Source organism: Meriones unguiculatus, chromosome 3 (assembly GCF_030254825.1).
Source record: "Meriones unguiculatus strain TT.TT164.6M chromosome 3, Bangor_MerUng_6.1, whole genome shotgun sequence".
Lineage (NCBI taxonomy): Eukaryota > Metazoa > Chordata > Mammalia > Rodentia > Muridae > Meriones > Meriones unguiculatus.
In genome coordinates, this window is record NC_083351.1 from 5,938,569 (window position 1) to 6,079,267 (window position 140,699).

Below are 140,699 nucleotides of genomic sequence, written 5' to 3' on the forward strand. Positions count from 1 at the left end.
CACTACCTTAACTGTACAGAAGAACACAAAGTCCTGAGACCAGGTAAGTTAGGGGGTGTCAGATCTGGAACTGACTGGTGAAGGTGGGGCGAGAGTGTGCATCCCCCCCCCCAGCATTTAACTCATTCCTTTGGGTACTGGAATACCCAGTGGACCAGTTATTCAGTACAGATGGGGAAACGTGAGGTCTGGGGAAGGCGGGGGAAGTGGACGGGGGTGGGGGGTGAGGGTGGAACCTGTTTCAGGTTCCTGACTACAAACCATAGACATTGCTCATCCTTTGAATCGCCTCAACTACACAACCACTATCTCTACCCCTAGCATCTTACGGGCACATGCGCGTCTCCGTGCAGCAGGGAAGCCCTGCCACCGACAGCGTGACCCAGAGGGACAGGGATGCAAGTGAGGCAAGAGCCCAAGAGTAGCAGCTGTTAGTTAAGAAAGCACTCGGAGGCCCCGCCTCCTCTGTCGCGCCGGCGAGCTAGGGGGCGTGCCCAGGTCCCAGGCTCCGCCCTCCCTGCGCGCGCTTCGCTCCAGGCCCCACAGTGCGCGCTCCTGGCGCCGGGGTGAGCGCGGCGCGGGGCCGCGGTGGCCTGAGGCCTGCCCGCTGGGCTCTGACGCTGCGCGCCCTGACCTTCTTCGGCATCCCGGGCTGAACTTGGCCTTGCGCCCTCGGCTCTCGCCGCGCGCCCGGAGAGCGCCGAGGCGCGGCCCCGTGTGAAGCGCGCACCTGCGGAAGACGAGGCGCGGGCAGGGGGTCGCAGGTCCCCGCCCCCCGCGCCAGCCACGCGTCGCGCTAAGCCAGCCCCGGCCACTTCCCGGAGGAGCGAGGTGAAGTAAGCTGCACAACCCCCACCCCTCGCTTGCTCAGGGCTGCGCACTTCTTGCATCCGACGACACGCCAGCCAGCGGCCACGGGGGTGGCTCGGGGCCCACGGTGCTCGCCGGAGTCACCGATCCTCCTGATCCTCCTTCCGCATGCTCCTCCTTCCGCGGAATAAAGGCGTCGTCACCCTACTCCACCCCTGCAGGGCCTGGGGATGCGGTGCAGTTAGGTGGCGGGCCAGTAGGAGGCGGCTAGGCCCCTTTCCGGGCAGCCCTGGGGTCCCAGCGCGCCCTTGTCCCTGGGCTTCCTGGAATGTGCTAGCCGGTGCTTTCCCAGTGCTTAAGCTTTGGCAGTTGCTATCGCACGAGCATTTCCTGCATACCGACCCAGCATATTCTTTCCCAGAGGCACGGGGCCTCTGAAAGTCGGCCCTCCCAGCCTTGACCTCTTAGCCAGAAGAACTGAAATTCCATCCGGCTAATACAGTAGCCAGCCCACTCCCTCCACCGTGTCCCTTGAAAGGTAACCGGTTGGAAAACTAGGACCCCTGTGGTCTCTGAAGTAATGATGCACAGTTTGCTCGAATCTTTGAGTCGCTGAAGCTAATCTTTATTTGGGGAACACATCACAGAAAAGTGCCTGGTTAAGAGGGGCATAGTGGTGCACACTTTAATCCCAGTACTTGGAGGGAGGAGGGCAGAGGCAGGAAGATCTCTGTGAGGTTGAAGCCAGCATGTTCTACATTGAGAGTTCAATGCTAGTCACACAGTGAGACTCTACCTTAAAAACTGCTGTTTACCTTAAGCACAGCTCGTCTTCGGAAGTTTTGGATTTAACCATTTTTTTTTTTCTTTTGAAATACAAGACTGTTTAGCAGAAAGCAGCAAATTACTGTTGGCTGGTTTGGCTAGCTCAGGGACCGTTTAAGGGGAAAGACAAGATGGGCTGGTAGGGCCCACCCATTATTTCAGCATTTCTGAAACAGAGGCAGCGAGCCACATCAGCCTGGGCTACCTAGCCACACTCTTGTCTCAAAACCAAACCAAACCATAAAGGAAAATTACAAAAATTGCTATAGTCACCTGTGGCCCAGTCCTCCCAATGTGCCTGAGAGCAGCTGTCCTGGGTTGTAAGTCAGGAGAGCTCTTACACAATGTCCTCACAAAGTATTTTTTGTTCCCTGATCTGGTTTCTTCTGGCCAGCCATTAAAATGAGGTTGTTTACCCCCATTTTACAGCCAGGGAAAACAACCTAGAATTGAGCCATGGGTTTAGGGTTATACATTTACAGCTTTACTCTTTCTACTCTTGTTACTTTTTTTCACCTAGGACAACATACATGTTCCGTAAGCACCAGACCTTTAAGCTACAGCCACAGCTTGTATTTCTTTAAAACTAATTTATAATTTTTAAAAGATTTGACTTTTTTGTGGGTATGAGTATTTTGCATGTGTGTAAGTATAGCACGTGTGTTCACCAAGGCTAGAAGAAGGTATGGGATCTCCTAGAACCAGAGTTGCTGCCATGAAGAAGTGGGGAATCAAACCTGGGTCCTCTGTAAGAGCAGCATGTGCTCTTAACCATTGAGCCATCTCTCCAGCCCCACTTACTTTGTGTGTGTGTGTGTGTGCACTTGCCTGTTGAGAACTGAAGAGGGAGCTGGGTCCCACAGAGCTGGAGTTACAGTCAGCTGCATTGTTAGTGCAGGGAACTGAACCTAGGTTTTCAGGGACAGCAAGCATGGTTGACTGCTGAGCAAACGCTCTGGTCCTCCCCCTCCCTTTGTGTTGATTTCATTTATTCATTGTGTGTGTGTGGTTGGGTGTTTATCTCCGCATGTCTCTTTGTACCCCACATGTGTGCCTAGAACCCGAGGAGGCCAGGCAAGGACTGGAGTTACAGATGGCTGTGAGCTGCCACGTACGTGCTCGGAAGGGAACTCAGGTCCTCTGCAGGAGCAGCAGGCACCCTTAATCACGGAGTCATCTCTCCAGCCCTGCTTTGAGCTTTGAGACAAAGTCTTGGTTTAGTTCCCGGCCTGGTCTCAGGCTCTCAGTTCTACCTCGGCGTCCTGAGTTCTGGGGTTATAGATGTACAACCCCTGGCTGTCACACTCTAGTCTTCTGGTCAGATGGTAGAATTCTCAGGGCCCAAGAAGGGGCCATCCCAGCACTGTGCCTCTTCCATTAGTGCGGTCAGTTGGACCAGCTGAGCTCTCATGATCCATGACATGTAGTTCTTCTGTAGCGAGATGGTTCATCGGTTTCGAGGCATTGTGGGAAGTGCCTTCGTAGTGCCAGCGCTCAGTGGTAGAAGCATTTCCTGAGTGCCCACGGCCTGCCAAGCATTGTGCAAAGTGCCTTACATGGATTTTCCTTGTATGTGCCTGTAAGTGGACTTGCTCTTCTGTTCTGTGGCTGAGGAACAAAGACATTGCCGTCTCAGGTCACCCAGCTGTTGAGAGGCATCAAGTTGAATCCCACATCGTATACTTAAAGCCTTGGCTCACAGGGCCTTTCCGGTTATACTAGGGCATTGACTCCATGCCCTCCGAATATCAGAAGGAGGGCGTGTGAATCACTGTTACACACATGGACATGGGGCTTGGTAGCAGAGACCATGGAGAGACCGTTAGTGTTCGGGTGACTTGGCAGGCCAGAGCAGTGCCCAGAGCTGGCTTACGTGAGCAGCCGCTGTCAGGAAGACCAGCAATGTGTAAGCCAGGCTGGTGTCTACCGTTTTGTCATTTGGGGGATATAACCACACATTTTCTTTCTTGGCCTTTTTTTAAAATTAAGATTTATTTATTTTTATTTCTATTTATTTGCATGTATGTATGAGCACCATACATACATGTGGACAGTGCCTGCAGAGGCCAGAAGAGGGCACTGGATCCCCCAGGACAGGGGTTAGAGAGAGTTGTAAGTCACCATGTGGGTGCTGGGAACTGAACCTGCATCCTCCGCAAGAACAGCCAGGCTCTTAACCACTGAGCCATCTCCCCAGCTCTTAGCCACGTAGTTTAAGAGGCATTGGAGGTTAGCCCTAAGTCCTGCCACCTGCGTTGTCTGCCCTTCAGCAAGGTAGTTGACCTTCCTGTGTCTCAACTCACTGCTACATAAATGGCTGATGACAGTTCATACCTCACAGAGTTGTGGCAGGCAAAAGAGGGTCTGCTGCTTGTCATCCTCTAAGCCTAGCATTTGGCAAATGGCATACACACCAAAAATAGCCCACAGTGCTAATAGTGTAGTTAGAAGCAAGAAGCAGTTCCTGGCGGGTTGCAGTGTTGCGGTGCTCGGCGTGACCCTTGCAGCCGATGGTTTCCGTCAGTCCTGGGCATCTTGTCCACCAGGCTGCGATGATCCTGTGTGAATGGGATTTATTTGGCTGTTAGCTGATACATACTTAGCTTGCTGAGTGCCTGGCCCTGCTGTGGATGCAGGAGACCTGCAGTGGAGTGGACCAACCTCTCCCTGTCCAGGTTGGACTTGACTTCTGGGAGACCAGTGGCGGGCAGTGAGCAAGCTAAGCGTAGTTCTCGCGCACTGTTGGGGAAGTGTCAGACAGAGGGCTGGCGGTAGCTCCGCTGGTGGAGTGCTTGCCTGGCGTGCACAGAACACCCAGCGCTGCTTAGGCCTAAACATGGTGGCACATACCTGTCATCCTAGGCCTCAGGGGACGGGGGGGGGGGGTAAGAGCAGAATTCATGGGTCTGCAGAGATGGCTCAGCAGTTACGAGTACTGGCTGCTCTTGCGGAGGACCTGGGTTCGATTCCCAGCACTCACATGGCAACACTCAACTGTATAATGCCCGTTCCAGGGTACCTGAAGCCCTCTCCTGGGCCCTGCAGGCACCAGGTATGCATGTGGCACAAAATCATACAAAACATCCACACATAAAATAAGTTCAGTGAAATTCAAGGTCACCCTCAGCTACATAGCAAGCTTGAGGGCAGCCTAGGATACAACCTGGATGGAAGAAAGGAAGACTTGAAGGAAGGAGGAAAGAAGGACTACAGAGAGGAATAGAGTGGGAAGGGGGGAGGAGGCGTGAGGTGGAGGTGGCAGTTTGAGTATTTTATGGCATTGTCTGAGAAGGCCTGACTGAGCAAGTGGTCCTGCTGAAGTGAGGTAATGCACCATGTGGGCACCTGAAGGGGAAACTAGGTCAGACAGAGAGAAGAGTCCAGTACAAGGCCCTGAGCCAGGAGGTCAGAGAAATGATGGTGAGAAGTTCGAGTGTGTCAACCCTTCAGACAGACCTGTGAGCAGAGAGATAGCATGACCCTACCACGACTGAAAGGGTCACTCTGCTCCCCCACCTCCACCCCCTAGACTCAGCTCTGCAGGAGCCGGAGGAAGACAGAGGAGAGAGAAAGGGCCTCTGTCTGTAGATGATGACAAAGGTGACAACAGAATAGACAGAGCTGGTGGGAAGTACTGAACTCCAAGTCTCTCTTTTATAGTGTTTGTGTGTGCTCGTGTGTGCTCTCAAGTGGAGGTCAAAGGGCAGGAACGGGAGTTGGATCTCTCCTTCCACCCTGTGGTTTCTGTGGCCTGAACTTGGGACATCAGGCTTGGTGGCAGGCGCCTGCAGCGGTCCCCATATATAATTTGAAGTGGGCACTGGTATTTGCCAACAGACCGGATACCTCTGAGGTTTATGGTCGGAACTTGGTCATGTTTCCTGGGACTTGTGGAAACTGCGTTTGAAGCGAGGTGAGAGGTGTGGTGGGACATGCCTGCAATCACACTGCTAGGTGGTGCTGGAAGGTAGCAGGATGAGGCTAGCCTGTGCTACACAGAGATGCCCTCTTCCAAAAACAAAGAAACAAACCTGAAGAGGGGAGAGGAGGAGAACGGAAGGAAGGGGTGGGGAGGGGAGGGGAGGGAAGACGTTAGATTCAGGGTAAATTCAATTGGATTTGGTTGTTTGGCCTAGTCTGCATTCAACTAAGGAACCAGAGGATCAGAGTTTGGGTCCATTGACTAACTCTGAAATCAAGGTGGGAAAGTCCAAACTGAAAATCCAGGCTTGGCTACATGGGTAGCAACTGGCTGGTCAGTGTTGAACAGCTGCTGTGTAGGAGGCGGGGGCGGGGGCTGGGGCGGGGGCTGGGGAAGTTGATTTATGATCTTTGCCAATATCTGTGTTATAGATGCCCCTCTGAGATTCAGCAATATCAGGAGCATATACGGCAGAAAAAAAAAAAAAGTGGGGGCTAGAGAAATGGCTCAGTGGTTAAGAGCACTGGCTGTTCTTCCAAAGATCCTGAGGTTGGTTTGTTAGTAAGCTTGCTTCCTTCCTTCCTTCCTTCCTTCCTTCCTTCCTTTCTTCCTTCCTTCCTTCCTTCCTTTTTCTGAGACAGACTCTCAAACTGCTTGTATTGCAGGCTGGCTTGAATTCTGGCCTCCCTGACTTCGCCCCCCAGGAACTGGCTCACAGGGTACATCACCAGACCTGGATTATTTAAGTAGTCTACTTAGTTAACATTTGTCCCGCATTCATTCTTTTAGATTTTTTATTAATTTTATTTAGTGTGTTACATGCGTGCACACCCATTCACTTGTCAAGACATGCATACGGAGGTCAAAGAGCACATTCAGGGAGGAAGTTCTCTCCTTCTACCGTGTCAGTTCTATTATGCTTCTTGGTAACAAGTGCATTTACCCACTGAACTGTGTCATCCACCTTGGGGGGGCAAATGAGAGAAAGGGGGGGAGGGGGAAGAGAGGAGGGAGAGAGAGAGAGGAGGAAAGGAGGCAGAGACAGATTGTATTTTCTTGTTTGTTTTTTGATTTGGGAGTCTTACTATGTATCCTAGGATGGGCTTGAACTTTCAGCAATTCCCCCATCTTAGCCTTCTGACTGCGGGGATCACAGGCATGTGCTGTCATGCCTGGTTGTGTTGATTTTTGTCTTGTTTACTTTGGTTTGGGTCACATATGTCATCTCTGTTAATCTTAGCAACCCTTCCCTCCTCAGCCCTTGTCTCACTCTTAGACCAGGGTCTCTCTACATTGTCCAGCCTGACCTCCATTTGTATTCCAAGCTTGCCTTGAGTTTTTTGACCCTTCCACCTCAACCTCCCAAGTGCTGGGATCACAGGTGTGAAACCATGCCTGGCTTCAACCATGTTTTGTAGATGAAGTCAGGACTCAGATGGATTAAGTAGTTTCCAGGGTCCTGTAGCTAGAGGGAGTGTTGAGCCCAGTGCTTGGGACCTGAAGTTAGTGTGGTAAGTTGGACTTTATGACTTCATAATTCATTCATCCTTCCAGTCTCCTCAGCTGTCCTAGGAAAATCATGTCAGTGCAGTGAGGATGGCTGCATCACCCAGTTCATGCTGGCTCCAGGGAAGCCGTTTATGATAAGGAGATGTTGAGCTAAAGCATCTAAAACTTGCTCAAGCAGGATTGCGCTGACCTGGGTAATGGGACTAGGAGAGCAGGTGTTGGTTGTTGTTTTCTTTTGCATGTAGGGGTGTTTAGCGTGCACCATGTGTGTTCCTGGTGTCTGTGGAGGCCCCTGAGATTGGGGTTACAAACAGTTGTGAACTGCCCTGTGGGTGCTGGGGCTCTAGCTGTGGGAAGGCCAGCCCTTGCAGCCACTGAGCCGTCTCTCCAGCCCCAGGTGTGTATGCACTGAAGCCCTCTGTGCTCAGTGTTCTGGAGCCTTGCTTCTCAAAGTATGCTCCTTGGACCCCGCCATCAGCTCCTTAGGCCTCTCCCTTCATCTTCTCCAGCAGAATCTGCACTTTAAACAGTTCCACAGGAAACTCCGACACACGGTACAGTTTGAGCTGCGCTGTTAACAAACAGGATCATAGAACAAGTAACACATGTACCTCCCATGCCGATTCCAGGAAGAGTAGCTGCTCAGGTGCTTAGCAGTCACACTGTAAACAGCTCAGTGAATTACCCAATAGTGCCTGCTTTCGGAATTCTGGGAATGTAAGAGAGGACTGGTCCACTTGGGCACTAGGTCCAGAACACACATGCCATCAGAGGGAAACAGTGTTAGGTTGAGGGCCAGAAGGCAGTGTGGGCCAGGTGCCATTCATCCTCCTCGTCCTCAGAGAGGTGGCCTTGGGCTCCCCCACCTGACAGGCCCTGTGAGGCTCCCTAGCTCCCCTCTGTCCCGGCACATTCCGAGCCCTGGCTCTCAGGACCGGATCAGGAGTTTGGGATGCCGCTTGCCAGCTGGCGCCGCCTCCTTCTCCAGGCTGTTCTCTGGGCTTCTGGTTTTTCCTGCACTGACCTTGCAGCTTCTCCTTCCCCTGGGGCAGAGGCTGCTGCCAGCTGAGAAAGAAAGGCTCAGGTGCCAAGGACAGGAATCGGGAGGCAGAGGAAAATGGAAGTCCCGGTAGTCCATCTGTGTGTTTGAGAATGAGCAGAGATGCTGGGAGGACCGGGAAGGAAGGCTGGGGGCCTCTCAGTCCTTTGAATGGACCTGACGTGTCTTGTAGATGCGGCACAAACTATTGGACGTCTGTCTTACTAGAGCCATCTTGGGGTGGGTCCCCGGAGAGATGAGGAAGGAGGACTAGGACCAGGTAAAAGCAGGTACATGGCTCACGCCTGCAACCCAGCACTTCAGAGGCTGAGGCTGGAGGATTGCTATGAGTGTGAGGCCAGCCTGGGCTACAGAGAAAGAGCCTGTTTCATACAATAACAACAACAGCAACAGTCAGAGGCAAGTTTAATCCCAACTGAATGGTACCGGTAGGCTGGCCAGCTCTGGGGTCTTTTGCATGTTTGGTGATATCTCTGAACCCCAGTTTCCCATCTGTATGGACATATTTTCCTGTTTATGCTGTCTGACTTATGAAAGGTGCTTATCCAGGTTTTGTAGTTGCCCCCTCTCCTTTCTACCTCTGTTTTCACTGTTTAGTTCCCATAGCTATGGCTCCTCCCTCTCTGCTTCCTTCTGCCTTTTCCCAAAGCCCAGCTTCCATGGAGACCTGGAGGGCTATGGTGATGTAAACGCAGCACCTGGCCCTATGACTTTGACCAGAACAGGAGACTGACACAAAATACTCAGGTGCTCTTGTGACTCTATCCAGGCCTCTTACCTCTCGGATATGCCAACTGCCTTAAGTCAGGCCAAAAAAAAAAAAAAAAAAAAAAAAAGGCCCAGCTGGGAAGGCATGTTTGTCCAGGGAAGGCCAGTAAGGCATTTGCAAGGACTCAGCTTGTCACTCTGTCACTATGGAAGCTTCATTCCACAGCACCTCAACCTGTGCAAAAGGTTGAACCATCCTGTGTGGGTCTTGAGGGCTCTGGTCCGGATCCAGTAAGATCAGACTGAGAGCGTTTGGTTTTATGACTGGTAGATGGGACTATTATATTCGCTCGATACCATCAGCTATTCCGTAAGCAGTGGCTAAAAGGCATCAGGTACTGCCCTAAGCATCATGTAAAATGAAGTCACTTTATTTTTGTAACAAGACTGGACTGAGGCATCACTGCAGGACAAATTTTAGAGGAAAGTGGGTGTAGGCAGGTTAAATAATTGTTAGGTTTTTAAGGAGTTGAGCTGGGATTCACACTCAGGCACTGGCTGCACAGTCTTTTGTTTGTTGTTGTTTCAGAGGAGAGGGTTTCAGATAGGGATTCTCTCTGGCTTGCTCTGGCTTTCTCTGGCTCTCACTGTGTAGAACAGGCAAGCCTCAAACTCGGAGATCCACCTGCCTCTGCCTCCTGACTTTGGGTATCAAAGGCATGTACCACCACCCCAGACTTGTTTGTTGTTGTTTTAAAAGGATTAACTTACTTTTATTTTATGAGTATTTTTTGTATGTCTGTATTTTGCCGTAGGCATGCCTCGTGCTCTTGGAGGCCAGAAGAGGGCATCAGATCCTCCGGAACTGAAGTTAGAGGTGTTTATGAGCTACCATGTGGATGCTGGGAACAGAACCCTGGTCCTCTGTGAGAGCAGCCAGTGCTCTTGACCCTGTTGTTTTCTGAGACATGGGCTTGCTATGTAGTCCTTATGTTCCCAGGCTGGCCTTGAACTTGCGGCAATCCTCCCGCTTTAGCCTCTCAGGTACTAGGATTACTGTTGTGTGCCACCACATGACTTTTTTTTTCCTTCCTGTGTTGGGGATGGGACCCAGCATACTGAACAGTGTACCGCTGAGCACATCCCAGCTCCAGAGTCTATTCCTTTTCTGTTACATTCACCTGTGTGTGTGTGTGCGCATGTGCACGTGCACAAACATGGTGGAGGTCAGAGGACAGCTTGCAGGAGTTGATTCTCTCCTTCTACCATGTGGGTCCCAGGGACTATCCTCAGATCACTGGGTTGGGACAGGGGTGTTTATACACTGAACCATCTTGCCTGCCCCCCACAGTCTAGTCTTAGGTGTGTGCAGCCACTATCAGTTGTGATTTTTGCATGAAGTCCAGGAGACATGGGAAGAAGCGGAATGATGGCTGAGAGAAGGTAGGCACGCCCCTTCCATACCAGCCATTGGCTGGAAGAGTACCTGCTGCTGGTCCTGGCTAGCGTTCTCCCGCTGCCCATTAGCCTGTGCTCATGACTGTGACCAGCTCTGGTTGTGAAGTGGGCTGCTCTGCTCTCAGCGCCGTGGACCTCCCTGCTGATTCATGCCATTTCTCTAGCCGCAGAATGGTCTGCTTTCACCAACTGGCCGAGGACTTTTCCCCGGGCAATGATCCTGTTTACAGAGCAAGCTCCCTGCACACTGAGTTCTGGCCCAGAAGCCAGATTGTTCGGGAGGGAGGGGAATGCCGTGGGACTACCACATTTCCCCAAGGAATGTGTGGCCGATTCTTGCCAGGCAGGAAATGTTTGATGACCTAGCTATGTTACTTCCACATCATAACCTCCAGACCCGTGTCTGATCCTTCCTTGTTCCATCTGTCTTTCCCAGGCACAGGCATTTGGAAGATGCTCATAGCGGCAATGTGCTTGGCCCTTCTGGGCTGCCTACAGGCGCAGGAATTCAAGGGACATGTGTCCATAGTCCTGCTGGGAGCAACTGGGGACCTAGCTAAGAAGTACCTGTGGCAGGGACTGTTTCAGCTCTACCTGGATGAGGCTGGGAAGGGCCACAGTTTCAGCTTCCATGGGGCTGCCCTCACGGCCCCGCAGCAAGGCCAGAAGCTCATGGACAAAGCCTTGGAATCCCTCTCCTGCCCCAAGGACTTGGTACCCAGCCAATGTGATGAACTCAAGGGCCAGTTTCTACAGCTGAGCCACTACCGCCAGCTGAAGACAGCCGAGGACTATCAGACTCTGAACAAGGACATCGAGACCCAGGTCCTGCAGGATGGGCTCTGGGAGGCTGGCAGGATCTTCTATTTCTCCGTGCCCCCCTTCGCCTATGCAGACATTGCCCGCAACATTAACAGCAGCTGCCGACCACACCCGGGTGCCTGGCTGCGGGTTGTTCTTGAAAAACCCTTTGGCCATGACCACCTCTCAGCCCAGCAGCTGGCTTCAGAACTTGGAAGCTTTTTCCAGGAAGAAGAGATGTACCGGGTAGACCATTACCTGGGCAAGCAGGTGAGCTGCCGCGTGGAGCATGGCTGGGCTATGTTGGCCACCACAGAGCAGTCATCAAGAATTTACTGCTGAATGCGGAAGGGAGCTAGAGAGTGTTAGGACGCCTCAGCCTCCATGGTCCTCTCAAGGGAAGACAGGGGAGGCTAGAAGCAGGGTTACGTGAATGGCAGACCTACCCGTTTCTATTTCCTTGTCGTGGCTTCCCAGTGAGGGTATACATTCTGAGTCCCCCATGTAGACCTGCCTTTTCCACAGAAGTGGTCCAGGGACTCTAATGTCTGGATCAGGCTTCCATTTGGGAATGTTGTGGGAATTAGAATTAGCTCTTTAAATCCCCCGCCCATCTGCCTTTAAAAAAAAAAAATCCTTTACATCTTGAATTCTGTCTTGAGGCAAAAGGCTGATAACAACTTAGAACTGAATAAGGGGAGTGGGATCCCAAGTCCAAGTGTTTCAGCAAAGCCTAAGAAACAGGAGCTTGAAACAATCTGCAAGATCCGGGTCAATGGCCAGTCGGTGTGCACAGGCCTCAGAACTCCGGCTCAAGCCCTCGCACTGCCAACGGAGAGTGCGCTGTACCTGTTCTCCTTAGTACCCAGACTGCTGAGCTGAGCCACATACTGGCTAGGGAGGTGACCACCTGGGCAACTCCAACTTTTTGCATTTGTCATGTTTTAGTCTCAAGCTGTCCCCGGACCAGGACCAGTCTTCCTAAGGGTTTGTTGGCCTGGAAATGAAAAGGAATAATATTAAATGCATACAGTTTGAAGTTTCTCATGTTGCAATTTTGTCAATAAATTATCTTATTAAAAGTTGATAGTCTTAAAAGATAGGATTCATTTTTTTTTCTTTCTTTTCTTTCCTTTTTTTCTTCTGTACTGCAGATTGGACCTGGGGTCTTAAGCATGTGAGGCAGACACTCTGCATTGAGCTACAGCCATGTTCTTTCTTGGCTGGAAACCGTGTAGGGCACTTAGTCTTGAGTGCCTCCAGTGAGCTGTGAGACGTGAGGTCTAGGAGCTGTTGTCCACAGAGGGATTTCCCCTTTAAGTGGAGAGGTCTGGAGCTTGAGAGATAGGGCCCTTCCTTTACCCAAGAAGAACCTGAGGTGACCTGTTTTGCTCCGTGACAGGCCGTGGCTCAGATCCTGCCCTTCCGAGATCAGAACCGCAAGGCCTTGGATGGCCTCTGGAACCGGCACCACGTGGAACGGGTGGAAATCATCTTGAAGGAGACCGTGGATGCAGAAGGTGCGTGAGGGCTCTGGCACCCCGTGGCTCCTCAGCCTTGCCTGCCTGCTATTTGGGGGCACTCCAGGCCCTGCAGCCTGGAGTGGCAAGCCAGGCTTTTGCACAGTGGCCAGCTCAGCTTGGAGGGGGGAATCTCTATTGGTATGGAGCCTCCCTCCAGGTCTCCTGCTGTGTGCTGCTCCCTGTACTGGCCAACCTGCAGGGTGCCTGGTGGCAAAGCCCAAGTTGTCATCGATACCGTAGGGGCATTTGGACCAGTGACGTGCACCTGGTACAGGCACCTGGAACAGCTGATGAGCAGTACTGGAGGTCACCCAGTACTGGGTGACATGTTTTTACGTGTGTGTTTGAGATATCATATAGCCTAGGCTGGTTCAAAATCACTGCATAGCCAGGGATGACCTTGAACTTCTGATCCTCCTGCCTCTATTTTCCTAGTATTGGAATTCTAGGTGTGTGCTCCCACCCCCAGCTAATGTGGGTTTTATGGTAGTGCAGTCGGGACTCTTGCGGCTGTGAGGCTTTGTGCTTGCATGGGTGCTGCCAGTGTCCGGGAGGTAGCAGCTCTCCCGTGCTCTCCTCCCTTCCGAGTGGTCTCTAGTACCCTTGTTGTTTCTGGGAGGCCTCTGCTGGCAGATCTCTCCTGAAGCCACAGACTTTGTTGCTCTCTGTGGGGCTGCTCCGATCCTGTGCCGGCCTTGCTATCTTGCTCATGTGATTATAGATGGCAGGAGGGCAGCCATTTTACAAAGTACTGTATGCATGACCCTGTCAGTCTAGGGTTGGGAGACAGAGTTAGGTTTGTCTCTGCCTCCAGCTTAGTAGCTTCAGGGTATCCCTTTTGCGTCTCTGGCAAGAGTTGGTTTTATGGGTGATGCTGAATAAGGTTACTTTGAGCTCTGGCATTCTGCAACGTTAGTAGACAGTTTTTAGACGTACGTGTGCACACGTGTGTCCTGTGATCTTGTGGAGGTTAGAAGACAATCTCTAGAGTCAGTTCTCTCCCGCCACGTGGCTACAGAACTCAGGTCATCGGGCTTGGTGACAGCACACTTACACACCAAGTCATCTTTCTGGTCCTGGTGCTACACTTGAAACTAGTTTTTAGATTTATTTCATTGTTGTATGTGTTTTCCTGTTGCCTGAATGTGTATGTGCACCGCATGCACACCTAGTACTTAGGAAGGTCTACAGAGGGCACCGGATCCCCAGGGACTGGAGTTCCTGACAGCTGTGTGTCCCCGTGTGGGTGCTGGGAATTGGATATAGGTCTCCTACAGAGCAGTAAGTGCTTTTCCCTGCTGAGCCATCCCTCCAGACCCCAGTTATTACAGATTTAGATCACTACGTTTGCAACATTGGTTCTGTCATCATCATCATCATCACCATATCATAATAATTTAAAAAGCTAGCTGCTACTATGTCCCCAGTAGCCTTCTCTAAAGAAAGTGGTATGGTCCAGTGTCCAAGGTCCTTGGCTGGGGTAGAGGAGACTGCTCCTAGGCCAGCCCTGTGGCTCCGTGCTCACGCTTGGCACCGCTGCACAGTGCCACCACCTCACACAGCTGCATGCCTACCTTCTGCAGCTGCGGGAATCCCCAGAGGCCACCGCTTCCTACCCCGAAGTGTGACCTGGCTAAAGAAGAGAGCTCCAGGCTCCTGGACCAAAGGGTGGGGAGAAGCCTGCCCTTCCTCTCTCCTCCATCTGTACTTTGTGCTTTGTCTTTCTTTCCCCCTGGTTAACTCTGGCTTCTCTTTCTCTTGGCAAATTCGGTTAGTGCCAGAAGTGCTGGGCCGGGTGATAGGGTCTCAGAGGGGTATGAGGCCTGGGCTAGGTCGGGGTGAGAAGCTCCAGTATGGAGGCCACAGGCAGACGGTGGGAGGCAGGCAAGGAGTGAGGGGCATGAGGCCAGCCAGGTCTCAGAGGGGTGAGAAGCTCCAGTATGGAGGCCACAGGCAGACGGTGGGAGGCAGGCAAGGAGTGAGGGGCATGAGGCCAGCCAGGACTGGACAGGCATCTCTGTCAGGAGGTGTGTGGTCTCTGCCCCCCACGATCCACAGCAGAGAACAGGGTCAGCCCCTTCCCATGACTTTGCATGGGTATCAGGAAGTCTCTGGAATCCTTTCAGGTGTCTGTTGTCCAAGGGGAGTGTGTGCTAGACCTTGTCCTTGCTTCATCTGCAGAGCTGAGCTGCAGATCTGGCAGTGAGAGCGTGGATCTGGTGGGCACCCAGAGCATCTACACCCCTTTCTGCTGTCTGGGCTTGGTCCGTTCCTGCTGTCTGGACTTGGTCCGTTCCTGCCAAACCGGGAGACAGGCTCTCACTCCTTCTCCCTGGGGTTCGTCCCTTTGCTCACTGCGGGCCGGGGAAGATCCCCACATGTGTGGTGTCAGCTGTGATCCTCTGTCCTCCACAGTCTGCCTCTCCCCTGCCCGTCTCCTTCATGTATTGCATACCCTCTGTGGCTTCTTTGCAAGGTCTCCGTGGAGACAGGGGCCCAGGCAGACTACAGTGAAGGTGCCCTTGAAGGTTACAGAATGGAAGCCAGAGGAACAGGCAGAAAGCTGGGTGGATGCCTGGGCAGCTGGACCTGCCGAGGCCAGCCTGCAGCAGTGAGAGCACGGGCCTGAGCAGCAGCTCTCCGGATGGGCAGGGGTAGCTCCAAGGCTGCTGTGGCAGGTAGATCTGACTGCTTCTGCACCTCCAGCAATGCACTCTCCCACTCAGGGGGAGGACAGGCAGCAGGCTCCCTTCCTGTCTCCAGGCCCTACGCCTTGTAGGAGATAGGGGCTGTTTTCTAGGACTGACCACAGTCTGAGCTTGCTTTCTTTTAAAAACTGTTTTGTTTCATTTTGTTTTGTTTGAGACAGTGTCGCACAGTGTAGCCTAGGCTGGCCTGCATCTTACAACATAGTTCAGGCTGGCCTTGAACTCATAGAAATCCTCCTGCCTCAGGCTCCCAAGTACTGGGATTATAGACGTGAGCTACCACTTCCTTCTTCTAGTGTCTGTCTTGTTGCAGCTGGCCAGCAGGACTGTGCTCTTCTGGGATTTGGGTCTTTCTCGTCTAGGCCCAGAGCAGCCAAGAATGGGAAATTGTGCTACTGAAGCCCGCAGGACCCTCAAGCCCTGTAGGAGGCCGCTGTCATGGCCACGTTGGCCTTGGAATGAGCACCCCTGAGTGCTGGGAGGGCAAGTCTTGGCCTAGGGAGAGGCCTACAGAAGCTCCAGGCACAGTCCTCCTCTCCCACCTGCTTGACAGGAGCCAAGCTCTGCCCAGGTGCTAACATCTGGGTGCTGGTGGTGGGCTTAGATGAGTGCCACTCCTGTTGGCCTCAGTGTGGGCTGAATGTTTTCAAGGCTGAACTCTGAGCCCCCCAGTCTGAATTTTAAGCAAAAAGACTAAGATCCCAAATAGTTTCCTGTTTATTGCTCCCCTACCCCACCAGTGCTCTCCTCCTACCTAGAGGGGGAAACTGAACTATACCCTGCATTCTGGGAGGGGAGGAGCAGTTATCTAGGCCTGCTTTGCGGCAGCTGTGGGGAAGGGCCTTTTGAACTGCAAGGTCACTGGCCCTTTCTCTCCCACCCCCATCCAGCTTCCTCCACAGCTTCTGCTGCAGCCCTTGGCTTTGGCTCGTGGCGCCTGCTGCAGAGGCTGCTGCAGAGGCTGGGGGCACACTGGGGGAGGGAGGAAGAAGCCATCCTTCAGGCAAGCAGCGACCCTGCAGTGTCTGACCCGAGTTCTCCCCACCCTGGGTCGTCAGTGGGGTCTCCTGGCACAGCAGCATGGGCTATGAAAGTGACCTTGGCCGGGTCTTCTGCTGCAGTGAAGCAGTAACTCCAAATGGCTGTGCAGACAGGGCAATCGGGTCCTTAATGACAGAGGTTCAGTAGTCTGTTCTGGGGTTTGAGTCCAGCCTCTGGGTGATCAGAACCTAAACTTGTAGCCATTGTATTCCCCATCCTCTCAGTGCCCAGGCCCCCAGGAAGGCTTCCTTCACTGCCTCGTACTCACAGAACTCTCTACCAACCCAGTTTCCCTCTGCACAGAAACCTTTGTTTGGAGGGTGAGGGAGAGGGGGACACGCCACTCTCTGGGGACTCTGCGGAAAGGAGCATAGTGCATGCTCACCCCTGAGAGCTAGAGTGACTGCCCAGTGCCTCTCACCAAGGGACCAAACGGTTTCAGGTGGCACCAGCTGTCCTGCCTTCCGTCCGCCTATGTGACATAAGGTGCTGGGCACTTGCTCAGCAGAGCAGTGTCCCTTCCAAACCATCTGCTGTGCTGTCTGCAGGCTGAGCTGGAGCGGCTACAGAGAGGGAGGGGGAAGGAGAGGAGAGAGACCCAGCCAGCAGTCATTGTCTCTCCTCAGCTCTCACCTTGCTTACTTGGTGATCCTGGGAGGCAGTAGGAAGGGCAGCTGGCTTTTAGTTTTTTCCTCTTTGTTTTGTTAAACTATTCTGAGAACCCAGCTCTCCCACAGCACAGAAGCATGGGGAACACACAGAAGCATGGGGAACCCAGCTCTCCCACAGCACAGAAGCATGGGGAACGGTCGCCGGCTCAGGTGACCCTCGATTCAGCAGTTCAGCGTCTGCAATGTGAGCAGCCACAGTAGTGTTCTCTGGGTGATTTTCTGCGTTAAATTAGATAACATCCATGGTGTGCTTGATGAATAGAGATGTTCTCTGAGTTCAGAAGGAGAGGGATGATCTTAAAATGTCTGTTCCAACCGATGTTGGCTTAGCATGCGGCAACCTCTAATCGGTCTATGATACTCTTCATCCTTCCCTAGTCAACCTCCATCTCCATCTCCACACATTGACAATCTGCATGATATATTTTTAACAGCTCTGTACTTTTGTTCAGTTCTATTTATATCACAGAATGTGCAGTATAAATTCTATAACAAGGCATTTTGGCTGGGTTTTTTTGTTATTTTAAGTAGTGCTTTCTGATTTTTTTTTTTTAGATCAAATTCACATTCTGTAAATTTATCATTTAAAGTTCATGACTCAGCATGGTTTAGTATTTTTGAAATATTGTGTAGCTACTCTCTGCGTCCAGAACACTTATGATCATGAACGTTTTTCCCTTGTAGTGTATTTCTACAGTGGAGTCACTGGGCCACAGATGCTGAGCAGTTTCCAGCCGCCTTCCATCCTTAGACAGGCAGGATGGTGGGGCAAGGCCATGGGCCACCCTGAACCCCACAGTTAGGAACCAAGTTCAAGGGGTCTTTCTTCTAGTTGGCCAAACTGCTTGCACTTCCTCTTTCCAATACTGTGGATTTTAGTTTGCAACCTTTGACCTAAAGGAGAAAAAAGTCAGTTGGCGACAGCTGGCAGTTCCTGGACGAAGTCCCCATACTGCCCACCCTACCGCCCAGCTGCTGAGCCCTGTGCAGAGCCTCTTTCTCTTATGCATGTGGCTCAGGCCACAGCCCTGGTCCTTTATAGCTGACCAGGTTGGGAGCAGAACCCATAAATCCATGGGCTGTGCTAAACACAGGCACACCCCTGGAGCTTGGAAAGAAGGAATAAAGGAAGCTCTCCTCTACTCAGCAGGTAGCAACCCCCAGGTGCACAATCTCTCCAAAATCAAGAAGCAGGTGGATAAAAATAGGGAAAGGGCCACTCGGGATTTAGGAAGTTAATGAATAGTAAGCAGAGAGCGGCTTTTAAGGACTATGCTGCTCTCTCTCCACCAAAATTTCATCTGCGCTTTCAGCTGTGACTGCCTTCTCTTTGCTTAAATTTGCTCTAATTCATTGATTTTCTATCAGGTATGGGTTTTCATGTTTGAGCATCTCTGAAGCTGGATTTGCCGTCAGGTGCCGGGTTGAGCCAACAGCCAGCTTCTTCCTGAGGCTATAGTTAGTTGGGTTTGAATCTCGGCTCGGTGTAATGGAGTCATTGTCCTTCGTTGTGCCTCCAGTGACCTTTTAGGGACTCCCGGTGTCATGTCAGCGTTCTCAAGAGTCAGCAGATTTTAAATGGACACCGTCATGGGGTCCCTGGACTTTTCTCATGAAATGCCTACTACTTTTTCAAAGTTTGTTTTTGTTTTGTGTGTATGAGTGTCTTGTTTGAACGTATGTCTGTGCACCGCAGGAGTGCCTGGTGTCCGTGGGAGTAAGAAGAGAGTGTCTGGTCCCCTGGAACTGGAGTGAGCCACCATGTGGGTGCTGGGAACTGAACCCTGGTCTTCTGCAAGAGCAACAAATCCTGAGCCGTCTCTTGCTCAGATTCAGTAAGACAGAACCTTACTATGTAGCCTCGGCTGTCCTGAAACTCACTCTGTAGACCAGGCTGGCCTCAAACCTATAGGGATCTGCCAGCTTTTGCCTTCCAGATTCTGGGATTAAAGACATGCACCACTATACCTGGCTCTGTTTTTATTTTTAGTTGTGTGTGTGTGTGTGTGTTTGTACATGTGAGTACAATGTCTGTGGAGTCCAGGGGGCTTCAGATCCTCTGGAGCTTGGTGTTACAGGGAGTTGAGTGTGCTCGGAACTGAACTTGGCTCTTCTAGAAGAATGGCAAGATCTCCATCTCTCTAGCTCCCCCACCTGCCTTTTAAAATTTCATTCTGTCCAAGTAGTCTCTGTGCCTGTCCAGCAGGGCCGGTTCCAAAGACTCAGGGTGTCTGCTCAGAGCAGATGCGCTCAGCCTCACAAACCTCAGCTGGAACCGCCTCCCATTTATCTGTTTAGATTCAACATTAACTAGATTCCAGGTAAAACAGTGCTTAGAAAATACATGCGAGGTGAATATAACTATGTAATAAGAAACACAAACAGTTTTTAATTTAAATTCGCATTTTTTTCCTTCCTGGGAATGAGCCCAGAGCCTCAAGCATGACAAATAAACATTCTACCACTGCAGCACCAAACTCTTTCCCGTTCTTTGGAAAACCCTTAGTGCACTCATTTATTTGTTATTTGTGTGCATGGCGTGCGCATGTAGGTACATGCGTGTTCTCATGGGGAGTCAGGTGTCTTCCTCAATCATTCTCCACGTTATTTGTCCTGAGTTAGGGTCTCCATGTAGCCAGCCAGATATTACTAGGGCTCCTTCTGCGTCCTAGGTGCTGCAGGCACAGGTGGGCATACACACCCCCAGCTTCTTACACGGGTGTTGGCAGTCTGAACTCAGACCCTCTTGTGTGCATGACAAGTGCATTGCTGACTGAGCCATCCCTCCGTCTTAGCTAGCGCTCGGTTCTCTTTACTGTTGTCATGTGTATGTGTCTATAGGTTTCAGTGAGGAGCCACACACTATACATAACTTTCTGTTTGCCTGTCCATTTTTTGTGGTGCTGAGGTTGGAGCCCAGGATCGCATGCGTGCTAGGCAAGGGTGTGCCGCCCAGCTCCACCCAGCCCCACCCAGCCAGCCTCCTTCTCACCTCTTCAGTCTGCCTCCCTTTGCCAGAAGAGGGTGTCAGATCCCCTGGAGCTAGAGTTACAGGCAGTTGTGAGCTGACTGATGTAGGTGTCAGGACCCGAACTCTGATTCTCTGTGAGAGCAGCAAGTGCTGTTAACTACTGATGCATCTCATTGGCCCCATATAAGTTCCTGCTTGATCAGAGCAACACTGTCTCCTTGTGCCAGGATGTGTGTGCATTCATTCCTTCTGCTGTCTACTGAATGGCAGTGACAGTGCCCTAGACAACAGTTCTGTGCCCACCACAGGCCTCAGGTGCAGACATGAAAAGGTCAGCATCAAGCGGGCAGGAGAACGCAGGCCTGCAGTGCAGAAGGCCAGAGCTCCTGGGTGCTCAGAGTAGACAGGGATTAGCTGCACGGCAGCACCCATGGCAGAGCATTTGGTAAGTGATGGCTCTTTGTGCCATGCTGTCAGGTTTGCTGTGTGACTGAGGAGGTGACTGGACAGGGTGTTTGTAGCCTGTGACGAGGGCAGGACACATCTGAGTCCTGTGCTGTGATGCTTGTGTCTGTGTTGAAGTCAGGGGTCCTGAGGGCTCACACGCCTCAGTCCTGGCCCCGGTCACATGCCTCGGTGTAGAACAGGGGTAAGCAGGTGCTGGCTATGGGGGCCTTCGTGGTACAAGAATGACATATGTCAGGTGCTAGTGTTAATGCAGGTCACAGGCGGCAAGCTTTGGGCTTGGTGTCCCAGGCACGACCCCTTACCTTCACACGCCCACTTACCAGCCAGCCAGCTCCACCTGGATGTTTTCAACACATGTGCCAAATGCATGGTTTCCTTTTGGCCATTTGTTCCCTGCCTGTCCCCTCACCTCTGAGTGTTTCCACTGGCTGTCCTGTTGCATAGGCCCGCTTTGAGGATCTGCCCTTGCTCCCTCCTTTTGCTCACACTGTCCTCTTCTGCTGCCAAATCTAGTCAACTCCAGGCTGAAAAGACTAGCTCCTCGGTCGCTGCTCTGGCCATCTCTTCCTGCCCCCACAGCCTCACCACATAGCCATCCAGCGCCCTGCTCTTAGTGTGGCGTGGGCCTGCCCCTCTGTGGCCTCCGTGGCCTTTCTTCAAGCCCAGAGCACTGTGCCTCTAGCTTGTCCCACAGGACCTCGGCTCCCCGTCAGCCTCGTCTCCATCACTCCTTGGTTCTCTCTGCCCAGTCCCAGCAGGCTCAGTCTCTCCTCCCTCAGGGCTGTGCAATTGAGGGCCCTTCATCTGAAATGCCTCTGGTCTGAGAGGAGCCTTCCACGGCTTCTGACACAACTCCCAGTTTTATTTCATTTTTCTCCTTCCACCTTCCTCTCCTTCCTGTGTTTCATTGGACCTTGGCTGAGTGTACTCTTGCACTGGGTCATGGGTGGTGTTTTTAGCTCTGTTTAGCGGCAGGATATACAAACCAGTCAGCTAAGTAGCATTAGGAAGTGGCTGTCAGGGCCAGCGCCTGATCCTCTCCAGACTGGCCTGCCCTTCCCTCGCCCTGACCAGGTTGCTGCTCCTGCTGGCCAGTGCTCAGGGAGGGAGGGCAGGGCTAGGAGGCTGACCCAAAACCACAGATGTTTCTGCCTAGCCCTGAGACGAGAACCTTCCCGAGCAGGTCCTGAACACACCCTGTGGGATAATCTCTTCCCTTAGAGTAGTTCTTGATGAAGGGAGGTTGCCCCGTCTGTCCCTTTCCTGTCTCATGCTGAGTGCTGTGGCACACGTTGTCATGGGTTTTCTGGATGGAGGAATGAAGATGCCTGGACAGGGACCCTCTGACAGCCGCCCTGTCGCTCAGGTCGTGCCAGTTTCTATGAGGAGTACGGCGTCATCCGGGACACCCTGCAGAACCACCTGACGGAGATCCTCACGCTGGTGGCCATGGAGCTGCCCCACAACGCCAGCAGCTCGGCCGCTGTGCTGCAGCAGAAGCTGCAGGTCTTCCGGGCTCTGCGGGGGCTGCAGAAGAGCAGCTCTGTCCTGGGCCAGTACCAGGCCTACAGCGGGCAGGTGCGCCAGGAGCTGCAGAAGCCAGACAGCTTCCAGAGCCTGACGCCGACCTTCGCAGGTAGGCCCAGAGCGGCACTGGCGGCTCTTGGATCCAGGGCCCTTTAAAGTGCAGTAGCTAAGACTCCAGGGAGTCTTCAGGGAGCACCCAGTGCATGCTGATCACCACCCCTTAGGCCTCCTGCCAGTTGAAAGCTGCAGGTCACCGGGGCCGGAGAGATGGCTCAGCAGTTAGGAGCATTGGCTGCTCTTCCGGAGGACACGAGTTCAATTCCCAGCACTCGAATGGCAGCTTACAACTGTCTGACTCCAGTTCCAGGGGCTCTGACACCCTCAATCAGACATACATGCAGTCAAAACACCAGTGTACATCAAATAAAAATTAAATCAAATTAAAAAGCAACAGGTCACCTGCTTCACCCTCAGTTCAGTCCCAGAAAAGCTCCTGAGGGCTTGCCTGTGGGGCTCAGATAGGCGCTGCCTTCCATAACCGGGTACAGACCTCTGTCCAGCCACAGCCAAGGAAAGTTACTGTGGACAGACGCCACATGGGCCAGCATTTAGCTGCTAGTGCTACCTGGAAAGTTCCAGAACCCTCTGGGGAGAGAGGTTGGCTCTTGGCAGTTAGAGACCATGGCCATGAGACAGCCCCTGCATCTGGAGCCCATTGGATGTGCCAGGCAGTATGTGTACCTCATCTCAGCCCTCACATACCCGCGGGCAACGGCAGTTACTGTCTTCGCAGGCGAGGACACAGAGGCAAGGTGAAAAGGCAGGCTTGAATCCGTGTGCAGAATGTCAGTGCCCGGCTTCTATGACTGCGGCATGCACACATATGCACACATTACCCTCTCTCCACGGACTCTTTCACCTGCTCCCCACCCACCTAGCCTGCACTCAGGCGTGACCTTGTTTAGGTACCCTGGGGGCTTCACACAAAGAGCTGCCCGTCCTCAGGACACTGCCCTTACCCACCAAGACCCAACATGCCTCCCACCCCCTTTGCCTCACCAGAGAGCCTTCCATGGCAGGCACAAGCCTAGTTAGATCGGGTCTGTCAGAAGGACCTCAGGGTGTTCGTGTTTGGCTATAGAATTAGCCCCTCAGGCTGTCTCCACCCCTGCCTGAGAAGAAGAGGCAGCTGAAGGCGCCTGACAGGGGCCTGGCAGGGGCCCTGGCGCAGGGTAGACTGCGCGGCCGGCTCTCAGGCTGTGGTGTCACCGCCTGTTCTTGCCCCACCTCAGGTGTCCTTGTCCACATTGGCAGCCCGCGCTGGGAGGGTGTGCCATTCATCTTGGTGTCCGGCAAGGCCTTGGACGAGAGAGTGGGCTACGTTCGGGTCTTGTTTAAGAATCAGGCCTACTGCACCCAGAGCGAGGGACGCTGGGTGTCTGCGCAGAGCCGGTGCCTGCCCCAGCAGATTGTCTTCTACATTGGACATGGCGAGCTGGGCCACCCCGCCATCCTGGTCAGCAGGAACCTGTTCAAGCCTTCCCTGCCCTCTCAGAGCTGGAAGGAGGTGCAGGACCAGCCCGGGCTCCGCCTCTTTGGTCGTCCTCTGTCTGATTACTATGCCTATAGACCCGTGCGGGAGCAAGACGCCTACTCCACCCTCCTGTCTCACATCTTCCACTGCCGGAAGGAGTCCTTCATCACCACAGAGAACCTGCTGGCCTCCTGGGTCTTCTGGACCCCCCTACTGGACAGCCTGGCCCTCGAAGTTCCACGCGTCTACCCAGGCGGGGCAGAGAACGGCTGCCTGCTGGACTTCGAGTTCAGTGGTGGTCAGTTGTCCTTCTCCCAGCAGCAGCTGGAGGTGCTGATACCGGGGCTAGCGTCAGCCCCAAAGCCCAGCGACTTCCAGGTCCTCAGGGCCCAGTACAGACAGAGCCCGCTGATCACTGCCTGGCCGGAGGAGCTGATCTCTCAGCTGGCCAGTGACATCGAGGCCACTGCGGTGCAGGCGGTACGACGCTTTGGCAAGTTCCACCTGGCCCTGTCAGGCGGCTCGAGCCCCATAGCCCTCTTCCAGCAGCTGGCCACGGGGCATTACAGCTTCCCCTGGGCCCACACACACCTCTGGCTGGTTGATGAGCGCTGTGTCCCCCTCTCCGATCCAGAGTCCAACTTCCAGGGCCTCCAGGCTCACCTGCTGCAGCACGTCAGGGTGCCTTACTACAACATTCACCCCATGCCCGTGCACCTGCGCCAGCGCCTTTGCGCTGAGGAGGACCAGGGCGCCCAGGCCTACGCCAGCGAAATCTCCGCCCTGGTGGCCAGCAGCAGCTTTGACCTGGTTCTGCTGGGCATGGGCACCGATGGGCACACGGCTTCCCTGTTCCCGCAGTCACCCACTGGCCTGGATGGCGACGAGCTGGTGGTGCTGACGGAGAGCCCCTTGAGGCCACACCAGCGCATGAGCCTCAGCCTGCCCCTCATCAACCGAGCCAAGAAAGTAGCTGTCCTGGTCATGGGGAGGACAAAACGGGAGATCACCATGTTGGTCAGCCGTGTGGGCCATGAGCCCAAGAAGTGGCCCATCTCAGGGGTGCTGCCTCTCTCTGGGCAGCTGGTTTGGTACATGGATTATGAGGCCTTTCTGGGATGACAGGAGCATCCTGAGCTTAGTCACCCTCAGGCTTTCTGTCACCTACCCAGTTGTGCCCCAGCTGTCTGGAGCCTTGTGCCAGAGTCCAGAGAAGGGAGGACAAAACTCTGTCTCAGCTTCATGGTTCTGTGTAATTACAGTGCCTAAGCATGGAAACAGAACTCAGACCTCTGCTCTGAAAATGCCTCAAAGCCCAGACAGGAGAGGAACTAAGGCCCCTCACAGTCACACACCAGTGTCTACAACACAAAATAAGACAGGAGGAACGCTCCATGCTAAAGAACCAAAGTGGTGTGCAAGACTGCTCGGTGATCTTTGAACTGGCTTCTGTGGGAAGAGGGTGAAGAGTTAGTTGGTTAAAGAGAAGGCTGCAGAGACTGCTGGGGATTGTAGTGCCCTCGGTGCCAGGCAGGAAGAGCAGAAACGGTGCTGAGACTGCACTGGGCGGCCTGCCTGCTCTGGCATCCCTTCATCCCTCTGTACCTGCTCTGGGTTGGACATCTGCTGTCCTCTGCATTCCCCGTTACCCCTTAGCCTCTCCCTCTATACAGACACAGACACTGCCATGTCAAAAAGATTCCCCCAAATCTAAAGACCAGGGCTCCCTTTTTTCCCACTGAGAACTGTTCTGGTGTCGCTGGGCCACTGGCTCTGCTCCTGGGTGACTGCAGCTCACAGCCTCTTTCTAGGCCTCTGTGGCCAGTTCCCAGCACCAGGGCGGACTGCAGCTCGCTCTCCTCACACTACCTCTTGGAGCTTCAAGCCTCGTGGCTGATTTCCTCTGCCAGTGTCTCCAACCTCATGCCACCAACCGAGTACCACTGGGAACACTATAGGCAGCTCCTAACTTCAGCCTCCTCCAGGGCCTCAGAATTTAAATTTTTATTTTAAAAGAAAGCCAACAGCAGAAAGCAAGCTTTTCAGGGCATACGGTTTTCGTTTTGGCTTCCTGTTAAGTCATATGAACAAGGAAGGGTGCAGAAGGGTTAGGATGGCCCCTGCCTCGTGGTCACATTCTTTGTCAGTAACACAGTCTCGATGGCTTTCAGAATTTTCCCAGAGAGGGCCTTTTATCTGGTGAGGAGCATCAGAAAATCTTTCTCTGCTTTCCATTGATTGTACTTTCTCCCAGGCAGTTCATGAGAAAGAATTCTTGCTTTCAGTAGAGATGTGTGCACAGAGGGTAGCCTGAGCTGGAGTTCTGCATGAAAAGCACTCTTGTTGAAATTCTGCTTACTCTGGCCTCCAGCGACCCCGACTGACAGAACACCTCTATTCCAAGAGAGCTACACTGGGCATGATGAAAGCCCTGGGGTCCTTCCCTGGCCAGCTTTGCTCAAGGTCGGTGGCAGGTAGTTGCCGGTGAAGTTCCAGCTTTGGCCATGTGGGGGAGCCCACATGCCACCACTCACATTCCACACTGGAGGCAGGCTTAGTGCCAAACTTTGTGTCTCATGCTGTCTGCCTCTCTGGCTTCTTAGCCCCAGTGCCTTCTCATCTGTTCTTGAAGGACTCAGCCCTCAGCAGTTGCAACATCGGAGATGAAGGGGCCTTGCATGCCTTAGGGGAGAGGGTGAACAGGCTTTGTGTCAGGGTTGTGAATAAGAGTGCCCAGTGTGAGCTTAGAATGTTCTGTTCTTACCCAGAAGAGTGACTCGCCTCTATCTGTGGGGCGTGTGCACAGGGGAGGCCAGTGTGGGGAAATACTGAAGATTTCCTTTCCGGAAGCAGGCACTAATAAAAGACAAAGGAAAGGTTGGCGGGAGACATTGTCTTTCTGCATGCACACGTGTGCCCTTTTTCCTTCTGCCCCCGGGGTTGCTCATGTTCAGGACCACCAAGGCTGCTGCTGCTCAGACCTCCTGGACCATCATCCACGGCCAGCAGTGTGCTCTACCACACCAGCCAGTCACATACGTGTATAAATGTGTCTTGAGTCTCAGGGAAGGAGTTCTCAGCCTTAAGACCTGGGATACCCTGTTTTTTATTTTTCATTTTAAAAAAAAATGTTGCTTGCAAACCACATACGTTGAGTTGATAACAGTGTGAAGAACCCAGCCTTTGCCAGCTTCCTGCCTGTCAGGAAGTGGAGGTCTGAGGTTGGGAGGAGAAGGGCTCATGGCCAGGTCCCTGGGGAGAGGGGGACGTATGGCTACTTTGTATCTGGGACACAGCCTTTCCTCTCTGAAGTCCACTTCCACTTCAGGCTGCCCAGGGAAGTGAGGCCCCTGCAGCCGTGCTCAGCTCTGGGCTCGCAGGCTTTCATCCTGGGCTGGCCCACGCCCCGGCTGGGATCCCGCTAACCGCATCCTCTTCACTCTCCCTTGGAGAGAGGGACAAGAGTGATGAAACTGGAAGCAGAAGCCTGCACTGGCTTTGGTGGCTCTTGCGTGTCCCTGTGTCCTGACAGGCACGTGCTAAACACCATGCATAGGATCACCTTGTCCTGTTTGACAGCCCAGCATGCTGCATGCTGGGACCTCAGTAACTGATGATATGAAGCTGGAAAGATGTCCAGGGGCAGCCAGGAACTGCCTGTTACATTCTAGAGCCTATTCCCAGCAGCCTGTGGGGCCTGTTCTTTTTCAGGGGACCCAGGAGGGCCTCACATGGCAGATGCAGGTTCCCTGGCTGGCCCACAGTTCCACCATGGGAAGGACGTAGAGGTGTGTGAAAGGCAGGAGTCCTCCTCGGGGTGGCATGCTGCTCAGCATCTCCAGGCTTGTGAGGGCTTCTGGAGGCCGCAGGCTAGGTTTTGATCTCCAGTCCTTGGCAAATGTTCCTGCTAATTGCACCTTAAATGTTCCCATCTTGTTACCTTCTTGCGTTTATGATTTTTTAATTTATGTGCACGTTTTGCCTGCACGTGTGTCTGTTGAGGGTATCAGATCTTCTGGAACTGAGTCACAGTTGTGAGCCACCTTGTGGGTGCTGGGAATTGAACCCAGGTTCTCTGGAAGAGCAGCCAGTGCTCTTAACTGCTGAGGCATCTCCCTAGCCCCAAATTACTGCTTATTATTGTTCTATAGTCACTACTCTTTTCTCACTTTTGGTCCCAAAATTATCAGTGGACTCGGAGCTTCCTGCCGCTTGGACTGGTTTCTGAGACCTTTTCCCTCAGGGAGAGGCTTGCTCTTCCCAGGTCTCTTGTTGCTTAGTTTCCCTCTTTCCTCAATTCTGACCGAGAGCCAGGGCTGTGCGGTGGAAAAGGGAATGAAGAAACTTCAGAAAATCTTAGTGGGACTGCTTCTTGGAATTTAGTTTTCAGAAACTTTTTTTTTTTGTCTTTTGCTCTCCTACAAAGTGTGTGGCCCTACAGAGGGGCTCTGCTGGGGAGCCCAGCTGTATTTTTATCTTCAGCAGCTGTGGCTCCTACAGGCCTTTTTCCACTGGTAGAAACAGCACCAGGCAGCATTCCAGCATGAGGGAACCAGTCACAGGTGGTAGGAAAGGAGGGCCGAGTTGGTTGGCCGAAGTGGTTACCACCTGCCTGCTCTGAGAATGACTCTCCAGAGGAACCCGGATGGGGCTGCTGCTTTCCACTCTCTTCTTCCTGAACCCAGCTCTCCGGCAGCAGCTCTGCACCAGTGTCTCGGGCCTCAAGGTTGTGCTGTGGCCCAGGAACCTTGGCACTTAAAGATGTGCTCGTGGCTTGGTTTGGTAGCCCTTATCCATGGGGGGAAAGATTGCGCTTGGAAGTTAGTCAGAACCCAGCCTGAAATAGTTAATCGGGGTGCCTCGTGTTGTGTCTGGGCCCATTTTAATTGCAGTCATTGGGGATGCCCAGCAGAAGATGAGATCGGTTCGCTGCTGACTGGGCTCTGCCTAGGCTTAACCCTGAGCCCATCCGAAGCTGGCCCGAGCTTGGCAGCACAGTCTGCCGGTGCAGAAGATTCAATTGGTTGCATGCTTGTCCTTTGCTTCTCATGCTGCATCCCCTGGGGGTGGGAGAGGCTTTTCTGCCTCCTGCCCTTTCTACGCTGGAGCAGAACTGGCCTCTGGGTAGTGATTCCTTGCAAGGATGTGGCCCCTGAGAAGGAGAGCAGGAACCAAACCGTAATGTATTCCTGGAAGATGCACGAGGCAGATGTCTTCCAGGAACACCAAACCCTGCCGTCGGCGAGCTCCTCACACCCACTGCAGGCTCCTCACAGCTAGAGGTGGGTGAGAGGCGCCCGATGATCTTTCAGCTCCTAGCTGAGCAAGGTGTCAGTCCACCACTGCCACCAGCACGCGGTTTTCTGGCAAGGGCTCTGAGGATGCCTTGCTGGGTCTAGAAGCCACGGGGATGGGGATGGCTTGGAAGGTTTCTTCCCAGTCAGTCAACACTGGGAGCTTATTTGCAGGTCTCAGGGGATGTGCATGTCTGTGTGTGAGCATAAAAAGGATCTCAGGTTAATGACACTGTGTTTGTTCTTTGACCTCCAGGTCTGAGCTTTGTTAAAGCCCTGTGTTGCTTCAACGGCAGGTGTTTTAAAGGAAGTCTGTGTATGTTTCTTGTCTTTTTTTTGTTGAGTGGCAAATTCCTACATTTGCCAGACACTGTTGAGCCCATATGAACAGCTGGGAGTTTGCACTGAGAGTGTGGGTGTGCATAGACACTGAGTAGATCAGAGTGTGGGTGTACGTAGACAACCACATGTTAGAGTGTGTGCATGTCAGAGTGTGGGTGTGCATAGACATTGTGTGTGACAGAGTGATCTTTGCTTGGGCCCCAGAGAGGCCCAGATAGTCTGGTTATGATGCTTTATGGGAATGTAACTCAGAGCGTGTGCCTAACATGCACAAAGCCCTGGGCTCCATTCCAGGGCCACATAGACTGGGTACGGTGGAGCACACCTGTAATCCCAGCGCTTGGAAATGGAGGCAGGGGGCATCAGAAAATTAAGGCTATCCTTGGCTGCACAGCAGTGTCGAGCCAGCCTAGGACGGTTGAGACCCTGGTTGGTTTTGTTTTTAAGCATTGTGAATGTGAAAGGTAAAACTGTGAAATACCCATGTTTTTTTCCCTCTTGTCTCTGGGAGTCCCAATAGTTGGCTCTTCCTGGGTCTGTCCACTCGGGAGAGCTAGGGTAAGTGGACTCCAGGAGTAGCCAGGGCTACTTCTGGCCACCGATGCCCGAGTAAGGAGCCTGATTCTCCAGAGACTTCTTCGTCTCTGTGATAAACACCAGAGAAAACAAAGGAGGAAGGATTTACTTCTGTTCATGGCTCATTTTAGCCCAAGGTTGCTTGACTGTGTTGTTTGTGGGCCAGAACGGAGGCAGAATGCATTGGCAGGAGCACGGTGACCCAGAAGTGGGATAAAACAGGCCAAGAAGGGGCAAGGGACAAAGTGTGCCCTTCGAAAGCACACTGGCTGAGACCTCCTTCCGTCTCCTGCAACAGTGTTCGCATATTCTGAAACCAGCAAGGAACTAATGCATCGGTGACATCACTTCTTCAGGATGAAGACATCTGCAGTGCCCACCAGCTGGCAGCCCAGCTCCCCCTTGCAGGAGTCTGCCTCACAGCTGGGATTTGGGGATCAGGTAGGAATGGCAGCAGGCAGTGGCATAGTTGGGATTGCCCAGGACCAAGGATGTGTTTTGTTTTGTTGTTTGAGACAGGGTTTCTCTGTGTAGCCCTGGCCTCCTGGATCTCACTCTGTAGACCAGGTTGGTCTTGAACTCCACCTGCCTCTGCCTCCTGAATGCTGAGATTAAAGGTGTGTGCCACCACTGCCCAGCAAGAATGTGGGTCTCTTCCCTTCTGGGAAACTCCCCTGATCTTCTGGAGACTCATACTGCCTAAGAGAATGAAATATGTTCAGAACAAGTGCCTTTAAAAACTTTCTTACCTGTTTTTTTTTTTTTTTTTTTTTTTTTTATGTCAAATGTAACATCGATTTTTTTTAAACAATAAACTTGTCTATTTGGCAAAATCCAGGTTTCTTCCTTTGGGAGATGGAGTGAGGTGGTTTGTGAGTCTGGCTAGTGTGGCTAGGGAGAGGACATGGAGCAAAAAGACCCTGCTGTTTGTACTTGTCAACTTGTCACACAATAGAGGCCCCTGTTAGGAGAGCGATCGTCTTCTGGCCGTCCAGAGCACCTCCACACACACACACACATTCATGTACACAGGTTTTTTTTTTTTTAATTGTATTCTTCTGGAATTCAAAAATGCTACTCAGAACACAGCTGAATTTGCATATCCACTATGAAAAACAATGATGACAGAGTCAAAACAAAAACAAACAAAAAAATCCTCTCTCATGATTCATGTGTCCTTCAGCCTGTATTTCACTCTTCCTCATTACCTAATAGTATTCTCTCCTTTTAAAATTTAGACTCTATCTGTACCGACTCCTGCCACATGTATACATGCATCCATCATGGGCTATGATGGGAGTATGGCGGAGAACATGTGTTCGGGTTTTTCTTTCTGAGTTTGGGTCACCTTGTATAATAATGTACTTTCCAGAGCCATTTGTTTTCCTGAAAACAAAACAAAACAAAACAAAAAAACAAACAAAAAAACCCCCCACAATTTCATTTTTTTTTAAACTGCTGAATAGTATTCCAGCATGTTAATAAACCACATTTGCTTTATCCGTTCATCTATTGATGAACACCTACGCTGGTCCCATTTCCATTTCCTTGCTCTAGAGAACAGAGCAACAAAAAACATGAAAGTGCAAACATTTTTGTGGTGGAGTATGGAGATCTTTGATACACGCCCAGGTCTGAAATGGCTGGGTCATAAGCTGGTTCTACATTTAACTTTTTGAGGAGCCTCCAAACCGACTTCCATAATAGCTGCATTTTTTTGCACTCTAGCAGTGAATAAAGGTTCCCTTTCCCCACAACTTCCCCAACCTTTGATGTCAGATTCCTTTCTTAAATATAATTTTTAAATATGATCTTTTTATTGATTCTTTATGAATTCTACACAATGTGTTTTGGTGGAATTCACCTCTCTCTCCTACCACTAATTTCTCCTGGACCCATTCTGCTTCTCTGCTCCTCCCAACTTTTTCCCTCTTTCATGTGTACGGGTGTTTTGCCTGCATGTATTTCTGTGCGCCACATATGTGTGCCTGGTGCTTGAGGAGGCCGGAAGAGAGCATTTGATCTTCTGGAACTGGAGTTAAAGATGGTTGTGAGCCACCACCTGGGTGCTTAGGATTGAGCCTGGGTTCCCGGAAGAGAGTCAGTGTCGTTAACTAATGAGCTGTCTCTCCAGCCCTCTTTTTTTGTATCCTTTTTTTGTTTTTTTTTTTAAACCCACTGAGTCCAACTTGTACTGCTCAAAACTCATGGGGGGAGGGGCTCATTCACTGGGCCATGGTCAACCTACTAGGGGCCACACCCTTAGAGAAAACTGACTCTCCTTTCCCCAGAAGCCAGCAGCTGTCAACAGTGGGTGTGCATACTGGCTAGTTTTATGTCAGCTTGACACAGGCTAGAGTGATTTGACACAGGCTAGAGTGATCTGAGAGGAGGGAGCCTTAGATGAGAAAATGCCTCCATAAGATTGGGCTGTAGGCAAGCCTGTAGGGCATTTTCTTAATTAGCTATTGATGGGGGAGGGTCCAGCTCATTGTGGGCGGTGCCACCCCTGGGCTGGTGGTTGTGGGTTCCATAAGAAAGCAGGCTGAGCAAGCCATAAGGGGCAAGCCAGTAAGCAGCACCCCTCCATGGCCTCTGCATCGGCTCCTGCCTTCAGGTTCCTGCCCTGCTGAGTTCCTGTCATGATGAGCAGCAATATGGAAGCATAGGCCAAATAGCCCCTTTCCTCCCCAGTTTTGCTTTTGGTCATGGTGTTTCATGACAGCAATAGAAACCCTAACTAAGACAGTGTTGTCAGGTTTCTTGGTGATAACCATTTTGAGCGGGATGAGGTGGTATCTCAAAGTTATTTTAATTTGCATTTCTCCAAATGATTAGGGATGCTGAACACTTTAAACATAGCTCCTGTCTACGTGTTTCTTTGTTTGACAACTGCCTGTTCAGTTCATTAACCCCATTTGTTGATATGCAGCTGTATTTTCTTGATGTCTTATTTCTTCAGTCCTTTGTAAATTCCAGATATTAGCCCTTGTCTTTGGAAGTTCTTGCCCACCCCAGTGCCTATGTTTTCTTACAGCACTTCCAGCATTTCAGGTTGATTTTTGCACAGGGTAAAAAGCATAAATCTAGCTTCATTCTTCTGTACGTGGAAACCCAGCTCTCCCAGCATCACCTTTTGACTAGGACATCTTTTTCTCTACTGCATGCTTTTGCCCCCTCTGTGACTTGATTTTTGCATCTTCTATTCTGTTCAGTGTTACAATGCAACCAGCTATGTTCTTAGCCCTAAGAATTGCTTTGGTTAGTCATGTTTATTGTGGTTCCACGTGAATTCTCAGTCTCCTGGGGTTTTTTGGTTTTTTTGTTTGTTTTTGTTTGTTTTGTTTTTTGCTGTTGTTGTTGTGTTTTTTTAAGATTTATTTATTTATTTTTATGTATACAGTGTTCTGCCAGCTTGCCAGAAGAGGGCACCAGATCTCATGATAGATGGTTGTGAGCCACCATGTGGTTGCTGGGAGTTGAACTCAGGACCTTTGGAAGAGCAGCCTGTGCTCTTAACCTCTGAGCCATCTCTCAGCCCTTGTTTTGTTTTTGTCAACATTTTAGTGAAGAATGTTGCCAGAGCCAGACATAGTTTCATACACCTTTGATCCCAGCACCTGGGACACAGAGGCAGGTGGATTTCTGTGAGTTCAAGGCCAGCCTGGTCTATATAGTAAGTTCCAGGACAGCCAGGGCTATGTAAAGATTCCCTGTCTCAGACAGACAAGCAAGCACACAAAGAATGTTGTCAGAATGTTGACTATCTGCAGGGGTCTCTGCAGCCCCCATGGCCAGCTGAGTAACAGTCTTTGGGAGGCAAAGGGCAACAGTCTGGTTCAGCACGACTCGGTAGACAGTTGTTGGTTCAAACTTCAAGACTCTGATCCCAAGTGGTTTATTTTAGGCCTGTTTAAGCACAGCACAATTTGGTGAAAACTTTTCTGGTGATAATTAACTCCAGAATGTGTTTACAACAAAGGATACATTAATCTCATTGAGGAACAAAGAAAGCTAAATAAAGACCAGACACTACTACATTAAAACTCTTTGTAAAGGACACCTTCCATAAAGATGGGTTCTGTAGATTGACTGAGGGAAAAAAAAAAAGACACTCATGATAAGGGTCTGGGGGAAGATTCCTTGTGGTCTTGGCCGCACAGATAGTGCAAAGGTCACCAGGCTATTCACCACATCTGCTCCCAGCCATCTGGGTGGATAACAGGTCTTGCACCCCTTCCTTTGAAGGAACAACCCTATGTGTTTAACATTCCTGGTTCCCTAGTGCTGATCTGTGAGCACAGGATCTCTTTTCCCCCTGCAACTGTCTACATTAATTTTAATAGTAGAGTCATCTTCATTATATTAGTTCTGCCAATCCAGAAACATGGGTAGTTTTTCATTTTCTGGTGTCTTCTTTTTTGGTTTTCTTTTCCTTCTTAGTTTTTTGTTTTGCAATAGGGTCTCTTTATGAAGTCTTATCTGTCCTGAAACTCACGATGTAGACCAGGCTGATCTTGAGTTCATGGAGATCTGTCTCCTTCTGCCTCCCGAGTGTCAGGATTAAAAGCCCGTGCCACCATCACCATGCCCAGCTTTGTTTTCCTTTCCCAGTGCATTGAAGGTTTCAGCGTGTGTGTGTGTGTGTGTGTGTGTGTGTGTGTGTGTGTGTGTAGGCACACAAGTGAGAAGAGAACATGGGAAGCTGGTTCTGTCCTTTTGTTATGTGAGTTCCAAGGATTGAACTCGAGTCATTAGACAAGTCCCACCACGTCATCTCCCACGTTGACACTTTCTTTTGTTCTCTGAGGCCAAATGATTAAACACCTTCTGGAGCCTCAAAAATTCCCAGGCTGCCACAGCCTCTCTGCTCTTAGCCACCTTTGATTTTCTTGTAAATATCGTGACTTTGTGTGCTGTGGGAGAGGGGCTTCGAAAGCCCTGAAATGCAGCACAGATCCTCGGCAGAGGGACACTCTGTTACGTCGTCTTCTGTCTCTCACGACGCCTGTGTCTCTGGTGTAAGTGACATGCCAGCTGTGAGACACAGGTGACCTCCCGTGACAGAGGCAGGTGGAGCCTCTGCACACTGGCCTATCCACAGCTACTGCTCAGTCCCACTGGGGGGGAGTGTGTCAAAAAGAATGCCCCACGGACAATCAAACAGGCTTCCCTCTGCTCATGTCTCGACCTTCCCCACAGCTTCCTTCTCTCTTTCCCACCCTCTGCACCCTCCAAGTGTCTCATCCTTCTCACCCTCTCACCCCAAATGTCACTCAGCAGTCTCCTTCAAGGATGTGTCCCCAAGGTACAACCCAGCCCTGTGCAGCAGGGGTCCCCTCTGGGCTGGGTCTCAGACCTGGGCCTCAGTGTAAAGGAACAGAGGAACACACCCTCTAGCTATCCCCAGTCTGAGTCCATGCCCTACACAGTCAGTTCTGGATCATACCTAAGTGTCCTGAGTTCCCGGCTTTGAGATAGCCTCATTCATCCCTTTCGGGTCTTTATCTGCCTTGAGTGAAAATGGAGGATGGGCTAGAGCTAAAGATAAAAAGAGAAGCCTTGTGACAGACAGTAGAGTGGCCACGACTTTGGCTTCCCATTCTCTCCCTGGGTTCTAACTCTGAGCCCTTCTCAATAGGGAGGGTGATGTCCTAGGCCGGTTATATCTGGGTCTCATCCCCTGGCCATAGATACGCTGGGAGAGGGGTAGCAGCAGGCAGCTTTGGTCTTCTGTAGGTGTCTTGTCCTGCCAGGTAGCTTTCCCTCCATCCTGTCCCAGCCTGAACTGAGAGAAGCTGATCATACAGAGTCAAAGTAGGATCAAAGGCCCTTGGCCCTGACCAAGGTTTGAGCCACCAGTGGGCATCCAACCTGTGCAGGTCGGCTCCCTGCCAAGTTCTTCCCTTTGGGTCTAGAAAGGAGCACAGGAGGATCATGGTACTCCCACCCACCACGGCTTTCCTAAGGGGCATGTGCCAAAGGCTGGGGCTAGCATTGACCCACAGTCCCTCAACATTTTCTACCTGGAATCGAGGGCAAAAGAGCATTCCTCTTCTTGACTAAGAGCCTGTTTCAAGCCTGCAGAGCAGGCAGCTAGTCTCTCTCCTCCCCAGTTGCTGGTCCCTGAGAAGGAAGCCCAGCAAACAGGGGCCTGAGGTTCCAGCCAGGCTGTGGTGCCCAAGGCTCCGCCCACGCCTTCCCCTGCCTGTAAACCAATCCATCCGGCTTCTTTCATAGCTTAAACTACTTTGAACTGGATTTTTTCATTATCCAACCTCTAGATAATGGAGCAGACAGACACAGGACAGATATTGTAGGCGAGGACTCTCCCACTGAGCCCCAGAGATTATTAGGGACTTAGGGCTCTTCCTATTGTTTTTCATTATGTATTTATTTATTTTATTTTTGCAGGGTTGGGTATTAAACCCAGGGCTGTGTGCATGCCAGGTACAGAAAAGACAGGTTTGTTGTTATTGTTTGTTGATTGGGCTTCTTTTTGTTTGTTTGTTTGTTTGTTTTCTGGGGGAGGTCTTACACATTTTGGGGGGTGGGGTGGAGATTCATTCACGCACTCACTTTATTCATTCCACCGTAACTCTTCAGTTCTGTTCATGCCCAGCGGCAGACACTGGGCCCCCGTGTAACTCACTGACCGGGTCCTCCCTTCCTATGCCACACTGGAACGTGTCTCCCCAGTTAGCGGCAAGGGCCTGCCATGAACACTCAGAGAGTGAGTCAGGCCTATGGGCCAGACCATCGTGCTGCCCTGCCTTGAACTCACCACCTTCAGACTGCTGAGGTCATAGGCACAGGCGACCACATCCAGCCTATGCAGCATTGAGGCTTGAGCCCTCAAGCATTCCACCAAATGAGCTATGTTCCTACAGACAGAGAAAAAGAAAGTCTAAGTCTGTCTTAGAAGTCCAATAATGGAAGAGGAGGAGGTGATGGGTTGTGTCCTGAAGACCCCTGTGGGACAAAGGGCTAGGGGGAAAGATGGGCTTTTCAGGCAGGCAGCAGAAGCTGCAATGCATGCCTCAGATGGGAGAGGCATAAGGTCCTGAACTGCTGGACAGGATTCCTGGTCCCTGGTGGGAAGCTTGGCTCCAGATGCTGAGAGAGGACAGACCACGGCCTTGAAGGCTGTCGTGTCCTGTCAGACTGGGCCACCCCATAGACTTGGAGACATCAAAGTGCAGGCGATGGATCGCCATCTCCCAGAACAAAAGCCATATCCAAGAGTGGACAGAAATTGCTTTTGCCCTAAGCAAAGCTAAGCAGCAAGTGGGATTGTGAGCGTATCAGGCCTGGCAAGAAGCTCAGTGCCCACCCATGCAAGCCTGACTGCTTTGCATCCCATCTCTGGAACTCATGGAAAGGTGGGAGGAGAGAACCGACCCCCGAAAGCTGTACTCTGACTTCCACACACACAAGTAATAAAAAATAAAATAAAATTGAAAGCCGTATCAGAAAACCAGGCCTGAGCATCACACCTGTGGAGGGATGGTGACCTGCATCACTGGACTCCGTGGAGAGGGGGCACTGAACACTGAGGTGGATGGTCCCACTGACCTGTTATCTGATGGGAGTGTCAAGGGACTGACTGACAGGCAGGGAACTCCCTACCATCCCCAGAGCTCCAGCTCAGCTCAGTCCCCACTGCTTGAGCCTCTCCTTAAGCTGCTGGGTTGCCATATTGCTGCCAGCTGTCCTGTCTTGTTTCTCTGTTTTGTGCCCGCAGCCCGATCCAGCTCAACTCGACTCTGAGGTGGACCATCTAGCAGCTCTGTGTGCTCCCCAGCACCCCTCTAGCTGGCTTCATTGATATCTTCTCTTTGGGGCTGAAAGATGGATTAGCAGTCAAGAGAACTGATTCAGTTTATTCTGACATTGTGCAAAGATACAGATGTGTATCTTGTCAATGTTTTTGGCATGGTTTGCTTGCACCAGGTATCCAGCCAACATGACTGCCACACGAAGGCCGGGGAACACAGGGGTGGGCGATTCATTCACTCACTCGTTTCATTCATTCCACCGTAACTCTTCAGTTCATGCCCAGTGGCAGACACTGGGCCCCTGTGTAACTCACTGACTCGGTCCTCCCTTCCTATACCACACTGGGACATGTCTCCCCAGTTAGCGGCAAGGGCCTGCTGTTTCTTGTTATATACCCTGCCTGGCATGCCGTGAACACTCAGAGAGTGAGTCAGGCCTATGGGCCAGACCATCGTGCTGCCCTGCCCTCGAACATTTCCTTCCCATGGACTCGCTTGGTAGTGGACAGGCTCACGCTGGTCTGTTGGCACTCTGTCTACACAACCCTTCTCTGGCTCCTGCCAACAGCGATTTCCTTTCAGACCTCCTCCCAGATCCACAAGGGAGGATCAGCTTTGCCTGTGACACACTTTCCACCCTCTCTGGAGGAAGCAGGGAGCAGGGACGTGGGGACCCTGTTGTTCTCAGCCTGTTGAGCATATAGTGCCTTGGCCTTGTAAGATTCCAGACATGAGAGATCTGAGTTCAAATCCTGGCTCCACGACTTAGGAACGAACACCATGGCATCATATCACCGTTCTGAACTTTGGTCGCCTCCTCCGTGAACTGGGTAGTTAACTCTGCTTTTCCAGAAGGGAGGCATAGGACTCAGTACAAGCTAAGCAGAGGGTCTGCCCCAGGGGCTTCAGGAGAGGGAAGGAGTATCTTCAGGCCTTGCACAGGCAGATCATTCGTCCTGGCCTCACCCCTCTCCTCCCCAGTAGGCTACAGCAGCTGAAGCTTTCTTTCCGGCCTCGGCAATTGTCATGACACAACTCCCAGGCATTCTCAGATTCAACAGGAGCTACCTGGAAGGACTGAGGCCCCCACCCACTCTTAATAGTTTATCTATTCTCTCTCTGACTCCTTCTCTCACCCTACCCACCCTTTGTGTGTGTATGCCAACAAGCACATCCCAGCATGCATGTGGAGGTCAGGGGACAGCTTCCAGAAGTTGGATCTGGCCCGCACTGTGGTTTCTGGGCATTGAACTCAGATCCTTAGGCTTCTGTGGCAGTGTTTTTACCCATTGGGCCATCTGGCTGGCTCTTTTCTGTCTTTGGTTTTTGGGACAGGGTCTCATATAGTTCAGGCTGACATTGAACTCCTGATTTTCCTGCCTCCTCTTTCCAAGTGCTGATATTAAGGGTGTGTGCCACTGTACCCAGCTAAGGACTGAAGCCCTTGGAGAGGGTTCAGTGCCTTGGGAGAGTGCTTCTCCAGTAAAGAGCTGGCTGCGGAACTAGGTTTATGATGGAGGCAACTGGCCTCAAGCAGGTGACCCAGCCTGGCCATAATGGCACATACCACCTCCCCTACCAGATCTCTGGATGGAGGCACAGCTCTCCAGCTTTAGCTGCAGAATGGCTGTTCCTCTTTGGACCGCTGGTCCCTTGGGGAGTAGGAGCCCTGTGAAGCCCAGACCTGGTGAGCACGCCCCAGGCACCAGCTGCGGAGAGGCTTCCAGAAGCAGCTACTGGAAAAGGTTCAGCCCACTTGTGGTTCATTCCAGATCCTGGGTGGTCTAGTGTCAGGGACGCAGAGGCCAGAGGATCTGGGTTCAGACTGCCACCAATTTCCTGTGAGTTTTTTCTAGGGCTCCAGGCAAACCCACCATTTGAACAGGAAAAAATAACAGACCCCACACTTAAAACCAGATGTCAGAATCTCTCCTGAGCCATTCAGAGAGACAGAAGGAGCAGCTCATCTGTCCCTCTTCCCCCTCTGCTCCAGGTCCTGGCTGCAGATGGGGTCAGCACCACTAAACCACACAACAGACAACTGAGCTGCCACCTAGAAACGTTGCCTTGTGTTTTTCCCTTAAATAGAAGGTCCCTCAGCTCCATCCATGCCTGGCCCCTGCCTTCTGTGTTCTGGGTGGGCGCCTGGGACCTCATCCAGACTCAGCGGCCCCCACACCGAACTGCCATGGCTTAGAGATGGAGCAAGGTCAGGTGGGGTGAGTGGCTGGGGGAGTTTGTCCACTAGCTGGGATGATACAGGGTAGCCTGGTGTTTGCTGACATCTCAGAGCTTTATGGATCCAGACTGGCCCTATTTCAAAGCCCAGGGCACAGATGAGAGGCGAGGGTTCAGGATTGGGGGGGACCTGGGACAATGGAAGCAGGACAGGGCATATTGATGTGTTTACAGGACACTTGTCCGGAGCTCTCTGGCCTCCTGAGGTGCCAGTGAGAGCCAGGGAGCATATCCCATGGGTTCTGAGCTCTACCTGGTAGGAGAGACCTTGGGTTCAAGGGCCTTTTCTTGGAGGAAGGACCAACCAGTGGCCTCTGGCAGCTGGGAACACTTCTCAGTTCTGAGAGTCAACAGTGCCTTACCAACTCCATGGTAGATGGTTAGGGGGAAGAGCAGAAGGAGGCCCAGGCATGGCTGTGGCACCTATGGCAGAGCACGCAGTGGGCCTGCTATTCTCTGGAGAAGGCCACCTCTGGGGAAGGGGAAAGCTAGATTTGGCTTTTCTTGATTTGCACTGTAACCAGGACAATGCAGGCTATAGCACCTGAACGTTTGTGTCCTCAGAGTGTCCTCACTCATGGGTGCCCTTGTGAGTGGGATTTGTGTCTCTATAAAAGTGGCCACTCTTCACCATGTGAGGACACAGAGAGGACAGGTTACATAGAGGAGGTTGCAACTGCCTAGCAAACAGGCTACACTAGTTAAGTTTTTGTCAACCTCATATAAACTAGGTCATCTAGGAGGAGGGAGCCCCAATAGAAAGTGCCTTGGAAGATTAGCCTGTTGGTGAGGCTGTGGGGCATTTTCTTGATTAATGATAGATGTGGGAGGGCCAGCTTACTGTGGACAGAGCCACTTTAGACAGGTGGTTCTGGGCTGTTTAAGAAAGCCACTAAGCAAGCCATGGAGAGCAAGCCAGTAAGAGACATCCCTTCACTGGCTCTGCTTCAGTTCCTGCCCTGGCTTCCTTCAGCGACAGAGTGTAACCCAGGCAAAGCCTCCCCTCTAAAACGAAAACACTACTTTTGTTCCAGGTGTTCATCACAGCAATGGAAAGTGAACTGAGACACAGGCCTTCCCTAGACATGAACTTTTGGATTTTATCCCAGTCTCTCCAGCCTCCAAAACTCTGAGAAAGAAGCCTGTGTGGTAGTTTGTTACAGAAATGAACTATTTGAAATGCATGCAAGTTATTTGTTTATTTTATTCTGCAGCCCCAGTGATCAGACACAGGGCCCTATGCATGCTAGGAATGTGATCTTCCACCGGGCTATCTTTCCAGTCACAAATACCATACACACACACACACACACACACACACACACACACACAGACACACTTATATATATATACACACATATATAAGATACAAGTAAAACAACACTCTTTTTTCCCAGTGATTTCTTGCCCCACCCCTCTCCACCTTGGTTGTTACACCCAGGGAGTGACTGCTAGAAATCTTTTTTTTTTTTTTCATTTTTCTTCTGTTATTTACTCTTGCATTTTTCAATAGTCTTCCTCCATTACTCATTCATAAGCTTTTTAATTTTTTAATTTTATGTGTGCATGCATACATGCGTGTATATTTGTGCATGTGTGCAAGCATGAGTAAAGTGTCAGAGTAGGCCAGAAGAGGGCATCAGATGTTCTGGAGTTGTAATTCAGGTGGTTGTAAGCTGCCTGATGTGTGTGGGTGCTGGGACCGGGGACTCACGTTTAGTTCCTCTGCAGCTTCCTCTGCAAGAACTCCATGTCATGCTCTTAACTGCTGAGCTGTCTCTCCAGCCGTGTATGTTCGTTTTTGATGTTATGTAAGCCTGTGACCTCATTTAGAGATGCTCTCAACAGTCAGGATATGAGATCCCCTCCATGGGAAGTCGTGGAGTCTTTGGGACTGTGGTCTGCCTGGCACAAGTGGGTTGTTGGTTGGGAGTCTTGAAGGTGGCATCTGCTTCTGCTTTTCGCCTGAGTTCTCTGCTTCTTGTCCCACCAAGATGGCCTTGGTCACATGCTCTTGCCAACCAGGAACTGACCTGTTCCTACCCTCATGCCTTCCCCACCCTGAGAGCCACTGAAGCCGTGAGCCCAAACGTGCCCCCCACCCCACACACACCTTTTTTCTTCGAGGTGCTCAGTGGAGTGTGACATACCGGCTGTGCGTTCAGGCTCCTCATTTTCATTCTTCACAGTGCTATCCCTGTTTATGACTCAGCTTATTTGATTCGAATGGGTGTCTCCATTTATTCATCAGCGAGGACTGAGATTACTAAGGAAATATTTACGGCTCTCTCATTCCTCCTCCTGGAGCATCTTCCCCCTCCACCCTGTGACTCCCTTCTGTTCCGGGAGGCGGCAGATGAGACTAAAAGGCACTCAAGCTCTGGGTTTCCTTCCAGGTCTTCTGCCATAAGGACCTGCATGGGTTTTCTCTGTCTTTTCAGCTCTGGTCCCGGGTTGCAGAGGCTGCGTCGTTCATCTCAGACAGCCATGGAGCCCAAGGAGAGCCACAGATGTCAGTGGGGATAAATAACTGTTCTTTAAAGCCACTGGGTTTTGGGGTGGTTTGTTTCATGGCCTTGACTGAGAGATAGAAAGTGTGTGTCAAGGACCCAGATGAGCCTTGGGCACTTGTGTGAATGCAATATATTCCCTTATATAATACAAGTGTCTGGAGAGATTAGGATAAATCAAAGATTCAGACAAACAGTGGAGAGATTGTCTCTCTCTAAGGGTTTGTGAGGGAGGGCCAGGTGGAAGAGAGTGTAATCGAGGGTGATCAAATCAAGAAGGGCAAGATGGGAGCTGGGGGCCAGAGCAGAGCAGGGGAGAAGGAGCTCCTGGAGAGAGGCCTATGGTGCAGTCATGGTAGGAGGAAGCTGGGGGTTGAGGAGGTAAAGGGGGGAGGAAGAGTGGTAAGAAGAGGATGCCAAGTACAGAGAGGCAGAAGGTAGGCCATTGAGGGCCTTTGTAGACATGGTCAGATTGGGGGACTGTTTGAAAAATATTGAGAGAGAGAGAGAGAGAGAGAGAGAGAGAGAGTGTGTGTGTGTGTGTGTGTGAGAACCTGAGGGAATCTGTTCTCTCCTGCCACCACGTGGGTCCTGGAGATCAAACCCAAGTCTGGAGCTTGGCAGTAAGCACCTTTACCTGCTGCGCCAGCCATCCTGACTGCCCTTCAGGCTCTGTCTTAATAAGAGAGTGGGACAGTGGGGGTTTGCATTGCAGAGGCCATTTCTGTTGCTTAATGGGATGGTGGTTGAAAGGGCTGAGTTCCCAAAGGGAAGAGGGCGAGAAGCCAGGCACCAGACAGCTGAGTGGTGAGCAGGGTGTGCAGGCCACAGTCAAGGTGAAGCTGTCTCAGGCTCTAGGAAACACCACATCCAGTCCCCATGACCGTTGGCAGTTTTGATTTCTTTCGCTTTAATCTGCCCCTTTCCCTCCCATCTAATCTGGTTGTTTATTTATTTAACAGGCTCTCTGAATAGCGCAGGCTGGCCTCACATGCCTTCCTCAGCCTCCTGAGTGCTGGTATTACAATAGAGTGCCACCACACCTGGCTCTGTCTCTCTTCTTTTCAGGATTTTCTGCTCTGTGGGCCTGTATCCAGACAGCCCTTCTCTTCTGCAGTCCCTCATCGTTGGATTAAATCCCACCTGGATCCTTGATGATTTTTTTTTTTTATATCTGCGAAGATCCCCCAACCCCACTTCCTGGTCTCCCAGGTTGGTCTCCAACTTGCTGTGTAGCTGTGGATGACCTTGAACTTCTGATGCTCCTGCCTCTGCCTCCCAAGTGCTTGGATTATAGGCATATATCACCAAACCCAATTTTATTGCCATGCCGGGCAAGCACTCTGCCAGCCAAACTACATTCCCAGCTCAAGATCTAATTGCTTACTATGACCATATTCACAAGGACATGCAGCTGCACTCTTCACTCCAGTGCAGTATGGCAGAGGGAGGAGAGAGCAAAGGAGACCGGTGGATAATGTTGGGGGTGACGGGTGTAAGGCTGTCGCAGACTCCCCCAGTTCCTCTGCCCTTCTGTACTTAACCTTTTTATGATACCTGGTGCTCTTTTCCTGGGTTCATGCTCATCCTGGCCTCAGCTTTGCAGTAGCTCTGAGTTCAAGTCCGACCCTGCCTGTTATGGGATGGATGTCTCTGTATTCAACCATTTGTGTTTCAGCATCTCCACGGCAGAGCAGAGAGGATCGTAGCACCCACTTCCTGGGAGGGCCCCGTAGGAGGATACACACGCAACACACACAATTCCTGGCAGGTGGTAAGCATTTAGCTGATGGTGGCTGGAAAGAGATCTGTGTTTGTCTGATGAGTCTGGACATTTTAATTCTCTCTTCTTCCATCCTGATCCCTGGAAAGGTCTTCAGAACATCTTCAAGGAACATTCCAGAATGTTCTAGGCTGTGTTCAGAGGGTGACAGGACCAGTGCTCCAAGCTCTTGGTGTGAGGCAGAACAAGAACTAACTCAGTCTCATCCTCATCCTTGTCCTCTTACTCCTTCCTGTGGGAACGGCAACATGCTCCCAGCATACAGCAGGGTATATTACTCATGCCCAATAAATGCTAATGCTGAAAGAATGGGGAAACTGAGCCCTTACACCCATAATCAAGATATCTACCAAACACAGCAAGCTCTGTGGTAGGGACTGAGTTCCTAGCTGCCGGAGGTGTCTTATCATTTGGGGACAACAGGGTGACCTTTCTAAATTAGTTATATGTATGGATTCTTAAAGTTCTGAGCCAGAGTCCTGAATACAGGTGTTCTCTCCCCAAGCTTCCGAGTAAAAGAAAAATAGATGATTGAACAAATGCACCTGAAATGAGTCTTTTTTTTTAATGGCTTAATAGTAATTTAAAAAAGGCTTATTTTACTCTCTTCCTCTCCCTGACCCTGTGTGTATGTGTTCAATTGTGTGTAGGGGTCAGAAGTCAACACTGGGTGTCATTTTAAACCATTCTCTCTAACTTATTTTTTGAGACAGTGTCTCTCGCTAGCACGGAGCTCACTGATTCGCTGTCAGCGTGCCTCAGAATCCTGTGTCTACCTCCCCAGCACGGAGTTACAGGGGTGCTATTACGGCCACATTCTTATGAGGTCTTCACTTGATCAAATGATCCATCTCCCCAGCTCCAAATGATCTCATTCCAGCCTTTCCCACTTACAGGGAAATTCTCTAAAGCTGGGAGCTTGGTCTGTTTTGTTCACCACGTGCTGTGTGCAGAATAGCACAGGAAGGTTCTACGCAGGCAGGCACCGAGGGGGAAAAACCAATACTCTTAGCAGTGCGCTGGGTCCTGAATGCCACAGTGTTGAGCTGCCGGGTGAGGTGTGCCTGTTGGTGCGATGGTGGCTCCGAGGTTATAGGGGCAATCAGCTGCTTTCTGTTCGGACCTAAGGCCTTTTCCCTCAAGATGGAAGGCATTTCTGGTACTTACAAACCCGGTTAAAAGCCCATGGCTTGGGAGGTCGTGGGTCCTGGGGTAGGGAGAGAGAATGCTACTGTTGTTTTCGTAAATGGTCATGCTGTCAGGCTGCCCTCTAAATATTCATGCTCATAGCCGTAGATGGTGCTGTTCTCAGCCCTGGCCGGAGAGCTTTCTGCTACAGGCAGCAGTGAATGCAGAGACCGTGGAGTGCTCAGCCCTAAGTGGGGCATCCATGGTACCCCTCCCCCATACACACTGCCCCAGGCTTAAGGGACATCCAAAAAGAGGGAACAACGGCAGAAGAGCCGGAGAATGGGAGGAGTGTGCTGTGAAATGCTGCCTTCTGGACATGCATGGCTGTTGTACTTGTGAACTCACTGCAGCTGTGGATCCCCGCACAAGCCCTGTGTAAGAGCAAGTCAGCGAGATCAGCCCCGTTCCAGCAGACAGCACCAACTGAACTCAGTGGGTTAAGAAAACTAGAAAGAAAAGAAAGAAAGAAAAAAAAAAAAAAGAAGAAGAGCACAATGTATGTCCATTAAGATCCTCAAATTTTAATTAAAAAAAAAACAAAACAAAAAAACAAAACAAAACAAAAAAAACCCGAGGGGAGCTAGAGAGATGGTGCAGTGGTTAAGAGCACTGGCTGCTCTTCCAGAGGTCCTAAGTTCAATTCTCAACAACCACATGTTGGCTCACAACTATCTGTAATGGGATCTGATCCTCTTTTCTGTCATGCAGGCATACATGCAAATAGAGTGTTCATATGTACAAATAAATAAATCGTAAAAAAAAAGTATACCGAGAGGCCAAAGGAAGAAATACTTCAAGGAAGCATTCATTTATACCGTTTTAATAAAGTCTTATGTTTTAGTAAAAATGTCCCATGGAAAAAATATCCTGAAGGGTTGGTAAAATTACTAGTGACAAGCTGGCAGAGGCACCAACAAGCCAGGAGGCTTGCTATTATTTTGCTGGAAGTCTTAGAAAACACTGCAGTAGGGGCTGGGGAGGTGGCTCAGTGGTTAAAAGCACTGGCTGCTCTCTCAGAGGACTTGGGTTCAACTCTCAGCACCCACATGACAGCTCACAACCATCCAAAATGCCCAGTTCTAGGGGACCTGGCACCCTCTTCTGGCCACCACCAGTACCAGGCACTCACACACTTACTGATATAAAATAAAAATGAATAACAATTTAAAAACAAACAACAACAAAACCTTGCAATGACCGTTGCCCCTCTCCTCCTGTCCCCATCTCTTGAGATCTCGTGTAACCTAAGATGGTCTTGAACTCACTATGTAAGGGATCATGACTTTTCTTCCCGCCTCCACCTCCCAGTGCTGGGTTTACAGGTATATGCCAGCAAGGCCAGGTTAATATGATGATAAGTGCTCTACCCACTGAGCTGCATGCCCCAGAATGACCGTCTCCTGTTAGTGTCTTCTCAGACTCTTGGGAACTCTCCTCAAGCCTGGGCACCTACCACCCAAATCCTGGCCTAAATTACTGAAACCTCTCTGAATGTTTGCTAGAGCTATACTGCAATCTCACATCTTGCCAGAAGGTGCCACTGTTCAATAGCATGTGATCCTGCACCAGCACTCCCGCAAAGGCCGACTACAGCAAAGGATGGCGACTCATGAATGCTGCGAGATCAAAATCTGTGAAAGAACCAGGCTCGTTTTTCTCTGTGAGAGAAATCTGTCTTAGGCTATGGGGCACAATGGCCTCCATGCATGAATATGTCCGGTGTTCGTTCTGTTTTGATGGCTCTTACCACACTTTTGTGTCACCGTGGATTGATCTCACAAGTCCCCGGGAATCTTCAAAGTCCTCAAACCCTTTTATTTCATCCCAACACCATACCCTGCATCCATGTTTGCTAAAGGAGCACACATACATATTTGAATGTGCCTCTCCAACTCATGGAGCAGCTCTGTGGATAACAAAACAGAATCTCTCGGGTGGTAAAGTACGCTCCCAGCACCCAGCTAAAGTTAAGTCATGGTGATCATCTATAATCTCATTTCGACACTTGTTCTTCCAGATGGGGGTGTGTGGGGGGCCATGGCGGAGACTGGAGAATCCCCAGAAGCTCCTATAAACAGCCTGGCAAAAATGAAAATATTCTAAAGGGACAGTTGTGTCTCGATCTGGCTGTCAGACTACTGAAACAATGGACACCAAAGAAATGGGAATTTCCCTGGGAGTCTCACACCGGTAGAAGGAAAGGACACCGACAGGAGGGGATCTTCTCTCCAGAAAGATTTCACATGGTTCTGAGAACCCATCAGACCTCCCTGCGATGAGACTGAAGCCCAGGAAATGATGGGACAGTAGTGGGCGGAGCCACATCTTGACAGGAACTCAAATGTGCTCAAACGTGCTTATCCCTGGCTTCTATCTCACTTCGGAGCCCCACAGACTTACAGGAGCCTGGAGCCTTTTAATCATGGCAGGATTCCCCCTGGTGGCCCCCAACTGTCCAAGACATCTCTAGCTGGGACTGAAAACCATCATCAGGAAAAAGCAGCTCTGTGCACACTTGTTCCCTGATAACACATCCTTATCACGTCCTCAAGATTAAAGAAGTGAGCAAGTCATATCAGTAGCATCTGTGATGCAGAAGGTGTGGGCACGGGGCGTGGGAGGGCTTGGACACAAGGGGGAGTCTGGAACCTCCGCCTCCCCTGTGGCTCTCAGACCTGACTCCGGCTTCAGTCATCTGACCTTCCAACGTGTTTATCAGCTGGTGTCAGAGTATTGCAAGATTATGACTTTTTAGCAAACAATAGTATCACACCCCTTTCACTCACAACCCGGCCTTCAGAACTCTGAGGCTCAGAGGTCACTGCTCTGTGACTAACCATCTGATACCTCGCCTGCCCTCCCAGTATCCCAGGGGTGAGGAAGATGGCCGCCCTGAGCTTAGACCTTCAGACCATCAGTGTATGGATACCCAACAGGATCAGAACCCAGGAGTTCAGGATTGGTGCTGGTGGACAGGTGTTCAAAAGCTAAGGTCCCCAAATGAACAGCTGCCATTCTGATCATTTAAAACAGTGCCCCAGTCTGTCCTGGAAGCTTTCCCCCAGGCAAAAGACAAGGCCTGGAAGGGTACAAAAGACAGGTGGAAGAACCTGACCGTATGTAGCCCCTGGTGGATGGCTGCAGTGCCGGCCCTGTGAGGAGGTGACCACACCTGATAAGGGACACACACTTCCTGCTCTTCAAAGCTGGATGGGTCAGCGCCCGCTGTGATCACTGGGAATGTGGCAAGTCTCCAAACTTCGAAGGGCCCAACAGGAGACAGTCCTGAAGGTCTACCTTTAAGTGGGAGGCACCAGCAAGGCTGCCTGCCCATAGGACCAGGGGACTTGAACCTACAGGGCCTCAGAGAGGCCACTTTCCCCACACAGGCCCACTTTGTCCATGGCAAATGGGGAGCATTCGTGTTTTCAAACAAAATGAAACGTTGGTGAAACACAGTGAGGTGGTTGGGACCTACATTGTAGCCTCGGGCCTTTGAGTCTTTACAGTGAGTGATAAAATAACTTCAGCAGCCTCGGTTTTTACAGCAAGTTCTCTAACATTCACACCGCCCGCCGCACATGGGTGAGGAGTGGGGGAATCTTAGGGGGGTTTCCTTAAGATGGGAATGTAAAATCCCCCCCAGGCACCTGTGACTAGCAGCTTGTGCACAGTGAGGGGAAAGGAAAATTCTTCCCACAGCCTAGAGCATCTGAAAGGACACTTTTTATGTGAGGTCCTTAGCGGCAGAGGTTTCCTGTCGCTCAACTCTGTGTCTAGGTACTGTGGATGCCTAAGTGACCTCAGGGCCTGGAGTCTTGAGGAGCTTAGCAGGCCCCGGGAGTGCGGAAACAAGTGAGTATGCAGTCGGGTTTCCCATCAACTCATACACCGCCCCTTTCCACGCCAGTATTGCAGACCCTCACAACTCGAAGTTTCAGACGAGTTAAGCTAGGTCTGGCTCCTGCGGTTGTTGCTATAATCTCACCCTGCCAAAACGTTTTTTTTTTTTCTTCTTCTTCCTAATGAATGAACCTCATCTCCTCAATGCAGGGCCCGGCACCGCATCCCTCCGCAAGCTATCCGTTATTATGATCCCGGCCTCAGGGTCAACCTTTCCCAAAAAACCCTCCAGAGGGATCAAAGCTGTTGCTGCAGATGCCAGGGCAGAGAGATGCGTGCTGGCAGCCTACACCGCGCCAGGGAGCGAGAGCGCAGACGGAGCTCGCAAACCCGCAATCCGGCCCCGCCTCTGCGCCCCGCAGCGCTCGGCGTTCTCGGGCGCCCCGCAGCGCTCAGCTCTGGGAAACCCAAGACTTGGCCGGAAAGTCGAGGGGCGAGACGGGTGGAGGGGGCGGGGCGGAGGGCGGAGCTAGGTGGGAAAGCGGGGTGGGGCGGGGCCGGCAGGAGTGAGGGCGGGGACAAAGGGCGTGACCTGAGGCAGGGCCTAGGGCGTGGCGGGCAGATGAAGGCGGGGCGGGGCGTGCGAGCCCCGCCCACGGCCCGGCCCTCTTTTCCTCCCCCTCCAGTTTAGAGCGGTCGGTTGCTTTTTCTTCTCAGCGGCGCACGAGTCGCGCTGGAGCGGCCCGCGCGCTTGCCGCAGGAACCAGCTCCAGGCGCTGGCGCCGGGGCCGCGGGGAGGAAGCGGCTTCGCTCTCTGCAGCGGGCGCGGCCCTGGGCACCGCCAGCCTCCTGAGCTCTGGGAGCTGCGGCCTCTCGGTGCGCGGTAGGCGGCGCGGGACCCCGACGACCCGGTGGGTTGGGCGCGCGTTCGGGCTCTGGGGCTCTGGGACCCGGGGAGTGGCGGAGACTCGGGGACCGCCACGCTGCGGGAACTGAGAGGGTGGGCGCGGGGCAGAGCGTGGACAGAGGGAGGGCACCGGCGTGGAGCGCTGGCCCAGGAGCCGGCTCGCTGCTGGGTCCCTGGAGAGGGGCCGGGCGCCGCCCAGCGCGCCGCCGCCGCGGAGGGGCGGCCCCTGGGAGGCTCTGGGGTCCCACCTGCGGGGGCGGCACTGGGCGGGGGCCTCCGTGGAGTGGGGACTTGGCGCCCTGGGATGAACCGCGGCGGCTGCAGGAGGAGGAGGAGGAGGCCTGGGGCGCGCCGTCGTCCCGGGGCGCCGGAGGGTTCTGGTTGTAGAGGCTGACTCCCGTCGCCAGGGTCGAGGGGACCCCCCCTTCTGCACCGAGCATCGCGATCCTAATGAATTAAGTTAGTTTCGCTTTTCCGGCCGGTCCGGGGCTCTGATTTGCAGCGGTCACAACCGTCCTGGTCCCCCTCCCGATCCGGCCCCGTAGCGCCTCTCTCTGGGAGACCGCCTGGTGACTCTGCGCGCGGCGCCAGCCACCCCGGAGCCGCCGATGCTTCTCCCGGCAACCGAGGTTATGTCAGGAAATCGATGGAAACAGAGAAACAAGAGCAGCCTGAGGCGGCTGCTGGAGCAGCGGGATGGCTTGCCCCGCGCCTGCCGGGTGTGCAAGGACTTGTTAATTTCCAAGTTTAAGGATATGCAAAGCCTCTGAATGTTCGCAGATGGTGCCTGTGAAGATGCTGGCCGGCCAGGAAGTTGTGTGTGCTTTTGAGTATGGGAGTGTGGCCTGATGTGTTTGTGCAAGTGTCTGTGTCCGTGTATCTTCCTGAATGTGTGTGTTTCTTAAGTGTTCTTGCATGTCTGTGAACATCTTTCGGTGGCATGAGCATCCATCTATGTACGTGTGTGTGTGGGCGTGGGCGCGTGCCATCTGGGGTCACCCAGCAGCGGGGCTCTGTGGAGTGTGACTCCCCTTGCCTGCGTGGTTCTGGTAAGTGGGGTGTTGCTGGAGCGTTGGTCGGCACCCTTCCAGGGAAGCCCCTGCCGGTGCCAGCTGAGCTCCTCTCTCTTCCTCTCTCTTTCTCTCTGAAAGCAAACTGTACAGTGTGGTGGTGAGCTGGCAGAGGCTGCTTCCTGCGTGAGTAATATTTAATTAAACACTCCAGTTAGTAACATCAGAAACTGCTCATGAGCTGAGTTTTAACAGGTGTTTATGGTAAGAATGCTGTCCACCATGACGAAGGCTGGGTGTCCTTGAAGCGTGTGTGTATGTGCCCGCTTGTGCATGCATGTGTGCTGAGGTAGGATGGTTTGGAGGGAGTTGGCTTTCTTCCTGATGGCGAGACGTGAAGAGAGAGTGGGACTGCCTTTTCCTTTTGTGCCCCACGCCTTCCTAACCTCCATCTGTGGGAGGCAGAAAGCACTACACTGACATTAGTGGTACAGACGGAAGGACTCATGGTGTCGGGCAAGCGCTACCTCACTGAGAGACTATCCAGCTAGACCGGCCCTATCCTAGTGGAGGCCTGGAGAGGCTAGGTGATTTATTTACCCAGAGTGTACAGCTGGCACAGTGGGCCGAGATGGAAGTCCTGGCTCTTGTTGGTCACTGTCTCCTGGCACCGAGGTCATAGGCCAGGCAACTGCAAAGTGACAGACTGGATTAGAGCTCAGACTTTTCTCTCCTCTCACAGTAGGGAGCACTTTTCCCGGTAGATCTTGGAGGTTGTCTGGATGGGAGGTATGGAGGTGCTGACAACGCCGCAGGAAACTTTACAAGTCTCTTTCTCGCTTAGCCTAGAGCCCCTCTGAACCCGTGGGGCGGGGTGGGGTGGTGGGGAGCCATAGCTTTGGGAGCCTTAGGAAGGAGTGGTGTTGCCTGGGGCTCTGGGTGAGGTCACTTAGGGGTAAATGAGGCTGCCTGAATGTGAGGCTGTGCCAGTAAGGGTGGATACCTCCTTCAGTGGGCTCCTCACCGCTGCTGCTTGGAGTCAGCATGAATTTCTACTTGCTCCCTATGGCGCTGCTGCTGCTGCTGCTGCTGCTGCTGCTGCTGCTGCTGCTGCTGCTGCTGCTCACTCTTTGAACCTGCTGCCTTCTCCTGGGTGGATGGAGCTTTCCGGATGTATCTTCATTTTAGCAAAGTCTTTGTTTCATGTTCCCCGTTTAGTCTAGGAATTTCACACCAGTCCCTTTCAGAAATAGTGTGTGGCTGCTATTCGTGAATTGATTCATCTTTTTGTTACGGGTGCCCAGGCGTGTGGCAGGTGTGCTTCAGTCTGTCCGGGCGTCAGTGCACGGGGTCTGCATTCACTGCAAGCCAGATCAGGGAGGGCCGAGCAAAAGGCTGTCTGTCATTCGGGGCGTTCATGCGGTGCTCAGCCTTCTCCCTATGGCTCACCCTCTCCTACGGAAGAGACCCTGTGACGCCTGTGCTGCCAGGGCTGTGGGTGAGCCTTCGGCACACGCCTGGTGGGCGATGGCTGAGACTGCTGCCTGGCTCTGCTCCAAGTCCTTGACACATTGAGTCATCTCCTCCTGCAGAGAGCCGGGACTCTCAGCTCTCCCCTCCATCCCTCCTTGCCCCAGCCAGTGGGCTCCTTAGCCAAGGTCTGTTTGCCATTGAAGGTGGAGTCAAAACTCCCATCCGGACTTCAGTCACCGTCACCATCAGAGCGTACCACTCTTGTGTCTTCCCTGCTCCTTCAGCCGAGTTTGTATTAATTTTTAAAAATTTTATCATTGTGTGTGTGTTTGTGTGTGTGTGTGTGATGTGTATGTGAAGGGGTGCACATATGCCATAGTGTGTGTGTGTGTGTGTGTGTGTCTGTCTGTCTGTCTGTGTATATGTGTAAAGTCAGAGGACAACTTTCGGGAATCCGTTCTGTCTTCAACATTATGCAGGCTCTACAGATCAAACTCAGGCTGCCAGGCCTGTGTCTGCTGAACCATCTTGACGGCCCCTGTTAACTTTTTAAATGATTTTTTGTTGTTGCAAACAAACAAACAAACCCAACCATATACCAGTGGAAGGAAAATGTAACGAATAAGTCTTCAGCTCCCTTCATCAGTTTTGAGGGCCGACGCGTGCACATCCAGATATCCGTGTTGGAATATCTGGAAGGAGAAATATGTCCTAAGGTCACCTCTGGTTGCCTTATAAGATGTGTTTAAGGGGAGAATTGGGTTCAGAAGAGACCCCATGACTCCATATGAGGGTAAAGTTTGTGTGCTGTCTGTGTGTCTTCGGTGTGCCCTCTGCACTTTGAAGCCCTTCAAGGGCTCACTTGGTGCCACTCTTCAGAGCTGCTGGGCCGTGCCTTGCTTATTTAGCATTGTAAAAGTTCTGTTCATTGCCTAATATTAAAAAGAATGAGTCTGAGGATCATGAGGCAAACCACATCAGCTTGGGTCTTCTCGGCTTCCCTGAAGAGTTGGGCAAGAGAAGCCGCCAAGACACAACCCAGCTCTGCCTGCTGTGGAGGCCCTAGGCCTTGTGCAATGCTGGTGTGGGGGGTCACAGCAGGTCTGGGCGTTAGGGAATAAGAGATGATTTGTCAACAAATTCTGGACTAGATCTCAACCCAAGCTTAGCTCTTGAGCTTGCTGTGCTGGCCATGGCTGGAGGGGTCTGGGAGCCTTGGCTTCCCCAGGGAATTCCTGGAAAGGAAGGGGAAGCTCCAGGTGTCCCGGGCTGAAGGTTGAGGCGATTGGGATGTGACCTCCACACTCAGGAAAGGGCAGCTGAGTGGGACTCGGCGGCTCGGGGTTGCAGGGCCCTGCCCGTGACAGGATCTCCACTCTGCCCTTCACTGTGTACCCTGCCTGCTAGGTTAGCCATGTGGGACTACCTGAAGCTGCTGGCTGTGTTTTGGGGCCACCTTGATTGTTAAGTTTACAGCTGCATAAGCTGCTTTTCTTGTTACTATGACAATCGCTGACAAAAACAACTTACAGAGAGGGTTGTTTCATCATCTCTGGGAAGATGTGTGCACAGACTCCTGAGGTACCTGCTTGCACAGTGTCCACAGTAAGGAAACGGTGAGAGGACTGTTGGCACTTGCTCACTCTATCCTGTTTGTTCAGCCCAGGATACCACTCTGGACCACACCACTCACACTCAGGGTGGGTCTTCCCGCCTCTTGAAACAGCCTCACAAACATACCCGAGGAGCGTCTCCTAGGTGATTCTGAATCTAGTCAGGTTGACAGGGAAGATTAGCTGTAGCCCCCTGCATTGTGAGCACCTGCGTCTCCCACTTGTCTTCCATTGCTAAGAATCGAAGGCTGTTTTCCTTTGGCTCACCTGTGCAAAGTGAGCTGGCTCCAAAGGAACCTACGTGCCTCCCAGTTCATTGGGAGGAACTCACAAGCCTGTGGGAGTGGACTTTGTGGGCATGGGGTCATCGTGGCAGGGATGGGCACAAAGCTGGGTCTGCTGAATTTGTTGAGGCTGAGGTTCCCATTTCATGTTGAGGTTCCAGGAGTTACGAAGGACTCTGACAGGTTGGTTGGTTGGCTGGTTGGCTGGCTGAAACATGAAAAGCTGGCATACTATGTCAGAACTGGAGATGCCATGTCTCCCTGGGTTCGGCTGAGGAAAGAGGCAGCAGCAGCTCAGGGGGCAGATCGCCCACTTCAGACCTCCCTGCCCATACTGGGAGGGTCTGAAGGATGAGCTCCCTTCTCACCAGTACTCTGGGAAATAGATTTGGGAGATCCACTCTAAAGTGCTGATTGCTCTTCTCTGACCTTAACGTGAGACTCTGAAGTCAGTGGGAGTAATTGGATGGGGGAGAAGGAGGCTGAGAGGTGGCTCTCGACCTCCAAGGGAAAGGTGGGTGTAATTAGTAATTACCGTAACGGGCGGCAGAGCAAAGCAGCAATCACAGCCGTCTGGCTCGTGCAGACCTGCGGGGCTGTCGAGTTAATCACCATGTTCCTAGAAGTGAAATAGATGGGGAGGCTGCTGCATTCTTGACTGTACAAGCAGCAGGCCTCCAGGGTGAGTCTGAACTCAAAAGTCTAACTCAAGTCAGAAGAACAGAAGCATGGCTCCTCAGCTAGTCTAACCTGAGCCAGTTTGCAGGCCCTGAACTCAACGACCAGGAACGCCCTGCCCAACACCTAGTTCACTCACAAAAATTTATACTGTTAGTCTTTCGGCCAGCCCTCCCCAAAGGGCATTAAGGTCTTTGACCAGGATGGCTGTGCACCGGGGAAAAGGAAGTCATCAGAGTACCCTGGAAAGTGGATGTCTCTGAGCTGACTCAATTCCAGGAGGCTGCAATTGCCATTGTGGCCCTCCCTTCCCAGAGGGGTTGATGGAAGTCATGGGATCAGTGGATTTTTAGCTTACATCCAACTCAGAGGGTGCAGCGGGTCCTTGAACAGATCCTGTGGTTTTTTTTTTTTTTTTCTAATCCCAGAGCATAACTGGAACAGAAAGTATAGCAGCCAGCCTGATCATCGCATCAATTCTCTGACCTGTGGAGCAGGTCTGCTACGGAGACCAAGGTCAAACGGAAATGGTTGGAAATGAGTCCACCCAGGGAGATCATAATTTGGAAGCAATGTTGTATCTCTCAGAGGGATTTCAGAGATGAGCAAGGGGTTTGAGAGGTGCCAAGGCTGGTGGTCTCCCCACCAATCCTCATTCAGCTCCACAAAGGACATGGAGCCTAAGCAAAATGGGTATGGCTCTCAGAGAATGGTAGCGCTCAGCATTAACTGAACCAAGTGGTGACTCCAGCTGTAGCTGCTCTGCCAGATGGGGCTTTCTTGTTTGAGTAAATGCGCACATCTGCGATAGAGCTGTTGGTCTGGAAAATGCCTTTTTCTCCAGACCTGTCCACAAGACCTGCCAGAAGCAGTTCACTTTCACCTGGCAAGGTCAGTAATACAGGTGCGCGGTCCTACGTAGGAAGGCCTAATTTCATTCCCAGGGTTGCTTACCTTTCCCTTCTACGGTACGTCACACGTGCCAATAATGTTAGAAATATTATGCTGATTGGATTGAGTGAGCAAGAGGCAGAAACCTCTCTGGACTTGTTAGTAAGACAACTTCAGGGTAGAGGTTGGAAATAAGACCTACTGAAATATAGGACCCTCGGCATCACTGGTTTGTATGAACACCTCCTCTCAGGCAAAGGATAAGTTGTTGTGCCAGGCCCTGCCTACAGCCAAGAAAGAAGTGTAATGCCAGCAGACCTATTTGGACTCTGGAGATAGTACATTCCAAACGTGGGTGTGTTACCCCAGCCCTGTATCGAGGGACTGGAAACGCTGCTGGTTTTCGGTGGGACCTGGACCAGGAGAAGGTTCCTCAACAGATCTAGGCTCCCGAGTAGACTGCTTTTATGTTTGGGCTGCACGATCCAGAGGTTCCCGGGACCATCGAGGTGTTGTGGTAGATTAGGATGCTATTTGGAGCCTTTGGCAGTCCCGTAAGTGAATCACAGCACGAGTGTTTGGGATTTTGGAGTGATGCCTAGCTGCTGTCCCCACATAACTACTCTCCTTTTGAGAGACAGCCCTTGGCATGCTGCTGGGCCTTAGTGGAAAGTGAACATTTGGCCATCAACCACATTATCATTTGATCTGAGCCACCCAGATGTACTGGGTGTTACTGGACTAAGCCGTAAAGATAGATGTATACATAGGAACAATCCATGATTTAAAATAAGGTTTCCACTGAGCAGTGCCTGAAGGCTGAGGTATGTGTCTGAGCAGGCAAAGGACATATAGCTATATTCAAATGGATAGAGTGGCTTGTTTTGAAGACACTGGCTAGCCTCTGTCCCCAGCCATCCTTCCTATTGTCCAGTGATGTCCTAAAGTAGCCATGGTGCCAGAGAAAGACACTGCAGGTGAGAAGGAGAGAGGCCGATGTTTATGTATGTATGTATGCATACATGCACTGGTTATTTTTGTCTGCACAGAAAATTGTCATGCTGGCCTAACCTGGTGAAAGGGGCTGACAGCTCCTGAGGAATGACATATAAGGTTGACCTATGGCCTCTACATGCACAAACATGCATGTGTGCACATGGACATGAACATGTATACATACTAGGGTGAACACACACAAGCACACAAACATAGGTCTGGTGAGGTAGCTGGAGCTGGAAGGTCAGGGGAGGCAGCTGTCTGACACTGGCGGGCCATAGGCGTTGAGTGTTAAAGGAGGGTGAAGAAGTTCAGGTCTTTCTAAGAAACCCAGCTAGTTAGGAGGTCATAGTGGATCAAGAGGACCGTGGAGAGAGGTCTGGGGACCAGGTACACAGACGTGCTTTGAACCTGTCTTGGTAAGCACAGCGGCTCGAGTGGACCTGTCCAGATGACAGTCAGGAAGGCGGGGTCGGAGAGAGGTCTGGAGCAACAGCCAGGAACTGGAGCCTTCTTTGTAAGGACGTTTCTCTGCCAGGCGAAGATGGCGTGGCGTGAGGTGACACCACACAGTTTGCCGCCATGTTAGGTGTCTTCTTCCAGAATGGGGAAGAAGACTTCGGTGGCTTTGCAGGCATGGTGCTTCCATCTGGTGCACCCAGTCTGGGGATAGGCCACCTCTGAACACCAGCAGACGCTTGCTACCTGCTGTATCAGAGTGTCTGAGAACCATCTGGAAAGCCTCTCAGTTTGTGGCTTTATACTTCTGATTCCCTTTTTAAATTTTCAAGAGAAAAATACCAAATCCAACATCTTTTTTTGCTTTGTTTTGTTTTCAGAGACACAGTTTATCCTTGGCTGTCCTGTCGACCAGGCTGGCCTCAAACTGGCAGAGATATGCCTGCTTCTGCCTCCATAAGAGCTGGGATTTAAGGTGTGAACCACCACGCCCAGCTGAAATCTACCATCTTAATGTTTCTTTTCTTCAGTGCTGGCGATTCAACCCAGAGCCTTGTGCATGCTGAAGAAATGTGCTACCACTGAGCCACATTTTCAACCCTTGGATTTTTGAGACAGTCTTGCTGTTCTAGCTTAGATTGGCCTTGAACTCGTTTATCCTCCTGCCTTAGCTGCTTCCGCCTCCTGGGTGCTAGAATTACAGGTATGCACCACCACGCTCAGTTTCTGCGAAGAAGGAAATAGAACCCAGGTCCTAATGCATGCTAGACCAGTACTCCACCAGCAGGGCAGTATCTCCAGCCTCCCATGGGAGATGGCTTCAAGGTGTGATTAGAAGGCAATTGTAGAGATCTGAGCTCCGTGTGTTTCCCCCGAGGCCTGCTTCAGCTGGAGGGCAGGTGGAGTGAAGTTGCTTGTGTTGCTGGTGGGGGAAAGGTCTGGGGGCTGGAGAGGTACCCTGTCACTCCGGCTTCTTGACCGTTAAGTGCCCCACCCTCACCCCTGTCCTGGGACAAGAGGAATAATATTAGTCAGGGCCCAGCCTCTATTCCCAGGTCTCTGGCCTCTAGACTGTGATCAACATATCTGTTCTGTTTCCTTCTCACTTCCCTCACCCTCCTAACAAAGGCTGATTAGCCCTCTCCCCCTTCCCCCAGTCTGATCCTAGCAGTCCTTGATTCTAGAACTGCTCAGCAGAGCTCACCAATGACCTGTCCCATCACCCCCACACTCATGGGTGCCCTTGTCCTTCCTCCTGCTAAGTACCTCCCGGGCTCCTTAGGTCTATCCTGCTGCTCCTGGACCCTGTTTGCTTCACCTCCACCGCTGCCTGTCACCTCTCCCCCTGCACCTCTCCCCGACTCTTCCCATTCATTAACTGGCTTTTTATTGCTATGACAAATACGTGGGAGAAACGACCCAGAAGAGGACAGGTGGGTCTTTGGCAGTGGTTTCAGATTTTGTCATCCGCTGTCACCCAGCTCTGCTGCTTCTGGGCCTCCGTGACACTGCATATGTCATGTGCGGATGGGGAATGCTGTGGCGCAAAGCAGCATGCCTCGTGGCAGTTGTAAAGCGGAGAGATTGACGCCTGGAGAGCTGTCGTGGTTTTCTCTCCATCCCTCCCTGACAGCTTCTTGCGTTCTTTCCACACGCAGGCCACCATTCAGTGGAAGGTGTCTAAGATTACCATCTTTTCTGAGGATGGTCCTGCTGATAGTCAGAACCCTTATCAAATGCCTTTGTCTGCCAGGCTCTGTGCTTCCACCCCCAAATGGCCCCGTGAGATGGATGCCCCTGCCCTGTTTATGGGGGAGAAGATGTTTCCTGAGCTGTAGATAGCTTTCACGTTCCCATGGACCCCAGACACATGTAGCCATCAGGAGGGCTCCTACAGGGCTGGGGAGTTTTCATGATCAAGGCTGCGAATCTGGCCCCGATAGGAAAGCCTGGGGCATGGCTACATTGCTCTATAGCAGGGGGTGATATCCCAAAAGTGTCAGGTTCAGGGGGTTGTTTGTGGGTTCAGTGTGTCCTTGAACCCCTCTTCCATTACTTCACTTCCAGGGCTCTTCCTGAGATATTGATCAGATGGAATTTTTTTTCTCATTTCCCCGTATTACCTTGCATTTAAAACAGAGTAATGGGGAATCCTGAACAGTGTATCTCAGAAGACCTGGTCCTTCCCGCTGGCTGTGCCCCTTCCCCTGTCCCCATCAGGTTGTTGACAGTCCCCTTGGCAATGTTGCTGTCACTGAGCAAGGCACAGGTGTCTAGCTGTGTGGCGCTGCTCCATCACCTCAGTCTTCCCTCTTGTGGGGGTCTGTGATGCTAAGATAGCTCCGAGCCTGCTGTGGGTGGCCACAGAGGAAGTGAACCACCAGATGCTTGTTAGGGTACCAAGGGAGCTGCAGACCCCAAATTAATCACAGGAGTCAGACAAGAGTAGACATTGCGAGGATGAGGCACGCCTGTCATTTGGTCCACGAACCATTTCAGAGGGTTTCTGGGTGAGACCTATATAGAAGGCCCATGGAAACAGAGCCCTGTAGCTTGATTCCTCTGAAGATGAGGAGTGGGAGAGATCTTTGCATGTTCCCCGGATCCCAGGGTCTTCTCAGTTTGGTGATTTTAGGGCTCATGAGAAAGGCGGCTGTGTGTGTCTGTGAAGCATCAAAGTGGGGAAGCAGGGGGAGTGGGAGAGGGGGACTTCCTAAAGATGTACAGCACTGTTCAACTTATGGCAGTTACCTATAAAGTGTATGTATGTGTCTGGGTCCCTTTGAAAAGACTGTCTTTGGAGTGATGGATGGCAAGGCTCAGAGATTCCGCTGTCCTGCATGTACAGTCATGTTGAGTCTGAGTTGACTCCTGTGACCTCCCTCGACCCCATGTGTCCTCCAAGGTCCCTCAGGGCCAGCCTTCCTACCATCCAGCTGCTTTCAGGGCTGTCTGAAAAGCTCAAGATAAAAGGCTTTCTGCTCCCCTCTTTAAAAAAACTAAAATAAAATAAAAAACCCCTCATCATTCAGCCACTGTGCCACTGTCCCCTGAATGCCTACTCTGTCCGGGCTGTCCGGGTGCCCACACTGAGGCAGATGCCCAGACAGGGCTAAGCCGGAGGTCTGAGTCTGAGCTGCACAAGCATGACTGGTCTCTTTCTTCCTGGTAACGGATCTTGCCACAGTGGAGGTTCGCGCTGCTGTCAGATTTTTACAGTGGAAACCTGCAGACGGGGAGGCCTCCAGTCCCTGCCCTGCCACCGGGGTCAAGGCTTACTCCCTTGTCTCCTCAGCGGGCACAGTCATCATCCCTAGAAAGCCCATCAGGCTCAGGAATAGCATCAACGTTCTAGGAAAGGTCAGCAGGGCTCTCGTGCATTGGGGGTTTACACCAACCATCTCTGAACCTGTGTCTTTGGACACAGTCCCCAGTTTCTGAAGCTGCAGGGCTGTTTGAAACACAGGGTTCTCCTTACATTTGGTTTTAGGGAGTGAAAGTATAGGGTTCTCTACAAAGTGTGACTTTTTCCTTTTCTTCTTTTTTTCTTTTCTTTCTTTCTTTCTTTTTTTTTTTGGAGATGGGTGCTTTGCACTGCTCAGCAGAGACTTGGAGACTCCCCTAGTAGCTGACCCTAAGAAGCCACCTCCCTCCTCTCGGTGTTGTAAAATGCTTCCAGGAGCCTTGCAGGAATCAATAGAAGCAAGCAGCAGGTGTTCCAGGGCAGGCAAAGTGCAGGCTGTTTCTTCGTGTTGCTGGTGTCAGGTGTGACAGGTGTGACGTATGGTTTCACGCAGCTTGTGTGAGGGAGTGTGGGGTGTTACGTCTGTTTTCTTCCTGAAGGTGGGTTTAGAGCAACCTGAGGGAAGTGAACTTTCTCTGTGGTACTGAGCTGTCTGTCCTTCCGCCCCAGCCAGGTGAAGCAGCTGTGCGTAGACCCTATAGAAACCAGGGCTGGATTTCTCTCTTTCTTAAGCCTGTCACTCACTGAGTTGAGGCTCAGAACTCTTCAGGAGGGCCAGATTTTCTGTTGGTGCAGCTGGTTCCCTGCCCGTCTCTTTCTGAATATTTTATAACACAGGCAGGGTACTTTGGTGTGCAGCACATGGCTCTGTCTCTTAGGGCCCAGACTGTATACAATAGGAGCTAGTGCAAGGCTTGCTTGTCGTGGTGTTAACTATGGTGGAATAAATGTGGTACACAGTTTGCCTGCTGTAAGCGCCTATGTTGATTTTAAGACAGTGCACAGATGGGCAGCCATCGATGTCTGTGCGCGCGTGTGTCTGTGTGCGCGCCTGTGTCTGTGTGCGCCTGTGTCTGTGTGTGCGCCTGTGTCTGTGTGCGCGTGTGCGCGTGTGCGTGCGCTATGCATGTGGAGGCCCAAGGTTGGGAGCCATTCTCGATCACTCTTTCACATTATTCCTAAGTCAGTCTCCCGGTCAATCCCAGACGGCACCAGTATGGCTAGTCTTGCTAGCTTGTTGCAGAGCCTCCCTGTCATCCTCCCCCAGGGCTGGAATTGCAAGTGGGCTGCCGTACCCGTCAGCATCTTTGTGGTCTCTGGGGGTCCAAATTCTGGTCTTCCCACGTTGGCTGCTGAGCCATCTTCTACAGCCCCTTTGTATCCTGACCCCCTGCTGGAAGACTCAGGTGGGGGTGGTGAGCAGCAGTACCACACAGAGTGAGCCCCGGGTGGGATGTGCTGGGCTGTGTAGGGACAGTTTCTGATGGAGGCAGGTAAAGGAAGGGCATGTGACTGGGCCTGGGAGGAGAACGGCCCTTCAATGCTGCAGTCTGGGAGTGGCCGAGTGTCCAACTCACTCCCAGTCCCCAGTGTCTGGCCCTCAGCAGATGCTGGTGCTGATCATGCGAATGACAGCAGCATCTACAGAGAGGTAAGAGAAGGCCCAAGGCTTGCACTTTTCCCAGACAGCCCAGACATATCTGGTGGTTCTGCTGGGCTGACGGCAGATCCAGCCACATCCAGCGAATCTTCCATGTTCTTCCAAGTACCCAGAACAGCTGCTGGGCCGGAAAATCTGGAGGGCTCCCCATCTTCCAGGGCTTTCCTGATGGTAGGTGAGCCCGGAGCCGGGAGCTGCCACTCACTGCGTGTTTTGCCTCTCCTGCCCATCTCCTAATGCCTGGAGGGGCAGCAGCCAGAGGGGATGCACACTTGGCTTCATAACCAGGAGAGGGGGGAGAGGAGGAGCCCTGACACTCCTCTCGCTCTTCATCTAAGAATTCACATTAAGTCAAACCAAGAAAATGACGGCCTCACTGTGGCCCTTCTCTTGTCATGCCATGTTTTTCTCTGAGGAAAGCCAGCCTTGGGCGTCAGACATTAATTACCTTCCCTAGGGAAGCTTCCTGTGGATATTTCTAGTGATGAGTGGCTGAGGCTGAGCTCCTGAATAAAATTAGGGTTTTAACTGGGTCATAAGCTCACAGGCCCCCTGAGGCTGGGAAGGGATGCAGAAGGGTATCGGGCAGCCTGTGGTAGCCTGTAGCATGTCCTGGCTCTCCAGTAGCCCCTGGGACAGTGGAGTCCACTGGCATGGCAATGTTTTGTTTTGTTATGTATTTCTGGTAAGAGAAGCCAAGAGTTTAGATCATTTATTCATATATATTAATGTATGTAAACCTTGATATATAAAAATATATGTACACACATACATAAACTTTTTGGTGAGTTTTGTTTGAGACATCCCAACACTTCACTGGTTGAAAATCGAGTCTCTGACAGGAAGAGAGGCCTGGGAAGCCCACCCAGTTTGGGCCCAGGGCAGCTAACATCAGAACCGTTCCTGCACCCAGGCCAGCCCCCACCCACTTGCCCAGGTTGTGTTGCAGTTAAAATGGAGAACCAGCTTGGCAGGCGCCCCTGCAGCGGGAGACACATGCTGGCCCTGAGGGACAACATGGGACGGCCTGTACTCAGCAAGAAATGGTGTTTGGACGACTACCTGCACAGAGCATCACAGTTTGTGGGATCTAATCCATCATACTTATGTGCAGATAAGCAAATTGTGACCTTCTGGGTCTCCGTCTACTGTGGTGGCTAGGATTTGAATACAAGTCTGATTCCTCTATGTGCGTGTTAAATAAGTATTCTGTACTGTCTGGTGCCAGTGACCTTGCCCTTGGGGCATGGGCTGCATTCTAATTATAGCCACTGCCAGGCACTATCACCTACCATTTGAGGAATACTGGGTGTGGAGGTCAAGGACCCCAGCTCCTGGCCTGTTGCCGAAACTAGGGTGCACAGGCTGCCCCAACTGTGAGCACTCCCAAGGCTGCTGACTAATTCTCTTTGCAGAGAGCTCAGTTTCACGTGTTTGTGCTTCCAGTAACCTTGTGGGTGGATTTGTTTCACCAAAGGGGAAAATGAAACAAAACAAAACATGGAGGGGTTTTCTTTCCCAAGAAGAAGACTCAGTAATTAAGGGTTCAGTGCATGTGGCTTGGGGCATCCTGGTGCATCCTGCAACCAGCAGGGCCTCCTGGCAGCCTGCTCCAGGGAGAAATCACTTAGTCATTTACAAGAGGATCCAGGTGTGGGAGGTCAGGGAGGTGGAGGGGCTGCCGGGGCACCATGACAGTTGGGTGGGTACTCCTTCCAGCTCAGCTCTGCCCAGACTTGGCAGGAGGGGAGCTGGGTGAAGAGGAAGGTGGCAGGTGAGACAGCAGACCAAACCCTGGGGGTTCATGGCACTCCCAAGGGACATAGCCTGGCAAGAAGATGCTTCTAGCTGGACCAGGCTGACTGCCGACTGCTGTTGGGTTAGTGGTGTGGGAATGCCAAGGCTGCATAGATTCTGCTGGAGAATGTTAGTTCCAGGAGAAAGGTGTGTGTGTGTGTCCATCCCTGCATTGTATATTTCCACATAACCTCATCCAGGTCATCACTACACTTGGTTGGGTCCAGACCCTATCAAAGCGGGCCTGCTTTGGTGTTGGTATTGGCAGGATCTTGGGAGCCTCTGCTATGTCCTAAACTTATGGCAGAGCCCCTTTTGGTTGCTTTATGGTGAGAGAGCACTGTTGGTCATGGTAAAGACCAATTACCTGGGCAGCTAGCACGGAAGTTTTGGTACCCTGCCGCCCGTGTGTGCAGCCTGTGTTCTCTCACTCAGAACACGGACATAGGCAGCCTGTGCAGTGACTGCTCTGAATGCAGTGGACAAATGAGGCTGCAGGGGAAGCCGGGTTTAGTCTGTGTGTGGAGAGGGTTGAAGCTGTTCTGAGCCCGGCTGGGAGTCCGGGACACGACTGCAGTCTGGCGTTGGCACTTCCTGCCTCTGTCCCTGGCTGTGCTGCTTACTTCTTTGGGTCTCCAGTTTTCCCCTTGTGAGTGGGAGTGTCAGAATGCCAGTGAATGGAATGATGCAATGCAGGTGAGTTGCCTGGGGTTGTCCTTCCAATAGTCAGGGTAGGTAACAAGATAACTACACCCAAATACAACAGTAGTGGAGATGGTAAAGGCAAAGGGATCAGCAGGGATCCGCCTGGATTTTAATGGCAATCAGGATTTATTTGGGTGACTATGGGAATGCTACCTGGAGGTGGAGTCTCTGACAGTGAGTCTTAGGACTCTCAGGGCTGAGAGAAAGGGGGAGAGAAGACTGGAAGAGATGCATTCACTGGTGAAGGTAGTGTGTATGCAGAATCGTCAGGAGCTTAGCCAGCTAATAAGCGCCTGAGAAGTGACATCAGCAGAGGCAGTATGATGCCTGGATTTTCAGCTTTAATATTTGGGGAGGTGAGTATGTGTGAGTGTGTGTATGTGTGTGTGTGTGTGTGTATGTCTTGTCCATAGGTCTCTTTGTGTCTTTCCCTTCCCTTTGCAAGTCAATTGGTTTCTTGGGTCTGAGCCTTTTATTCTTCTCCGATCTTCTATTTATCACACATGCATATTAAGGGTCTCTGTATCCCAGGCTTGGCACAAGTACCAGCCCCTCCCCAACCATAGGAAGCAGAGTGGACAGTTGTGGTCTGTGACAAGCCAGGTGGAGACAGGAAGCAGCTGTGCTCTTGTCCCTTTTCCGGCCAGGTTAGGGAAGCATGGTGATTGTTCTGGGAAGCTCAGCTTGGACAGCGCCTGTGTTTCCTGTGGCCAGCAAGGGCTGGAGGTGGGCGTGGGCCCTGGAGACTTACGATGCCGTGCCAGATCCTCAGCGAGGGAGGTGGCTGCTGGTGATACACTCTCCCCACACCCATGCCTTTTGTTGTGCTCTCTCTGTGGCTGTGGCCTCTTTGCTTTCTCCCTTGGCAGCTTAAGTCCTGAACTTCTGCAGACTGCCTGGGTGGCAGGCAGGCAAGAATGGGGAAAGTACCCTTGAGTGGCTCTTTGCTCCTCTGTGCTCCATAACCACCTCCCGACATCCCCTCCCAGCCTTCTGTGTCCCGAGAACACCATGCACTGTGATTCTGGCTTCTGACCTGGATCTTGGACAAGTTTCCTTTTTGAGCCTCAGCTTCCGAAGCTGTAGAAATGGGTGTGAGGTCCTTGTGCATGGCTGGGCTGAGCATAGACACACACAGATGAGTGGCTGGTGCCTGCAGGCCACTGGTGCCATCCTTCAGACAACTGTAACCTTTGTGAGTTCAGCAGCTCTGCCAAACTCTGGATGCACACTGGTCAAGGCAGGGTTTGTGGCCCTTCCGTGGTGGGGACAGTCATATGAGCAGGTGATTTAGGACACAGTGTAACTGGCAGGAGCCCAGCCTGTGAGTGTGCCTTAGAGCAGGTCCTAACGAGGAGTCAGGAGCTGCAGTGGCAGAAGGCTGAGGGGCAGTGCAAGTGTGTGGGCCTGTGTGAGTCTCCCAGGCCACTGCTCATCAAACTTCATAGCCTTCAAGCTAGCCCCACCCCTGTGGGATCCTGTTTTCTTAACTACCCTCTTAGCTACACACCTGTAATAAATACTCAGGATGCTAAGGCAGGAGGGTTGCTGCATGTTTGAGACCAGCCTAGGCTATGCAGTGTCTGCCCCCCCCCCCCCAAATATAGGCAAGGAACTCTACTTTCAAGCCCAGTGATCATAAAGCTCTGGCTCTCTTGGGACAAGGTGTGGTCCCCTGCCAGAAACTAGGTGCCCATGTTGTTTCTGCAACAGTTTCTTTGCCTCCTTCCTGATTTTACACGGCAAGAACTCTCTCCTACAGATAAATTCAGAGACCCACTAGTGCTGTACATCATTCTGGGGTTAGGGGTTGCATTCAGTGGGAGAAAGACTACAGGGCTATAATTGGCCATCACTGTCTCTTGGGGCAGGTCTGCTAGCCAAGCCAGAGGCTGAAGCCTACAGAAGGCTTTATCTCCTCTCGGCTCCGTTTCACCTCGGCCTTGCCTCAGGTGTATACAGATGTGGGGTGGCCACAAGTGCCCCTTCTGTCCCCAGGCACCATCAGTTTGTTTGGTATGTCTCATTTAGACCTTGTAACCTAGAGAAAGTAAGTAGCCCCCTCCTTCCATCTTGTGGGTATTATAGGCAGTGGCACGATAGAGTTAGAGCCGTGGGGGAGCTGTGGAGACCCATCTAGGGCTGATCCTGTCCCTCGGCATTTGGCCCGAGGGCGTCTATAGAACCCAGAGGGCCTGAAGAGAGTGCCAGAGTACACTTCAGGCACAGACCTAGCTTGATGGCTGTCAGGGCTGCAGGTGACCGTCTTGTACAGTAGCTGGGACGCGGTGGCTGCACGTGGTGGGTGCTTGGTAGGGACTGCAGTGAGTGGATAGAGTGAGCGAGCTAGTGTGTCTCTTCACTGATGGTGGCAAAGCTAGCATCTTTGATCTAGCCAGATCATACTTCGTGGTTGCCCATTGGTTCTGAAGCCTCCGTGTCAGGACAGCGTGTGGCCTACAGTGGGACTGAGGCCCTTGACCTACCAAGGTGGCCTAGGCTCCTTGGTTCTCTAGCCCAGGGGCCCTCCCTGATGGATCAGGTCTGGCTCCTTCCTCCCCAAAGCTGGCCGCCCAAACCCAGACTTCACCTTTCTTCTGAAAGTGGACCTGGGGTGGGCTTAGTGCTTGGCTCTCCCCACACAGGCTGACCACCTTCCTCCCAGAACTCCTGAAGGCAGGCTCTGTATTTCTTTTTCTCCATGAGAGGCTTTTTGTGTATGTCGCTGGTGTTTTTGAGAGCATAACATCCTGAGGTGAAGTGAGCGGGATGGAGTTACAGTGGATGCCCACAGAAGCTTTACCAGGCTCCAGGGGACCCCCACCCCTCCTCTAGCAGCAAGCCTCTCCTCTGCCCCCAGCCTCTCTTCTGTCCCCAGCCTCTCTCCTCCACCCCCACGTACTGTTCAGATGTCTGAATCCCTGAGATCCCCACGCCCACCCTCTAGGCTGCAGCACGGGGAGTAACTTTGGCCATGATTCTGGGGAAGGAGGCAGCAGAGTAATTACAGTTACTGGAAATAATCTTGTTTCCTTTCACCCTTCTCTATCCCACTAAAAGAAAAAAAGAAATCAAAACAAAACAAAAACTTCCCCCAAACACCACGCAGACAAGAATTCTTGAACCTCCCTAGTTTAGTCTGTGCGGTTGGTCTAGCCGAGGGCCTTAAACATTTGCATTCCTAGAGCTTAGCTGGCTCTTTGAGTGTAGAGTTTCTGGGTTAGTGGTCCACCAAGGTGGAGTCAGACTCCTTACAAAGAAAGCGTATGTGCAGTGGAATGCCAGCCACCCTGTGCGGCGAGGGCGGCCTCCTTGAGCAACAGGACATGGAAAAGTTACTGGTCACCTTATGTGCTGGGGAGAGAAATGTCTCCAGCTTGAGTCTTCAGACCCTGACAGCGTGTTCCTTGTGTGTTGGGGGCACAGCTGGGAAGAGGTAAGAAGTTTGGAGATGCAGTGAGCAGTGGGGTTGTTCCTGTTTCATTACATCAAAGGCCATTAGGGTTGAAGTCACCTGGTTGTCACTGTAAAGTGCCATTGTCTTCAGGACCAGTCTGATGGCCCAGATAATAAGACGTGGGTCACATGACTGAGTCAGTGTTGGGGGAGAAAATGAGTATGTTAGACAGGTGGGTTGTGATGGGCAGGCCAAGGTCATGAGAAGAGTTTTATAGACAGGCAAGCTGAAGCACAGACCCGATCCTTCAGGCAGGACACGGGGTGGGAAGACTACCTATTCTGGGTCAAGAGGTGAGGTCCTGCCACTGATGGTGAGGAGCTGTCACCGGCAGAGCTGGCTGTCTCCATGGCTCCTAGGCACAGCAGGGCTGAAGAGGGTGGCAGCCACAGGAACAGTCCCAGAAAGGGCCACCTATGAATGACCCCCTGTGGCCTCCTGTCCTATGAAAGAACAGCTCTGACATCTGTTTTATATGTGGGCAAAGACTGTCTATCTGTCTGTCTCAGGAAATAAACACCTTGGTCATATTGAGCAGGCAGCTGAAATGCCTGCCATTTCTGAATTCCCTTCCCGTGAGACCCTTGAAGGGTCTTCAGTAAACACCTGAGCTCCTGGGTTTACCCTGGCAAGTGAGTCTTACCTTGGGCCTGTTCCCATGGCTTCCCTTTAATCAGCTCACGGTACATGGCAGGCTCAGGACTCAGTGAATGCCAGCATTGTCTCATTTAAACTTCAGGCCATTCCTATAAGAGAGGGCTGTAAATCCGGCTTGCAGAAAGGGGGAAACTGAGACCCACAATATCTCAGGTCATAGCCAAGCCAGGGTCACAGCTCACACTAAACGTTCAAAGCTCATACCTCTCTCTGATTTTGGCATATTTTCAACTGACTCTTATTTATTCCTGTTTGGCAAACCATCCATTAACTTGTCCTCCAATGTATGGTGTGTTCATCAGCCCTTGGCAAGTGTGATAAAAAATTCTTTCCTGATAACTGATCAAGAGTAGACACCTATGAATAGGACCCAGGAGCCCTAGCTAATGTGTTCTTCAAAGCTGGATGAGAAATGGCTTCGTTTCTGGACAGAGTGTAAGGGATGGGGCTAGAGAATGCTGTGCTAAGGAGTTCCGAGCCAAAGTCTGAGGCAGTCAGGGTCACTTGCTGGTTCCTTTGTGGATGAAATCTGGACTAATTTGGAGAGCCAAGGGAAGCCACGTAGAGGTGCAGGTGTTACAGAGGGCCAGTGCTCATAATGTCGGGCTTGGCCCTGGCTGTGATGGCTAGCAGGAGGCTGGGGCCCTTGGCCTGGAGGGGAGCTCTAGGTTAAGTCACCAGATGCACCCAGCCTCGTACCCTCACCACACCCTTCCTAAGACTCTTCCCAGACACCTTTTGTTGTCTGGCTCTGACAGACGTCTGAGCTCCCAGGGAGGTTCCTGATGGGGGACCTTGGAAATATGTCACTCCCTTCCGGTGTAGCCAGCACTGACCCAGATGTGACCTGCCCCATGTGACAGTGTCTGTCTGTCCCTCTTTGATGCTGGTAGTGGAGGAGCCACGTGGCCATCTCTTCCCAGCTCTGGCCTTTGAAGACTCTGTCATTTTAGCTACAGCGGTCTGCTTGCTCCTTCAGTCAGCTTCTCCTCCCCTCTGCCATATTGGAAAGGGGAAATCCAGCCTTGACCTTTTCCGCTCCCAGGAGTGCCCTCACTGGGCTGGCCGCTCCCAGTCTCTAGATGAAACAGGCAAGTTCCTGCAGGGCCGAAGCCGAGGGCTTTCTGGCCCCCTACCCCTTTGCCTCCCATAGAATCCTGGGGTTTTCCATTTCTTCCTGGCTTGCTTCCTCAGTTGCATGCCACCCCCCTGCTCCAGCCTTTCAGCTGGGGCCTTAGGAGATGTTTGGATCCACAGGCCTACCTCCCCTTCCTCTCAGATCCTGGGGGGCAGAGAGATGGTCCAGGGGACTTTCTTCCAGCAAAGAAAACTGAGCTGCAGAATTCCTTCCCAGAGTATCTGGTGGCTCCATCTTGGTCACAAATCCTGGATTTTCTAGGCTGCCTCTCTTTTTCTTCTTCTAGTTTCTGGGTTGTTTGTTTGTTTGCTTGTTTGTTTTTATTTTAATTTTTTGGCTATATTAGGATTTTTTGTTTTATTTTGTTTTGTTTTCAAGACAGGGTTTCTCTGTGTAGCCTTGGCTGTTCTGGACTCGCTTTGTAGACCAGGCTGACCTCAGACTCACAGCAATAACGCCTGCCTCTGCCTCCCTGGGTGCTGGGATTTGAAGCATGCACCACTGCACCCACAGTCTCAACTTGTGGAGAGAGAGAGTGAGTTTGAATGTGGCGGGAAGAAGACAACTTATGGGAGCTGGTTTTCACCTGCTATGGTATGAGTCCCAGGGATCAGACTCAGGGCTTCAGCATGCTAGGTAAGCCCTCTACCAGCTGAGTTCCATCCCAGCCCAAGGACCCTGATTTCTCATCCATGCCTAGGTTTTTCTCAGGCAGCAAGTTAGCTGTGGTGCAGCTGGATCAGACCCCAGGTAAGCAGGTTTGTCCTCATCACTGTGTTGACCCACTGTGAGGCAGGCACACATGCAGAGACTACCTGGCCATCCATAGCAACAGCATCGACATTCTCAGTGGCTGGCGGTGTTATTCCATGTGTGGTTCTGTTGTGTGCAGGCTCTGCTACATTTCCACTGTTCAGCACATAGTAGGTCCTCAGTAAGCTTCTCTTAGGGAGTGAGAAAATGTCCAGTGCTGGCTGAATGTACCTTCTTATCCTGGATGTCTTTGTGGCCAAATATAAGAAGTTTGGCAAAGTAGCCTGGGGGTCCTGGACTGTGCCCACTGAGGAGGCTGGATGGGTGTTGATGGGTTAGGAATCAAGACAGAAGCCTATTGTGTCCTTGGAGAAAATCCAAACCTGGCTTTCCCTGATGCTGGATCTGCCAGTGGCCAGCCTGTCTTCCCGTAAAGAGAACTTTGTGTGTGGCTCCTGGTGTGAGACAGCCACTGGCCAGTGGCTCCTGGTGCCCAGAGACTCTGGGATGGGTGTGACCGCCTTGAAGCCACCATGCGTGCACTGTGACGATAACTCTGTGACCCTTAACTTAGAGCTGACACCAGACTAGACAGTCACGTTTGAGACAAGGAGTCTGTTTTCTGTGCCAAGGGGCCTGAGTGGCCGGATCCAGTACAGACACTTTTTTTCCTAGAACACAGTACGTAGAAAGCAGGGACACTGGCCTCTCGGATCCAGAGGTGGCTGGATGCAAGGTATACCAGTTGGTTGTCCTCACTGTACTTACTGGCCGTTGCTCCTGAAGAACGGGCTGGTGTGGATGGAGGAAATGTGTTGAGCCTCTTCTTTTTGAGCCCAGTATAGATGTGGGTTTCCCAAGCTGGGCCTGGGTGCCCAGAAGGACCATTGCTCTACCATCTAGCCCAGAGCTGATACTCTAGACTTCGGAACAGGGTGGGTAGGAGAAAGGACCAAAGCTGCTGCTTGCTTCCTGGGCACAGCCGGCTCTACCAACTAGAGACAATTTGGGATGTAGAAAATTGAGATTGAGTCTCAAGGACTGAGGGGCCTAGAAGGCAAGCCTGGGGCAAAGGTGCTTCTGACGGGATGGAGCAGGGTTGTGCATCCAGTCAGTTGGGGACAGATGGAGGAGTACATAGGTGCCCCTTCAGGAAGGTGTTATGTCTGGGGGAGGCACGAGGCCCTGCTTCCCCGGGAGCCCTGTGGAGTATTTCTGTGGAGCCCAGTGATCTAAAACAAAAGGAGCCCCTCTAACCCAACAGGCATTTACTTAGTACGCTGTCAGGCACTGCTGCAGATCCTGAGGTGTGCTGAGCAAGATGAAGTTCTGCCCTCGTGGAATGACCGTTCTGGTAAAGACAGGCCTTAAGCTGGTGTCTTGGAGAGCCTGATGTTTCTGGAGAAGCATGGAATGGTCTCCTAGGGTAGAAAGGCTGACATGTCTGCGTCGCCAGCAGCTATGTGCCCGCCCCATAAACAAAGTTTATTTATGCAACGTAGAAACCCCTCAACCTGGGGAAATGGCTCAGGTATTAAAGAGCTTGTCATGCAAACGCAAAGGCCGAGTTTAAAGCCCAGAGTTCACAGGAGCACCCGTGCATGGCAGCATGTGTCTATAAGCCAAGTGCTCAGTAGGCAGAAAGACAGGAGGAGCTCTGGGGCCCGCGGGCCCGCCAGACTCATTCAGAAAGAGACCCTGCCTCAAGCACTAAAATAAAGAGTGAATAAGGAGGACACCCAGGGTTGACCCCTGACCTCCCTATGTACACACACACACCAAAGCATAACCTGTTTGTCAGCAGGAATCTTTTGGGGTCAGAAAATTGAATCTAAACCGGAAAAAAAAAGTGGTTTGGTGTACTATTTAAAAAAAAAAAAAAAAAAAAAAAGGAAGAAGTCACTGGCTCTCAGGCGCCTCTGGGTCCAGGGTTCCAGCCCTGGCGTCAGCAACTGTGTTTCTTGCTTTTTAAGCATCTAATTTCACTCTTTTTGACCTCTTTGTCAGAAGGTCATTTAGGCAAACGTCCCAGGATTGTTTTGACTGGTCCCAGGGTCCTGTGACTCTCCCGATGCAGCAGTTTTGAGATCATGTCCCAACTCCCAGATCCCAGCGGTAGATCAAGTCCTACTTTGTGAATGGGGATGGGGGGCGGGGGTGTCTTCAGACCGAGGCACATCATCAAAGCGAGACAAACCAAACAATGGACGAAGACATCAGATGTGCCTACCCCCAGCAAATCATTGGGGCATTGAGCATTTCCACGGTGTAGCCATGTGTGTTGGGGGGGGGGGCAGACGAGAGGAGTAAAGCATGGATCTTGAATGGTAGGAAGAGCTCACAAAACACTGTTGACCGTGGCCCTTGGAGCAGCCTATGCCTGTGGGTTTGACGAGGTGGTCTGCATCCTCCATGGGTGGCCACCGGGTAGTTTCCAGCGGTAACATGTAAGATAGCACCTCCTGCTGGACCCTGGAGGCTGCCTGGGAGGCTCTGTGAGGACCTCCTGAGAGGATTCAAGTCTACACCCAGGAAGCCTGTTGATGCTCTCCCCCACCCCCCCCACCCTGCTTGCTCCCTGCAAAGCTGCCCACACTGAATCCTTTTAGGTGGCAGAACAGAACCTGTCATTAGCAGGCCGCAGCAGCCTCTCGGCCGTCAACAGCTCTGGAGAGTTCACATCCCCATTTTAGCTTTGATGTAGCTCATGGAGGCTGAGCAGAGTGTGTTTCTAAATGCAGCTGCCTTCTACTTGGGTGTTTTACTTTCTGAACTGCCATTGATGTTTTTATTTCCCTCCATAAGTCCTGGAGGGAAGTTGCAGCTGTGTCCCCTTGGCATTCCTGGCTCCTAAGAAGATGTCTCTTCTGCCACCCAGAAAGCCAATCCTAACCCCAGAGTGCTTGGTTTCTCAGGGTTAAAGGTCATCGCAGCAAGGGGTGGTAGCAGGGACAGAGTATCTCAGGTCGGACAGGAAAGGTCTGAGTCAAGTAACTGGCCCCGTCGCACACTGCTGCCGTTGCCCCACCTGTCCCTGAGAGCATGACAGAGCCAGCTGCTGCCATCAGGTGGAAGTGTCCCCCTACAGGGCAGGATTTGCTTTTCTCTGCCTTTGATCCGTTGTCCTCTGATGCTCATGGGAAGGCTTCTCACAGTCCCCTTAGGGTAATCAAAGTCTACTCCTGCTTGCCACCAAGAGCTGGTCTTTCTGCTTTTCGGAGAGTCAGGCTCCCCTGCCACAGAGGCAGACACCACGGGCCACTAATAACCCACCCTGCACAAATGCTCAGGCCATTGGAAGCAACATTGTGGTTTGAATGGGACTCAGAGACATGACCAGAATTGTAGTAGAGGTAGGAGGTTAGCCAAGAGGTCTCTGTGTGAATGTCCTCCATGGAGGCCTCTGGAGATCTGGTACAGGAGCTGGGGCCAAATCTAAGCATCTCAAGAAGCTGGGGTACCCACAGGGCCCTGCTGCAGCTGCCCAGGCCTGCTTTCCCGGAGAGAGCTGCTGGCCAGACAGATCCTGGACACTCACCCCGTGGAGATAGACAGCACCCTGACTGCCCACGGAGCAGACACAGAAAGCCCAGCTTTCCAAGGGGCTTTCCTCATTCCTAAAGTTTAGTCTACTTCGGTTTAATTTCAAAGACACATTGCTTTTGAGTCAAAACATAAAAATCCCCTGAATGCCCTGTAGAGGCTGTGACTGTGGGGGGAGGGCCTAGGGGACAAGTGGAGCATTCTCTGAGCCATGACCAGCCCTCTAGGAGGTTCCAGGTCCCAAAGGCACTCCCCTCCCCATCTGAGGGTCTTTGCTTTGGGGCAGGTGTTTCAGGGCTGGCTAATGGGGTGGTTTTTTGTGCTTAGATGAATCTGCTGTTGTTTCTTAGCTAATAGTCAATCATGACCCTGTGCACATGTGTAGTGGGTGACCCTCCATGCCTTCCTGAGTAGCACTCAAAGGATGACCCACAGGGCTTGGGGGAAGACAAGGCAGTGTTATTTCTGTCTACCTGTGTGTGTGTGTGTGTGTGTGTGTTTCATGGTGTTTGGACTCAGTGGCTATAGCATTATAGTGAGTATACTGTATATATATATGTCTATGTCATTAATCTATGTCTTTTGGTTATGATTGTTTAAAGATGGACACTTTGCTATAAAAACTAAAAAAGGATGGTGAATTCTGATGCACATGAGGCTCTGGGTTGTGAAGGGAGTGGGTGTCCAGGAGTGTCCTAAGAGGCTTGGGAGACACATCTTATGGGAAAGGCCAGGCCAGACTAAGAGCAGGGATGCTGTGGGCAGAGTGGCAAACAGCTGGATGCCATGCCTCTCTGTGTTGCATGCAGCTGTTACTCCCACTGGAGCCTGGGCCTGGAAGAGGCAAGTTTGGGGGAAAGTGTGACCATTACCTGTGGTCTCAATCAAGGGCCAGCAAACTTTCCAGGCTGGGTAGCAAACCCAGGCTTATTCATCTCCTGGCAGTGGTGATCCCCTGCAAAGGGCAGTCACTTTGTAACCAACAGGTCCACCTACCCACTGTGTTCTGGAGCTTTGTTTTTACTGCTCAAGGACCAGGAGTGGGATTTCTGGGCTGGTTGCCAGTTTATTTCCATATGCACACCATGTGGTGTCAGCTCCTTGAGTCCCCTAGTAAAAGCAGGATCTCAGTCTGGGCACTAGAAATCCGCCATGTGCCCAGCAAGGAAGGCATCCATGTTTGGACCAAGGTGAGCCAGGGGTTGAGGGTGGAAATTGACAGACACATAGAGTCCAGGAGGGAGTCTAGTTGAGTCCTCAGGAGAGATGATGTTTGGGTGCAAATTTGAGAAAGGTTGGTCCCTAGAGCAGCAAAGCAGAAGGCAGCAGAAGGTGAGGGCGAGGGGCAGTGGCAGTCTTCAGGGTTGCTGGGTGTGGTAGTGGGCAGTGAGGGCATGTGGTGTGGAGACCACAGCGTCTGTGCCAAGGACATGGCAGGGTTGCCAGGTGAGGCTGACAACTTACAGAGGCTGCTTTTCTCAGGCCTGTTCAATGCATTGATTAGGAATCATAACCTTGAAGAGCACTCAAGGGCCTGGGCCTGAGGAGCCTGCTTCCCTAGGCTGAGTATGGGTGGGAACAGAGACCACAGGAAGTGTGGGCAGCAGGGGAGTGTCCTGGGATTCAGGGTCATCTTGGTACTCCGCCCTCTCCTGGGCTCTCTGCCTCAGATTTAACTTTAGTGATTGTTTGTTTGTTTTATGAGTCTGGGCCTCACGTAACCCAGCATTGCCTTGATATATAGTCGAGGTTGGCCTCGAACTCCTGTCCCTCAGCCTGCCTACTGCTGGGATTATAGGCATCTGCCATCACACTTAGCTTGACTTTAAATCTCTTCACCAACAAGTGGGTGTGCTGGGCACGAGCCAAACACACGCGTCTCCAAGCTGGTTTCTAGATATGTGGTCCTGGTTGCGACCCTGCTCAACGTCTCCCTGACAAATTGGAACCTTGAGGCCTCACCAAACAGACATGTTGACAAAACTGGCAGGAGATAGAGGCCAACTAGATAAACACTGATGAAGACATTGAAAAACCAAGCCTCAAGGAGCTAAAGGCTCATGTTTCTTCAGGGAATCATGAGTGGAAGGAAGGATGCTTCAAAGAGCCTTGAGAACTGTTCACCAAATAAATGGTGTCCTTCCTTTTGTGCTAAGCCCATTGTTTTCTTCAGCAGTGCTGCTCTTGGGAGGACTGGCAGCAGTGGCCCCCGAGCAGCTTGAAGAGACAGAGGGTACGGCTGTGGGCAATAGGCCACATTTGTTAGCAGTTCTGAGCATTTATCCCAGGAGTACTAGGATGGCGGAGCTCTCCTTTCATTACTTTTAGATTTCTATGCCTCACATTTTTCTTTATTTTATTTTCATATGAAATAATTGTTTATTGTGGCAAACATAGATAACTTAAAATTTACTATTTGAATCCCAGACTCAAACCCGAGGCCTCACGCATCTGGGGCAAGCACCCTACAACTGAACCTCATCTCCAGCCCCTAACCATTTTTCAAGAGCAAACTCAGGCTGCTGAATGCCTCACTGAGCAAAGGCACTTGCCACTGAGCCGGATCACCCAAGTTCAATACCGGGAACCATGTGGTGGAAGGAGAGAACCAATTCCCACCCGTTGTCCACTGACTTCCACAGGTGTGCCACGGCGTGCACACAGCCCCATACAGCACACTAACAGGTAAATGTATGTACGTAAGGGCACGCTCAGCAGGAGTGCTAATGTTCGTGCTCCTCCTACCCATCTCCAGAGCCTTTTCATGTTCCCCTGCCGAGAGTCTGTCCCACACAGACTTCACTCTCCATCTCCCCACTGCACCCTGAGCCCTAACATTCACCAATTGGCACTCAGTCTCTGAATTTGTCCTCTCTAGGGGCCACATAGAAGTGAAAACATGCTGCATTTGTCTTTTTGTGACCTACTTGGATTCTCAAGGTTCACCCTTCAGCAGGTGTGAGAATTTCCTGCCCTTTTAGGTCTGAATTATCCCTCACTGTGTGTGCAGAGTATGCTTTGTCCCTCTACGCCTTTATACCTTCGTCAGTAGACTCATGGTTTGCCTCCACCCTTGGCTGCAATGACTAGAAATGCTTTTCCGTCTTTTGGACATCGTGATGGTTGATCTACGTTGTTAACTTGATTGGATTCAGAGTCCCCATGGAAACGAATTTCTGAGCATGTCTATGAAAGCGTTTCCAGAAAAGTTAGTTTCCTGAAGAGGAAAGACCCACAGTGAATGTGGGTGCCGCCATCCCGTAGGCTGTGGTCGTGGACTGAATAAAAGGAGGGGAGCTGAGTGCCAACAGGCACCTCTTCTAGTTCCTAACTGCAGATGTGACTCACTGCCTCACATTCCTGCTACCGAGCATTTCTGCCTTGACAAACTGTATCCTCAGCCTTGTGCCAAGATAAGTCCTCTATAAGCTGCTCTTGCTGGTATTCTGTCACAGCAGCAAGGAGAATTGCTGATACAGAGAATTGATACTGAGAAGATGCTGCTGCTACAGTAACCCTGACCCTGTGGGTCACAGGCCTTTAGAGCTGCTTTGCAGGGGGAACATGGAAGAGTTTGGAGCCCTAGGCAAGAACGCTGTGAGCAGAACTATTCTGGTGGAGTTTGGAGAGTGCACAAAGAAATGTGGACAGTGGAAACCTGGCTTAGGTTTCAGAGAAGAACAAATACTCTATTGGGAACTGGGCTACAAGCTACTCACGTTTTATTCTGGCAACAAAAATCTGGCTATATTCTACTTGTGTCCTGAGAATTTGAGTGAGACTTAAAGGTAATGAGCTAATTTATTTGGCAGAAGAAATCTCAAGACAGGTTAGTATATTCAGACTGTAGCATGGTTATTACTTACTGCTCTTAACCCAGTTCTGCAGTGACAGAGAGCAACAAATGGAACAGAAAGATAGGGGAATCGTGAAGTTCAGCCAGGAAGGGTATGTGAAAGAGTTTAAAGATGTGTGCAGGGAGGGTGTGGAGAAAGGCAGCTGTAATTGTTAAGGACATAACCAGCATTGAAGACAGACTTATGTTCTTCACTGGGACCACAGGAAACTGCACTTTGGTCAAGACACCTTCCACCCATTTCACATTGAGGGCTCCATGTTGAAATGATAATAGCTGTATTTGAAAGGAGAGAACCTGAAGTAAGAATACAGATGAAGGAGTGCCCTGCTCCAAAATGGCCTCATAAGCAAGCATTTTCCCAGAGTCAGCCTTGAAGGCACAGAGGCTATTGCATTTGTGGTCCAAGGGCCACATGCTGAGCTGACAGCAGAACTTTGCACTGTCATCCAAGAGGTGTTACTTTTGCAGGCGGGAAGATTTAAGGAGATAGCCCTAGAGGCTTGCACCGAGGTTCCAGAGAGCTGTTGAGGCTAGGTAGTATGTGGCAGGCTTAGATTCTTTGCAAGGAGGCCTTGAGAGATCATTGCATGAACCCAGGAAGGTGAAGAGACCCCAGATATATTAGAGGTGCTAAGATCAGAGGACATCTGCCAAGGAAAGCTGCAGGCGTGGAGCAGAGCTGGTCCCAGAGTCTGTGTGTGCTGTAGGTAACAGCAGAAGGGGAATAATGCCACCATGGGCGCCAGAGGCCAGATATGGAGTTGCAGGAATTGGTGTTTGCCCTTCTGAGTTTTGGTCTTGCTTTGGTGTGGTACTTCCGTCCTACCTTCCCGCTCCTCGCTTTGGAGCAGGCCTGTTTGTTCTATGCCACTGTGTATTGGAGGATGTACAACATGCTCTGCGATTTTTATAGATAGGAAGTTGCCTCAGGGTTTAGAAGAATCTTGGTTTTTTAGTGGAGCTGGGACTCTTAAAGACTATGGGGACTTTTAGGAACAGACTAAGTTCATTTTGCATTGTAAGATGAAAATGAAACCTTTTATGCCAGGGATGGACTGCTGCTCTTGAATGCCATGTAGGCAAAGGGCAGAGTTGTGATGGTTAATCGTCACTGTCAACTTGACTGGCTTAGATTCACCATGACAACACAACTCTGGTTCTGTCTGTCCACCCTGAATGTGGGTGGCGCTGTCGCATGGCTGCTGGCAGACTGAATAGAGAAAGCAGGGAGCCTATATGATGTCTCCACGGTGAGGCTTATCTGACATACAAGCCCAAGGGTCTCAGCTCAATCCCCAGGACCTGCCTAAAATTACGAGAGAACTGACTCCACAAAGCTGTCCTCTGACTGCAGCATGTGTGATGTGGTGTGTGCTCTCTAATCTCTCTCTTTCTGCCTCTGTGTCTGTCTGTCTTTCTCACACGCACATGCACACACACACAGAGTAGTAAATAAAGTGAGCTGTGTCCCAGCATTCCCCTCTCCACTTCCTGATCTGCTGCCTTATGGTACTGCAGAAGTCTCTGTCCATGGTCCATCAGGTCACTGTCCTGATGGACTGTGCACCCTCAAACTGTGGGCCAGAATAAACTCTTCTTTCCGCAGGTATTTTTGTCACAGCAGTGAGCACTGTAGCCAGTAGAGAGGTGTACCCCACCTGGAATTACCAGATTTTATGGTCATTTTATTTTGAGGTGTGTTTTGGTTTTTATGAACCACCATACTGGTTCCCACCATGACTACATTTTACAAAACAAAACATTCTGGATGAATAGATGATCCTTTTTTTTTTTAAAGATTTATATTTATTTTTAAAATTGTGTATATGTGCCGGATGGTGGCGGCGGCGGTGGCGGCGGCATATGCCTTTAATCACAGCACTGGGAGGCAGAGGCAGGCAGGTCTCTCTGAGTGCAAGGCCATCCTGGTCTACAGAGTGAGTCCAGGACAGCCACAGGGAAACCCTGTCTCAAAAAACAAGACAAAAAAACAAAAATTGTGTATGTATGTACATGTATGCAGTAGCCATGGATGCCAGCGAGGGCATCAGACCCCTGGAGCTGGAGTTTCGGGTGTTGGTGAGCCACCAGACATGGGTGCTAGAAACCCAAACCAGTCCTCTGCAAGAATAGTACTTTCCCTTGATCGCTGAGCTGTCTCCCCAGTTGGACAGACTTTAGGGCAGCTTTGTGCTTTAAAACAATGTGGTTCTCTTCTAGAAGAGTATCATGCTGGATAAATAGATCACCCCACGCACAAACACACGTCACACACCAATACTCCAAACTGCCCACACCTAGAGGGCTGTTTAATCGTATGTCATTATTGAAAGATCTACTGTATGCTGGGGATTGTTGGTCTCTTCTTGATGGTCATTCATCATATTCCTTGATTATCTTGGCAGCCTGCTGGGGCTGGGGCTGCTATTAAATCTTCTCGTGAGAATGAGTGTGCTGACGATTGTGTCATTTTTTTTTTAGGCCTTTTACCTAAAAGATACTTTCTAATCTCCTGGTTCCTATGTGTGTGTCTAAGTGTGGAGGCCAGAGGACAAACTCAGTGTTCTGTGTTGTTGTTCCTTTGCTGTTTTGCTGGTTTTTTATACAAGGTCTCTCAGTAGTCTTGGCTGTCTAGTAGTCCTGGCTATGTAGACCAGGCTGGCTTCGAACTACGGTGCTCCTCCTGCTTCTGCCTCCCAAGTGCTGGGATTAAAGGCATGCACCACCACACCCAGTGGTTTTTGTTTTTCATTTGTGTGTGTGTGTGTGTGTGTGTGTGTGTGTGTGTATGGATGGACACTACAAATGTGGAGGTCAGAGTTCAACTTGCAGGAGTCACTTTCCTTCTTCCACATTGTGGGATCTAGGAACTGAACTCAGGTCATCAGGGTTGGCAGAAAGTGCCTTTATTCACGGAGTCATCCTGCCAGCCCCACCTTGATTATTGAGACAGATTGACTGGCCTGGAGCTCTCCCGGTGGGCTCAGTGTCGAGCGGAAAGCACTTGGGATCCACTGTCTCTACTTTCCCAGTGCTGGGATAACAAGCCTGTGCCGCCATGCTTGGCCTTTAAGTGTGGTTTATGGGCACCAGATCAAGCCTTCCTGCTTGCAGGGCAAGCACTTTGCCAACTAATGGTTCCCTAGGGCCCTCTTGCTTCTTAGCCTACTTTCCCCAAAGCAAAAGAGAAGGGAAACAGAAAATGAAGGCGGGAAGGAGAAGAGGAGGAGGATGGACTGGCTGTCTTTGGTGGCTTTTCAAGGACATGTCTGAGGACCAGTTCTCATATCCCAGTCGATGGCTGACTCTGGCAGAACCCTCACTTTAATGTGCCAAAATGACACCAGTTGCTGTGTTTATGGATCTGCCGCCCTTCTCTGCCCTTTGCAATAGGGAGTGAACCTCTAACCACTTTGTGGGGAGAGGACGCTGGCTCTCCATTTACAGTGCTTTCTGGTTCCCATCCGCCACCCCAGGGGGTTGAAGACACTAGTGGACGGGGCTTTCTGATATGTTGTGTCTTCTCCTGCCTCTTATCTGGCTGCTGTCCAGTGTCTAGTCCCTGCTCTCTGTTGTGTCATAGCCCCAGTGTCTTTGCCACTGGGGTTCAGACAGTGTTTCATATTCTTACCCTAAACGTCCTTGTGTTCTAAGCAGCTTTCCCATTGACTCGGGCAAATGAAGGGAGTGAGGGTTCTGATAGCTTCCGGCTAATTATCCCTGGAATGTACTGTTTAAAATTTCAGCATGACAATATTGAAACCCTAAGACTCTGACTGCCTCTCCTCCTGATTAAGCTCAGTGGCTTTCCCGTCTGTGACTGGGGCAGGATGAGGGGGCAGTGGGTCCTCAAGCATCTCTAAGACAAGCAAGGACTAGGGCTGAGTCCAAAGACTAAGTTGGCTTTCAGTGAGGTGGGGCCTCTGCTTTTAAAAACGGACCACTCCAAGGCAGACCCCCAGCCTGGCTGGTAAGGGCAATGGTCAACTTATTTCTACCCTGAGGCCTTCCTGGATTGTGGGCACAAACACTGTGCAGTGTGTGTGTGTGTGTGAAAAAGTAGGACAGGGTTGAGAGAGGGGTAAGAAACACCCTGATCTCCTACCAAGCTCCAGTACTCTGCTGGCTCTGTCCCCCTTGGTTTTGAGGACTGGGTCCTGGGTTCCAGTTGCATATACTCGGGGGTGGGGGCCAGTGACACCTCTCTGCATCCATCTTGGAGCTTACTCGTACCTCTCTGCCTCCCTGAAGCCAGAGTCAGCTAACTACTGTCATCAGACATGGCTTCAGGGAGGCTAAGGAGCAGGGGAATCCAGGTGAGCCCGAGGGTGGGGAACGCTTATGAGGTCTTCTGGGTGTTGTGGTGGCTCCTGTAGTATAAGGATTTGGACTTTGTCCAAGGTCAGGACCCCCTGTGTCCTCCCCACTCCATGGAATGCTAGGTAGATGGGGCGACTCAGAGAAGAGAGAACATAGGTCACACAGATACCCAGAAAGTGAAGTCCCCTGCAGTCCCTTGGAGACTTGGGGTGAGGGTCTGAGGGTCTTTCTGTCTCCTATTTCTCCTTACGCGTCCCTCCAGTGTCTGTTTACGATGTCTTACGGTCCTGGCAGTAGGGTGTCCCTGCTTGGGAGAAATCCTGCCTCAGAAGAGGATGGGCTTGAGGGGAAGATGTGGATGTGCTGGGATAGAGGGGAGTGGCGACCAGTGCCTGGCCTGTGCTGGCTCCACCTCAGGACAGTGCAGGGCCCTGGCGCAGCCCTGGCCACGCTCCTGCTGGGTTTGGCTGGAGCCTGGCGGGAAATACCTTTTCTTCCTTAGTGGTGAGTCCAGTCATCTGACAGCAGGTTGCTTGGGGAAGGGAGGGAAGGAGATGGGCAGGGGTCGTCATGGCTGGTAGGATCCTCAGCCTTCCCCCTGCCTGGGCTGAGGTTCTGGTGACCCCTTCTTGAGGTCTGACGGAGTGTCACCTACGCACCTGCCAAGCACACTGGTGGAAAACAGTTTTGTGCTCTATGCCCTGTCCTGTGTTGGCCATGACCCTGCAGTTACTGGAGCTCGAGTGTGTTTCCCTGTCTGTCTGAGTGGGGTGGCAAAGGGGTCCCTAGGTTTTGGGAAATACACAGAGACAAGGGAAGGGAGTGTGTTACCTACTGGCCTCCCACTGGCTCGCAGCCTCCAGCCTTGGAGAGCCCTTACACTGCTGGGCCGGTCACCCTGTAATTGTTCCCAGCAGTGAGGAGGGAGGCCTGCGAGGCCTTCGTGTTTGTTTTGCCTTCTGTGTTAGGCCAGTGGTAACCAAGGGCCGTTTCCCCTTGGTGACGGTGGAGCTGGCCCCAGCCAGGACTGATCCAGGCAGCTCAGGCACAGCAGGCCTGGGGACCCTGTGGGGCAGCCACACTCAGGAGGATACCTGGGTCTTAGCAGCCCAGTGTTGCCTTTACTATGCTCCGATTCTACCCCTGGTGATGAAGACCCACAAACTTTTCTCCTGGCCTCTCTCCAAGGCACTTGCCTGGAACATTCCAGAACTCTGGATTTTGTGGTAGGTGTTGGGAGACTGTGAGGCCACTTGCTGGCTGGCCGCATGTGGGCGGGTCTTGGACAGGCTCATGGACTGCAGCCAAGATGCAGGGTTGTGACTGACCTCCTGCCTAGGTTCCTGTAGGCCCAGGGTCCTGAGGTCACCCCAGGGAGAGATTGGAGGAGGAGATGGCTCTGTGAGGCAGCTGCAGGCAGCCATGGAGACCAACCAGGGAGGGCTGTGTGGAGGAGGCAACCAGGGAAGGCTGTATCGTGGCAGCTGGAGCAGATCTTGATAGATGGGCTTAGCAGAATGTGGTTCATTTAGGGGCAAAGAATGTTTTACATCAGACACGGTTCTGAGAGGTCTCGGGGTCGGACTGCTAACTGGCAGGGGTGTTTGGAGTATAAGACCCTGACAGGACGGCTGAAGCCTGAAGGGTGGGCAGAAGGAAGCCTGATGTGAGTGGAGGAGCAGCCTCAGGGTGCTGTCTGTGGCCACCACCTTCTGTAAGGTCTAGGAGCCACGGCCACCCTGCCCAACTCTGTGTATGACTCAGGCCAGGGAACATTGTCTGCCACCCCCTTCCCAGGGTCTGCTGTGTTTTAGAATCAGCTTCCTCGGGGGAGATGGTGCCCTCCATCCAGGGTGGGGGTTCCCAACCTTCCTAACGCTGCGACTCTTTATGTAGCTGCTCGTGCTGTGGTGACCCCCAACCGTAAAACCGTGTTTTTGTTGCTACTTCGTTTAACTGTAATTTTGCTCGTGTTAAGAATCTCAGTGCCTGTGTTTTCTGCTGGTCTTAGGCGAGCGTGTGAAAGGGTTGTTCCACCCCCAGGTTCAGACCCACTTACCTAGTGTCTTCCTAATATATCTCCTCCGAGCCCCTGCCTCCAAGAGCCCGCATTGCCAACCCCAAGCCAGCTGAGGTCTGTTTCAGGTCCCATCAGCAAGTTGGTGGGGTGGGACCTGAGGCTCTGCGTCTTCACCAAGCTCCTAGCATGCCTACGGGATTTTCTAGGTGTCACAAGGTGTAGGTCAAGCCAGCTGACTGGTCCTTGCTTCATAAAGCAGCTGTGTACCTGGGAGGGGTCAGAGAAAGTCGGAGTGCTCCACTGCTCCACGTGCAGGATCTCGCTGCTGTCTGCTTTTCTGTTTGGGGGCCTGGAGAGGGAGCTGCCAATCAGGAGAGGTGGGGTGCAGGAAAGGAGGGGGGCTGAGCTCCCTGTGCAGCTTTCACACGGGTCCCTGCCACCAGCCCAGCTGCTGATACCATTAAGCCTCAGCGATGCAGGTCCCTGCGGCTTGTTTTGTTGGCGGGTCTTGTCGCCTCAGCAGAAAAGAGACGTTTTTGATATGGGAACGGAAATTCAGACAGCAGTCGAGCTCAGCAGTGCCTGTGGTAGGAGCAGAGATCGTGGTCCAGCTCCAGCTGTGGAAATCTGAGTCTGGCAGGAAGGCTTGCAGCGAGGGCCTGAGGAGTGGTCTCCCACAACCGGTCTGGTGGCAACTGCCCAGCTGTGATGTGCCAGACCCTCCTGCTTCTGCCTTCAGGAGGCAGGGATGTGCCTGTAAAGGTGACATGCGGCCTTATGTCATGGGAAACTCAGCCTTCAGAGGACATACCTTTCTGAAACGTGGCCTCGCTGCTTACAGAGCTCTCTGCCAGCAAGGCCACAGTATAAAACACACATTTGAGTCTTGTGTGTGTGTACCTGGGGTTGGCAGGAGCTGGGCTAACTAAAGCGACCGGTCCTGGGCTTGTTTATGTCCCCAGGGCTGAGCTGACTGTTGGGACAAGCAAGTACCTTCCGTCTCTCCACTCTTTGTCATCTTGGGTTGGCCTGTTAAATGACTATTTGGCCAGTTTCCCCCTTTTCCCTTTGACGTTTTCAAGATGTGAGAACTGGAATGGAGAGGCCCCAGGTCCAAAATGCTTTCCTAAGAAACTTTCCTGGTACTCAGGCTTTGCCTGCCTAGCGTCAGGGAGCAGAGGAAAGGGAAGGGCCCCTCCTTCCCCCAGACACTGGGTGAAGCCTCCAAGGGCTCTGTAGCTGTTACTGAATTTGAGATGGCCCAAGATAGCCACAGAGATAAGTCATAGCATCTGGGGCTGTTGTGAGTTTGGGGTAGGGAATGGTTTTGGATTTTTATGTCTGTGTTGAAACCCTGTTTCAGGAGACACACCCCTCTGTGCTTCTTTTTCCTCACACCACTAAACTGGAACTGTATCTCCAGTGTTGTCTGTTTGTTTTTAATGTTTGTGTGTGTGTGCAGGCATGTACGTGTCTGTTGTGTGACAGAACTTCTCCTGGGGAAATGGAATGCATACCTCTACTCTCCCCACATAGGAAACCTATGATAGACCAAAGTATAGATAATTACCAAGTCCAACTTGGTAAACCAGTGAGTTTTATTAGGGTTAATTATAGGACCATTGGTAAGGGGTTACATACAGGAGCAGAAATGGCTCGGGCAGCTGCATCACCAAAGCCCACGCCAGCATGCATGACAGCCCACAAAGCTGGGAACCCAGAGCACACTGCACAGCCTTTGGGCAGCTCAAGTGGTTGGAGAGTGTCTTTTTCGGGTGCCTCAGTTGATCTAAACTTCTTGTCGATAGCTCTGTATTTCTGTTTCTTCCAGGCATCTGATCTGGTCTCATAGTCTTTGCAGTTCAGTTTCCAGAAAAGCGGACTGTCTGCTTTTATTGCTGGCAGGGAGGGGCCTAGTGAATCTGGTCGGTTTCAGGGACTTCCTGAAGCTGTTTTGAGTTGTTTACCTTCCTGCTTGAGGAGTTTCCCTGCAGGGTGGAACGTTTTAATCTCTGGACAAAACTACTATGCACAATGCCATGAAGCAGGTGTGAAGGTCAGAGGAAAGGTTATGGGGGGGGTCATTTTTTTCCTTCTGCCCTGAGGGTCCCAGGAAGAAAAGTCAGGTCCTCACACTTGGTGGCAAGCACCATTCATCTCTCTGGCCCTGGCTGGTCACTTGCTGTTGAACTTCCCATGGAATCTCCATTTTAAGCTCTAAGCAGCCACTGAGGTTGGGCCATCACCACCTTCACCTTAGTTGATGAGGGGAGGGACCCAGAGGTCAGAGAGGTGCAGAGATAAGGTCACCCAGCTTGCAGAGCAGACGTTGATACTGGACAGCCCAACTCCAGACTGCACATGCTCTCTGCGGTTTCACAGGCGCATGGTTAAACCAGTCCCGTCTTCTTTGATTGACCCTGTTTCACAGCCGCTTTCTATGTTTCACATAAGCCCAGCCCAGCTGGAAAGGGTCTATGGGAAATGAGGGCACCTAACTGAGGTGCTTGGGCTGTAAGTGGTAATGTCCCCAGAACACACCGCTTTGCTCATTAGAACGAGTTTGCATGTGTGGACAAACCCAGTCCAACTGAGCATCCGCCTGGGACTTCCTGGGTATGGGCAGGAGTTCTGTGGTGTAGCATCGCTGGCGACTAGGGGGAGAAAACGGGGCGAGAATCCAGGATGGCTTCCTGATAGCAGAAAGTGGGGCCTTTGCCAGTGCTCGAAGCCTTGGGGTGCGGACCTGCTCTGTGCTAAGGCAGGTCCTGGAAACGTGAGCAGGTCTTCTTCCTACGTGGGCTGGGCCCGGGTGCCGCCCTGGCAGACTTCTCCCATGCCAGCATCTCCACACTGTTGTAGTTTGGGCATGCTGGCCACCACTCCCAAGACTTCTGTCTGAGCACAGGCGGGAGATGCAAGCACACATTCCTCCAGAGAAACTAGATCGGTACTAGATAGGTACCTGCTCAAGGACGCATGGCTGCCAAGCCAAGCTCGGCGCATTTTTTCTTCTGCAGAGAAAAGAAAAGAAAAAAACCCAGTGTGTGGGTACAGGGACAGAGGATTCTAGCAACCAGACTGCAGAAGGCTCTTAACTCCCACATCTGAATGCTATTAGCTGTGGCTGGTGTGAAACACTGGATGCAAGCTGGCACGCAGCCAGCCGGGTCCTGTAGGCTCTGGGTGTCCCTCAGCCTCTTATCTCGGTCCCACCCTTGTTCTCTGCTCACGGGTAGGCAAAGGCGCATGGTTTCATTCAGTTGTGCTTTCTTAACGTCAGACAGCATAAGAATAACCTTCTTGTGTGTGTTCACGTACATGGGGGGATTTACGTGCATGTGTGGAAGACACGGGTCAGCCCACACAGGTGTTATCTGTCATCAGGAGCTATCTGTGTTGCTCCTTGAGATGAGGCCTCTTACTGGAGCCGAGGGAGAACTGATCAGGCTAAACTGGCTGGCCTGAGGATCCCCAGGGTTCTTTGTCCGCACCTCTGCAGAGCTGGGATTGCAAGCCTCCAGGATTGCCTTTGTACATGGGTTCTGGGGGTAGGGTGATGTGTTCAGGCTTGTGTGGCACTTTACAAACAGAGCTGTCTCCCCAGTCCACATTAACCCGTATTCTTAAAAATTACATTGTGTGTGTGTGTGTATGTGTGTGCATCCATGTGTGCTATGCTATACAGAAGTGGAGATCAGAGGACAACTTGGAGTCAGTTCTTTCATTTGGGTCCTGTGATCAAACTGAGGTTGTCAGGCTTGGTGGCAAGTGCCTTACACCCTGCACCAGCTTACCAACCTGATATTAGTCTTTTTTTTTAAGCTAAATTCAGTGGCACCTGGTAAACATACACACACATACACACACTTGGGTCCCTCCCCAAGAGCCCAGGCTTCTAGCAGCCGCTCCCATGCCCTTTTACTGGCCCCTAGCAATGTGCTTTGTTCGATATGGATTCTCCTGGTCAAGCCATTCCATGAGATGGAATCATAGGCTGTGTGACCTTTTGTGTCTGGCTTCTTTCACTTAGCGTAAAGTTTGCCAGGTTCACCCACAGTGTAGCATGTACCAGGACGCCACCCTTCTCACAGCTGAATTCCATGTGTGTGCTGCAGTTAGTAAATCACATCAACTGTTGATGGGCATTCAGGCCCGTTTACCTTTGCAACAACCACAGGACAACAAAATGAGATTTAAAAGGAAGGGCAACCCATACATCCCTCCTGCTAAACATAACAGTATTTTCACTTTTCTATTTATTTGCCAGTGAATAACAGCTTTGTTGTTGTTTTGGCTTGCTGAATAAAGCTGGCCAACTTGCTGTGTAGCTCAGGCTAGCCTCCAACTCTCAGTCCTTCTGCTTCTACCTCCGAGTGCTGGAATTACAGCACCTTACCAACAGCATTTTTGATGGCTGAGGGATAGTGTTTTCTGTGCACTGACCAAGAGGTCATTTTCTCCCTCCTTGTATTTCCCTAAGTGTGACAAGCCGGTGCATGGGAATTTGTTCCCAGAGCCTTCAGCTTTCTGAAGTGCAAGATCAATCCACCTTTGCACTTGCTGGGGCCTTAGGACTTTTTCTGGGCTTGTAGCAGGAAGGCCAGGGGCAGGTTCCCGGAGGCTATAGGAACCTGAGAGATTATAGTCCTTGCTTTCTTTCCCCACCCGTGAGATCCTCCTGTTTAATGAAATCCCACCCGGGGAAGCGGGCTGAGACTGCTGCCGGATAGTTTTAGAGTTCTTTCCAAGTTCATTGGCAGCAGTCCAATGTGTGTGTGTGGCAAACTAGCCTGGCAGAAAACTCTTCAGCACCTTCAGCTGTCTCTCTGAGGTGCAGAGACCAGGAAGCCTTGAGGCAGGTGAGTGGCATCTTCCATGGAAGGTGACTGTGAGCTGGGGGTTCTGAAAGCCAAGGTTTCGAGAGTGAGAGTGAACTAAAGGAAATGCTTCCAGGTCACACTGTTGAAGAGGAAATCTTAACCCCATTTGTGACCATCCTTACAAAGAACCCAGGTTAGCATATGAAACTGATGCAGGGCTAAGATAAGGCTAGGGAAAACAACCCACGTGCTGGCTGTGGTGTGACCTTTCCCCCTCATCGTGTCCGCAGTCTGGAATGGTTTAGAAGGAAGGTCAGTGTACATATCTTGGTCTTTCTTCTACCTGGAAGGACGTGAGGTGAACTTCAAGAAGCAACCTTCTCTGTGGGGAGAGGTCACCATGATAGCTGTTGCTGTCCTAAGCCTTGGGGCCCAGAGGCTGAGGCTTGGTTTGATGGAGGCCGTAAGCTGTTCACACCTGTTAGCCTCACATCCGATGCCTGGAGCCGGCCTGGTGGGGAGCCAGGTTCTCCCAAGAGTAACCACTTGGGGGGCTGCAGGCACCCACCTCCGGCACACCATCGCCTGCCTTTCTCTGGAGCTGATGTGGTTACGGATATGGGGCAGCCAGGGCCTTTCTCTGGGGGCCCCTTCGATAGCTCTCCCTGCTTCTGCTGCTATTGGGAGCGCCGGGCTCTCTCCGAGCCAGCACCAGCAGCCCAGTTGGTGACCGACTCTCCGTAGGCGGGGTGAGCAGTAGCCCAGAGTCTAGACTATTCCCACTGTCACTGAAGGTGCAAAGGACACACTGTGGCTGCCCCTCCTGTGACGGAGCTTCCCCGACTGAGTCCCAGGCCGTAGCCCTCCAGCTCTACCCAGACTAGCTAACTGTTATTTTAATTTTTGGTCTCTGTATGAATGTCTTGCTGGTTTCCCAGGGGCACGGAGCAACTGCTTCAAGCCCTTTCTGAAAGTGGGGTGAGTAATCTGGGTCCTTTCGTAGGTGTTTGCGGCAGGTGCATTTTCACTCTTTTGAGGCCAGAGGCTAGAGCCCTGGACTATGTGGGATTTTCTTTCCAAAATCGCCTATCAGAACTTCCCAGAAGGGCCCGACACTCTCTGATGGTTCTAGGGGCAGAGACTTAATTTGGTACCCCTGCCTGAGAGGTCCTCTCAAGCAGGGGATTGGGCGGGGTGAGAGAGCAGACCCGCAAGGCAGGAGCCCCACCTTTGTTCTGTGGCCCAGCCTGCGGTGCACCCCAAGCGCTCTCCCCGCCTAACCCATCCTGCCACCTGTGTTCCTCCAGCTGGAGGAAGCAGCAAACCCTAAGGAGCAGGCCGGGCCGGGGCAGGCGGTCAGACAGTGGCGCAGCCAGCCTGCAGAGGCTGCACTGTAATATAATAACAGGCTGTTCTGCCCCAGGCACATTACTCTTGCAAAACCCTGGGCTGCAACCACTGATGTGTGAGGCAGGGAGGCCACCGGAGGGAGGGAGCCTATTTGATCTTCAGGTGAAAGGAGGCTTTATAAATAGGTCACCTTGTTCCACATCCTGAATTTCATTCTTTCTCCATCTTGTGTCAAAACAATGGTTTTACTGTTCTGGGGTCAGGGGTAGTGAGGGTGAACGGAGCTTCAGGAGGTGGGCGTGTGTCTGCTTACTCCCTGGTGGCCTTCCTCTGTTCACTCCCATACACTGGACCCCCCAGTCACCTTGGCAGTGCCCCCCTACAGTAAAAAGCTAATTTTCAGAAAAAGAGGGACTCCGGGCCAAATCATCTGAGAGCACTTTGGGGGGAAGGTGAGGTCTAAGGGGCTGTACCATTCACTGAAGGGACATGGTAGGGTTCCAGGTCGAGGCTGGCAAGTTCAGAAGTTCTGTCTGAGCCAAGAGCCAAAAGTTGTCCCTTTGGATGTCCCTCTCTGAGGTCCCCCTTCTTCTTCCTTCTCCTCTTCTTCCAGAGTTAGTCTGTTGAGGCTGGAGCAGCCCTGGGTTTTATGGAGCAGCATTCTGAGGCCCTCAGAAGGGGCAGAGCTTGAGTGGAACCCACCTGACTGACTTGTAGAATAGAGCAGTTGTGTTTGGGGCAAGTGGCGAGGGACTGGCTGCTCTGTTTTCAGTGGATAAAGCGATTTGGTGATTTAGAAAGAGTGCAGGATCAGTTGCAGAAATGATGGCTTTCTTTGGGATGGCCCTGGAGCTTGACCAGCATTCTTATCCTTTACTCTGCTTTCCTGTCAGTCATGACCTTAGAGTGTCTAAAATAGACATGCCTCATCTTTTCCTAGCACAGTGTCGCAGGGTCATTTTACAGGGGACTGTGAAATGCCTGGTGTTTGCTCTTCTGACTCTTTCTCTATGCCTGCAACAGACACCCATGCATGAAGAGACCAAATTCTGTTCCTTCAGAGATGCTCTCGTGACCCGTTCTACCAGCCTCACGGTGTATTTTTGCAGCCTATCCCAAGCTGCCTCACTTGCAGGGCTTCTGGATGGACCTTGTGCTGCGTGAAGTGCTCATCCAAGTGCTCCTGTGTGTAGGCCTTGGGGGATGGGGTGGGAAAGGGGTCTCACCACCCCTGATGGGGGGAGATAAGACTGTGAAAGACTAGTTAGCACCTGGTTGGAGTGGTGTCATAACAGGCACACGAAGGGACACACCCCTTGCAGAAAAGGTTGTCCTGGTTGGGGGTTTGTTTATCACATGAGCTGATAATTTTCTGCCAATTTCCTCTGTCCTCCTTGATGTCCTGGATAACAACAAGGGGCCCTGGCCTAAGAGCATGGAAGGCTGCCCCTGGAAAGCCAAGGCTTTGACAGTTCATCTGTTAGAGCCAAACCATGCATTTGAAAGTCTGTTACAGATGCCACCTTTGGTAGGTTTCTGGTGCCTTGGGCTACCTGATCTAGATTGAAAGCTTTTGCCCCTGACCCTTGTTGCCTTTTGTAGTGAAGTTGGAACTGAGCAATGACCCCCAGCTCTGTGTGTGGCAGGAGTTGGGGGAGGGGTTGGAGTTCTTCCTCAGAGAAAGGCGGAAGAAATTAAAACCGCAGGGTTTAGTGTGGTCTGGTGGATGCAGACAGCCCGTCCCTAGTTCCTGCGCCTTTGATCTGGTTCACTCCACTGTAAAGGAGCATAGACTCAGTCATGGTGCATGTATGCGTGCATGCGTGCGTGCGTGTCTGTCTGTCTATCTTTAAACTGGCCTGTCAGATGCCAGCTCACAGGGCCAGTGTCTACAGTGCATTTGGCTTTGATCTTGCCTGCTTGTGGTCCTGACTGTTTCTTGCATCAATTCCCTTCTGTGTTTCCCTCACACACCCCACCCTCCAGCCACAGAAAGGAAGATCTCACGGTGCACTTGGGGATGGGGTGCTTCCATTCCCAGGCTGTGACTGGTGGAGCATGGGTTGAACTGGGGTATGAGGAGCAGAAAGGTGAGAACTGTGAAAACACTGAGTTTTCCCAGGGCACCCCACCCGTAGCCTAGGGTCCACCCCAAGCCCATAGCCCTGTGCCACATGCTTCAGTTCAGCCACATGTCACTAACAAGGGGACAGGCTGCACACTGGCGGCGGCGGGGGGGGGGGGGGGGAGTTACTTGCCCGCCATGAGCCGTGAAGCTGCTCACATATCATTTTCTGAGTAATTACTCAGGTAGCTTTCGTGTCACATGCTTCCTGTCACTGGTCTTGACTTTAGAACTCAGACTCCAAACAAGAGGTAGGTCTCTTTGGTGACTCACCAAGCTCTTAGTCTGTTGTGCAGGGCTTATCCTTTCTCTCAGAAGGCCTGCTCTCCCTTTGATGATGGTTTTCCCTGCTGTCCTCTGTTGATCTTTAATCTGATTTTATCTGGAGAAGAACATTGCTGGGAGAATGACTGGACATATTCCGTGATGCCCGATAAGAGTAACAGATGTGCAGTTAGAGTGTGCACGCGCGCACACGCGTGCTCACACACAGTGCTTGTATGTCTCCTCCTCCTCAGTCCTCTCTCAGGCGTGGCCCTGGTCCTTGGGAGTCACCAGCTCTGTCACTGTATGGCAGCTGGCAGGTGCGGCCCTGAGGCTAAGCACAGCGGGATGTGTTCATTATTCAGGGTGGCCAGCATTTGGAAGGGGAGAGGGGTGCCGCCAGGACTTCGGGGCTTGGCTAGCCACGAGGATGGCCAGCAGGTGCTGTGAGGAGGAAGATGGTGGTGAACGCCAGAGTTCACTTTCTGAGCACGAGAGCCGGTAAGGGACTCTGGGAAGAGCCACCAACTTCCTGCTCCTCAGCCTCGGTGACCACTGGCATCATTAACACCCACTGGTGCCCCTGTGCATACGGGCATGTGTGCATGTCTCTGTAGGCGTTCGTGGGTGCCATGGCTGGTTGCACACGGCGATGGCAGCCCGTCCCTGTGGGCTCCCTGCTGTCTAGTTTCAGCCTACAAGGCAACACACAGCCACTCCCTTCCCGCCCTTCATGGTTTGGCAGCTCCTGGATAGGGCCGAGGGCCGAGTCCTCCCACCTCTCAGAGGCTTGCATCTGCTCCCTTGGTAACCTCGGGTCCTGGCACTCGTGGCACATTTGAACCCCATAAAGCCTGAGCCTCTACTTTGCTTCCAGAACAGTCGGGAATGGGGTGACCCAGGCTGGTCCCCCCACTTCCTGCCACTAGTCCCCATTGCTGGACTCCCTACTGGCCCAGTGAAGCCTGTCTTGTCCAGTGTTAACCACAGCTGTGCAGGCCCACCCATGTTTCTGTCACTCAGCAGTCATGGATGTACACCCACCCCACCCTGAGCTCCATGGCCAGGTATTTTGGGGAGCAGGTCAGCAATTTTTTTCACAGCTTTATAAGAGGGGTCAGTCAGCAAACTATGGCTATGGGCTAAATCCAGCTCTCTGTTTTCTTAGTTTTATTGGGACATAGTCTCACCCATTTATTTACACACTGTCTGAAAGCCTAAAATATTTACTATCTGGCCATTCACAAAACAAGTTCACTGACTTCTGGCCTAGTGGAGTCCTTCATCTTAGCCTTCTGTGGGACAGCATTCCAGTGCTGGGGTCATAGCCAGAGGCTGTGTTCATCTAGGCTGGGCCAGGGGTGGTAACCAGGAAGATTGGCTCACAGTGATCTTTGTTTAGTGAATGAGCACATTCTAGAACATCAAAAGTTAAGTGCTAGTTGTACCAAGTCCTCTTTAGGGCACCGTCTCTATTGAGTTTCAGATAAGCACACAATACAGAGGTGATGCCCATGTTATAGATGAACAAATGGGAACTTGGAAAAACCAAGAGTGAAACTTAGTTGGTGTACAAGGCACAGTTGTCCCGAGTGAGTGTGGGAGCGTTGGAGACAGGCCTGGGGACGCGCCGTGCAGGCTGCAGCGCAGGGAGAGGTGAGAAAGGAAGACCACTTCTGCATGGCATGACTCATCTGTGTGGGGTGGGGTCCGTGACTGTGAGTGTAGTCCCCACAGGGGCCAGAGGTACCAGGTTCTCTGGAGCTAGAGCTACAGGCGCTTGTGAACTAATGTGTGTGCTGGGAATCAAACTTGGGTCCTCTGCAGGAGCAGTATGCACTTTTAACCTCTGGGCCACCTTTCACGCTCCCTGCACGGGCACACTTTGAAGTGGATGGAAGGAGGGAAGCGGTGTGGCTCTGACACACTTATGTAGGCCAGGAGGTGGCTAGCTTTGAACAACAGCACAGGGTCATCTTCAGCCAACAACCTGGACACACACAAAAGACGAGTCAAGGGTGACTAGGATTGCCATGGCGGCTGACCACTCAGAAGGTGACTCGATGATGGGATGGGGCACACATACACCAGAGTGCTTGGACCATATCCCTGGCCTGTCCTTCTGAGAGAATCATTCCGTAACACTGGAGACTCTTTAACCTGTGCCGACCCTCTCGCCAGATCCTCGTTCCCACACCTTCTCTCCTGTGGACACCCATCATTCATAGCCATTTCACGCCTGCTGTTCTCACCTTCTTCCTATGGGCCAGGGAGGACGCAGCTCAGCACAGTGTGGGTGTTAATGAACTCACTAAGCCATACACAGGCCTTTGGTGCAATTTAGAACTAGAACGCATGAGAATGACCTGGACAGATAGTGGACACGCTCCGAGGTAACTTTTTTTTTGGGTTGTTCTTTCCAAGGCTACCAGGGGATTCCTTCTTATATTCACATTATGCCTGCCTGCTGCAGCCTTCACAAAACTTTGTTCAGTGGAGGCAGAGGAGGAGCCATAATCTAGCTTGGGCTAGCAGGCTGAGGGCTGGCCTGTTTTCATAAATAAAGTTTTATTGTAATGCAGCTCTGAGAAGCAGCTTCTGTGCCTTGCTTATGTGCTAGCTCATGTGCTATGATGGTGAAGTTGAATAGTCTGGTCCACAAAGCCCAAGACAATTAGCGTGGAGCCTTTACACATAGAATTTCCTTGTTTCTGCTTGTTGTCATTTGATTTCTGCTGCTGTGATAAAACATTCTGATCAGAAGCAATTTAGGTAAGGAAAGGGTTTGTTCTAGCTTAGAGGTTATACGTTCATTGAGACATCAAAGCAGTAACTCAAGGAACTTGAAGCAAAAGGCACGAATGAGTGGGCAAGCCAGCAGCATGAGGCCCTGGATCAAAATGATAAGTTTTTAAAAGGCTGGTGATGAGTTCGGTGGTAGAGATCTTATGTAGCATGTACAGAGCTTTGGGTTGAATCCCTAGTGTCACCAAGGAAGATGAGAGACAGCAGGATGGCTGCACCTGGATATGCAGAAGTAGGTCCACAGTCTCTGCAGGGCTTTGCGGAACCTGTGCAGTCTGCAGGCGTGAAGGGGCCCTCCAGCTCAGGGTGGATACATAGGCACACCAGTACTGTCTTGTTTCCAAAGAGACACTTGTATCCTTGGGGTTGGGGGTTGCATGAGCATCCTGAGTTCTCTCTGTCAGCAAGAAGGAAGGGAGGACCTGACCACAGGATGAGGGCACTGGGCTCAGCCTCCACCTAGGTGCTTCCCTTGGGATGGAACCTACAGGAGGCCTTTCCACCCCAAAGACATCGTTATCCTGGTGGACCTTTCCCATCCAAGAGAACGGACGCTTACACTGGTCCCACTGCAGCCCTGTCCCACCACCTGGGCCTGTGATCGCTGAATGGGAGACCCATGCTCTCCAGTCCCCAGGTGTCCCTGAGCCTGGCACCCTGCAGCCTTTTCTTTCTAGATTCCTTCACATTCCATTTATCCGCTTTATTCAGGTACCCTAGAGCTCCTTGGGACAAGTGACCCTATTTCCCAGCAACTGTGGCTTATTGGCCTTCATCCATCTTTGTTGGTGTTCATTCCACTAGATCATGTATCCTGGAGCCTACATTCCTCATTCTCCTTCATTGGAGCCTGTCTTCAAACTGGGGAGCCAAAAGTTCCTTCTGGAGTGTGTATGTGTTGGGGGGGGGGTAAGTGTGTGTGTGTATATCTGATTGTGTGTATGCACGTACATGTGTGTGGAGGCTGGCTTCAGGTGTCGTCTTTATTCTTCATTTTATATATTGACAGGGGAATTTCACTTAATTCCCCATTTTAGCTCGTTTATCTAACTAGCTTGCTCTGGAGAGAGCCCACCTTCACCTCCAGGTGCACTGGGATAGTAAGTAAGCTACCACACACACCCAACTTCTACATGGGTTCTGGGGATCTAAACTCTAGTCCTCACACTTGTGGGAGGTTCTTACCCACTGAGCCATCTTCCAGCACCTCTCTTTGTGAGTGAGCCCCCGGGAGTGCAAATGCTTTGCAGTTTCCCCTGCTCCAAGGTTGGGCAGCAACAGGTGGGAAAAGTATTGCCAGTCCCGCTCTCCAGCCTCCTCCTCCTCCTCCTCCTCCTCATCTTGACACTCACTGGAGGTCGAGTAGACAGATGCAGTGGGGTCTCCCCTCTGCTCCCACTTTCCTGTCCTCTGTAACGGATCTGGTGAAGCCAGAGGGGAAGGGAGGTGGCGTGGAGTTGGGCTGCAGCAGGGACACTCAAGGGTGAAACATGCTCTTCTGGTTGAAAACTGTCTTCTAACAAAGCACTCCATCATCTGCAGGTTAGCCCAGAACCACATGAGGGTTAGCGGATGAGCCTTGCCCCTTGCATGTCCATCTGAATCCAGGGCCCAGCTAGGGACCTTGAAGCAGGCTTGTTGGTGGCTCCAGTCTGGGCAGGGTAAGGACCTGAGGAGGAATTGCTGAGGGCTCTGGGCTGTGGAGCCTGGCTAAGTGTGCTTGCCGTTCCAGAGTTGATGTCTGTATCAGTGTCCCCGCCTTGGGCTGCATGGCATTGTGACTGTGAAGGGTGACTGCTGGAAAGGGAATCTGCCCCTGCTGTGATTTGCGTTCTACACAGTGAAGCAAGAGCAATGTACTTCCATTCGTTCCGACCAAGAAGGTGTCACTGAGTTGAGGCTCACACGGGGGTCTGTGCTGCCACCTTGGCCTTCTGACTGTGAACTGCCAACTAGAAGCCCAGCTGGCAGCCCCTGTGGAGTGCAGTTCCCCGTCCCTGAGCCCACCTCTACCTCCCCACACAGACCATGGCGACAGCAAAGGGACAGGGCCGTTTCACTGTGTGCCAGGGTTCCAAGCTGCTGAGACATGCCAGCGTGTGTGGTTCTGCGTTCCTCTTTAATCTTGCCCCTGCTACTGCACCCCGGCTCACCTACGCTCCTGTTTTTCTTTCTGCCCATTAGGCAATACTGAGTGCTTCCCAACCTTTGGAGATCGCCTAGGAACCTTCCTCAGGAGTTCTGTGCGGCCCTGAGTAGAGCTCCGGAGTCAACACCCAACATTGATGAGTTTGCCTTGGGAGTCAGTGAGAAGGTGAAATCAAAGGCCACCATGGGTCAGAAGGTCACGGGAGGAATCAAGACTGTGGACATGCGGGACCCCACATACCGGCCTCTAAAGCAGGAGCTCCAGGGTCTGGATTATTGCAAGCCCACCCGGCTGGACCTGCTGCTCGACATGCCGCCCGTGTCCTATGACGTCCAGCTGCTCCACTCCTGGAACAATAATGACCGTTCGCTCAATGTCTTCGTGAAGGAAGACGACAAGCTGATCTTTCACCGGCATCCGGTGGCCCAGAGCACGGACGCTATCAGGGGCAAAGTTGGGTACACACGTGGACTGCATGTATGGCAGATCACATGGGCCATGAGGCAACGAGGCACGCATGCCGTGGTAGGGGTGGCCACAGCGGATGCCCCTTTGCACTCTGTTGGGTACACAACCCTTGTAGGAAATAACCATGAGTCCTGGGGCTGGGACTTGGGGCGTAACCGTCTCTACCATGATGGCAAGAACCAGCCAAGTAAAACATACCCAGCCTTTCTGGAGCCAGATGAGACATTCATTGTCCCAGACTCCTTTCTTGTGGCCCTGGACATGGATGATGGGACCTTGAGTTTCATCGTGGATGGACAGTACATGGGAGTGGCTTTCCGGGGACTCAAGGGTAAAAAACTGTATCCTGTAGTGAGTGCCGTCTGGGGCCACTGTGAGATCCGAATGCGATACTTGAATGGACTTGATCGTAAGTGTTCCCTGCTTTGTCTAAAACAGCGTTGTCCCCTGTGTCCTTGTGGTCCTGGCTAGCTTATGAAGTTATTGTACTTAAAATGTCTTTAAGTAGATAGTCCAGTGTTTGCAGATCCTCACAGGCCACTTTTGACCCATATCTGGTTAATCGAAGAAGTCTAGAGTATAATGGAATACCTGGCAGTGCTTCATGAGTAAATGGAAGATGGATGGCTGGGGGTCGGTGGGTGGGTGGGTGGCTGGTTTAGATAGATGATGGGTAGGTGGATGGTGGGTGGGTGGATGGTGAGTGGGTGGGTGAGTGGCTGGTTTAGATGAATGATGGGTAGGTGGATGGTGGGTGGGTGGATGGTGGGTGGGTGGGTGAGTGGCTGGTTTAGATGGATGGTGGGTGGGTGGATGGTGGGTGGGTGGGTGAGTGGCTGGTTTAGATGGATGGTGGGTGGGTGGATGGTGGGCGGGTGGGTGGATGGATGATGGATGATGGGTGGGCCCGGTCAGGTGACTGGATGAATGTGTGATGGAGTAATGAACAGGTGAATGAATGGTTTTATTCTTTGGTTAACATATTTCCAGCCTTGAACAATTGTTGACCATATTCCAGCACAGTGGCTAGTGTCACCAGGTCTCAGATAGGCGAAAGCCAGGGACCTTTTCCAAGTATGACCCAGATTCCGAGTCTTTCCCTCCCAGAGCTAGATGCTCCTTTGCACCACAGTCTTGCGAAAGACTTGCTTGGTCTCGGAGTGGGGACAGTGTGCTGAGTCAGCAGTGACTTTGCCCATCCTTTTGGAAAGGGGTGTGGCCTTTCTCTGTGTGGAGTGGCTGTGAGCGGCAGCACTGTGCTGCTGGCAGGTGCAGGCTTGTGACTGCCCAGTGTGGCTGGGAATGGAGAGCTGTGTTAGCAGGAGTCTGTGCCCCAGCACCGCCAACCCCCATGCCGTGCCCTCTCTCTGGAGCTTGTTACCTACAAGGGTGTCTCCTGAGGTCTGTATGTTGCGTCTCTATAAGGAGATGAGTCAGAAAGTGCCAACCGCCCATGGCTGCTGTGGGGGACAGGTTTGGCTTGGCACTCCAAATCCCAGCCCCAACCTGTGTTTCATGATAGGCATGGGTCTCGCTGATGTCAGGAACACAGAGCTTGACCACCCCACCATCTCTGACCCTCCAGGATATCCAAGTCTGCCTCACCCCTCTCAAGCCAGTCTTTGGAAGGCAGAGCAATGTTCAGAGTAGTCAGACTACCATGGACTAACTCCTAATCTTCTCAGAAGCCCTCCTCTTTCCTTCTGCGTCCTACCCAGGCTCTGCCTGGACCTGGCAGCGAGCCAGTCGCTGGGTGGGGGCACCTGCAGTGCAGAGCCTTCGCTGCTCCATCTTTCCCTGTGCAGCCCAACTCAAGGTCTGGCACTCCTGGCAATGTGGGCAAGTGTGAACCTAGAAGGAAGCCTCCTGAGGAAGCCATCTCAGACCTGCAGCGGGGAATTAGAAGAGCAGGTTCTGTGACAGAAATATGTGACAAAGTCCAAAACCGCCTTTGCAGGGATGGCTGGAGATTGGAACTCCTGAGTGTAGGTATCCAGGCCTTAGGTTCAAAGGAGACCCTGGTTCTGGGCCTGCCTCCCTTCATTTCAGACAGATGGGGAATTGCCGAGGCTACTGTTGTCTGCCAGACCCCACATCTGAGCTCCAGTGAGAATTGTCCAGCCTTGTCATTCGCCAGTAGGCTTGTCAATATTTCCATGAGCCCTGAGAGTTTGCATGGCTTCCATGTATCCCAGCTCCTGTATAGAATACAGGCTCTAAGCAGTCAAAAGGGGCCTGGGGTGTGTTTGCCCTTGGCAACTCATGTGTAACTCCTGTGGCATTTCCATCAGTGCCATTCTAGAGGTCTACATACGTCCTGTGAGCAGATGGCCCTCTTCCTGGCTCTGCGTCAGGTGGAGGGCTGCTTGCCAAGCTAGTTTCTTTTCTCATTGCTGGGGCAAAATACCTGATGAGGAAAGAAGATTTGGTTTTGTCTCAGTTTGAAGGACACAGTCCATCTTGGGGGCAGTGGTATGAGGCGTCCAGTCATAGTGCATCTATATATAAGATGTTGGGAAGCAGAGAGAGACAAATGCTTGCCTCTTCCTTTTTCTTCAATCCAGAACTCCAGCCCTACTGGAAAATTCTAAAGAAGTTGGGTAGGAGTATGAGACTGGGAATCAGTTGATGGAAACTGACCTCACCCAGGCAGTCTGTCATGGCAGCTTCGATCCAGAAAGACCCAGAATGTCACATCAGGATACTTCTTGGTCAGTGATATACACTCTGGGCTCTCCCCAGCTTACCTGAGTGCCAGGCAATGGCAAGATCCTTGGCTTCTCTTCCATAGTCCTGGTTATATATGGCTGGCTTTGGAAGATGCAGGTGGGAACACAGGTGTGGTGCTTTCTTGAGATGCTGAGCAGGACATGTGGGGTGGCATGTTTTCATTAGCCCCGCTGCAGAGGAAGAGTAGGGAGGGAGAGGTGGCGTGTGTTAGAGCCATCACCTGCTTACACTGACACCTCAGTGCATGGTTGGGGGGTGACTCAGACCTTATAGGGATCCCTTGGCTGATGGTAGGCAAGAGTGGCGGCCATGATGGCTGTGCAGGTAAGAGATGACTGGGTCTGAGGCAGGACAAGAGCTATAGAGGTGACAGAGGCAGCCAGAGTCTGGAATGCACACCTCAGGAGGCTGTGTGTATGAAATGGGAAGGGTAGCAAGGATGGGACTCCAGGTGTTTGGCCCAAGCAGGTTGAAGGGCATGGCCACAATCAGAAAGATGGGAAAGCTGTAGAAAGGAGACACGGGGGCCAGCAGGGAGGTCATCCATGTTCAGATGACATGGGGTGTTGCTTAAGGGTAACAGGCTGGCCTAGCATGCACAAGAACCCAGGTTTTATCCCCAGCCTACCAAAAACAACGAGATACACCATGACCCTGGATGAGAGCACCCAGAGGGTGAGCCAGGTTTAAGAGCTGAAGATAGACTCTGTCAGGAGCAGGAGACCCAGTAGAAGCAGGCCATGTGTCCAGAGCATCCCAGGAGATGTATTGGGTGCCAAGGGAAGGAAGAGTTTCAAGAAAGACAAAGTAATGACAGGCCAAGAATACTGACTGCTTCCTTGGCAACTAGGAGGTTGTTGGTGACCTTGCCAGGAGTCATTTCGGTGGAACAGGGTTAGAGCCTGGTGCCTGATGGAGGAAGAAGGATGCTATACTCATTTCCTGGGGCTGCCAGAACAGATTGCTCTGAACCAGGCATTTAAACAACAGAAATCTATTCTGTCCCAGTTCAGGAGGCCAGATGTCTGAGACCGAGCTGTCAGCAGGGTCAGAGCTTGCAGAGGCTCCGGGGAGACTGTGTTCCCAGCGGCCAGCAAGCCTGGCTGCTGTTGCTCAGTTTGTAGTTACTCGTGCGCTGCCTCTCTCCGCTCCTGGAGTGTGGTTATCTGTGCCCTCCTCCCCAGGTGCTCTCTAGCTTCCCCGGAGCTTCTCGATGCTCCCCATCCAAGCGTGCTGTGGGGAGGCTGGTTACCCTGCCCCTGCCAGGACTTCCTTCAGCGAGTGCCATACCCTCTCTCAGAAACACTGGCCTCACGAGGAAGCAGGTCCTCAGAGTTTGAAGGACAGAGACCAAGAGCACTGTGTCGCTTGGAAAGATAACAGTTGTCCTTCCCTGGGGACAGGGACAAGGCATTGAGGTTTCATGGCTCCTCTTGTGAGAACTGCTTAGTATAACGAATAAGCACAGTAGCTACTTCCACTCAGAACAGTCTAGAACGTTCCCATGAGTGTTCTCACTGCCAGCTGCTTGTAGGAGCCAGCACCAGGTCAGCCGTAGGTGCCACGAGGGTAAGCAACATGACTGTCACTGAACTAGAGTCCCCTCCTGATGTGACTTTTTCCTTTTGTCATGAACTGGGACATAGCACCAGCCTTTTTTTTTTTTTTTAAGTTTTCATTTGTGCATATGAGTAATTTCACATATGGGGGGCCACTGTGTGGTTACATGAGTGTGGGCGCATGTGCAAGTCCAAGATTCATGTCAGGAATCATCCTCAATAACTCTTCCCCCTTAGTCATTGAGGCAGGTTTCTCAGTCAGACTCAGAGCTCACTGGTCTTGCTAGCCAGCCTGCATGGGGGAACCCATCTCTATCTTCCAAGGCTGGAATTACAGGCAGATTGCCATGTCCACTTGGCATTTACTGGGTTCTGGGGATCCAGATCTGGTCCTCACATTTGCACAGATGCTTTAACTGCTTAAGCCATCTCTCCGGCTAGCCCTTGGGCTTCTGAAGCTTCATGTGGGGAAGATCTTCCTCAGCGTGCCACTGACTTCCCAGGTTTGGGCTTTCGAGCTGTGCAGAACTGCCTAGGCCGCTCAGAAGCTGTTCCTCTTAGAAATGCAGAAGTTGGCATGTGGCCTCACCCAGGTCCTCAACCATCTGCCCCTGGTGCACATTCAGCCCCACCTTTCCTGCCATTCACGTAAAAATCAGCGACCACCTTGGCCTCCTGGAGCATGAGTGGCCAGAGGCTGCAGCCAGCAGGACGTATGCCCCAGCTCAGTGTAGCGACCGTGGGCACTTGGATGGATCAGGGCACTCTTGTAGTTCTTGGCCAAAAGTATTGAAGCAGGAGAGACCTTCTTGGACCCAGGTAGTGACCAACTGGAAATTGGTACAGTGGCCATCTTGCTGAGGCCGAATGCCTGTGTCGGTTCTCCCGGTCTGAGCTTTCTCCTCTCTGCTCAGGATTTGAGAAGCAGGCAGACCACAGCTCTGTGTACTGTCGCTTCTTCCCCTACGAGGGTGGGGAAAGGTGACCTGTTTGTTCTTGTTCACAGAGTGCCTGATTCACTCTGGTTATATTCTCAACTCTTAACACATTACTGCAGCCATTAGCTGCCCCTCCTGAAGCTGGTCCCGTGACCATACCACAGAAACTCCCCACCCCACCCCTGTGCCTGTGCCTGCGCTTGTGCCTGCTTTCTGCATGGGTGAATGAAGCAGCTGCTTTACCTCTTCTGAGTCCCTGGTTCTCGGACCTAGGCTCCTGAGGTCGGTTTCCATCTCTAGGTGTGGGCAACAGTCCAACCAGGTCCACAGCACAAGCGCCACCTACCATGGTGGTGGCAGCGGCTGCAGTGTCCGCCCTGAAACACGGAAGCTGGAGCAGGGGCTCGTTCAGTTCTGGTCCTCTGGTTTGCAAACCTTCTTCACAAGGCTGTGAGGTGCCCTGAGACTCAGTGCCAGGGGATCGTGGTGGGGTAACCCCTGGGTTGGTAGGGCTCTTGAGCCACTTTTGGATGGCTTCAACAGCCCTCCAGCCCTTGGGGATGCCCCTCTACCTCCTAAGTGGGGCTGAGCCACATCCGCCTGGAATAGCAGTCCGGGCAGCCCCAGGCCCTTTGCCCCAGTGATGCTGGATGGTAAGAGTTCCAAGCAGTGAGGGGGCAGTGAGATGGCCCCCTGCTCCACCCTGCAGAAGGGCTGGGGATGGATGAAACTCCTTTGGTTCACCCCCTGCCTGCAGACTCCTAGCGGTCACTGGGCTGTCTCGGAAAGGCTCTACGTCCAGGCTTCTCATTAAAACCGTTACTGCTGGGCTCTCTCCTGAAAAGCTCTGGCTGCAGAGTTCCTTCAGAGTGTGGGAAATGCCTCAAGTTTAGTATCTTTTGATCACATGTGTGTGGTTTTTGTGTGCATGCACATGTCTGCTGGCACACCCTTCACCAGATCAAACCCCAGGTCATCAAGCTCGCGCCACACATGCTTTTACACACTAAGCTCAGGTCATCAAGCTCGCACCACACATGCTTTTTACACACTAAGCTCAGGTCATCAAGCTCGCACCACACATGCTTTTACACACTAAGCTCGGGTCATCAAGCTCGCGCCACACATGCTTTTACACACTAAGCTCGGGTCATCAAGCTCGCGCCACACATGCTTTTACACACTAAGCCGTCCCATCAACTCAGGTTTTGTCCTGTGGGCCGGGTGTAAGCATGGGTGGGCACATATGCACACATGTGTGGAGAGGCCAGAGGTCAGCCTTGGGTATCATTCCTGAGACAGGACCTCTTTCTCTGGGACCTGGGGCTCATCAATATGGCTAAACTAGTGAGCCAGTGAGCCCCAGGAATCCTCCTGTCTCTGCCTTCCCGGTGCTGAGACTATGAGCGAGTGCTACCAGGCCTGGCTTTTTCATGTGTGCTGGGAACTAAACTCAGGTCCTGCTCTTGCACAGCAGGCACTTACAGACTGAGCTGTCTCCCCAGCCCAGCTCATTTTTTTTCAGTGCGGCTGATATAAGACTCAGCTTAGGCGCCATTCCATTTCATCCAGTTGAAGCACCCAGTGCCTCCTCCAGTCATTGTCAGGGCATTTTCCTACCCCAAGGAATCTTGCACCCATCAGCAGTCTCCATGTTCTCAGACATAGAAGCCAAGCTTCAATAATTTTTATTTATTTGTTTATTACTTGGTGATGGGGTCTGGATCCGGGGCCTTTCACACGCTAAGCACATGCTTTGCCACTGGGCGCCATCTCCAGCCCTTAAAGGGGTTATTTTTACCGTTTTGAGGCACACTGGTGAATACGGGAAAGTTTATCAGAAGAGCGAATGCACTTGAGCATTAGGGAAAAGGCTCAGTCAGTAAGATGGTTGCTTGCAAGGATGAGAACCCACGTGTGACCGCCCCCAGAAGACATGAAAAAAGGCCAGGTATGATATAAGCCCCGCATGAGGGATACAGAGAAGGAGGCACATTTCTGAGGCTTGACAGCCAGCCTCGCCCACCTGTGAGTTCCAGGCTAGTGGACAACAATGTGGGGAACAGTTTGCCTGAGGAATGTCGCTGAAGCTGCCCTTCGGCCTCCACGTTCATACACACGCATCTGTACACGCATATTCACAAAATAATCACACACATTTTTAAAAGAACCCACTCTCCCTGTGGAGTGGGATTTGGAGGGCAAGTTTTTGTTCTGGACTTTGTTTGTTAGTTTTGGCTCACAATGGAGGCTCACTGTCAAAGGTTGGGCATGGACCAGGCCACAGTCCATTGGTTTGTGCCCTTGCTAGCCCCAGGATCCAGGGAGCACTGAACGTTTCCCCATTGTCCCAAGCAGAGGGAAAAGGGCTGCTTGGGGGACACTGGCTGGCAACGTCTGCCCACCCTCCGTGTGTTCTGAAGCTGAGAGAAACAAGTTTCAGACTCCTAAGAGGCTGGGACCTCCTCTGCAGGACACAGGGCCTGTCTCTCAGCCGGCAGAGCAGGGCCTTGGAGTCTGAGAGGGGAAGCCACTCTCTCATGTAGATGCCCGAGCCAGCTCAGCTCTGAGTTCCCCTGCTGGGAGCATCTTGGTGGTGTTTGGAACGGGGCAGGGAGGCAGCCTGAATGCCCTCAGGGTTCCAGCGGCAGCTAGGCTGGCATTTCCAGTCTTCCTGTCAGGCTGAAGGAAGCCCAAAGACCTGGGGTTCCTCACATGGCCCCGAACACCACTGTCAGGCTGTGGGGCCAGCTGACTGATGACAGTGCCTTGGCTGTGCCACCTGTTACACATGAGTCCGCTACCCTTACCCACTGAGCCCTGGCCACTTCTTCTGTCTTGGGGAGTAGAGTATGGCAGCTCAGAGCGGGTGTGCCAGGCACAGGGTGCCAGAATTGGCCATCAGCCTGCACCCTGGCCTGTTTGGCACCCTTTCTGCTCCTGGTTGAAGGCAAGCACAGTCACTGACGAGCTCCTGAAAGTGGACCCTGAGGTGACACACAAGGACCTGCCCTGCAACCGCCTGGGGCCCTGGAGCTGGAAAAGGGGCGTGCTGCCGAAAGCTGATTCTCATTTGCCCCAGAGCCAGTCACATGTTTGTCCAGACGGGGCAGAGTGGCCCCACAGGGAGACCGGGAACAGCCCCCCAGGCCTCAGCCCCAACTCTTCCAGCAGGCCAAGACTAGGCAAGATTTCTAGATGCTGTTCCTGAGTTCCCTTTTCTGGATAGGGACTGAGGTGATTATTCTGGCGGGACTAATCACTGTCCTGAGAGTGAGTGACTCCCTTCATCAGGGGCCTTCTGAACCTATCTGGTCCAGTGTGACTTCTCTGTAGTCGACACCACAATTTAAAATCACATTTGTTAACAATCTGCTTGTTAAAATTCACTTGATTTGGTGCTACGCCAGGCCAGACATGTTGTAAGCACTGTCTTGTGTGTTCCAGAACCTTCCTGAGCTTTGCTAAGGTTCTCCTCTCTTTCCTGGTTTCCCCAGCTGAGCCCCTGCCACTCATGGACCTGTGCCGGCGTTCGGTGCGCCTAGCACTAGGAAAGGAGCGCCTGGGTGCCATCCCCGCTCTGCCGCTACCTGCCTCCCTCAAGGCCTACCTCCTCTACCAGTAACCCACATCCCAGGACCACCATACGACAGCCACCTGGTGCCAACTCACTGAGCCGTCGGGGTCCACTGACCCCCCCCCCCCCGAGCCTGCGATGGATGCCCACCCTCAGCCATGGGCAGACGTGTCCTCTCATCCCACCAGCCGCCTCTGCGGGGTGAACCAATGCCAACGGATTTCTCTCCTCCTCCCAACGCTGGCTGAAGCAGCAGCATCCAGGCCCTTCCCTGAACCAGATGCAGAGAATAAACTATGGATGCCTCCTTGGGCGCTGTCTGCTCTCAGGCGGAGTGGGCCGCTCCCCCACTCCCTGCAGAGGGTCCGCAGCCACCCGGGGGACCTGGGAGGTGAGGCTAGGGGGAGATGCCAGGGCTCCAGGGCAGATTCCGAAAGCAGGAATGGCCAGGCCCAGGCCTGGGCCCCATGGATAAAGCTCAGGATGTCAATACCGTGGACACTGAGACAAGATACCGGGATGAGCCTCCCTTGGGCCAGTGAGTGCCAGCTTCAGCGCCAGCTGTTGGTGCTCTGTGCCCTGTATTTATTATTCAGACAGTAACAAAGGCCACTTATTTATTCCGTTTAGAAAGGGAGCCCCCTGGGGTCACTTTCCTTGGTGTGTTCTATTACTTTCTCCCACCTGCCACCCCACCTGGGATGTGTGTGCCATACCTGTCCTTCTCCCGGGACATGCCTGTGGCATATGAGCTATTGAGCACAGATACAAGTGTGTCGTTGTGTAGATCCCTCAACCTGATGTCCAAGGAGCTCTGCACCAGGCCGCCGAGCAGGCCCCAAGGAGACTTAGAGGCCTGTGCAAGTCCCCGTGTCCCCAGGTAGCTGCTTTCCTTGGGCAGTCATATATCATTTGCACATTTGGGTCTCTGGTCTTCCATGATTTTTGAGCTTTGCACCTGATTTTTCTGATATTTCCCACTAGTGGCCGCAGAAGCTCTAGGCCTGGAGGATCGTCAGACAAACAAGCGTGAGTGGGCTCTCCAACCCTGGGAAGCCATAGAGGCAAGACAGGATAAGAGAAACTAGAGCAGAGTGGAGCATCATGAAAAGCCTGTGCCCTCGCCTCAGGCTAACGACCCTAGCGCACACACCCTCAAGCCTCAGAAGTGGGTGCAGGACAGCCCCAGGGGTGCCTGTCCCCAGCAGCACCCTCATGGAGTACCCCAGCCCCTGCTCCTGCTCTCTCACCCTTTCTTTTACTTTAAAGCAACTCCCTAAGTAGGGTGTGTAGCCCAGATGGTAGAGTGCTCACCCAGCAGCATACCGGAAGCTCAGGTTCCATCCCTCCAACCCCCGCCCCCCACTCCCCACCCCTGCACCAAGGAAAATCAGGCAAGGTGTGAAATACCTGTGATCCCAGCATTCAGGAGGCAGAGGCAGAAGGACTGGAGTTCAATGGCATACTGAGTTTGTGGCCGCCCCGGGCTATAGTAAACCTTGTCCTTAAAAAAGAAAAAGAAAGAAAAGAAATCAACTCCCATTGAGTCCCAGTTCTGCTCATTTCTGCACAGGTACAATAGATATCTTTATTTGTTGAAAATGTTTAATATATTTACATATATATATTTGTAAGAATCATTTTAAGCAGCTGCTGTAGGGTACCTTTTTTTTAATCTCCCAGTGGAGTATAATTTTTAAAGCACAAAACCGGTGCCAAGACTAGATAAAGTAAATTACTCCCTTATATTTTGATGGTTTTTTCCTGTCAGACTGTAAACTTCTACTTGTTCCAGTTTTGGAGTGGATCATATGCAGTTGTACAGATCCCGGCCTGTCCTCTTGATCCAGGGCTACCCCAGGGGCCCTGGTCAAGGGCCAGGCTCTCCTGCATCCCCCGTCCTCCATTGCCCCAGGACTGACCACCCCTTGCCGCTCTCCCGTCAGCATAAAGCCTTGTGGCCTGTATAGTTCTGAAAGCCCATTCTGTTCTATTTTACGATGATTCATAACAATAACCTAATAAACAAAAGTTTGTTAAAATATGAAACCACATGGGTCCTTTGTGCCTTGGGGGAGGGGAGAGGGGCATGGCTAAGCCCTCTACTGTCCTGCCGGGATAGTGGCTCTTGTGTTGCTTGTTGCTTTCTGCTCCTTGGCCTGCTCTAAGAGTGGGGTACCAGCTGGAGAGGGTGGGGCCCACCCTGGGGTAACACCGGTGCCCGGCTAATGTAGCCCAGGAAGCCTAATAGGAAGTGATTCTGCACGCTGCAGTTCCTCTCACTGCCTTGCTAAAAACTTAGTGTGAGAGCGGGGGAGGGGGGATGGCTCAGTCTGAGTGCGTATCAGTCAAGCCTGAGGACCTCAGTTTGGGTCAGAGCAGTGGGATGCATCTGAAACAGACAAGAGGCCAGCCAGTCATGCCAAATCCCTGAGCTCCTTGTCTCAAAACAGTGAGGTGGAATGTGACTGAGGAAAATGCTGTGCTGTCAGCCTCCAGCCTCGGCCTGCTTGTATGTGCACACAGGTCACGCAGGCACACACACTCACACATGAACAGCTAAGGAAAACTTAAATTGACTGTGGCCTGGTCAGGACCAGAGCAGCAGCCAGCTGTCCCCGGAGTCCAGTCTCAGCAATTATCAGAAGACCTTAGGCTTCTGTCCTTCACATCAAGTACATTGTGGTATTGAAAGAACCTTGCCCAGCGAACCCATCCTTCCAACGGCAGCAGGCAGAGGCCCTGTGGGAAGGATGGGAAAATCTGGCTTATTCAGAGGAACGAAGAATGATGCTTCGAACACCGGAAAAATTCACTAAGTGAGCTCACATGTCATAACTAGTTTCTAGAGAGCCAGTAAGTGTGCATGCAACTCATTTGGGGTTTCTCGACTGAGGAGCGTGTTGGGCTCTGGGGTGCTGTGGGAAGTGCCTGGTCAGGGAGCCCAAGCTACACAGCATGGTCCTTTCTGAGATTCTCTTGACCAGTTTTTCCTTAGATTGCTGCATTGTTAAATGCAAGTTCTTACTGTGCAGATGTAGCTCAGTTGGTGTCACGGTGCTTGCCTGACATGGAAAGCCCTGCACTGGGTTCACCAGAACCACAGGAAATCTGGCATGGGCCGCCAGGGTGGCTCAGCAGGTAAAGGCACTTGCTGCTGAGCTTAATGACTGAGTTTCATCCCTAGAATGCATATAATGAAGAAAACTGACTGCCTCAAACTATCCTCTGATCTCCTAATGCATGCTGTGGTGGATGCACACAAGCACACAACAGTTAAAATTCTAAAAACAAAACACAACCTGGTATGGTGACATATATCTGTGATCTTGGTACTCAGGAGGAAGAGGCAGGAAGAGCAAGAGTTCACGATCATCTTCGGCTACATAGTGATTTAAAGGCCAGACTGGGGAGATGGGATCCTGAAGAGAGGGAGGGACGGAGAGAGGAAGGGAGGGATGAAAAGAAAGGTAAAATAAATGCTTATTACACAGGGCCAGCCAGTACTTCCGGGGGTAGGCCCAGGGACCTGCCCTTCCCTACGCTCCCCAGGTATCCTTGCTGGACAGACTATGGGACTTTGGGACTATAGCTCTTATGCTAACTCTCTGGCAAAGTTGCCAGGTAAAGAGACACTCACTTCATTGTGGCGGCAGCCTGACCCAGGCACTAGCACATGGGATCCTCCTTAGTTGCACTGAGGTTCTAACAGGGTGCTGTCACCTTGGATGAGGCTCTACAAGACGGTAGTCACAGACGGAACAAGGGACTGTGGGGTTCCCACAGCAGGGCCCAAGTGCACCATGGCACACCTGCCAACAAGCATGGCAGAGACTGTAGCTCTTCCAAAAGATAGTACTTCCTGCGTTGGGACTTAGCTTCCGGGGTCAAGCCAGGCATTCCTGATCCCTCCTTCTCATTACTCTTTCTTCCCAGGTAGCCTGCCACAAATTAAGGTGGATACTGGGAAAAGGAACCCTCCATGCCCTCCCCGGATGTAGACAGAGGGAAGAGGGTGGGTCTAGAGTTATTTTTAGGCAGGAGTTCATGTCTGGGTTGCAGTTGGAACTCGGGCCTCCTTTGAAAGGGTGGCAGGGGAGGAGAGGGGTCAGGCATGGGGTAGGGGAGGCACCAGCAAAATGAGGGCCTTTGTGCTGCCAGGAGACTTCTGGGGGAGCCGGCCTTTGTGCTGAAGGGAACAGTTTTAATAAAACCATCTGTGCAGACTTGGCCCATCTGGTTGTAATTAATCCCCTGCCTTCGAGCAGGTAGCCGGCTCTCTGGCTTGGCCATAGATGGGAAGACGCCTCTGTCTCCATCCTGGGCAGCAGCCTCCCTCCCGCTCCTAGGCGGGATGAGGAATGTGGACTTTGCTGAACCGTAAACTATGCTGGGGAAGCTGGGGAGGGGGCTGAAGACAGAGCAATCCGTTCATGTTCCAGTCCAGACACCCAAACATGGTCGGGTTCCAGCCACAAGGAATATTTGAAATAAATGCACTGCACAGGGCCAGGAGTTTGCTGTGTTTTCTGCATGGGGCCATGGCAACCGAAGAGGAAATCATGAGCTCGGATCAGGCTGGAGGATCAACAAATGATGTCCTGGCCCAGCGAGCCAGAGGAAGCCGGGCATGGCTCTCCTAGAGCTTCTCAGGACTCGGCTGTGCGAAGCCAGGACACGGCCTGTCCATCTTCCTGGTGCACTCAGACCTCGTGATTGTCTTCTAGACTCAGATTCTTTACAATATTTTTGGGAGGCCATAGAAGGTCTGCTACTGTCACCGAAGGTCTTAAGATTTTCTGAGCAGGAGATGTTCTCAGTAAGAAAGCCCTAGCTAAGGCAGCGCTATGATCTAGCCGCTAGATAGACCTGGCCCTGGGGCTGTCTTCCAGCCCAGGCCCAGCTTCGACCCTTCTGGGTCTGTGTTCCAGGCAGAAAGGGATTTCCAGGTCCCTTCTTTCTACGATGCCATCTGATGGTAGAATTATGTCTCTCAGGATGTGGTTTGTATATGCCCATAAATAGCAGGCCCCAGTTAGGGTGTCAGCAGAAGTCCACAGATGTCCCCCACATCTGACTCACCTGAGGAATTTAAGGAAGGCGCGGTAACCGAGCAAGCTTGCTAGGCCGAGATGGAGAACCTGGGGACTGATAGATTGCCCCAGGGTCCCTGAGATCCCAGAATTCTGCACATAGCTTTACTCAGGCAGATCCCCCTACCATTGCCCCATTGTCCCGCAGAAGCTTGCAGGGGGCATGGAGGGGCTTGGTGACACCACTGGTGCAGAAGCCGCTGTACAAAGGCTCGGCCAGATCTGTCTGCTGATCCGGTACCCACCAAAGCCCAGAAGAGCTGAAGGCTAAGGTGGCAATGCCAGCATCCCACCCAGGCTCAAAGGTCTAGTGTTCCGAATGCAGCAAGTGGGCCCACAGGGAAGCGCTGGAGGAGAGGCTGGGAAATTCCAGGAACCAGGAGCCTGGTGACGTTACCAGGTCTCCAGACTGCTCAGGCAAGCCCTCCCTATCAGGACTGTCCTCTCACGAACTGTCTTTTTATTTGCAGCTGAAATCACATGACAAGACATTCACCATTTTTCAGTGCACTCAACCTTTATTGGGGTGGCATGTAGCACACTCCCAGTACTGGCGTTAGCCCCCGTCTCAATCTGAGACACTTCATCATCCCCGAAAGGACCTCGCCACACGTGCTCCATCACTCTCCCATTTCCCCTTGCCCACAGTGCAGCAGCCATGCGCCTACTTTGCACCTCCCTGGGTTTTCTGCTCGGTGGACTCAACACGGTGGAGCCTTTTGTGCGTGGCTTCCTGCTTCCGAGTGGCCTGTGAAGGGACTGTGGTCCTCACACCCTCCCTTATTGTTTCTCTTTGTCTCCTTGTTTGTCAGAGGGGGATTACATTTCCCCTTAGGACTTTTTCAGGACTCATGAACCAGTATCTATGGAGTGTTCAGAACACGTCTACGCTACAGACATATGAGAGTACCTACGTGGTTCCCAGCCACCAGGGCCCCTTGCATGTCATGTATGCTGTGTTTACCAAAGTCAGCCCTTTCCCAGGAGGGCACCCTTCAAGCCAGCATGCAGGAGCCTCAGCTTCTCTGGGAGGAAACCAAATCTAGCTTTGTGTTTGTTTGTTTGTTTGTTTGTTTTTCAGTCTGAGGGAGGAGCAGCAAAGGACCAGCTGATAAGACCTTCATGGCTTGCTCAGCATCTCTGGTTCCATGTTGTATTCATTTCCTGAGACCATATGATAAAGTACTGAGCACGGGGTGGCTAAAAATATCACCCTTCTCCCACAGCTCTGGAGGCCAGAGGTCCAACATTACGGTCTGGACAAGGAGGTACTCTCCCCGGAGGTTCTAGGGAGGGGCCTCCTGACCTCTTCTAGCTTCCAGGAATCCCTTAGCCTCCCATGACCTTAGAGCTACATTTGGTCTGTGTGTGTATGTGTGTGTGGCATGTATGTGAAGGCCAGAGACAACCTTGGCTGTTGCCCCTGGTGAGTCCTCTACTTTGGTGGGGTTTTGTTTGATCTGGTTTGGTTGGTTGATTTGGTGTTTGTTTGTTTGTTTGTTTGTTTGAGACAAAGTCTCACTGGCCTACTCTAGCTCACTAAGCAGGTTAGACTAACCGACCAATGAGCCCCAGAGACTGCTTCTTCCTGCCTCTGGAGTTACAAACATGCACCACACGCCTGGCTTTTGTTACTTATGTTCTGAGGATCAAACTCAGCCCCTCGAGCTCACAATACAAGCATTTCCCCAACCCAACCAGCCTCTAGCCCCTTCCCTCCGTTTCTATGCCTGTCTTACTACACTTGTCATCAGGGCCCCAGTGAGCTGATCTGAAGGCCTTCACTCGGTACCATCTACTGAGACCCTTTCCCCAGAGAGAGTCACATCCATGGGGTCTGGCCTCAAAACACAGACACATCACTGGGGGCCACCATGCAGCCGCCACTTCCATCTTAAGGACAGAGTAATTGGGGTGGCTGGAAGGACTTTTCGAACAGAAGCAGGTAAGAGGTACAGTCCAGGCTAGCCCATGGGGGCTGCTGTCAAGCAAGAAGGGTTCTTGGCCATCGATAGTTATTGTCCTTCCTGACCCCTTACCTGAGGCCAGTTCTATGATGCCGTGTTTCTGCTTCCTTGATCTGCACTCCCTGGCGGGAGGAGCCCAGGGCAGACGTAGGCGGTGGACCCAGCACCCAGCCACAAACTTTTTAGCGCACACTACCATGCACACTAACTTAGACTCTGTCTCCTCTCTGACCCATACATTGTCAGGTTCTGCAAAGGATAAGTCAGACATCTCTGCAAACAGAGGGTGAGCCTGAGATACCACCCCTCAAGTGTCAAGCTCCCTGTAGAGCGCTCAAGAGGTCGTCCTCCGTGTGATGGCGCAGGGACTCCACGAATCCCTATAGCTTTTCCTGCAGGCCTGCCCTGAGCTGATCCTACAAGGACATGGAATGTGAGCCCTGGGCTACCGGGAGACAGAAGGCACAGCTAGTGCCATGCCAAACCAGGGTGCCGTGGTCGGCCCGCGCAGTTCTCCTCTGTGCACATGGGTTGATTTACAGGAGGCCACGAGCAGCTCCAACTGCAGACAGAAAGCTATTTGAAGCAGCTGCCAGATGTTGTGTCTGAGCTGGGTTTTACAACTTGCTTACTGGTGAACAGCCACCTCCTGCTGGAGTTCAGCTTGCCCCAGCGGGTTCGGGGGCCCTGGCGCCAACCCCACAGGCCTTTGCTCAGCCGCCTGGAGCCTCTCTCCGGTTTAGCAGGAGTCTGCTGGGACCTTGAGGGGAGCCAGGCTGAGAGCCCAGTTTCCAAAGCATCCCACCTTCTTCCTGAGGACGTTCATGCGGGTCCGACTTCAGGGTTTTTCTCTCAGGAGCTCGAAGAATGCTCTGGAATGTTCTGTTTTAGCTCAAGCACTTGGGCGTGGCCTGAGAGATGTGTACTGATGAGTCTGGCTCTTGTTCTGCTTGTTCTGTGTCCTGGTCTCTCCTGTTTTGGCCACCTGACACCAGAGGCTCAGGGGACCAGGGCTGCGACCACAGCTCATCCAAGGGCTTTGTGCATGGGAGCAGCCCTAAGGGAGGTGCTGATGAGGACAACCTGTCCGTGCAGGCCACTGCGTCAAGCGGCACAGCTCTAAGGGGTGGGCAGGGGTCCCTGGAAGGGGCTCACCGGAAGTTGGAACATGTTTTTCCACCCTCCCCAGCAGTGGAGGCTGTGGCAAGATCTGATCTCCAGGACTCCAGGCTCACGATCACTTCCTAGGGCCACTTAGAAGCCGTTTCTCAGCAAGTCTGCCTTGAAGCAGAGCTGAGTGGGTGACAGGGAAAGGGGTGGGGAGAGGAAGGAGACGCATGATTAATCTTGCTGCCTGTGAAAGCACGCTTGTGTCCGTCCAGGAACCCTGGCCGAAGGCCGCCAGAATGGACAGGGTGTTCAGTCCCCTCCTGAAAGCGCCAGCAATGTTTTGTCCGCCGGGAAGGAAAACACCCTTTGCCTAAGCTAGAGTCTGGCTCTGCCTCTGGGAGACTCCCGGGAGGCTTTCATCTGAGAGGAGTGCAGTGGAAGACCGAGGGTTTGGGGAGCTCTCTAGCCTGCAAGCTCTCAGGAACGCCCCTCTGTGCCCTTGCCCAGCTCCCACTTTTTTCTTCTGAATTCTCCAGAGAATCAGAAAAAGGAGAGAAAAGTCCCCAGCAGTTCATCTCCCCCATAAACCTGTGTTGCCAGCCCAGAAATGATGGCAGAACTTAAGACATTCCCAAGCTGGCCTGCAGCAGGGACAAGGCCACTGTAGGAGTACAGAGACTCAGGCCTAAGATCAAAAGTCAGGGCTTTGGACTCAGAACATCTGTGACTGGGGGCCTGTCAGCTTTCCAGGGAGCCAGAGTATGTCTTCTGTGATACGGGAATAATGATAACTTCCAAGCTTATGGCATTACCAAGATCAAAGGCAGTGTGGATACAGAGATACGACCTGAAAGCCCACAAAGCCGACGCCTGCCTACCCGTAGATTATCACCCCATTTCTTTATGGGGCAGTAAGAAAGAGACACCTCCTGGGAATGTCCACAGCTCCCAGACAGCCCCTCCCTGCAGCTCAACACTTCCTCCTAGGTCCGCAGCAGCCCTCCAGGAAGCTGGGGCCTCTTTGAGCACCCCCCACCCTGACTTCCTGAAAGGATGCATTTGGCTGCAGGTGTCACTTCCTTCAAGGGAAGCCATGCAGCAGCTCCCCACCTCCCCGCAAGAAGCTGCTGACCTTCTATGAAGGCTCAGAGGCCACGGGTGCCTGTCAGGATAGCCTATAAAAATGTTGCCAAAGATCCCAGACTCAATCATCTGATTGGACAAACAGTCTTGGCCTCATTGCCACATACTGTGGCAATGTACATTTGGACACTGAATAGAGACTCAGAAAACCTGAGCCAGGGACTCAGTGGGGGGACACACCAGCAGACATGGGCTGCAGAGAGGATGTGATGGATCCTGCTAGTCATTGTGGGCAGGGATACCATAGTATCATTTGGAAAGATGAGGAGGAGTTTCCCGGAGAGGAAGGTGAGCCTATTTGTGTACATTTCTGAATACAGCTGGTTGTTGCTGAGTAGCTCTTTGTGAAATAATAGAACCCAGGGTTTGATTGACACAGCAGTAGTAGTGATGATGATGGTGATGATGATAGTGATGATGGTGTTGATGTCACCCAAGCACATGATGCCTCTACTGCCCACAGAAAGCTCTTTGAAGAGTGTTACCCCAGACCCTCCGGAGCCAGGGTAATCTCTGAGTCCATTCAGTTTCTAGCTTTTCTGAAATGAACCCCTTCAGAACAACTGTCCTGAGAAAGTCCCTGGAGTCCTGCCCTCTTCAGCATCTGGTCCTTTGCCCACTGGAGATCCTGAAGTAGTCATGAGCCAGGCCAGCAAGACTGTTCTCACACGGTGGGGTGTGGGCTCAGGACAGAAGCACCCCACAGGCTCTGGCATGGCAAAGAGCCAGTGGGAACTTTTTCCTGAAGTTGCCTTTGGGCCCAGAGCCCAGCAGGAGCTCCAGTTGGTTCTTTCTGAAGCTGGTGGCTTCACAAACAGCAAGACCCATACACACATAGTGCGGCCTAGAAGACCAAGGCTAGCCTGTGCCTCGGTCACTGTGCCCAGGTCACCTGGTGTCTCCGGCAACCTGACAGGTTCAGAGTAGCTCAGATGCTTTAATCACAGTTCCCATGACTTCTCTTCCTCCTCTTTTCTGGGAATTCTAGAACATTTCTGCTTGGAGTTTAGAAAGTGACCCCCACACACACACACTCACACAAGGATAGAAAGGTGGCTCAGTGGATAAAGAGTTTGATGTGAGAACATGGGGACCTGGTTCAAATCTTCAGTACTCATGTGAAAACCAAGCATGACATGTGACCCCAGCCCCAGGGCTACACAGAGACCGGAGGAATCTAACCCAGTGGTTCTCAGCCTTCCTGACGCTGGGACCCATTAGTACAGCTCCTCATGCTGTGGTGACCACACCCTTAAAGCCATGTCCTTGCTTCTTCATGGCTGTGATTTGGTTAGCGTTATGACTGGTGCTGCAAATACCTGGTGTGCAGGATGCTGATATGCCACCCTAAAGGAGTCTCGGCCCGCAGGTTGAGAACCACTGGTCAACTGAATCTGTGGGCACCAGGTTCAGAGAGAGACCCTGCCTCAAAAAAATAAGGTGGAGATCAGTGGAGGAAGACTGCTGACATCAGCCTCTGGCCTCCACATGTGCACAATTGGATGTGTGCCTGTTTATACATGTGCAAGTATTCCAGTATGTAAATACACATAGAACACACACACACACACACACACACGAATGCAGGGAGTGCCAATAGAGGACTATTCTGATTTGTATTCATGTTGGCTCTCAGGCCTGGGAGGCCAAGTTTTCCACAGACTGACTGTTGGTTGTTCTTGTCCCACCTGGGCAAGGTGGCCACTTCCCCCTGTCCCTGCACCAGTCATGATGAGGGCATGCTCTGCAGCCTCCCGAGGGTGGCTCTGCAGAGAGGAACCACACCGAGTATGCTGGCCTGCCCAGGGCCACAGCACTCCTGTCTTCCCCATAAACACTGCTCTGTCCAAGACCAACGAGGACACCTGACCCGGCCGAGGTTACCCTGGTCTTCTGAGCTCTGTGTTGGCTGCCAGCTTGTTTTTACGAGCCGCTTAATCTGCTCACTGTCCTCTGTTCCCAGTAGATGAGGACACGCATTCCAGGATGGCCTCGAATGATAACAGCAGCTGTCTAGACAGAGGCTGGCCCTGACACCATCATAAATAAAAGTAGCTTTGTGCTCCAGGCTTTTGCCTGGGCCCAGGGAGGGGTGAGCAGGGCCCCGGTCGGCTGGCTGCCAGGGGGCTCACCCAGCTGCTGTCTGCCCCTGCCCCACACCCCCACACCCCGGGGGTCCAGCAGAGTGCTTAAGTCCTGCATGAGGGCAGAACGCAGCCTGCTGGCCCTAGGATGCCCTGGGAGGAATGAGGTGCTGAAAAGTGACCCTGTCTCAGCTCTGTCCATTCATGTGGTTGGGGGGGGGCTGCTTAGAAAGAGAACACAGGGCAGCAATGGGCTCATTTAACTTTAGACTCCAGGGTGAGTGCTCTGCCCACTGCTCCCTGAGCCTGGACCTCCAACCAGCCCAGACAGCCCAGGCACAGCCAGAGCTTCGGCTTCCAGCCCTCCCCCTTTACTGCCCACGTGCTCCGTGCACCCCTCGCTTCCTCCACGTGGCTCGCCGGTATCTTTGATGCTGTCTCCTTGAATGCTGACTGAGACCTGTGGTCACAGCCAGGCAAGGCTGGACTCAGGCCTGAAAGGAGCTGGCAGGTAGAGGGACCTCAGGATGGGCACTCCTGACACGTCGATCAGGTGTGACGGAGAGCGTGCAGTAGTACACGGGAGTGTGTTCAGGGAACCTGGGGGTGTGCAGAGGAGCCCCTGGTCTGGGTTCAGCCAAAGGTCCAGGTCCCACAGTCTTCCGAGTGCTCTCATGTAGGCTCGTTGATGTCGGCCCTGAGAACAGCACCCGTCGGAGGACACAGCCTGCTATCCAAGGCAGTTCTGTGCCACTTCCCCCACTCCAGGGGGAATTAAGCCTCTGGAATAAAATATTGGTTCTTCTCTGTGCCACTGGTATGTTCATTTGGCCTGTAACATGGGATAGGGGAGTCACAGGGCACAGTGGAGGACCTACAGAGAACAAAGATGGTTCTTGAATAGAATCTGGCCATTAGGTATGGCTGGAGGTGGGGGGGACTGCGGGCCAGGTTCCACAAACACGTGTGACAGGGTATATCACACGGAGCCCTGTGCATGGAATGGACCTTGTTTTCATTACTAGAGACTTGGGGAGTAGGTCTCAGCGCCGAACACCCCTTCTTTGGGATCATAGCTTCTCCCAGCGGCTTGGCAAAGTGTAAGTGACCTCCCACTCCTGAACTCACAGGTCTTCACATAGCACAGGTCCTCAGAGCACAGCACCCAGACAGAACACACCCACAATGCACTGGGTCTTCCCCACCACCTCCAGCAACAGCCAGTGCAGACCTGGGGATCCTTTTGTTTGAAACCTTTGTCAATCTAGTCAATCTAAATGGCATCTTAGAGATGAAGTGTCCAATAAAGAATTCCCGAGTCACACCAAGCAGATTCCTCACACTCAACAGAAGCAACTCTTTCGTTCGAACCCCGCCCCTGGCCAGCACACTCCTGCAGAGGGTCCAAAGTCAGGAGAGATTTCGCTGCACTGGGGATAAAGCATCAATGACTTTGTTCTAAGGGGAGAGCTTGTGGGGGGTTCTCTTTGAGTCCCCAGATAACACCTACCCCCATGACAGGTACTTCCAGGCCAGGAGTCCCCTTCTGAGCCCATGGTAGCTAAGCCACTATGGTCCACCCCATCCCCAAGGTACACCCCCATTCTGGCTGCAGGGAAGGGTGGTCTGACCCTCTGGACACTTGTTCACACACCTGACTTTTAAAGCTAGAGAAGAGAGTCCGGGAGAGATGGTGGGTGGGGTTGGGCCAGCTGGAGTCAAGTGAATGCTATAGGGTCCATGGGGAAAAGGGTGTGTTGACAACAAGGAAATCAGCTTCTTGCAGGAAAAAGGGGGAAGACAGACCAGGTAATCTAGAGAGAAGCAGGGCAGGGTGGGCCCCGTGCCTTGTTATCTGTCCTATCATACATCCCGAAAACACATCAAACAAGAGCTCAAGGGAAGTGTGAGCACAAGGCCAGAGAGTTTCTTTCCTGTTTCTTGTTTTCAGATGGGGTCTCATATAGCCCAGGCTAGCCCTAGCTCACTATGTCCAGAGGATGACCTTGACCCCTGATCTTCCAGGGGCTAGAAGTACAAACATGCACCGCCATGCCCGGTTCAAGCAGTGCTAAGGGACCTGGGACTTGGCACATGCCGGGCAAGCGCTCTACCAGCTGAGCTGATCTCCACAGATTCACATTTCACATGTGTGTGGCTTTACATGTGTATGAACGTGAGCAAGCATCCGAGTGACAAGCATCAGGAAAGGCGACCTGGGACTTACGGCTGCCGGTGCCCCGAGCCTGTAGTAAAATACCCGTGTGTTCTGTCTCAACGCCACTGCGACTCTGAAAGGTTGAACTCCCGCCCTCATTTTACAGGGGAGGAAACTGAGGCAAGATGGTGTGGCGGGGGAAGCTTGACCTAAGTGTGCCTCACAGCTGGCAAGGATGGAGTCAGGATTCCAGACAGAGATGGCTCTGATTCCCTGTCGTCTCAGGCCTCTCTGTGTCCAGCACTGCCTGGCACTGAGCTGGCACCAGGCATGTTTATTCAATGCATGGCCAGGAGCGATCCGAGCCGCCCCACCCCCACCCCGCCTTAGTCAGAGCAGAGTTTCACTCTGGCACGGCAGCTCACCAAACAAGAGTCTGTTGAGGATGCGAGGCAAACAAGGGAGCATTGGAGCAACCACCCTGCCTTCAGGGGGCTCTGGCCTGGCTGGACAAAGGGAGGCAACTGAAGTCAGAAGCCTGACCTCATGGCCACCAGGAGCCCAGCAGGAGCCGGGGATGTGAAATGGGGACATGGCCCTTCCTGACCATCTTTGGAGCCCTGGCCAGCCTGTTGAGGCCTCATCAAAGTCTCCCCTCAGAAAGGCAACAGAAATGAGCCAGAGTGGAGAAGGGTAGTGACGTGTGAGCGTAAGTTAGACTCTGTTTATTCCAGGATTAGGTCCTTGCTGAGGGGCCCGGGATTCCAGTCAGGTCTGCTCAGAGTTTCAGTCACCATCGCTCGGGAGGGTTTGTGGTGTTGATGGGGCAGGGTAAGAGCGGACCATCTGAGTGTGGCAGTCTGCTGTGTCCTAAATCTGACACAGGACTTCAAGAGCATGAACATTGCCCCCTCCCCACAATCTCTGACCACCCTTCCCTTTAGCTCCTCTGGCCAGGGAGGACCCTACATTGCAGAAGACAAAACCCCATTGCCTATGCTCCCTCAACACTGTAGTTGATCCACGAAGCTTTCCTTCCCCAGTAGGGCCTATGCAGCCTAGCTACACCCACTCTTTGCTAAGGTGCCATCAGCACCCAGGTTTCACTTTGGGGAACTACCTGCCTAGCCTGTGACCCTCCCTACCAGCCTCTTCCCCGAGACCATTGTCAATAGCATCAGGAAAGAAGCCTGCTAGCAGGGGAAGCCGGTGGCTGGATAGATCCCCAGCCCCACCTTCCAGGAGCTGTCTCCGTCCCACGCAGCAGAGCTGCTGAGAGTGAGCCACACTGGCTGGGAGAGCACCAGAGTTGAGAAGAGAGAGGGAGATGCGCCAGCTTCAGGCCATGGCTCCTATACCTGCACCCACAGACTCCCACACCAGGCCTCCCCAGAACTCCTCAAGCCTGCACCCACAGGCTCCCACACCAGGCCTCCCCAGAACTCCTCAAGCTTCTTCTGCTAAAGTGCTGGTGGGTGCTGGGCCTTTGTCACCCACAGCTGCTTGGTGTGGCTAGGCTCAGTCCCCATGTCTCCATAGCATAAGCAGAGAACCTGAAGAGGGAGAGAGAAGGTTTTTGTCTGAATGAGGCCATGAGGCCCACCCAGAGCACAGTCTCAGAGTTGAGACCTTGGCCAGTCTCAGCCTCCCGATGAGGCTGTCACTCAGATGAAGCCCCATCTGGGTTACTGAGATAGCCCCCACCTCCTACTGAGATAGCCCCCACCCCTGCCATGCCTCCAGTTCTTCCTGTTCAGTGGGAAAGAGGATGAGGAGAGAGATATGTTTGGTGTTGGCATTGTGTCTTGTCCAGCAAGAGAGAGGCGGCACCTTCAGAACAATTCAAGGAAGGTTTTCTCCCATGGTAAGTGTAGGGCAAGGGAGCCTCAGGGAGAAAGGGAAAATGACGGTACCTGGAGCTGGTGACAGCAAAGCTGCCCTCTCCCCAAGCCCCAAGGACAAGTGGTGGTGACCAGTAACTGAAACCCAGAACAGCAGGCCACTATGCAAGCAGCAGCAACGTTCAGTCAGCCATTGTGGTCTAGGCAGAAACCCAAACTTCATGTCCGCCCAGAGCCTCGGAAGGTGAACTCGCTGACAAGTTAGCGCTCCCTCTCTCCACACATAACTAGGTAAGTACACCAGATAAAGTCAACGTCCAAGGCATCCCCATCAGAGGACAGCACAGAGACAGAGCTGAAGGACGTGCTAAGGAAGGCTGGAACCTCTCCGGGGCAGGGGAGGCCTGGACAGGTCCTTCCAAAGCCTGGAGGGCCTTGGGCTTGTGGACTCCTGGTCACGAACCGTGAGGGTGTACATGTGTGTTACCAGCTCCAGGTAATCACCGCAGGCCTCCTTCTCCCTAGGCTGCCTTGAGACCAGCCCTGAGGCAGAGGCAATGAAAGTCCCTTGAGATGATCCACAGGACACAGCCTTCAGACAGGAAGCAGGGGAGAAGGGCAGCCAGGTGCTGGAGGGCTTGAGGAGGGCTCGAGGGGACAGCTGTTGTCACGAAGGCAGCCTACCCAGATGTTCACGGGAGACCTGCTCTCGCTGCAGGAAGCTGTCACTCATGGGCTTCTGGGGGCCACGCTGCCAGTGACAGCGGAAACACCTCAGGGACACTTGGATTTACTAATGTGTTCTGTGTGCGTGCGTGTGACCTCGGCAGTTGTTCCTTAGGGCACCATCCACCCTGATTCTTTGGCCCAGGGTCTTTCCCCCATCTGGAAGCCAACACTTCATCTAGCTTGGCTGGCCAGCCATCCCCAGGGATCCGCACGTCTGCACCGCCTCCCCACAGCCCTGGAATTACAACTGTGGAGTGCGCGCACACACCCTCCATTTCTTCTCGGATCCTGGCCGTTGGGGTCAGGCTCTCAGGCTTGCAAGGCAAACACTTTACCCACTGAGCCATCTTCCCAGCCCTAGGTCAAGTGTTCATGTCTGGCTGGACTTCTACAAGAGGAATGTGGCCTCAAACACAGGGCGGGGCCTAGGGACTCATGTGGCCCAAACAGGAGGACAAATGGATGCACTGAAGGCCAGGCAGGTCAAGCACTGGGGATAAAGGCTTGTGCTGTGTACAAGTGTGAGAGCTCTCTGCCCGTCAGTCCCTAGACACACCCTGAGCAGTCAGATGACAGGTGGGTAGTGTTAAGTGTCCTCCAGTTGATACGGTCCAGGTGTGGCCGTTACACACTCAGTCTGAGTTCTTAGCCTGCTTTTCCTGGTGTGGTTTTAATACAAACGTGTGCCCACGTGTCCTCGGTCTATTTCCACATGTTTAGCCGTTCCTTCCGTACTTTTGGAGCTAGCTATCAGTCTGTCTCATAGCTGTTGCTGGACAGTCACTTTCACACTCACAGGGCGTAGTTGCCCTGTCTGCATTCACACTGAAAACGGAGCGAGTGCTGCCTTAGAATGGGCAAGGCACAGCCCGAAGGCCACCGAGGGGTCCCACAAGAACCTCGGGGCTTCCGACAGGAACGGGGAAGGGAAGGGACACCAGGCAATATCTGTGAGTTTCCTGTGGCTTCGTGACAAATGTGAGAAATGAGCACAGACACACAGATGTGTGAGTTCACAGCTCTGGAGGCCAGACGTGACAGACGCAGGTTTTAGCAGGGTTGACTCCTTGTGGAGCCTCAGGGAAGACTCTGTTTATTTTAATTTGCTAGCTTCAAGCAATGCCTCTGTCCCTGGGCTCACAAACTTGCTCCATCTTCGGAGCGGCAGGTGGTAGCACCTTTGTGTCTCTTCCTGCCTCTCTGTGTGCATCTCCTCTCTTCCTGTTTATGTCTTTCTCTCTGTCTGACATTTCCTGTCTCATTTTATGTCTCTGTGTCTCTATCTTTCTATCTCTGACTTTCTTGTCTCTGATGCTCCTGTCTGCTTTTCCTGGGGGTCCTTTCAGTAACACCAAAGCCGCCTGGGTCATTAAGTTTGATCTCACTATTTGGTGGTTCTTAATCCCATCTTCAAAGTCCTTTGCCCTGTAAAACCATGAAGGTGATGTAGACATCTTAACGGAGCTGTCATTTTGCCCACAGCATCCCCAGGAACTGGAGTCACAGCCAAGCACATGTGCTGCAGTGCAGCCCCCCCTTACTCAGCATCAGTTTTCAGACCCCCTCCCAGGGCCATCGGGGAATTGGCCTCTGCAGTTGAGGATGCTCCGGTGGTCTGGGACCAGTGCACACAAGACCCTGTGCCCAGTCCAATGGCAAACAGAGAACCCACCCCAAAAGTCAACAGGGGTGGCTGGGCAGAGGCCTGGTAGCTAGACACATAGGGACCTTGTCCTTGTAGGCCCCTCACTGTCCTGGCATCCTGGGAAGTCTCCAGAAGACACAACCAGGGATTCGGGCACCTCTATAAGCTGGAAAACTTCAGAAAACCATTCAATCCTGAGGCCCCAGAAGGAGTCAATCCTGTTGACATCTGCTTCAGTCGCTGTCTACAAAGCGAAAAGTCCACTTACATGGACTCTGAGGGGTACATTCCAGACCCAATAGAGAGTTGTAAGATGAAAAGAAAGAAAGAAAGACAAAAGCCTGATATCCTGCTACATGTCTGTAATCCCAGCATTCTTGAGGTCTGACGGTAGGAAGGGTTTTTGACTCCATAGCAAATTCAAGGTCATCCTGGGTTGCGTGAGACCCTGTGTCAAAACACTAAAGAAAAAAGGAGGGAAGGTAACAAAAGCTGAAGAGAAAAAAGCAGGTAAAGAGTTTGTGGCAGGGGAATGGTGGGCACTGAACAGCTGGTGTCCATGGGGGTGACACGCACCCGGGGAACCTGGCCTCCAGGGCCATCACAGCCCTGATTGCCTTCCTGGACAGTATGAAAGAGGCACGAGTGGACAAAGCTAGGCCTGCCAACAACTCCTGTAATGTTCCTAGCAGTTGCCCGGAGGAGAACAAGAAGGAAAGGGATGTGCACGGAGTGTGCCCGGCAGTGCTGGCCCTCCCCAAGGCTCATGTGACCTCCTACCATCTTGCGGGCAAACCTCACAAAAGCCCAGGGCCTCGCTGAGCACTGTCCTACTGGGCTCCAGTGGATGGAGGCCTCCCCTAACTTTGGCCATACTCGCCTCTAGGAAGAGCGGGATCTTGTGGACCCGTGGACTGGCTGTCATCACTGCACGCTTCTCCCTGGGGTGGATTCCAGGCTCCATGCTCTCTCCGGGCCTTGATGACCTGGCCACAGGAGAGATTTTAAATGCTTCTCAATTAAGCCAGGGGGCTCAGCGCACCCTTGAACAGTGCACAAGCCAGGGCCCTCCGATAGCTACTCTGTTGGCACCGGGCCCCTGGCTGAGGCCTGACAGGCACACCCTTGGATAAGCCAGGTTTTTCCTGAGTGGAAGTGAGGTTCAGTTCCATGTGCCCTGCAGGCCTGAGCAATCGGGCAGGCCATCCGGGTCCCACAGAAAAGGTGGGGAATTCTGGCCACCAGCCGGGGAGGGGACAACAGAGGATTCTGAGAAGCTGCCAGGCTTCATCTCCACCCTCCTGAGTCACACGGGAATGTTTGAGACCAGCAGGCAGGTGGGTGGGGGTATGGGGCTTTTCACGGCCCCTTCCAGGGTCACAGTCGGGGCACCACACAGGGAGAGTAGGCCAGACCTGTGAGGGGCAGCTATGTTGAGGCAAGCAGAGGATACAGCTGCAGCCTCAGGCCAGACACCACTTCCTCCGCTCAGCCCGCCCTCCTTTCCAGAGACGCAGCCCACCAAAGATCTCATGTTCTGGAAACACTGGCTGATCCCATCCATGAGAATGGGGGAAGGATCGGAGGTTCCTGTTCCCAGCTGATCCAGGGAAGCCCATGGCCTTGACTCACATTCTCCCTTCATTCCCCACCCCTCCCACTCCCGCTGTCCCCATCCCAACCTGCAGCTTCTTCCCTTCCAGCCCCAGCGTGTGGCACCAGGCCCAGCATACGCTAGGGCTCGGTGAGCAGCCACCATCTCTCCTCTGCATCCCACACTGAAGATTGCTGCGGCTACTTTGCCGGACAGACTCTCTGCAGCGCACTGCAGATTAGAAGCTAGATCGCGGGCAGGAGCTGACAGAAGCAGCCGAGCGCAGCAGGGCCCCTTCTTACTGGGGCCCTGCCCTGCTCCATCCCAGGGAGATGCTGATGAAAACGCTGCTGTGACTGACACCCCAGCCCCCCTGAGAAGGATACTGGTCACCGTCCCCACTGGGTCTGGAAGTTGTCTTTGCTTACAGAGCATCCCGTCTGTCCTCTGGTGCTTCAAATAACTGGAGCTGTGTTCCAGCAGCTGCCCACTGTCCAGCCTGCAGGTGGAGGCCCCTGTCCTATCGGCTAACAGCCCATCTCTGTGGACATGCCTCTCCCAAGCTCTGTGGACATGCCTCTCCCAAGGTCTCTTGAGGCTAACCCACCAGGCTGGGCCAGCGGGGAAACTACTGTGCACACATTCTCCGGACCAGGAATGTGGCTGCTGCACACTGGTGTGGCCTTTAAGTCATACTGCTGCTCTCCTTACACCAGGGACTGGAGAGCCAACAGCTGGGCCTCGTCAGAGATTGCAAGTGAGTCCTCGGTCATGGAGATGGTCTCCAAGAGGAAAGCTTGGTCCGCTCTGGGCCAGAAGTTGGTGTATGTACTGGAATCAGCCACAGGATCTCTTGGTCCACCCGGCCAGAGGTGCCACAGACCTGTGGACACCAGCCTCGAGGAGTCCAATGGGCAAAAGAGTTGGCTTCACTAGCTCAGGCTCTCATAGTAAAGGGAAGGACTCCCTCCTGCCAGTGGCTCCACAGCCATTTGGGCAGCTCTGATCCAGCCACCTGGCAAATATCACTGAACCCCGCTTTGTGCAGAGTGCATGATGGAGCTGTAGAAAGAGGCCAAACTCTGGCCCTGCCCTATAGGATCCTGAGCAGACAGGTACAGTCAGGCCAACATGGCATGTCTGAGCCAACATCGCAGAAGTCAGGGAGGTCAGCTACCTGCAGGGCAGTGGGGGCGCTGCTCTGGGGCTGTCCAGGTCAGGCTGACTGCTGGGAATAGGCAAGGATTCTGAAGAGCTGGGAGGCAGCAGCCAGGCCCAGGCCATTGCAGCTTTTCCATTGCACAGTGTCCTCCTTGTACTGGCTGTGCCAGGCCCAGGAGTACCAGGCTTGGGAAGCCTCAGGCTCTGTGCCCTGGAAGACTCAACTGCACCTGCCTGGCCTTGAGCCATAGGAAGTGACTTGCCTGTGAGGCCCCTGCAAGCAGCACCTCCCAGAAGGCACACAGGAAAGCGCCTGCAAGGCTTACGGCCACTGCAGTCAAGCTGGGTTTGGGGAGTGTGGGAGCCAAGCCTGCTGGTTCTAATTAGAGGACTGGGCTCCTCAAATGGCCAAAGGGGCTAGGGGCTATGCCAGGTTTGCAAAGCAGATGGCAGTGTTTTGTACAGTGTTTCCCAGCAACGGGGGCCACTGTAGAAGGAAGAGGGTACCCCAGGAGCTGGGATCTCAGCAATTAGTTTCACTGCAAGGCCTGCCAGCCAGCGCACCTGACTTGGGCTGAAACTGGGTGGCTCATTCGTGATGTCTAATGCCAGCACCAATCTAAGTTTAGGGGGATACAAATGGAGCCTAAATTCTTGACTGTCTCCCAACCCAGGGTGGTTACTGCTAGGATGCAAAGGTCCTGGGGCCAGAGCCTGGTTGTGTACCTCACTTGAACAGTCTGAAATCAACCAAAAGCAGAGAACTGGATCCAAAATCTAGAGTAGGCAATGCTTTGTCTGCAGTCAGTGCCCAAACTAAAAATACCCACACTCAGTGAACGGACTAGTCTGGCATACAGTGGGCTCTCAGGATTGTGTTTAGCTGATGGAGGAGTGACATTTGTCTTCAGTGCCAACAGCCGGAGTGTCCTGTCCTCACCTGTACACATGCTGTGCCACCCCAGGCCCCAGGGCTTCCAGGTTCCCACCCTGGTACAAGACCCAGAGGAGCAGGTGGGGTGGCCGGCACGGTCAAACAGTGTGTGTCTGGCCTTTGAATGCTTTTCCCGGCAGTTCCTCTGATTCACAGCTGTCCCAGGAACCGTCATTGCTGTGTCAATAAATATTAGTGACACCGAGTGACCTCTCCGTCTCGCAGAGCTGCTTGGGCCTTCCTGCCCCTCCAAACCCCTGTCCCGGCCATTGTTATTCTAGTCAGCATGTAAGTCTCCAAGCCATGAGAGGTCCTGAGGGAGAGAATGACCCCTGCAGGCTGATAACCCAGAAAGCTGCGGCTGTGTCCTAGATTGGGGTCCCATTTTAAGTAGAAACTCTGAGGGTGAATGACAGACACCAAGAAGTCCTGACTCAGAATGTTGACCCTGCCCTGGCCCCATAGCTCACCCAATGTCCCCTGTTCCTCCATGTGAGGGAAGGCGCAGATGCCTGCTGTAAACTAACACAAAAACACCAAGCCAGGACAAGCTGTCTCCCTCCCTGCTTCACACTTTCCACAGCGGACACTGAGTGCACCCCCTTTTCAGGATGACAGATTTTTAGCATGAGAGGAAAAGAAAACGATGAGCACACAGGATTTGTGTCACCTCCTCCACTCCACTCCCAAAACATCGTCATTTCAGCTCTCTGCGGGCCAGGCACTCCAGGGATGTGACAAGCCTGAGCCCGTGCCCTCTCCTAACAAGGGCGCCACAGCAAGAGAGAAAGAGAGCAGGTGTGGAGCTCTGGTGGCCGGGTTCAGGGGCTGCCAGAGTAGCTAAGGGACAAACAACTGAGGACTGCGGTGGGGGAAGGGGCGCTCATGGCTGGAACCTGTGTTAAAAAGCAAAAACAGGGCCAGCCACTAGTCTTTTGAGCTGTTGGAGAAATTAATTGTGGAGAGCGTGTTGCTAAGTGGTATTGCTGAAACAAGGTCACATTTCTGGCCATGAAAATAGACTTTGGAGTATGCAAGAGAACTGCCCTGGGTCCTCCAAGGTGCTTGCTATGATATGAAAGATGGAAGGGTCTGTGGCTCTGCAGCTGTCTTTGGAATGCTTAGGAGTGGTGAAGCACCATTGGCTGAGCCCCAGGTTCACCGCTGAACTAGGGAAGAGCTTTTGGCTGCCGATGGCCAGCAGGCAACAACAGCTCGCTTATTCAGAGCGTGGCTATGAGGTCGTAGGAGGTAGAATCTGCAGGGATAAGAGGTGGCGTGAAAGGAAAGAGAACTTCTGATGGAGACCAGGAGAACAGAAATGGCCCTGGCATGGGCGGGAGGCTCAGGCAGTTAAAGGTGCTTGCCACCAAGCCTGACACCCACACAGTGGAAAGGGAGAGCTGACCTCCAGAGTTGCCATGGCACGGATGTGCCACCTCCAAGCATAACACGATACAAATGAAATTTTTTTTTTAAACCTCAGTTTCAAAATGTATGTAGCAGTGGGACATCTCACAACCCCAGGAATTTGGAGCTACATTTTCCAAAAGAGGCGTGTAGTCTGAATTCTGTCCTCAGGCATGGTTGTGGGGGCACCAGGGCCTTTGGTAATGCCAGCCAGGCATGCTGGATCTCCCAGAAGTGAAGCTCAGTGAGGATAGATGGTGTCCTTCCTCATCCTGAGCCCATTTTCCCAGGCCCCTCTCTGCCCCAAGGGATAGACAAGGACACTGTGAGTCAGACTCCACAGAATCCCCAGAGGCCTTCCACATCCTGACCCAGGTAGGGTAGGAACAGATTTCCAGAACTCAGCCGAAGGGAAGCCACAGCCTGGGCGTGCTACACTCCCATGGATCTTGTCTGTTTATTATGGGGGTCACCAGGGTGTCTTGGACAAATAGGAGTGAGATGAGCCAGCCTCAGGGGTTTCTGGGGATCTGATCCCTTACCTGCAGGCTAAGGCCTGTTCTGAGGTCACTCACTCACTCAGCACATAATTATTAAGCTACTGTGTTCCAGGCACCATCTTAGCTACCAGAGAAATAAGTGCAAACAGTGCGAGGAGTAGGGTAATAATGGTGTAAATAATTATGCACGAATGCAAAAAATATAGGCTTGTTCCTTGAGTCCTTGGCAACCCACCCAGTGCTATGCTGGAGGCCCTAAACAGCAGCTATATGTGTAATGTATGTAATATTATTTTCAGTTGCATTAGGGCAATAAGGACTCAGAGAAAGGATGCCTGCCCAAGGTCATGGTTTCTAAGTTTCAGGGTCGGCATATGAACTGGAGCCTGCACTCCTTCATTAGCCTGCAGCCTTCCAGAGCCTCAACTTACCCTTGGTCAGTGGCAGTTTAGAATCTTGTTCCTGTCCGGTTCCATCCTCAGGAGCTTGAAGCTTGGACTCACTCCTTTGTTGGTTCGAACCCTGGACCTCTCCCTACATGCAGGGGTCAGCCAGTGCTGCCTTGCAGACAATCCATTCAGGTCCAGGGAAGAGGAGGCACTGCCCAAAGCCAGCTCAAATTGGCTAAGGAATGGGGTTACCCCATGGTGCATGGGGCATGTATGCATATGTTAGAAAGGCCCTTGAGGTTCACCTGGAATTACAATCTCAGGGCGCTGCTCCGGCTTCTTAGGTGGGTGCCGGGGCTCCAGCACAGGTCCCTATGCTCTGAATGTCACTTTACTGACTGAGCCATGCCCCAGTGGCCCAGTCATAGGTGCTCAGTGCTTGGCATAGGTTCTCAAGCACTCTCTCCGTATATCTCAGAGAAACGATGCTCAAGCCAAGGCTCAGACATCTTATGATCCCCCATGAGTCAAGTGCAAGCTTCCTCCTTCCTGAGTCTTCTCAGTCAATTGACATTTGAGTGTGATATCTTAGTAGGCGGGGCTTAGACCGACCTAAGCCGTCTGTGACTTAGGTGAGATCTGTCTTCCAGACTGGGCTTGTCCGTCTCCATCACGAATTCCAGCAGATGCCGGAATTTCCAGGGCCTCTTCCTTCCACCTAGAGCACTCTTTTTCTCCACTCTGCCTTGCTTCTAGAAGCTCCTCCCTTACACCCCAGCCCTTCCCATCACATCTGGTGCTTCTTTTTCAAAATATGTCTATTGATTCTTGAGGCTTTCATACATGCATACAATGCATTTTCATCACACACACACACACACACACACACAGGTGAGCACCAGATGTGTGAGGGAGGGAGTAAAGCTGTTCACCTCTTGGTGGCCAAGGACAGACAGAGCAGAGCAGAGCAGGGAGGAAGGCTGGCAGATGCAAGGGGATAATGTATAGCTCCCTCAGACACACACCCAAGGTCCTACTTCCTTTACTAAATTCACCCCTCTAAATCTCCACTGCCTCCCATAGCCCATTGAATGGTGAATTCATCTCTGTTAATCCGTAGTCAACAGCAGAGCCTACCCTGATTGAGTGATTGGTTGATTTTCTGAGACAACTCACTTATCCCAGGCTGGCCTTGAACTCACTAGGTAGCCAAGGATGATCTTGAACTTCTGACCCTCCTGTTTCCTCCCCCTGAGTCCTGGGATTACAGGATTCACCACTTTACCCAGTTTTTGTGGTGTTGAGGGAAAACCCCAGGGTTTCATGCCCGCTAGGGACGCTCTCTGCCAACTGACCTGTGTCCAAAAATGTTGCCTGCAGTGGGGAGGAGGGAGGCCAAGTCACCTCAGCTGAGAACCATCACTGTGCTCAGGAAAGGAAGGTCAGGGGACAACACAGTCTGGAGCGGAAGCATTGAGGACGCAGGCTGAGGGGGCTCTGAGTAGCTGTAGCCACAGTCGGCCTTGGGTGTTGGCAAGAATGGGCAGGCTCGGGGGACAACCAGAGCAGGCTGCACCATGCTCACCATTTGCTAGCCTTGACCCCTGAGCGCTGGGCTTTTCCCGGAATGCGGCCACGGGCCTGTTTCAGAGGCCTCTATCCTTCCTCCACGGTCCAGCAGGAGTTTAGCAGGTGTGGAGTGTCATGTGCCTGAGACTAGTTGGGGTCCAGACCCTGTTTTATGTTCCCTCACCTGGAACAAAATCTCCCGGTTAGAACAGTGGTTTGAGTTTTCTAGGTTTTTGGGTTTTTTAAGATTTGTTTTGCTTATTTTATATGTATTAGTGTTATGTTTACATGTATGTATGTATACCACATGTGTGACTGGTGCCTGTAGAGGCCAAAAGAGGACTGAAGTTGGAGGCAGTTGTGAGCTCAGAGTTGGATGCTTCAGATGGTATTTTTATTTTTAAAGATGTGTTCCGGTCTTTCATTTTACTTCACCGGTCTGTGGGTGTCTCGTCCGCATGCATGGCTGTGCACCTCACACGTGCAGTACCTGTGGAGGCAGAAGAGGACATCAGCTCCCAGGCCACTGTAGCTACAGACAGTTGTGAGCTGTCATGTGGGTGCTGGGGATTGAACCCAGGCCCTCTGGAAGAGCAGCCAGTGCTCTTAATTACTGAGCCAACTAACCCTAACCCACTTTCCAGGACAGGGCCTCCGATTGGTCTGAAATCCTCCAAGTAGGTTATCCTGGTTAGCCATGCTTCAGGAACCAACCTGTGTCTGCCTCCCAGCCCTGGGACTGAGGGTGTGCCATCACACATGTGTCTGTCTGTCTGTCTGTCTGTCTGTTGTTAGCCTGGGTTCTAGGATGAAACCCAGGTCCTCACATTTGCAAGGCAAACACTGTTAGGTTGACCTTTGCTTTCCCAGGCTGGTTTCTCAGTCTTTTTCTTTTCTTTCTTCTTTTTTTTTTTTTTTATTAGTTACATTTTATTAACTCTGTATCCCAGCTGTATCCTGCTCCCTCATTCCCTCCCAAGTCCTCCCTCCCTCCCTCATCTCCTCCCTGCCCCTTTCCAAGTCCACTGATTGGGGAGGGCCTCCTCCCCTTTCATCTGATCCTGTTTTATCAGGTATCTTCAAGACTGGCTGCAAAGTCCTCCTCTGTGGCCTAGCAGGACTGCTCCTCCCTTGAGGGGTGGGGAGGTCAAAGAAACTGCCATTGAGTTCCTGTCAGAAATAGTCCCTGTTCCCCTTATTATGGGAAACTAATTGGTTACTGAGCTACCACGGGCTTCATCCAAGCAGAGGTTCTAGGTTATATTCATACATGGTCCTTGGTGGAGTATCATTCTCAGAAAAGACTCCTGTGCCCAGATATATTTGGTCCTTGTGGAGCTCCTATCCTCTCCACATCATACTAACTCCCCTTCTTTCATATGATTCCCTGCACTCTGCGGAAGGTTTGGTCTTGAATCTCAGTATCTGCTTTGATACACTGCTAGGTAGAGTCTTTCAGGGGCCTTCTGCGGTAGGCTCCTGTCCTGTTACTTGTTTTCTCCTACATCCAATGCACCTCCCATTTGTCTTTCTAAGTGAGGATTGATCATCTTACCCTGGGTCCTCTTTCTTGTTTATCTCCTTTAGGTGTATAGATTTCATTATGTTTATCATATCTTATAGGACTATATGAGTGAGTATATACCATGTGTGTGTTTCTCCTTCTGGGATACCTCACTCAGAATGATCTTTTCGAGATCCCACCATTTGCCTGCAAATTTCATGATTTCCTCGTTTTTGATGGCTGAGTAGTATTCCATTGTGTAAAAATACCACAATTTCTGTATCCATTCCTCCGTTGAGGGGCATCTGGGTTGTTTCCAGGTTCTGGCTATTACAAATAAAGCTGCTGCAAACATGGTTGAGCAAATGTCCTTGTTGTGTACTTGAGCAAATTTTGGGTATATGCCTAGGAGTAAGGTTTCTCAGTCTTTGATCCCATATTTTAAAGTCCCTTTTGCTGTGAGGCTTCCAGAGTGGTTATAGCTTCAGGCTAGGCCAGAGAGACTGGTGTCCTATGGACCACACTAGTTCAGCTGGTGTGTGTGTGCGAGAGTGCATTGGAGACTTGGAGGTCATAAAGGAGCAGAAGGAATCTAAGATCAAACCACCGCACTTCATGTATCATGTCTAGATACAAAGACTCAGCTTGAGGGCCTGGAGAGGTGGCTCAGTGGTTAAGAACACTGTTGCTCTTGCAGAGGATCTGGGTTCAGTTCCCAGTACCCATGCGTTGGCTCCCAGCCACCTGTAACTCCAGTTCCAGGGTAGTTGACCCCTTCTGACCTCTGCAGTATGAGGCTGGGGGCAACGGAGGGATTCTACCAGCTCATCTCAGGAGAGCTCACAATGAGCCAGCTTCAGCTTTCAGAGGCCTAGCGGTCTGAGAGTTCACGTGTCTTCCGGCCTCCATCTTCCTCCATAGCAGGAGGGTCATCTTCCCGTCTTCCGGCTGTACAGCTGCCATCCTGCCCCAGGAAAATGCAGCCTCTCAGCAGACTGGTGGGAAAGGAAGGGTCCTGAGAGCCTGCTCCACATGGCTCTTAATCAAGCCAGCGCTTGCAAGCAGAGCTGCAGCTGTGTCTACAGTTAGCTATTTCTGGGTGGGCTTGAGAAAAGAGGGGAAACTGGGTCTTGCATCGAAGCCCACTGTCTGAGCCCCAACCACACAAGCTCTATCCCCACACTGATCCTTCCAGCACATCCCATCCCCTGGTCGGAAGAGGTGTGACTGGGCCTTCTGTCCCTGAAGTCACAGGAATCTAACGGTAACAAATGACTGGGCCCTTGTTTTCCCGACTGGCTTCTCATCAAACAGCTATTGTGTGGCATCAGCTTTGTAGGTGCCTTGGTGTCCGAAGGCTCTTTCTTCATGACCTCTAACAATGACTTTTTAAAAGTAGCATATCAACTTAAAACACAGTCTTGTTGGGGTGAGGGAATGTAGCCAAGGAATTTACACACTTAATTTCCCCAGGCCTGGGCCAATGCTATCTCTTTCTCTCCCCCCCCCCCTCTCTTTCTCATAGTGTTTCTCATAGTCTCTCTCATATTGTCTCTCTCCCACCTTGTCTCCCTTCCTCCCCCTCCCTTCCTCTACCACACACATATATACACACACAATAAAAATAAAGGTAACATCTTAAAATTAAAAACAGCAATAAATGCATATTGTACACACAGAGATTCCCGGGAGATGCTTTTTTAAGTAACAAAGACTGAGCATATTTCTGTGTCATCCTCTGCACGTCCCTGACTTAGGATGGAGAGAATGCTGCAGAATGGTTCTTCAAATGGCCATCCAGGAGCTCCCGGCCCCACCTACCCACTCCTGGCCTGGTCCCCAGGCTGGCCTCCCCTACCCATGTCCTCATCCTGACCCAGCAAAAATGGCCTGGCCAGCCTGACCTGTTTTGCCTTCTAAATGACACAGCCACCTCTGGACAGACCCTGGTGACTCCTGATTCATGTTTACCTCTGACCAAAAAAGAAACCCAGCTGTGGTTGCAGTAAACTGCGGGGGGGTGGGGGCAGGAGGCAGGGTGCAGGCAGGGACATAGAAATTCTGAATCACGGCACTGCACATGGGAGGCGAGGGGAGGAAACCTGAGAGAGGGATGGAACCCGAGAGAGGGAGCCACTGTTGTAGAGGACAGGCAAGCAGAAACAGACATGGGGAGTCCCCATCCGCACTTCCCCAACCTCAGAGTGAGTGGCGTGTCCTAGGAATGAAAGGGAGATAAGCCGGGGCCTGGAGAGGGAGCTGTCTTGACCTGAAGGGATGAATGGGTCAGTAGCCCCATACAGGCCCTGGTACCCACAGATTCTCAGAGCGTCCCCTATAGAGCCTTGTGGCCTTGTCCCCACCTGGACAGGGCAAGGCAAGACAGGCTCCAGCAGGCCCATCACACACTCTAGGACCCCAAACCTGCTTTTTTTTTCTTTATAAAGTCTCACTTTGTAGTCCAAGCTACCCTTATAGCAATTATCTTGTCTGCTTCAGGATTACAGGTATGAGCCACCAAACCCAGCCCAATCTTCTAGTGAATGTCCAGATAATAAGGCTCTTGTGGGACCAACAGGTGCCAGATCGCTGGGTAGAAAAGTCCTCCACTGGTTACAGCCTGCAGAGCCCGAAGGAAGTAGTGAATTGACTGTACAGAGATTGCGGAGGAGGCTGGACCAGAGCCTGGAGCCAATCTGTCCCAGGGTTGCAGGTGGTGGGACCATGTTTTCCAGGGGCCTGAGCTGACAGCAGCTCTAATCCCAGAAGCCTGGACCAGCAGCCAGCAGGGACCCAGCCGGCAGGGAACTTCAGGGGAACCGGAACCTCAGAGCCACGCAAAACGCCTCCAAAATTCCTCGGGAGTTTTCTTCCCTAGTCAAAAGAATATCTATTTTTAGTCATGGAAATTGGAATGCAGAGAGGGCTGGAGGGAAACTCACAAAATGTTAACATGTTTGTTTTCTTCTTTTTCTTGTTTGTATTGCTTTTTACCAAAAATAGGACTTTCAAGATTAAAAAAAACATTTTTAAAGTGTAATTAATCTTGATAAAAAGTTATTTATACTTGAGATTTTAAAAAGTGAAGAGGATAAATCAGCTCTCAGGGTCTCTTAGTCAGGGACATTCTGCTGTCTTGTTCTCTTTTCAGCTTCTGTGCGGATTCTTGGAGGGAGGGTGGTGGTGTCAACATTGCTATGTTGTATTTTACAGTGTTGCAAAATTTTCTGTTGCTACAAAGTCATCGTTCATTGAATGCCCTTTGTAGGGAGAGGGGAGATGGCCCAATGGGGAAAGTGCTAGCTTTGCAACACTCTGGGCCTGGTTCTGGGGCTGGGAGGTCGTGGACACAGCCACCCTAGTGTTGAGGAGGTGGATAGAAGGATCCCTGGGGCGGGCTGGCTGGCTGGGCTGGCCGAATGGATGAGCTCCGGCTTCAGTGAGGGACAGTGTCTCCTAGACTAAGGTGAGGAGGGGCTGGAAAGATGGCTCAGTGATTTCAAGCACATAGCGCTCTGGCAGAGGACCCAGGGGTAATTCCCCGCACCCACATGGAAGCTTATAGTCATTCATAACTCTAATTCCGGAGGATCTGATGCCCTCTTCTGGCATCTGTAGGCACCAGGCACACACATACCTGCAAGCAAAACACTCGTGCACATAAAATAAATAAATCTAAAACATTTTTAAAATAAAAAGAAAAATATGTGACTGAAAACATAAGACAGCTTGACGAAAGGCTGACGTCAGCCCCACCCCCTCCTCCTCAGTCACTCTCTTGCCCTTCAGCTTTCTGCCGGGGGAGCAGTACAGTGAGTGCAAAGGCCTGGCCAAAGGCGGGCAACTTGTTGGGTCCTTTGATTTGCTAGTTTCCAGGAGCCGAATGAAGGCCTACTGTCTGGAATCTGCACAACCAGCGGGAGTCCATGGCAGGCGCAGAGTGGACTAGGACACAGACCTCGTCTAAACCCAAAGCCCCACTGTGACTGAGCATGGTGGTGTGTGCCTGTAACCCGGCGTTTGGGAGACCAAGACAGGGAGGTGGAGTAGTCCAGGCTAGCCTGGGCTACACTCTGAGAGCCTATCTGAAATAATAACAATGAAGCTGGGTGTGGTGGCGCACGCCTGTGATCCCAGCACTCAGGAAGTCTGCAGCAGGCAGATCTCTGTGAGTTCGAGGCCAGCCTGGTCTACAAAGTGAGTCCAGGACAGCCAAGGCTACACAGAGAAACCCTGTCTTGAAAAAACAAAACAAAACAAAAACAAAAACCAATAACAACAACAAAAGTCCCCATTTTTAATCCTGCCCAATGTTATTAGAAGAAATGTGAGGTTTCTCAAGATGGCTGAGCGGTTAAAGGCACTTGGAAGCCTGAGTTCAATCCCAGAACCCATGTAAAGGTAGAAGGAAAGAACAGATTTATGACATTGTCCTGACATTTGTGCATTCATAAGTTCTCTCTCTCTGTGTGTGTGTGTGTCTCTCCCCCCACCCCACACCCCGCTTTTTTTTTTTTATTCTGAAGAAGAAGGAGCAGAAAGGAGGAGGGGCCTCTTTGGAGGCTGTGGGCATGAGAGCTCTCCTCCTCTGACCCCACCCTCACCCGAGTTCACATAGTTTGCCTGTTTCTTACCAGCACAGGTCATGTCTCTTGTCCACACAGCTCTGCCCACATTAGATGGGAGAGTAAAGAGAATTCAAAGTCACTTAAGAACCATTAGCAGGGGCAGGCAGGCTAAGGAAAATGAGCATCTAGTACCTGGATCACGAAGGGAGCCACTTTTTGTCTCCTAGGGAAGAGCAGGGTGGTGGAGAGCACCTTCCCAGGGCAGGGTTGCTCCTCCAGGGTAGGCATCTAAGGCCCCGTCCGGAGCACAACAGCCAAGCTGCGTTGCCACCTGACTAGATTTAGAATCTCCCAGGAGACTCGCTCTGTGAGGGCATATCCGGTTAGCCAAAGAGGAAAGCCCCATCTTGAGATCGGGCAGCAGCAGCCCGGGGGCTGGGGGCCTGGACTAACTGACCATGAGCGAGCAAGCCGAGCGCCAGGCTTCACCTCCTTCTGCTTCCTGCCTGTAGTGCGAGCAGCGGCCTCCCACTCCCGTGGCCACCCCTTGGGTGTGAGACGGCCTGTTCCCTCAAACTATGAACCTTATAAACCCTTCCTTAAATTGCTGGTGTCGGGGCTGGGGGAGGAAGGTATGTGTGTATGAGTAGTTATGTTTGTGTGTGTAGAGGTTAACCTCCTGTGAGGTTCCTCAGGCATAGGCACCTTAGTTTTTGTTCTGTGCTGTTTGAGACGGATTTCTTGTTTGGCCTGGAGCTCTTGGATTAGGCTAAACTAACTAATGAGAGAGCCTCGGTGACCATGGCCTTTGCCTCACCAGAGCTGGGATCGCAGGCACGCACTACCATGCCCGGAGCCTTTGTTGTGGTTTTCAAATAAGGGCGCTATAGATCAAGCACAGGTCTTACACCTGCATGGCAGGCGCCTTACCGACTGAGCCATCTCTCTGTCCTTCAGGTGCTTTGGCCTGGCATTCTGTCACAGCAGACAAGCGACTAAGACATAAAGGAGCCCAGGAAGTAAGCGGCAAGAGGGTGCGAGGTGGGTCATGGCTCCAGAGGTGGCAGGCAGCCTCTGCACACTCCCCCCATGCACCTCGGGGCCTTCATTGAGCTCTTGGCCCCCAACTTCAACCTGAGTGGGCCCTCTCTGCACAGGTGGGAAACCCTGTCCCGGTAGCCATGATGCCTAGAGACTTCTGCCCTGCCAGCAATGTTTAAATTCTCTCTTCTGGGCTGAGGGTGTAACCAAGTGGCACACTGCAGAGCCCTGCACAAAAATTTTTGCTCAACCTAGTTCATCTGTTGTAGCTGGATAGTATAAATCCAGTGCCATTAAGTGGGGAACAGAAATGCAACTCTCTCTGCTTTGTACAGGCAGGAAATCTGGGTTGGGGGCCTGAGTTTCAGGCTCAGCAGTGCCTCTCTGAGCCTTGTTTTCTTTATGTGTATCATGGGATTATCAGACAGCTAACTTCTAGGAATAGGAAAACAGCCCAAGTTTGTGATGCTAATTATGGATGGGCACTCCAAGAGTATTGTGGGAGAAAGATCAGGGGCTTTCGGAACAGTTGACAGTACAGGGGACTAGACATTAACCAGGCCTGCAGGCACCTATACGACTCTAGGAAGGGGAGAAATTAAGTCAAGAGCCGAGGCTGAGAACTCTCCCCACTCTCCTTTCTTCTTGTTTGCTTGGTTAGTTGGCTGGCTGGTTTCTTCTGGCTGTTTACACAGCTAGCCAGGTCAGCTTCACCAAGGTACTGGGCTGTGAGCCCTGGGTGAAGGGCCATGGTGACTGGCCGATTCCCAGGGCTGGCAGAAGGGGGGGTCACATCTAGCTACAGCAAGGAGTCCTCCGCCCCCACTCGTGAGTGCCCAGACCTCACTGGGCTGTCTGGGAGCCGTGACAGAATAGACGCGTTCCTGTTGTGTTTTCCATCTGTACCAATGCCCGG

General features: G+C 52.2%; 2 protein-coding genes across 14 annotated transcripts; both read left to right on the forward strand.

Annotated features, from left to right (window-relative positions):
- Nucleotides 1-691: 691 nt before the first annotated feature.
- Nucleotides 692-29,140, forward strand: H6pd (hexose-6-phosphate dehydrogenase/glucose 1-dehydrogenase). Of its 10 annotated transcripts, none has more exons than XM_060379029.1 (7): nt 700-831; nt 1,232-1,348; nt 9,650-9,878; nt 10,729-11,363; nt 12,496-12,613; nt 21,842-22,111; nt 23,295-29,140. In XM_060379029.1, the coding sequence occupies exons 3-7, from the start codon at nt 9,803-9,805 to the stop codon at nt 24,656-24,658; spliced, it is 2,463 nt and encodes an 820-aa protein (XP_060235012.1). In that variant the 5' UTR covers nt 700-831; nt 1,232-1,348; nt 9,650-9,802; the 3' UTR covers nt 24,659-29,140. The 10 variants fall into 10 exon arrangements, with proteins under 10 accessions (XP_060235009.1, XP_060235014.1, XP_060235015.1 ...); XM_060379028.1 differs by having other exon boundaries at nt 712-836; XM_060379026.1 differs by lacking the exon at nt 1,232-1,348 and having other exon boundaries at nt 692-831.
- Nucleotides 29,141-49,779: 20,639 nt separating this feature from the next.
- On the forward strand, nt 49,780-109,392 carry Spsb1 (splA/ryanodine receptor domain and SOCS box containing 1). Of its 4 annotated transcripts, none has more exons than XM_060379034.1 (3): nt 49,780-50,002; nt 98,107-98,948; nt 107,264-109,392. In XM_060379034.1, the coding sequence occupies exons 2-3, from the start codon at nt 98,255-98,257 to the stop codon at nt 107,389-107,391; spliced, it is 822 nt and encodes a 273-aa protein (XP_060235017.1). In that variant the 5' UTR covers nt 49,780-50,002; nt 98,107-98,254; the 3' UTR covers nt 107,392-109,392. The 4 variants fall into 4 exon arrangements, with proteins under 4 accessions (XP_060235017.1, XP_060235019.1, XP_060235018.1 ...); XM_060379036.1 differs by having other exon boundaries at nt 49,780-49,974; XM_060379035.1 differs by having other exon boundaries at nt 49,780-49,967.
- Nucleotides 109,393-140,699: the final 31,307 nt, after the last annotated feature.

What these genes read in the sequence shown, in the direction of transcription:
- H6pd (XM_060379026.1), top strand. Translation starts at nt 9,803, where the DNA reads ATGGGCTTGCTATGTAGTCCTTATGTTCCCAGGCTGGCCTTGAACTTG. An exon ending in ACCATTACCTGGGCAAGCAG is followed by an intron (nt 11,364 to 12,495) that starts GTGAGCTGCCGC and finishes GCTCCGTGACAG; the next exon opens with GCCGTGGCTCAGATCCTGCC. An exon ending in CCTGACGCCGACCTTCGCAG is followed by an intron (nt 22,112 to 23,294) that starts GTAGGCCCAGAG and finishes GCCCCACCTCAG; the next exon opens with GTGTCCTTGTCCACATTGGC.
- Spsb1 (XM_060379034.1), top strand. Translation starts at nt 98,255, where the DNA reads ATGGGTCAGAAGGTCACGGGAGGAATCAAGACTGTGGACATGCGGGAC. An exon ending in ATACTTGAATGGACTTGATC is followed by an intron (nt 98,949 to 107,263) that starts GTAAGTGTTCCC and finishes TGGTTTCCCCAG; the next exon opens with CTGAGCCCCTGCCACTCATG.